The sequence below is a fragment of the Panthera leo genome, chromosome B1 (genome assembly GCF_018350215.1).
Source record: "Panthera leo isolate Ple1 chromosome B1, P.leo_Ple1_pat1.1, whole genome shotgun sequence".
NCBI classification, from domain to species: Eukaryota; Metazoa; Chordata; class Mammalia; order Carnivora; family Felidae; genus Panthera; species Panthera leo.
In genome coordinates this window covers 118,326,987-118,471,165 of record NC_056682.1, presented here as the reverse complement: position 1 = coordinate 118,471,165, position 144,179 = coordinate 118,326,987, and the positions used below count along the sequence as shown (strand labels likewise).

At 36.1% G+C, this 144,179-nt stretch overlaps 1 protein-coding gene and 1 pseudogene across 1 annotated transcript; one reads left to right on the top strand and one right to left on the bottom strand.

The window, feature by feature from the left end:
- Positions 1–43,351: 43,351 nt before the first annotated feature.
- TACR3 (tachykinin receptor 3) lies at positions 43,352–128,467 on the bottom strand. Its single transcript, XM_042933950.1, has 5 exons — positions 127,920–128,467; positions 89,564–89,752; positions 86,778–86,928; positions 46,030–46,226; positions 43,352–43,664 (listed from the first exon to the last, which is right to left on the bottom strand). Exons 1-5 carry the CDS (start codon positions 128,465–128,467, stop codon positions 43,352–43,354), a joined length of 1,398 nt encoding a protein of 465 aa, XP_042789884.1.
- A 3,956-nt stretch (positions 128,468–132,423) lies between these two features.
- On the top strand, positions 132,424–133,015 carry LOC122217053 (annotated as a pseudogene).
- The last annotated feature ends 11,164 nt before the right edge of the window (positions 133,016–144,179 follow it).

The following is a 144,179-nucleotide window of genomic DNA, read 5'->3' as shown; positions in this document are numbered from 1 at the left end:
CTACTTTATATATTAGTACTCACTATGATAAGTGTAGTTACTGTCACCATACAATGTTAATTATAATATTATTGATGAGATTCCCTATGCTGTATTTTTCATCTCTGTGACTTACTTATTTTATAACTTGAAGATTGTACCTCTTAATCCCTTTCACCTATTTTGCCCATCCCCAACCCCTTTCTCCTCTGGCAAACACCATTTTGTTCTTTATGAGTCTGTTTCTGCTGTTTGTTTTTTTAGGTTCCACGTATAAGTAAAATCATATGGTATTTTTCTTTCTCTGACTTACTCTACTTACATTAATACCCTCTAGGTACATTCATGTTGTGGTAAATGACAAGATCTCACTTTTTTTTTATGGCTGAGAAATATTTCATTCTCTCTCTATATCCAATCTTCTTTATCCATTAATCTATTGATGGACACTTGGGCTGCTTTCATATCTTGGCTATTGTAAACAATGCTGCAGTAAACACAGGGGTGCATATATCTTTTCAAATTAGTGTTTTCACTTTCTTTGGATAAATAACCTGGTAGTGGAATTACTGGATCATATGGTCATTGTGTTTTTAATTTTTTGAGGAAACTCCATACTCCTTTCTGCAATGGCTTTACATGTATATTTACATTCCCACCAACACTGCATGAGGGTTCCCTTTCCTTCACATCCTTGTCAACACTTATTTCTTCTCTTTTTGATACCAGCCATTCTGACTGGTGTGAAGTGATTCTCATTAGTTTTGGTTTGCATTTCTCTGATGATGAGTGATGTTAAGCATATTTTCATGTGTATGTTGGCCATCTGTGTGTCTTCTTTGGAAACATGTCTGTTCAGTTCCTCTACCCATTTTTTAATTGGATTGTTGTGGGTCTTTTGGTGATAAGTTGTGTAAGTTCTTTCTTTCTCCCTCCCTCCCTTCCTTCCTTTCTCTTCTAAGATTTTATTTAAATTCAAGTTAATTAACATATAATGTAATATCGGTTTCAGTACTAGAATTTAGATTCATCACTTACATATAATGCCCAGTGCTCATTACAAGGGCCCTCCTTAATACTTATCACCCTTTTAGCCCATTCCCCACCTACCTCCCCTCCAGCAACCCTCAGTTTGTTCTCTATAGTTAAGCATCTCTTATGGTTTGCCTCTCTCTCTGGTTTTATCTTTTTTTCCGTCCTTTCCTCCATGTTCATCTCTTTTGTTTCTTAAATTCCACATAAGAGTGAAATCATGTGGTATTTGCTTTTCTCTGACTGACTTATTTCACTTAACATAATACTTTCTAGTTCCATCTACATCATTGCAAATGGCATGATTTCTTTCTTTTTGATGGCTGAGTAATATTCCATTATATATGTATCTAATTTATCCACATCTAATTTTTCCATTCATCAGTCAGTGGATATTTGTCTTTCAATAATTTGGCTACTGTTGATAGTGCTGCTATAAACATTGGGGTGCATGTGCCCCTTCAAATCAGCATTTTTATATCCTTTGGATAAATACCAAGTCATGTCATTGCTGGATCATAAGGTAGTTCTATTTTTAACTTTTTGAGGAAATTCCACACTATTTTCGAGTGGCTTCACCAGTTTCATTCCCACCAACAGTGTAAGAGGGTTCCCCTTTCTCTGCTTCCTCCACAATGTCTGTTGTTACCTGAGTTGTTCATTTTAGCCATTCTGACAGGTGTAAGATGGTATTTCATTGTGGTTTTAACTTGTATTTCCCTGATGCTGAGTGATACTGAGCATTTTTTCATGAGTCTGTTAGCCATTTGTATGTAAGTTGTATAAGTTCTTTATATATTTTGGATATTAACCTCTTATCAGATATATCATTTGCAAATAACTTCTTCCATTCAGTGGGTTGTCTCTTTATTTCCTTTGCTGTGCAAAAGCTTTTATTTTGGTGTAGTCCCAATGCTTTATTTTTCTTTTGTTCCCCTCACCTAAGGAGGTGTAAATCTTTTTAAATGCCTGTTGCCAGTTTTGACAGTACTAGAACTATCTTATTCAAGGACCTGGGAGCCATTTCTTTGAAATGTAATCATTACAGAAGATGGCGCCCCCATCTCCTCCTCTCTGTAGGAAGGTGGGTGCCTAATTTCAGTGCATACTTTTCTCCAAGTTATAAAACTGTCTCTTATCATGAAGAGAAGAAAAAGTTTGCTTTTTCTTTTGGTGAGATCCACTGGCAGACACTGATGACCAGTGTTTTCCCTCTCACCATGCTAAAAAATGGACCCACCCTTTGTTTCAGGGGGTTGAGCACAGACTGACTTCTGATCTCTCATCCTTGTTACAATACACTTAACTAAAGTCTTCCTTAGTTGTTTAATTTTGTTTGCTGGAATTTTTTCTTTGGCGGTAGCTTATAAATTGTTTCTGTCATTACTCTAAATACTGACTTTTGAAAAGTAGACAGTTTCTTAACCAAGGGCAGGGAAAAACAACTCAAAATATCTTAGGAGATTTGATCGCTCAAAGAAAAGTTTCCAAGCCTGCTAGAATTTCTGGAAGCTATTTTCACAGGAAAACAGGGTATGTATGTATTCAAGTAAGCTTCTTTTCCTGGGCATGTAAGAATGCCACAGAATACTTACTTACAAAGTCAAGAATAGACATTTGCCTTTGGATTACCAGTATTGACCTCCCACCATTCAGTGAGTCATCTAATGGGATGATTACACCTTCCCCCAAGTCGGTCTCTAAGAAATTTTGTTGCTTTGCCAGTGGACACCACTAATGATGCGTTATTTCTTTTACAAATCACCCTCACCTTTATGCTTTTCCATAAATGACAAATCAGGTATTTCGCCACTGCTTGACTGTGACAGCCTTTACCCTGTTTATAGAAGGAAAGTTTAGGGTAATGTATGTTAGAAAATTTATCAAAAGTGTGCTCAATGAGATTGGAGATGGTTACATTAGGAAGCTTCTTGGAATCCTTGTCTTGGAACTTTTGAAAGTGTGATTTCGGTATTTTATAGGTCATAAGCGCTAGTAAAACAACTTTCACCAATGGACGTTAATTTTCTTTTCAAATGTTTTCTTCCATTGAGATAATATATATATATGTATATATATATATGTACTAGATATTAATTAGGGAAATGATTTAATCATCAAATATTTGTGAACATGTAAGTAGTACTATTATATTGATATGAACCTTGTCCTTAAAGAAATAATCATAATAACAACAATACCTATGAAAGAATGACTATACATTATGTTGTGCCAAGTGCTTTACACATATTATTTAACTTGCACAACAGATAACTTGAATCACAAACACACGCACACACACACACATTATATAATATATTGATATTTTTCCAGTAAGAAAGCTGAGGCTTAAAGAGGTCATATAAGTCACCTAAGTTTACATAACTAGGAAGGAAAGGTTGAAAACACAGGTTTATTTGATGAAAAGTTGGGCTCTACATAATGCTGCCTACCTGGGGTTTATATTTGATATACAATGAATAAAGAGGTAAATAAGTATTTATGTTTCTACTTTAGAAATATGTGCTTTTGCTTTCCCAGCTTTGGATCATTAATGCTCCATCAGCCAGGTGCAGCATTACCACCATCTGACATCAAGTACGAGTCCTGGAGGTCAGGGTGCTTGGGATAAGAGCATTACTCACCTGGCTCCCATGCTTCCATTGGTAAGAGTGAAGAGGAGGCCTCACAAATACAAGATTCTAGTCTCTTCCATTGCAGACAATTGTAAACTCCATGAGTTTTTTTCCCTTCTTCAATTTAGCTCGAAGAGGAGGCTAGACACCCATTGCCCTCTCGCTCAAGAGGCCAACCACCATAATGCTCTCTACTTACACAGATTTTTTTCATTTTTATGTAGCTTGAAGTTGTCAAAGGACCTGTTTGCATAGCTCTTATTAAGTTTGATGTGCTTCTCATAATGATTCATCCATTTTATCCAGCTTTGAGGCATCAGCTGAAATGTCAAGATAGCAGGAAAAGGTCTATTCTATATCTTAATGCACTTCAGTTGTAAATCTGTTCCACCTTATCCTCTAAATATACAACCGTGCTTAATTTCCACTTCATTTTCTTTAAATATAAATAATTCACAAAGGGAAAAACTGGAAAAGAAAAGATGAAAAAGAGATTAGAATACAAACTCACACTAAGGCAAAACAAACCAAATTTAAAACTAAGCCTGTCAGTCTGTATGAATAAAATGTCACAGAACTGGATAAATGTCTAAGAATAAAGGATTAGGTTATAATCTTTAAAAGCCATTGAGATATTATTTTAATTGTTTTTTAATCCTTTCTATCTTTTTCTATCTTTTGTTCTACAGGGTTGAGTTTTATAGAATTCTCCCACAAACCAGAGAGATTAATGTACTCGGAGAGGCTAAAAAATCAAACTCTGGGTGTGATCTCCCTAGGAAACCATTTGGAGAAAGCTACTGGTCTGTTCTACCCTAACTGAGAGGTTTTTTTTTTTTTTTTTTTGTAGGGAAACATGAAGGTCCATTTCTAAAGCAAGTCTGATTCAAACTTATTTGAGGGACACCTGGGGGCTCAATCGGTTGAGCATCCGAATTTGGCTCAGGTCATGATCTCCCAGTCCGTGGGTTCCAGCCCTACTTCAGGCTCTGTGCTGACAGCTGGAGCCTGGAGCCTGCTTCGGATTCTGTGTCTCCCTCTCTCTCTGCCCCTCCCCCTCTTGCACTGTCTCTCTCTCTCAAAAATAAACATTAAAAAATTTTTAAATCTATTTGAGAACATTAGCTGCTTTTGATTCTCTTCAGACTCAAAATGAACTCAAAAAGCATTTATTTTCTCTGTAACTGCCTTTAGGCTTGTAATATTTCTATTCTGGTCTTCCCAGTGTCCTGCGAGCATGACTACACAGGACAATGGATCCCAATTAGGACTACGTGACATTGATGTCTGCATCCATTTGGGATGAGATTTTGACTACTCTGTGTGTGAGCATAAGTTTATTTCTCTTGCATAAATAGCCAGGAGTGGGATTAGTACGTGTGTTTTAACTTTTCATAAAGTTGCAAACTGTTTTCCAGAGTGGCTAAGCCTCATGCATATCCTCTGTTACTTGGATTTTTTTCTCTGTACCAGTCATATGCTGATAACCAGGACCTCCCAAGAATAAAAGAATTATGTTAATAAGGACTATGCTGGCAGTGGGATGGAATTTGGAAGAAACAGCTTTCCAGAAGTGAGTTCCTTAAACTGCAAGCAGTATAGCTGTGGAATGTATACATCCCTGATTTTCAAGTTAGTCCAGACTTCAGGTAGGGACATAGTCACAGTGTTCAACATCCAAAAGAATGACGCGGAATTGAGCACAAGAAGTGTCATCAAGTTCCATGTATTGTTTTTCTTGTTATTCCTGTGTAAGAGTATATTGTTTTTTAATTTAATGCCTCAAGGCTTGGTTCAAGATCCCACCATACATATTTACCAATAATTAGGGTTTATCTTGGGATTTATTAACCCAAAGCATTACAAATTTGTAATTATAGAAGTATGTGTCATTTATAACAGTGTTGCTTTGCATGGAGATCCTTTCATTCAAATTAATTAACGTATGTATAATGTTCAACAGTTTTACCATACAAAAAGCTGTTTGGTAATTACCTCCTCTCATAGGAGAAGAAACATTTTGGCTCAACGTTACTTCTCCCTGGGAATCCTTTAGCTCTGGAGGTCTTAAGATGCCCAACATGAGGTCTAGAGAAATGAGAACTGAGTACCAGTTATTTCAGTTGTGCTCTCATCTATGGGAAAATGTTGATAATGATTTCTGATAATCTGCCGATTAGAGTTTAAGGCACAAACTCAAGGCCACCAGCATCCTTAAACCTTTTACTTGTTTTTACTGCAATTTTCTCCCAATTCACTATGTTTGTTTGAGGCTTCAAATCACTTTGTTCTTGTTGCACTGATGCCTTCCCCCCTTCTCTCTGGTACATTCCTTATTTACCATGTTTGAGGGCAGAGCCCAAGTGAAGCTTCACAGTGAAGCTTCCAGTAGCTTCTCTCAATCATATTCGGAATAATTTATTTTGCAAACTGAACATGTGATCTAACTTTGATATCCATTTAGTGAGATTATTAAGATACTATGTAGTAAGGGCACATAAAAACTAGCCATAATGCGCATATAGAACTAAAGAAAAAATACTCGCTTTCGATAATTTTTAGTCCTTCCTTTTTTTCTGCATAACAGCACGTTATGGATTTGGCAAACACTATATTATCAATGACAAATTTGATTCTCACAGGAATACAAAAAATGTTTGTATTGGATTTGGCAAAAAAAAATGTTGAGGATAGGGACTATGTCGGTCCTACATTTAGGTTTTGCTGCATAATGTGGATATTTAAGTTTAATAGCTTTCCCTGTCTTGACTGTTAGACTTCGTAAATATCTCTATTCTATCCTTGAAAATCCATGATGATCCTAGAAAAGCTACTGACTGGAAATGGCATAGTATTTGGTACTTCATTCTAAGTTCAGCTTTTCTGTGGCCACTGTGGCTGCCTAATTCCCTTCCCTCTTCTTTGTGACTCTCCTAAAGGCTTTTGGCAAACTGCGTCTTTACCCCAATCTCCTTAGAGTCACATTAAGTTTAAATAACATAAAGCTCTTTTCCCTAACAACTATTTTCCCATCTCAAAATTACATCTTTTGCAGAATGAGGTTATCTAGGGAAGTATCTGTTAATACATATCAGCTCAGATCAATATGCACACTTGAGTAGTTTTCCTAAGTAATTAAAGGAATAACTTTTAACTTTCTGTGAAGAAAATAGTTGCTGAGTTAATTTGATTAAATACAGAGAAATAATTGTGTTTGCAGTTATTAAAATTTTAGGTGTCAATTTCCATGTAGTAAAACTATGATTCACCAGATCTTCTTAAAAGGCTATCATATAGGTCTCTTAGTAGAAATTGTTTTAGTACAAACTAAGTATAATACTGATCCTAGTGATACAACACAAGTTAATCTGCAAAGATCATACATCTTAGTTAAGTTTTAGGGCATCCCTAGCAAGATGGTTTTGATTGATTAATATCAGCTCCTTGGCATTAGCTCTGGAATTTAGTGCTCTGGATTTTAAATACCAATAATTTTGTGCTTTTTGAAACATCCAGTTTCTCTGCTCTAACTTTTATTTGTTTTTCTGGGGGATAATTTACTTGGTACAATGATAATCTGTAAATATTATTTTCCTTCAATAAAACTGCTCTCCTGCAAGAATAATTATTTTTAATTGGGGGTTATAATCCAATGCTAACATTGTTTATTTTGTTGCTCAAATTTTTTATCTTTAGTCATTGGGAGCTTCTTCAGGTTGTCTTCTGTGTATTTTTTGAAATATCAAATTTTCCAAGCTAATCTTGAATTTTCCCTGACTTCAGACTTAGCATCAGGTATTTTACAAGGGGAAATAAATTCTTCATTTTATTGGAGAATGATATTTAGAGAGCATTATCTGGGCACTGGGTGTGCTCATTGCTGTTGGGGTGTTACTGCTACTAAGGTCTCTAAATGGACAGAGTAAGGAAATATTTGTATGTTTATGACTATGTATACACATATATCTGTACTTGTTTGTCTTTGTGTTTATATAAAATAATTATGTATTTATAGTAATATATCCAACTCTCATGCAGTACCAGAGGGTTTATTCTAGCCTTCCTTCTTGCTTATTTGTAACTTTTTTTTTTCTGACAGTGAGTACCCTGACTCTCATTATCTACAGTTTATTTAATTATTATTTATATATTGATATACATACCTATACATGGCATATATATATTTGTGTGTATATATATATATATATATATACACACATACATATACATGTATATGTATACATATATATGTATATGTATATATGTATATGTATGTGTGTATATATATATATGTGTGTATATATATATATATACACACACACATATATATATATATATATATATATATATATATATATATATAGTGTAATAGGTCCAGAATTGCTAACCTGTATTCCTGTGAGAATCAAATTTGTCATTGATAATATAGTGTTTAGGGGTACCTGGATGGCTCAGTTGGTTAAGCATCCAACTCTTGGATTTGGCTCAGGTCATGATCTCATGGTTTGTGGGATCGAGTCCCACCTCAGGCTCTTTAGTGACAGCACAGAGCCTGCTTGGGATTCTCTCTCTCCCTCTCTCTCTCTCTGCCTCTCCCCTGCTCATGCGTGTGACTGTGCACATACTTTCTCTCTTTCAAAATAAATGAATAAACTTAAAAAAAAAAGAATACAGTGTTTATATGTAGTTTTTTGGGGTCTTTAGTCTTGCAGTATCCAGTCAATATGCTCTTTTCCAAAATTACTTAGATAAGCTTCTCTCCCCCACCCCAATCCCCAAATGCCCTTCAGTGAGGTTACACCAGATATTTGCAATGCAGTTAGGTTAATTTCACAGTCTGCTTTCTATCCTGGGATCTCCCAGCAGTCTGTTAACTTTTTAAAACATTGTATATAGTAAAGTTTATTCTTTGTGGTATACTGGTTTCTTGAGGGGGGAGGGTGACAAAAATACATAAAGAGATGTGTCCACCAACACAGTACTACACAGGACAGTTCCATTACCTTAAAATTTCCCTTGTACAGCCCTTTTATAGTGGGAATCTCCCTCTCAACCTCTAGCAATCACTGATCTGTTTTTCATTTCCATACTTTTGCCTTTCCAGAATGTCATACAAATGGAATCATGTAATTTGTAGGTTTTGGGTTTGACTTCTTCTACTTTGCAAAATGCAGTTAAAGTTTCTCCATATTGTTGCATGAATCAATAGTTCATTTCATTTTATTGCTGAATACAGAACTCCATTGTATGGATGTACCACAGTTTTTGTTTGTTCGCTTTTACTTTTGTTTTTATTTATTTACTTGTTTTTATGAATTTACCTGTTAAAGGACATCTTAGTCATTTTTAGCTTAGGGAAATTATGAATAAAGCAGCCAAAAGCATATGTGTGTAGGTTTTGTGTGAACATAAGTTTTCAATTCACTTGAGTAAATGCCTAGGAGTGAAATTTCAGGTTGTCGGATAAAGGTTTGTTTACCTCTATAAGAAACTGTCAAATAGTTTTCCAGTTACTCTATTGGTTTGTATTTCCACCAGTAATGAACGAGAGTTCTTATTGCTCCATACTGGCTTTTAAATGAGTTAAAATTCCTTTTATTTTAAACTGTGCACAGTTTCAAAATCACACTGCAACTAAGCTGATATAATATTATTAAAAATATGTTTTACTGAGTAGTGCCTGGGTGGCTTAGTTGATTAAGCATCAGACTTCGACTTCGGCTCAGATCTCATGGTTCCTGAGTTGAAGCCTCACTTTGGGCTTTGCGTTGACAGTGCAGAGCCTGATTGGGATTGTCTGTCTCCCTCTCCCTCTGCCCCTCCCCAACTTGTGCTCTCTATCATGTATGTGCTCTCTCTCTCTCTCTCAAAATAAATAAGTAAACTCAAAAAAAAGTTTTATTGAATAAAACGACACAAAGCAAGGTAAATTATTAATATCTATAAAGCTAAGGGAAAGGTAACTTGCATCATATTTTTGTGTTGTTATTTATAGTTTTATCCAGTTTCTTTGGAGTGGGCTGCTCTCTTTTAAAACTAATGATCCATAAGAAAAACTTTTTTTTTTTAATTTTGGAATTAAATATTTTTAAATCCTAAAACAATAGCAGCTCTACATAAAATGTAAAATTTAGAAAAGTTTCCAAAAAAATTAAAAACTATTTTTACAAAACAAGATTAGGCAGTAAACTTGCTTGTTTTATTTCTATGTAGGAAATAATAAGGAAATATGAAAAAATTTGGAGATTTAAAAGTAATGATTTACTGTGTGATAATGAAGTTATAGAGATTATGGCATGTATAATCAAAGAACATAGTAAGAATACAGTAGAGGTACTGAGAAAAAAAATGAGTTAAATCTGAACACGTAGACTTTTATGCCTTAAGCCATACTTTAGAAAACTCTAGAACATAACAGAATGCACAAGCATGCTTTCCATTAGCTATCAGAGTGATGATGTCATCATACATCATTTAATCTCCAGAAAACTCTACCATACATTTATGAAGAATGGGAGTGAAATGGGCAACTTACATTTTCAGCTTATTATGAAAATAGTCATGTGTCTGTCCACTGCTACACACTGAGAACTGCTGTTTTAGGCTGTGACTAGCCACTGACAGGTTGGATTGAAGGAGAAATATAGGAAAGCATAACTAAAGGTTTAAATTCTTAGGTGTCTTAGTCATGGAACATTAGCAAAGTGAGAACATCTTAGTCTTTGTTAAAACAATTAAGAGACAAAGTCAAAACCACTTTGTATATCTGTACTATTTGTTTTTACTAATAGAGCCCATGAACTTTTTTTTCTTCCAAGATTTTATTTAACTTCAAGTTAGTTAACATATAGTGTAGCATTGGTTTAGGAGTAGAATTTAGTGATTCATCACTTACATATAACACCCAATGCTCATAGTAACAAGTGCCCTCCTTAATACCCATCACCCATTTAGCCCACCCCCCCCCCCACTTCCCTCCATCAATCCTCAGTTTGTTCTCTTAACTCTCTCTTAAGAGTCTTTTATGGTTTGCTTTCCTCTGTGTTTTTATCTTATTGGCCCATGAACACTTTGATAAACATTTATTATCAAAATTTGATAACGCAATAGAGTTTTGTCATCAGTAAGCAGGTAGGCCAATAATCTGTTATCTAAACAGAATGAAAGGGGTGTTACTAATTATTATGTAGAGCCAACAGATGCAAAACAGGTTTGTCCCAGGGGACAAACCAGAATATAAAGTCATCTTATCTTTGAAACATATGTTCTGGAGCTTGTTGGATTTCTAAATCCGTGAACACTGTAGCTTATACATTTCTCACATTAAGACTCAGTAAAGTTTAAATTCCTGAGGGTTGCTGAATTTTTATGATAAATAGCAACATTTAAGCAATGATGAGATTTGAATGCTGAAATTTTGGTTGGCTCACTCAGTAACTAAGTTACTTCTGTATATCATTTTGACATAATTTAATCTATTTTATATATGATGGAATTGAATGAAATGAAATAATGAAAAGCATTATCTGGTCCTAAATTATATGTAGTTACCATTAGTATGTTCTCTTGACTGTGCAAAGGCTTCACATCAATGCCAAACATACAAAATAGGTGCATACCCTTTGTGAAAAGAAAAGACCAGAAGTAGGAGAATGAATCTTTAGCCCAATAACTTATTATTATTGATGTTATTGTTATTTTGTTATTTTTTGTGTTATTTTTTGATGTTATTGTTATTATGTTATTTAATATAACATATTAAACAAGAATATATATTATATATTATTATATTAAACAAGAATAATGTGTTATATTAAACAAGAATAATGTTGACAGTCTTATGAAGAAAAATATTTAATATTGTACCTTTATAAAGGTATATTTGGTGGCAGAGATAGCCAATGAAAAATGATTTGATACAGTTTATCTCTTTTTTATCTACTAGTGGCTATAGACCAGGGCAATTACCTTGAACAACAACAACAGAATGAAATATTTATGAGGATTGGTTTAGAAAAATCTTTGGGAAGTAGTTACTGTTTTTACAATGTTTTCATCTGGGTTTTGCAATGCCGAGTGATTGTCATGTGTGGTGTTTGTTCCTTTAAGAAGGAAGGAATCCTCCCCAGACAAGTGGAGAGCTGATAATGGACATGAAGGAATGGTCTCAGAGCTGCCACTGTCTTGCTTTGCGTAGTCTTGAGCCAACTAACCCACCTTTCCTTCAGTTGGTAAAGAATGGATTATAGGAATATTCCACTATTCCCCAAAAGCCATTGAAATGAGTAATTAATAGGAATTATTACAAAGCAGTAGTTGCTGTTTTGTAGCCCTCCATGGGCCTAATTATCCACTTTCCAAGTTGTCTAGGATCCTCACATTGCCTTCTTTCTTATGCTGCATGTCTTTTTGGATATTTCTTCCTGAAATAATGCTTTCAATGGAGAAAGAGAAAATTCGTTAGTCTACAGCTTTTTTTTTTCAGTCAGTGAGGTTAATATCCAACATTTACTGAAAAACTAATTAAGGGTATTTGAAATACAATAGCCATTTCTTCCCACCCTCTTTTTTTTATTTATTTATTTTTAATTTTTTTTTAATGTTTATTTAGTTTTGAGACAGAGACAGAGCATGAATGGGGGAGGGCCAGAGAGAGAGGGAGACACAGAATCTGAAGCAGGCTCCAGGCTCTGAGCTGCCAGCACAGAGCCTGACGCGGGGCTCGAACTCACGGACGGTGAGATCATGACCTGAGCTGAAGTCGGACGCTTAACCGACTGAGCCACCCAGGCACCCCTTCCCACCCTCTTAAAAGACTGTTTTCTAGTCACATTCCCCCAAAACTCTCATCATGAAGCTCTCCATCTACAAAGTACTTTATCCTGCCAAGCTTTGGATCAGGGGGTGGTGAGCTCATTTCTTAAATCATCCTCTATCGCACCTGAATTCTTTCATAGAATGTCACATTTTAAAGCCTTTATAAACAGGTTCTAGCTCTGTGGGTTTTTTTTTAATTGTAAAAAGTAATAAACTGTGATAGATGATTATTTCAATATACATGGCCTTTAAAAAACTTCATTAAAATTCCATTAAATTAGTTCAAAATCTCTATAGTTTGATTGAAATCTGTGAATCTTGTCTTTCTTTTATTGTCTCTTATTCTTTTTGTTTGTTTGTTTTTTTAACTGCTTTTTGTCTAAACCTTTTGAAGAAATCTTCTGCTTTCTTTGGGAGACATTTTATTAATGAATTAATTAAAAATGTTTATTTTGTGTGTGTGTGTGTGTGAGAGAGAGAGAGAGAGAGAGAGAGAGAGAGAGTGGGGGAGGGGCAGAGCGAGGGTGAGGGAGAGAGACTGAATACCAAGCAGGCTCCCTGCTGTGCAGAGCCCTAAACAGGGCTCCATCCCAGGAACCCATCCCAGAGACCATAAGATTGTGACCTGAGCCAAAATCTAGAGTCCTACACTCAACTGACCTGAGCCATCCAGGAGCCCCAGGGAGACATTACCTTTACAGTGAGGAAAGGTAGTATAGTGGTTAGGATGTGAGCTCTGGGTCCAGACTTCCTAGGTTCAAATGAGGATATTAATTGGGCCTTCCTCACAGGGAAATTACAAATATTAAATAAGTTAATTCATGTAAAATGCTTAGTATTACAACTGATATGAAATAAGTATTTAATAAAATTTATTGAGGGCCTACTATAATTCAGGGCCGGTGATGTAAACACTTAGGGATATAGCTAAACTAAAAAGAGAACACATCCTTAAGAACTGAGTTTAGAAGGTGAAGTGCACATTAAAACAAATAAATGGAATGGAATGCAAATGGAAACTGCATTGTACTGACATCATACTGGTTATAGAGGTGGTATAAACCTGGGTGGTTCTTCAGTCTTCCTAGAGGAGGAGTATTACAACTAATCTTGAACTTTGGCTGGATAATGAAGAAGAATCGGCAGGCCTCTGTGACTTTGGAAAGACAGAGCAGGTGGCATCCTGGGCAGGTGGGGTCTGTGATGCCCTTGCTGGAGCCATTCCTAGGGACTTGCCCAGGGTCCACTTCTCAAGCATTCTAATGATTTAGAAAGTTCAGGGAATTAAATTGCTTTTTGCCCAAACTAGGTAGAGTAGATTTATATACTTTTTTCAGTACAACCCTGACCAATATAGTGACTTTCATATATTTTTTTCCACATTACTTTTAAAGAAATCATACTCCTGACAACTGTCTGCTCCTAATCTTGGTCATCTGTTTGCTGTCAATCAAGTAAGGTAGGCATCACATCTATACTTCTGAAATGCCAAGTCATTTTCTGGATCATATTTTTAAAATGTATATTAAATATACATTAGTATCTATTTGTACATTTCAAAGAAATTAACGTTAATGAACTCCAACTTGCTTAAATGTAAAATATAGACACTAATATCTATTATATATTATATATATATATAATATGCATATTATATATGCTGTGAAGAGACAAAATAATTGTTTTCATCAAAATGCTTTGAAAACTGCAAAGGACTAATGTAAACATTAGACACTAAACCTATTTTTTTCTATGATCAAATCTTCAGGAATTTTTTGTAGTGAAACACATAAAAGGTACTGTTTCTGAGGTCACATAATTAGCAATAGAAACAGACACAAAAGCACATGCATTAACCTATGGAAAGGCTAATAAATATTTGACAATCTAAATGGAAATTTAATGTGCATCTATGTTATAGTTTCATTTTTCTCTGTATGTGTGTTTGGAAAAGCATATTAATGAAAGCATTGATTGAATGAATTAATTAATGAAAGCACTAAAGGGCATGATGGCAGGCTATGTCATCCTATTTTCCTGAGTGAAGAGCTAAGGAATTATATAGATACTTCCAGTCTTTAAATATTTTGCGTTTGTTTTCTGATCACTCTAGACATTTTCTTATCTTGAATTGTTAAAGTAATTCCTCTGAATTTGTATGAATTATTTTCTTGTGTTTCTGTTGTGTGAATCATTTCTTTGGTGGTGTTAGGTTTGAAAACATTTTTATGGTCTAAGAGTCATCTTAAACATGTTTGTGTGGTTCTTTTAAGATTCTTATTGTTTTTAACATTTCGTGATGGACCAAACAGGAATATATTCAAGTCCCTTCCTGCTGAACGCAAGCAAATGATTTCACTGCTACAAGTACCTCAAAGGACTTTCCAAGTAACTTTTTAAATAAACAACTAATACAACCAATAATTGAGTTCTGACTTAGATTCAAAAATGGTATCAGTGATGTCAATATCTTTGGTATCTTTTATCTCATTTTCCAAAATGTTTTCTTTTTCTTTTTCTAATGTAGATACAGCCATATAAATCCTTATTATCTATTTTCATTCCAGTAGAAAACATATAAGCACCAAGAACAAAGTTTGGATGAAACTGGTATTGTATTGAATCCCTGTTAGAACATTTAATCACATAGTCAATCACAGATTGACAAAATACTTAAGTTGTGAGTTCCTTTGAAGGAATGCTTTGGAAAGGATTTTGAATATCCTTTTACTTGGGCAGGCAGCATTCAAGGAATGCAAAAACAGTATGTGACAGAGACCAGCTATTTCCTTTTATTTTTATTTATTTATTTATTTATTTATTTATTTATTTATTTAATTTTTTTCAATATATGACGTTTATTGTCAAATTGGTTTCCATACAACACCCAGTGCTCATCCCAAAAGGTGCCCTCCTCAATACCCATCACCCACCCTCCCCTCCCTCCCATCCCCCATCAACCCTCAGTTTGTTCTCAGTTTTTAAGAGTCTCTTATGCTTTGGCTCGCTCCCTCTCTAACCTCCTTTTTTTTTTCCATCCCTCCCCCATGGGTTTCTGTTAAGTTTCTCAGGATCCACATAAGAGTGAAACCATGTGGTATCTGTCTTTCTCTGTATGGCTTATTTCACTTAGCATAACACTCTCCAGTTCCATCCATGTTGCTACAAAGGGCCATATTGCATTCTTTCTCATTGCCACATAGTACTCCATTGTGTATATAAACCACAATTTCTTTATCCATTCATCAGTTGATGGACATTTAGGCTCTTTCCATAATTTGGCTATTGTTGAGAGTGCTGCTATAAACATTGGGGTACAAGTGCCCCTATGCATCAGTACTCCTGTATCCCTTGGGTAAATTCCTAGCAGTGCTATTGTTAGGTCATAGGGTAGGTCTATTTTTAATTTTCTGAGGAACCTCCACACTGTTTTCCAGAGTGGCTGCACCAGTTTGCATTCCCACCAACAGTGCAAGAGGGTTCCCATTTCTCCACATCCTCTCCAGCATCTATAGTCTCCTGATTTGTTCATTTTGGCCACTCTGACTGGCGTGAGGGGATATCTGAGTGTGGTTTTGATTTGTATTTCCCTGATAAGGAGCGACGTTGAGCATCTTTTCATGTGCCTGTTGGCCATCCGGATGTCTTCTTTAGAGAAGTGTCTATTCATGTTTTCTGCCCATTTCTTCACTGGGTTATTTGTTTTTCGGGTGTGGAGTTTGGTGAGCTCTTTATAGATTTTGGATACTAGCCCTTTGTCCGATATGTCATTTGCAAATATCTTTTCCCATTCCGTTGGTTGCCTTTTAGTTTTGTTGGTTGTTTCCTTTGCTGTGCAGAAGCTTTTTATCTTCATAAGGTCCCAGGAGTTCATTTTTGCTTTTAATTCCCTTGCCTTTGGGGATGTGTCAAGTAAGAAATTGCTACGGCTGAGGTCAGAGAGGTCTTTTCCTGCTTTGTCCTCTAGGGTGTTGATGGTTTCCTGTCTCACATTCAGGTCCTTTATCCATTTTGAGTTTATTTTTGTGAATGGTGTGAGAAAGTGGTCTAGTTTCAATCTTCTGCATGTTGCTGTCCAGTTCTCCCAGCACCATTTGTTAAAGAGACTGTCTTTTTTCCATTGGATGTTCTTTCTTGCTTTGTCAAAGATTAGTTGGCTATACATTTGTGGGTCTAGGTCTGGGGTGTCTATTCTATTCCATTGGTCTATGTGTCTCTTTTTGTGCCAATACCATGCTGTCTTGATGATGACAGCTTTGTAGTAGAGGCTAAAGTCTGGGATTGTGATGCCTCCTGCTTTGATCTTCTTCTTCAAAATTACTTTGGCTATTCGGGGTCTTTTGTGGTTCAATATGAATTTTAAGATTGCTTGTTCTAGTTTTGAGAATGCTGGTGCAATTTTGATTGGGATTGCATTGAATGTGTAGATAGCTTTGGGTAGTATTGACATTTTGACAATATTTATTCTTCCAATTCATGAGCACGGAATGTTTTTCCATTTCTTTATATTTTCTTCAATTTCCTTCATAAGCTTTCTATAGTTTTCAGCATACAGATCTTTTACATCTTCGGTTAGATTTATTCCTAGGTATTTTATGCTTCTTGGTGCAATTGTGAATGGGATCAGTTTCTTTATTTGTCTTTCTGCTGCTTCATTATTAGTGTATAAGAATGCAACTGATTTCTGTATATTGATTTTGTATCCTGCAACTTTGCTAAATTCATGTATCAGTTCTAGCAGACTTTTGGTGGAGTCTATCGGATTTTCCATGTACAATATCATGTCATCCGCAAAAAGTGAAAGCTTGACTTCATCTTTGCCAATTTTGATGCCTTTGATTTCCTTTTGTTGTCTGATTGCTGATGCTAGAACTTCCAACACTATGTTAAACAACAGCAGTGAGAGTAGACATCCCTGTCATGTTCTATTTCCTTTTAATAGAAATTATTTGTTTCCTTAAAAAAATCAGTAAGACAAAGGTAAACAACCACCACTATATCTACTAGTAAACTTTTCTATAAAAAAACCACAACCTCCAATAGCTCTAAAATTAGCTTAAAATAACAATTTATTTAGCTCCCATTGCCTCTGGGTTGTTCTGATCTGGGTTGGCCTTGCTGATCACAGCTAGGTTTACTTAGGTATCTATGATCAGCTGGTGTGGTTCTGTATGGCCACAGTTACATGTTTGCCAAATGCCTGGAATGACCAAAGAGCAGGTGGACCATATATCTCTCCACATAGGTTTTAAATTTTTTTTTTCAACGTTTTTTCTTTATTATTTATTTTTGGGACAGAGAGAGACAGAGCATGAACGGGGGAGGGGCAGAGAGAGAGGGAGACACAGAATCGGAAACAGGCTCCAGGCTCCGAGCCATCAGCCCAGAGCCTGACGCGGGGCTCGAACTCACAGACCGCGAGATCGTGACCTGGCTGAAGTCGGACGCTTAACCGACTGCGCCACCCAGGCGCCCCTCCACATAGGTTTTAAATGCAACAATAGGCAAGCTCTATTCTTGTTCCAAGCATTAAAAACAAATTCTTCTCAACCTTCTACTTGCATAATAATGCTTGCTAATGTTCCATTAGGTGAAGTAAGTCACATGGCTAACCCAGATTCAAGGGCTGGAGAAATGGACTCTTACCTTTGATAGGAGGAGAAGAGTTGGTAACCATTTATGCAGTCAGTCTCAACATCATTCAAAACTCTTTGAAAATACAATCACTCTCCAAATTTCTATACAGCTACATGCACAAAGCTGCAATGATCAAAGTATTAGTAATAAAGTAGATGACCTTCTATTGACTGAATGTGTTTCCCTAAAATTCATATGTTGAAACCCTACCCCTTAAAGTAATGGTATTAGGAGGTGGTACCTTTGCAAGGTAGTTAGGATTAGATGAAGTCATGGGGGTGAAGCCTTCATGAATGGGATTAGTACCATTATAGGAGTCACCAGAGAGCTCACATCTGCTCTCTGTTATATGCCTTGTGAGGGTACAACAAGAAGTCAGCAGTCTGCAACCCAGGAGAGAGCTCTCATCAGAGCCTGACCATGCTGGCACCCTGATTTCTGACTTCCAGCCTCCAGAACTGCAAGAAATAAATTTCTGTTGTTTATAAGGCACTTAGTTATGGTATTTTGTTATAGCAGCCTGAATTGACTAAGACGATGCCCTTACTGCTGAGAAGTACTTTTCTCTAACGTTAAGTCAAGACACTTATTGTAGACAGGCTGCTATTAAAATAAACACGTTAATGTGCACACCCTGAGCAGTCATCTAAAACTTAGTTCTTTGCAGAGGTTCGGATGAGAGTTAGTTTTTCAAAAGTTAATGTAGGTTAAGTCCATAAAAAAATAAAGATACACTTCCTGAATTGTATTTTCTTCTAGAAAGTATATTCAGTGATAATAGTATAGGGAGATCTTTGTGTAATATATTAATGTATTACATACAACATGTATAATCACATATATTTTATTTTCTCTAACAATTATTAGATATTACATTACAGGGTTTAAAATTATTTTTTAATATCTATGTTTATTCATACTGATGGGAACATGTACAAAGTGACCATGATGGGAGAGATGGAAGTATGTCTGGGCCTAACAGTATACGTCTTGACTTACCTAGGTGGATGTAGCTTTGCTACTGTTGAATGTCTAACTTTCCAACAACCGAAACCAATGTTGAGCCCCAAATATTGGAATGGCTGAATAGATTGGGCCTTTTCACTCTGAAGCTCTTTTGAGAGGTTCATACATACTGCAGGTAATGGTTTGCCTGCAGGGTCTCAGCCATCACCTTTATCTGAGAGTATAGTGTTTGATCCACTGTCATAGAATTCTCAGAATTCTTCATCATATTGGATGAAGAGACCCAATTTATAGCAAAAGTATATGGAAATACACCCATGAACATGGAATTCACTGGTCATATGACATTTTGCACCACCCAGAAGCTGCTGCCTCGTAGAGGGTTGTAATGGATAGCTGAAGGCCTGGTGAAGTTCTGTTTAAAGACAACATTTTAGTAGAATTGGGAGTCATCCTCTAGATCTCAATATATACCATAAGTAAAAGACTTTTCTATGGTTTTGATCCTCAAAAAGGGTAGTACATGGATCTGGGAAACAAGGGGGGTCTAAGCAGGACCCATCACTTGCCATCATTCCTATTGACCACGTTGGAGAAATTTGGGTGCCTCGTTTCTAGAACTCTGGGTTATTGAATTATAAGCCATAATTCCACTTGTGTCCTCTGTCCTCCTCCTGGCAGAGGTAACTAATTCTTATGATCAGGACAGAGTATGGACATTATTACAAATTGAGGGCAGGAAGAAATATGTTTGACTAGCAAGCAATCCACTCAGTACTCCCCTTCTTAGTACTCTCCTGCCCATTTTTTTAAATAGTCAAAATAGTTTATTTTGTTTATGAATATGGGTCTTGAGTCAGCCCAGGTAGGCTGTTCTCACTCAAGTTTTCTCATGCTGTTGTGTTCAGATAGTGGCTAGGGCTAGAGTCATCTCAAAGGTATCTTCACTGATGTGTTTGGGGCATAGTCTGGGGAGACTCAAATAGCTGAGGGCTGAAATAGCTGGGAGTCCTCAGGCATCTCTCTCTCTCTCAACAGCCCATTAATTTTTGTTGCTGTGTGCAAAATTGCTGTTGCTCTACTTTTTTGAATGAATATATCACAATTTATTTATCCATTCTACTGCTGATGAGCATTTGGGTTGTTTCTAGCTTGGGGCAATTATGAATAGTACTGGTATAAGCATTCTTTTTTTTTAATGTTTATTTTTGAGAGAGAGAGTGAGTGAGAGAGGGGTAGAGAGAAGGAGACAGAGGATCTGAAGAGGGCTTTGGGCTGTCAGCATAGAGCCTGATGTGGAGCTCAAACTCACAAACTGGAGATCGTGACCTGAGCTGAAGTTGGATGCTTAACTGACGAGCCACCCAGGTGCTCTGGTATAATAAGCATTCTTAAAAAAATTTTCTTTTCATGTTTATTTATTTTTGAAAGAGAGAGAGACAGAGTGTGAATGGGGCAGGGGCAGAGAAAGAGAGATGCAGAATCTGAATCAGGCTCCAGGTTCCCAGCTGTCAGCACAGAGCCCAACATGGGGCTTAAACTCACAAACTGTGGGATCATGACCTGAGCCAAAGTTGGACGCTTAACCAACTGAGCCACCCAGGCACCCCTGGTATAAGTATTCTTGAATGCATTTCGTGGTACACATATGGGAACATTTTTAAGATATATACCTAGGACTGGAACATTACAGGTTTAAATTGAAAATTAACATCTTTCAAAAACAGTTCTAGTGTATGTTTGAACAAAGTAGTGATAAAAGTTTCAACAGCTGTTTGCTTTGCTTTCTTTCTTCCAACTGTCTCTCCTTCTACCACCAACACAAGGGTTTTTTATATCCCTCTGATCTGGTGCTAACCACAGTTGTAAAATGAATCATTTGCCTTCTCGAATTTGACCATCTTTTACATATAAATAAATGAAAAGTATTTTTTCTCTGGATGAAATTGTTGATTGTGTCAACATTTTTCTGTAGTTAAAAACTTTTCTGAGCTGTGCCTGAAACTTATAAAATCTTTTTCTTGGGATGGTAGTCAATCCATCCATCATCCATCTATTCATCTATTCATTGTTTAGCTCAGTGGGCCCAGTGTAATCATAAGAATCTTATAAAAACAATATGTTTGATAGAGACATTAGCATCATTCCCCCCTGTGATGGGAGCAAAACAAGTATGACTACTATCATTACTTCTATTCAGTATTTTACTGGAGTTCTTAGCAAGTATAAAAAAGCTAGAAATAGAAATAAATGTTAAAGAACTAGGAAAAAAAATAAAATTGTTATGGTTTGCAAGTGATACGGTGCTGTTTGTAGAATATACAAAAGAATCTGTAGACATATTTTTAGAACATATGAGTGAATTAACAAGGCTATCCAGATGCAAAATCAACATACAAATATCAATTTTATTCCTATGTACCAGAAACAAATAGGTATAAGATAAAATTAAAAATTGATACCATTAATATAGTATCTTAAGATACCTAGTATTTACGAATAATTCTAACGATTTCTACACAGAAACTTACAAATTATTATTGAGAAAAACAAAAGAAACTTAAAGGAATGGAAGTATATATGTTCATAAATTAAAAACTCAATATTGTTTAGGTGTCAATTTTCCTCTCATTTATTCTTATATTCAGTGCAATCTCAACTAAAGGTGAACAATTTTCCTGTTAAAATGACAGGCTAATGCCAAACTTTAATGAACCTAGAGTAGCCAAGACTGCTGGAGGGATTTCACCTAACACATATCGACTTACTAAAAGCAATAGTATTAAGACAGTTTGAAACACAGATAAATATACCAATGGAATAGAACAGAATCCAGAATAATATGTACACATATTCATACTGCCAGAAAGTGGCATTTCAATGTGATGAGGCAGGAGAAAGATGTCTTTTTAATAAGTGGTGCTGAAGCAATTAGATATATGTAAGAAAAAAAATCTTGACACATACTTCACACCATACACAGAAATCATTCCATACAGATTCCAGATCTAAATGTCAAAAGTAAAACAAAAAAGATTCTAAAAGAAATCCAAGGAGATTATGTTCATAAATTTGAGGTAGACAACCATTTCTTTAAAGACACAGAAAGCACTAACCATAAAGGGAAAGATTGGTAAATAGTAGTATATTGAAATTAAGAACTCTTATTCATCAAAAGATATTAATCAAATCTTAGAAAATTCAAGCCACACAGTAGAAGAATATATTTAAATGCACATAACTGACAAGGTACTCATACTTAAAATGTATAGCTATCCTACAAATCAATTAGAAGAAACAAGCAATCCAATAAAAAATTGAGCAAGGGTTTCAAGTAAGCACTTCATAAAAGAATAGATTATGGGGCGCCTGGGTGGCGCAGTCGGTTAAGCGTCCGACTTCAGCCAGGTCACGATCTCGCGGTCCGTGAGTTCGAGCCCCGCGTCAGGCTCTGGGCTGATGGCTCAGAGCCTGGAGCCTGTTTCCGATTCTGTGTCTCCCTCTCTCTCTGCCCCTCCCCCGTTCATGCTCTGTCTCTCTCTGTCCCAAAAATAAAAAAAAAATAAAAATAAAAAAAAAATTAAAAAAAAAAAAAAAAAAGAATAGATTAATATTGCCAATACATTTTTAAAAAGGTGCTCAACTTCACTGGTCCTAAGTAAAGAATTAAAACAGTAATATAACTTGTCCTGGCAGGGGCCAGGTCAGCTATTGTGAAAAAGATAACCCAAAAGTTGATGAGGGTGTGGAGCAACTAGAAACAATACGAGAATAAGTTACTGCAACCACTTTTAAAACCTGTTTGGCAACATTTACTAAAGCTGAACATACATATGCCCTACAACCCTATGACCAATGCATCTAAAGACAAATATAAGAATACCACTTGGCATCACTGTTCGTAATGACCCAATACTGGAAACACCCCAGTGTTCAACCATACAATATAGTATGATAACTACATACAGTGGAGTACTATACCACATTAATCTAACATACCAATTTTCAAATCTCATACAGTAAAAGAAGTTCTCAGTGACTACTTTCAAATGTTACTTAAGTTTTGCTTCCAATGTTGAATTTTATTTTTGGTCGTGCGCTATGGATTTGACATAGTCTTAGAACAAGAATAGAACAATTTCTGTCATCATATAATAGATCCTATGTTGTATGTTGGAGATAATTTGGGGAAAAATGTTCAATGTCTGTTTCTGATAAATGTTTGGTTTTAGTGTTGTACACAATTTCATAGAAAAATCATGTTTCATGATGAAATTAATCTTTCTCTTGTCAACGAAAGTTTGTTAGATACATGTCATGATCATTTCTCAATAATGTAAAATGTATAGCATTTGTAGCTGAAAAGGATGAGGGAAGTTGAATTGTGTTTCAGCTTTTTAAAACTGCGTAATAATTTTTCCACTCTTTTAATACCAAGCACCTACATAAATTTTCAGTGTAGCATTATAGCACTGTGACTTTTGTATATTTCTACACAATTGTCCTGAGGCTTAAGCATTGTTTGAGAGAGTATTTAATATAAATAATAAGATTATAATCCAGTCAAATGAACTGTAAAGGGAAGACTTTCTCTCATAAATACTTCTTATTAATAGCTTACTTATTTTGCTATTATTTGAAGGGTGGATTATAACTAGAAGCTGGCAAGGAAATTATACAACTTCTATTCAATCTTCTTAAAGAAACTGTCTAGCAATTGAGTAATCTGAATGAATTGGAGTTTGTGATTCTGATTTACTTATTTCTGTGTGTTGCCTCAAATTTTATTAGAAGCTGACTGAAGCAGATATTATTATTATTATTATTATTATTATTAATTATTATTATATTCTAGGAATTTCTTAGAAAAATAAAAGTCACCATATCTAATTTAATTCCCAGAAAACCCCTGTGAAATCGTTATCATTCCCATTGTACTGAAGAAAACTAAGATTCAGAGAGATCATACATTGGGATTTAAACAATGGCCTGTATGAATCCAAACTTTATGCTTTAACAATTGCATTCCTTTGTTTAATTCATTTATTCTTTTAACCATTAATTTTTCATTATATGTCAGTCATAGCTCTGGATCTGAGACTGCATTGGTAAATAAGCCAACCAAGATTCTTGCTCTCATCAGCTTTCAGTCTGGTAGCGGAGACAGATATAAAGGAAATGAGCAAATAAATAAACAAGAAAGATATCAGATAGTGATAAATGTATGAAGGATATTAAAAGATGATGACATTATAAGAGATTGAGAGATCAGGGAATATTTCTAAGAGGAGATACAATTGTAACTGAGATCTGATTGACAGTAATTAGCCAGTCATGACAAGATCAGAAGGAACTCTTTCCAGGCAGAAAGAGCAACTAATGTAAAAGCCCAAAGGCAAAAATCTAGTCCTAGGGACAGAGGAAGGTTAATATGGTTGAAGCAGAGTGGGTGATGTAAAGCATAAAGCAAGATGAATCAAGGAGGCAGGCAGGATACAATCATTTAAGACTTTGTAAACTAGGGAAATATTGTATATTTTAAGTGTGATGAAAAACCACTGGAGTTTCTTTAAACTGACTGTTGTGTGAATGATGAATTGTTTATGATCAGAGTAAAGGCTAAGGATCCAGCTCCGTGGTCACTGTAGTGATATAGGTGAGAGATAATGTTAGCCAAATGTAGGAAGTAATGCAGATGGAAAGAAACAGTTTTTAAGACAGAGTTGACAGGACTTTTAAACTGGTTAGTTTGGGTAAGAGGGAAAGAAAAGAATCAAAGATAGCTTACTGGCTTAAGCAACTTGTTGGATGGTAGCATCATGTATTGAGATGTAGATCAGAGGAAGAGTTAGTTGGGGGTGTTATGACCACCTCCGATTGGTCCCATTGGTGAAGGAAGGATCCTATCCCCAAAATCTAGGAGATGGTCAAACGTCCTGATACTGGATGGATGAGATTGACAGCAGTTTATTAGTCATGTATTCTTAGCCCAGGGGAAGAGGGCACTGCATGCTAGATTAGGCCATATAGGTGTTGTACTTGGGAGCTGGCTGAACCAGACGGGCTGTAGAAGGCAGGCCTTGTAGTAACAAGAGGGTGCAGGGCCCATTGGTTCCTGCAGAGGATATGATTAGCTTGTTTGAGGAATTTCATGGGCCAGCTGGGAGGTGAATCTGTTAGGTTGAAGACGAGGTGGGAGGGGTGCATTTGGTCCAGCTGATCGGAGAAGTACTAGGGGAAACTTTCCCACTGGGTAGGAGCACTTCTGGAAAGAGCAGGGGAGCTCACAGCTAGACTTTTGAGACCCTGTGAGACTTGAAGACATCAAGATAGCACTTGAAATGTTAGTTCTTATAATACAGGTGGGCATTGAGTTCTTTTGACGATATTATATTTGAGATGCCTGTGTGAAGATTCCGTTCATGTAGAAATGTCAAGTTGGATAAACACAACTAGAACTGGAGATAATGATTTAGGAGATAGAGATATGTATCTAGAGGTCAGAATTGGAGGTAATGATTTAGGATATGTAACTAGAGATCAGTATTGGAGGTGATGATTTAGGAGATAGGGATATGTTAAATGATAGGTCTGGGTGGGAGAGTATATAGACAGAGAAGATAAAAGGGCCCAGGATTTAGCTTTGGATACATTTCCACATTGAGAGGAGTATCAAAAAGACCAAGAAGAGTAGCTGGAGAGAGAGGGAGAGGGAGAACGGAAGGGTGAATTACCATAATCCAAGAGAAGCACTCCAAGAAGGAAGTGATCATATGTGACAAATGCTCCTGAGTTGTCTTGTAAGAGAAGTAATCGTTGAATTTATAACCTGATAATCTTGAGCAGAGAGTATCTGTGGAGTTGTGGGAAATGGGGAGAAAATTGGACATTATTTGCTGGTCCCCATTAATAGTTCAGCGAAACCAGTGTTGTCTACTGGTCTCTAGCATTTTGTTATTGTTTAATTTTGACAGTAGCAACAACAAAAAATACCCGATGGAATCTGAGCCACATGCATATAGAAAATAAACATTCATTTTTTTTTTGCATGGGAAGTTAGCCTTATCTCTCTTTCAGAGGCCACTGTAAGAATTTGTGAGGTGAGTATTTATCACATGAGAAATTGCAATAGGGCAGAGGTACAGCAACCACCACATGGCCCTGCTTCCTCTCATGTCACACTCCCTCAATACCTACGCCAGAGCCTTTCTCACCTTTTGGTTTCACAAGCAAGACAGGTCCCTGCTTCAAAAAATTGGATACACTTTTATCTGTGCCTGAAAAAATAATCTCCCATTTTCTTCTGGATAATCAGGATCATCCTAGGTTTCTGTTTAAATGTCTGTTTCTCGGGAAAACCTCCCTGGCCTCTCAAATTAGGTTATGTTTCCTTCCTAAGCATTCTCATTGTGATTTTTTTCCCTTTACAACTCTTCAATGGTCATAATTAAATGCATACCCAGGTAATTGTTTGAGTACCATCTCTTCACTTGTCCATAAGTTCTAGGAAGTCCTGATCTCTATTTTGTTCTTAATGATATTTGTAGTGTTTGGCACAAAGCCTAGCATAGCATGAATGAACAGTACGTGTTTTGATCTTTTCTCAGTCGTAAGTAGAAGTGGAAAGGATTCATTTAACAGTAAGGATAAGAACAAAGCCCATTTCAATTTTTTTTTTTGTTTGTTTTATCTATGCCTAGGATGACATATTGGACTAGTTTTTTTAGAATATTAGTATTGTGTATTCAACTTCGCTCTTTATAAAAATCTACTCAAAGTTTGAACTGTCATATTAACTTAATAATAATAATAATAATTCCAAACAGGGCCACCCTAATTAATATAAAATTCTGCAACAAAATAATTCTATCTATCTATCTATCTATCTATCTATCATCTATCATTATTTTAATATTGCATATGTCTCTTAAACAGTAATAAATGACAATTATGGGAAGGCTTTGTTAGTAATGGAATAATGCCTCAGAGTTACTTCATGCATGATCCTCACTCCAGCTTTGACTCATTCTGAACTTGATGTCACTCCATTCCAATCTCTCTATGTGTCTTTCTTCCACCTTAAGCCATTTATCTCTCCACTCAAACTTGATCCTTTTCTTTTCCTTCATCTCATCCCTGATGTTAAGAGGTTAGTGTCAGACATCGAGCAAACACATATGTTTTATTTTTTTATTTTTATTTTTTTTTTCGTTTTATTTATTTTTGAGACAGAGAGAGACAGAGCATGAACAGGGGAGGGGCAGAGAGAGAGGGAGACACAGAATCCGAAACGGGCTCCAGGCTCTGAGCTGTCAGCACAGAGCCCGACGCAGGGCTCGAACTCATGGACCGTGAGATCATGACCTGAGCCAAAGTCGGATGCCTAACCAACTGAGCCACCCAGGCGCCCCTGAACACATATGTTTTAAATACCATGGTAATAAAACAAAGCTAAATATTTCATATTAAAGTCTTCCTGAAATAAACATAAATTATTGCATTAATGTTTCTGGGTCAAAATAAAATGTTTTGTATCCAATAAAGCCAACGGCTTATACCAATAATGTAGAAGAATAAAAAATCTATTTCATTGCTTGTAATGATTCAGAAAATTCACTTCACACTGAGTTTGATCTGAAATATTATATACAGGAAAGGCCTTGGTCATTTGTAATCAGATTAGTGTCCATTCCTATGACTTTGATGAATGGCTGGAAGAACCTAAGGAGAATGTGAGGAAGATTTGAGCACTTCTTTGGTTGTGTGAATCTAAATTGATATTGTAAAAGGTAACTGGCTCTATCTGGCAGGAGTAATTTATTATTTGGCATATTCAAACCTCAACGCAATTTTAGTGTTGCCTAATGATGTACCATCATCTTTACTCTTTTTTTAAAAAAAATTTTAAAGTGTTTATTTTTGAGAGAGAGAGAGAGAAAGAGAGAGAGAGAGAGAGAGAGAGAGAGAAGAGTGAATAGGGGAAGGGCAGAGACAGGGAGACACAGAATCTGAAGCAGGCCCTAGGCTCTGAGCTCTCAGCACAGAGCCTGACGCGGGGCTCGAACCCACAAACCGTTAAGATCATGACCTGAGCCAAAGTTGGACACTCAACTGACTGAACTACTCAGGGGCCCCTATCTTTCTTTACTCTTAATTTTGAAAGTAATTTAGAGTTAGTGGGAAAAAACTTGTGGATTGTTTAGGCCTCTTTCCCTCTGTGCACTCTGATTTCTATGCTTGACTTTTTCTTCTCTTTGAGAATGCCTATTTATCCTTCAGGATCTACCTCCAGCATCACCTGTGAAAATTATTCTTTATCCATCTCTTCTTTCCTTGTAATTCTTCCAGGTAGGCAGAGGTGCTCTCCTCAGTCTGTTCCCATGGCACCTTACCATATATTTTTTAATAATTTTTTTTTGTTGTAGTGAAATTATTGTTCATAAATGACTGGGCTTAACGTTTTGAGGATTCAACAAGATAGATGCTACATTTATCAACAGTGTCTTAGTAGCAGATAAGAATTGCAGTCTGAGGAAAAAATAGAGAAAGCCAATAAAAGAAAATGACATTATATAATAGCCTTTTTTGTGATTCTGTGTTCTTCAATTTCCTGAATAATTGTTTTTCCATGGAGGAAATTAATGCGCCGTTTAGCCAATATTCTGATATTTTCTCCAGTTCCCTGTGAGTTTTGCTAAAACAACTCTCCTGATTTGGAATCAACCCTGGGATACCCTCAGCTTAGAATAAGAACCAGAACGGGAGTTTATTCATCAGGATAACTAGACCTCGTGCAATGTCTCAGCATCTTATGGATCAGCATCTTCTCTGAAACACCACATATTTTGAGAGGTTTGGAAGTAGTAGTTCATCTACTTCAAAACTGCCACATAATATTCACACTTTAAAGATTAAAATGTCAAAATGTGTCAGGGTTGTTTGTTTCCTAAGATTATTATCAGACACAGACATATACAACCTTTACTTCACCAAGGTCATGTGGCTGGATCTCACTCTACTAGTCGAAGTCATAGGTAGTTTTTGGAGTCAGACTGCCTGGGTTCAAAGTTAAGTTTTACCAGTAGCAAGCTGTGATTTGGGCAGGATGTTTAAAATTTCTGCTTTAATTTCTTTATTACTTTATAAGATAGTGTGAAAAATTAATAAGCTATTCATGATTAAAAATATAGACTAAGTGTTCTAATTGGTAATAAGGAGGGTGAGGGTGATTGAAGCTGGTGATGAACTTGATTTGCTGAAATAAACACAGTAACTTAAAAATAAATCTCCTACTAAATTGGGCATGCTTTTCTCTTGCCTTCTCACAAATATTTGCTGTTCAAAACAGACAAAATAAGAGGAATAAATTGAGCATCCTCTAAGTCTACGTTGAAAGGAAATCTTCGTGGCCTCGGTAAAATATTATGGACTATTGTGAATGGTCTATACCCTAATAGTCTATATACTCACTATATTCTCTGAGGATGGTCATAATAATAAACTGAATTATTATTACATAACGTGTAATTATATTTTGCTAATTATGTAATGTTTAGATATTTTTAGTTGCTTTCACTTTTATCTATAAAGGGCTGTCCTTCATAGTCTGCTTTTCTGTTATCATATGAGGTAGGTGGGGACTACCTTTTATATTGGACCATGATCTCCATGGACTCTGACAGGCATAAAAAGGAAATAGCTGATTCATGGATGCAGAAGTTCCTTTGATTTCTGAGAGAAATCAGGAGATGAAATCTGAGAGAGGCTAAGCCAGGAGAGGAAGCAGACATATCTAAATTTAAGGTAATAGGTTTCTCAGCCTGAGGAGAGCAGCTAGCATGTAGACCTTAGTTGTCATACTCAGGGTCAAAAGAACTTGCAAAGAGTTAATTTTGGTTAACTTAGTTAACTTAATTTTGGTTCACTAAGAATTTGAACCTCCAAGTCTGAAAGAAGGTTTCCCATAATCCAAGAACAAAGAGGGATACTTCCTATAAAATCTTTCTTGCATGCATACTCACAAAACTTGAAAACAATTTTTTCCTAAAATATTTAAATCTTCTAAATTAAGAGTTCCATTCTTCAATGTTCATATAAGACTGGTTAAAATATTTGTTAATCACCTAAGAAAATATAGCACCTTTCAGTATTTAAGAGTAAGCGATTGAATTACAGACCAGAATATTAAGAAAAACTTACATGTAATTAGTGAAAAATTAGTGTAATGATAAATGATTTTGCATGTTTATTTGCATATAAGGAGCACTTTTACTTATTTTATGTTTTAATACCCATAGTCAATAGTAGAGGAAGCTAATGATATCTCATTTTTCCATTTGAGTATATACATATGTTTGTGGTACATGTGTTTTTATTTTATTTATTTATTTAAAAAAATTTTTTAACATTTATTTTTGAGAGATACAGGGAGACAGAGCACAAGCAAGAGAGGGGCAGAGAGAGAGGGAGACATAGAACCGAAAGCAGGCTCCAGGCTCCGAGCTGTCAGCACAGAGCCTGATGCAGGGCTCAAACCCACGAAATGTGAGATCATGACCTGAGCTGAAAGTGGACGCTTAACCAACTGGCCACCCAGGTGCCCCAGGTGCATGTGTTTTTAGATATGACAGCCATTACAATGGGATACTAAAGGAGTCCATTGCCAGGAGAAGAGGTATACCCAATACTTATCCTCTGGAATTTCATCACTGCTAAGGACCAATGCTGGCTGTGTGCTTCCCATGCTTCCCTTTTCTGAATTTGAGTTTGTAATTATGTTCATTCTGTCCCTTCTCCACCATTGTATACTGGATGTGGAGTGGGGCAGAAGGCTTGCCATTTTAGACTGTCGATTGCAGGACCATGAGGAACCCTATCCATATCAGGTGGAGAGGACTGCACACCACCAGGATATCCTGGTCTTTGAGCTGGACACAGTCACTGGACGCCATTTTGTGATGTCTACAGTGGGGTGTGTGGGGGTATATTCTGTGTTCAGCACTAATGTTGCGCATAGATATTTGATGATCAAATGGGGGGTAATCTGCGGCAGAAGCTAGATTTCCATCAAAGAATTATGCTGCCCTGCCACAGTGCAAGGTTGTTGCTAAGAAGCAGCTGCTTAACCAAGGTCTATATTTCTCTGGCTCTCTTGCTTTATGTGGTACCATGCGTCTAGTTCTTGTCAGTGGAATATAATTAGGAATGAGGTGTACCTAAACTTTCCCACATACCTTGATTCAAGAAAACTCACTCACATTGGAAGCTGAGTTTAGAAAATACCAAAGCCGCAGAGGAAAAGAGCTTAGTTCATTGAGAGCCACATACTCTAAAAGCAAGAGTTCTATCTTTGGACTTCATATGAAAAGTAAACTGTTTAAGGTAAAGTTTTTGGCATCATACATTTAATTGATCATTACTTAATGCAAATATGTATTTGGTATTTAAAAGTCAAATTATCAAAAGAAAAATTATTTAACTTTTATTTTCTGATGGCTTTAAGTTGACTATATGTTTGTAGAACTATTTTCAACTTTTGTCTGTAAGTGAATGCCGCATCTGATTTTTAAAACTATTCTTCATTTTTTTTTTTATTGAGTTGTCAACTTTAGTAAATTCATCATAGACCTATGTTTTCCATACTATAATCTTGTTCTTTAAGTTGTAGAGTACTAAGAAATAATTTGTCCCTCTGGTTCCTCTTAAAGCTTTTCGGTTTGTAGTCAACTATCTCTTTAGCATTCCCACTGTAAGCATTCGCAGACCCCACCTTGGGCTAACATAAGTGTAGGAAAAAGGCAGAGCACTGACTTGGCCAGGGGTGGTATGGGACAGAGGGAATGGATGAGATGCAACTGGAAAGGAAGAGATGGAACTCCTGTGTAGCATCAAGGTCTACCCTGGTGAGTAGGGAGGTAACGTTTCACAATTGTTTGGACCAAATAGTCTGGATGACTATACTTAAGTAAACAAACACTGTTATTCTGACCTATACTCACAAGGCCTTGAATGAAAGGGTAAAGAGTGTTGTGTAGGAAATTGATGCTCTTTTTGATCTCTTGTGCCTTTATTATGTAAGCAGAGAAAGTTTAATTTCAGCCAAATCCTTTCATTTTTTAGTAATTAGCCATATTTGTCAAGATTGTCATTTGAGCATGAATTCTTTGAATATACAAATATATTTTAAGGTATGCAAATTGTCTTTGAGATGCCAGGGTCCTTTTCCTAGTACCCAACATTCTTAAGTCAGTTTCTTTTGCTTAAAAGCCTCATTCTACTCTTCATTGATCCAGGGTCTCCATTGGAGCCCCCACTAGGTCAGTTTCACTTGGTTTCTCTTTGCTTAGTTCAGGTTCTCAGTGGCTTCTTGGGTGCTCAGAATTTGTTGGTGTCATGATTGCATATTTTGATATCAATTAGTTCAACCGTGCATCCTGCAAACTCTCTCCACCCACTATGCTTACTTATGTAAGACTTAATGGTGCTATGTTAAATAAAGAGTCATTTACTTTTGGGGTCTGCCTTTTAGGAACACAAAGTTGAAGCTTTACATGTTTTAGTGTTTTCCTTAGCCTGGTGCATAAACATATATGCTCAGGGGATAAATTCATTAAAATACCATTTGTCCTCTCAGGCCACCTAAGGCCACCCACACAGATCCACTCTTGGGCTATTTGGAGGTTGGAGGCAGAAGGGACCCAGCAATTGAGATCTCTGGTACAAATGAGAGTTCTGATTTAGCACATAGAACCATATTCTGATGCCTTTTCATTTATACACAGGATCTTTTTCTGTAGCTTTTCCAATACACTTTAAAAGGAACTACAGTTGTCTTGTTATAAACTGAAAATAGCATTTTATTGGTAATAAAGTATAAATTAATCAAGAGTTCTTCACCTAGTCCTCCTGAAATCTCAGATTGGGAAGGGTTTCAAGTTCATTAGGAGGAGTTTGGGTCATTCCTCATTCCTTGTTTGTCTTGTCAGAGTCATAGAAGCTATTTGAATTAAACATATGTTTATGAAGGTGACATTATATCTAGACAGCAACTATGTTAATTTCCCCTAATGATGATGTCATCTGCCAATCAGTAGCCAAATATTCTAACCTCTAAAAACTGTATCAATTGTTCTTCATGTTCGCTAGCCACAGTAACAATAACCTTGAAAAAAGTGAAGAAATTTCCTGAGAATTCAATTAAAATAAACAGCTTCACCTTTTTCCTCAGAATAATGCTCTTGAAAATTTTGTAAAATATGGTTAACAATAGCCATAAAAATAAATAACCGAAATAAAAGGAAAATTGCAAACTGTGCTTGTAGTAAATAAGATATTTACATAACATTTAAATACATTTTCTTTCCCCAAGGCACCTGTAACAGACATCTATCATTCTTACTGAATACCTAGCGTGTGTGTTTGGGGAATTTCCACTTATAAGGTAGAACCTGTCTCCCCTGTTATAAACAGAAAATCTAATAGTCCCTTTCAACTGGGCTTGGAGCTAAGGGCAAGCACCCAGCCTAGGCTGTACCAACTGGATGCAGCCACTGTGGGCTTTGGATTGAAAGCTAGTGAAGCAAAGCAGCAGAGATGCAGGAGGACCCATTCCAGTGGAGGTGTGGCTGCGGTGGCACCGACATGCGATTAACAGAGGCTAAAGCAGCAGCAATACTAGCAGCAGCCTTGGGTGCCTGGTTTTGGTGATGAAAATTTTGCAAATGATGATTGTGCCCAGCAGTTCTGGTGGCAGTATTGCCACTTTAACGGCTCTGAGATGTTCTTTTGTCTATGGCCAGTGACTGCATTGCCCCAGGCCTGATGTTCCAGCTCTCAAAGAGAGTGTGTGAGTTACCTTAATGTGTTTTACAAAATTCTTTTTGACTAAGATTACCTGAATTCATTTCGTTTTTTTCCTTAATTAAAAAATATTTTTTTAAATCGTTGTTTTTGAGAAAGAGAGAGACAGAGCACAAGCGGGGGTGGGGGTGGGGGCAGAGAGAGAGGCAGACACAGAATCCAAAGCAGGCTCCAGGCTCTGAGCTGTCAGCACAGAGCTCGATGAGGGGCTCGAACTCATGAACTTTGAGATCATGACCTGAGCTAAAGTCAGACATTCAACCGACTGAGCCACCCAGGTGCCCTTGAGTTCATTTCTATTGCTTGTAACTAAAAATACCGAATCACTGGATTACTTTTTATTATGTGATTGGAAACCTATTGCAACATGCTTCTGAGTCTAGGGTAAATTTTATCTATGGGCTGGGATTCTCTGAAGGAAATACTTAAGTTCAATTTCAGGGTCTTTTGGTTTCTGGACCCAGTTCCAATGTGTGTGTGTGTGTGTGTGTGTGTGTGTGTGTGTGCGCGCGCGCAAGTGAGGTCTTCCCACACAACACCAAGCAATTCTCAGACACTAGCAGGGAGTGTCTGAGAATTCAACTCAATTCTGACACTGTCTACCTGGAGGTAGCATCAGGATCCACAGGTTAGAGGCTCGGTCCTATAAGACTGACTGCTTCCCCAACTGGCTCCACCTCATATGCCAGTCTCAAGCCAAGGTTGCTACCTGTGTTTCTTACCCTTTGGTGACAGACTGGAGTTTCCAACAACCCTCTCCAATTCAGGATGTCAATTGCAAGTCCTGGTTGTTACCTATATTTCTGACCAACTGGCTGTAGAGCAGAGGTTCCCATTACCTCCTCCTGGGGTTCAATTAATTTGCTTGAGCAGCTCACAAAACTCAGAGAAATATTTCACTTACTAGATCACTGGCTTATTATATACTTATAAAGCATATATAAGAACAGCCAGATGGAAGAGATGCATAGGGCAAGGTGTGAGGAAAGTGTGTGGAGTGTCCATGCCCTCTGCAGGTGGGCCACTCACCTAGTGGAGACTGTGTTCACCAACCTGGAAGTTCCCAAATCTAGTGCTTTTGTGTTTTTATGGAGATTTCATTACATAGGCATGATGGATTAAATCATTGGCCATCAGCAATTGATTCAACTTCATTCCCTCTCCTCTCTCTGGAGGTAAAAGGGTGAGACTGAAAGTTTAATAATGTGGTTAGTTCTCACGGCAACCAGTCCTAATCCTTAGGTGGAGCCCAAAGTCACTGCATTAACATAACACCTCATTATTGCTCTCAGAATTTAGGAAATTCCAAGAGGTTTATGAGCTTTGTGCTAGCAATGGGACGTAGGACCAAACACATATTTCTTATTATAAATCACAATACCTCATAGGATAATGGCCATAATAAGGGCAAACATTATAAGAAATTCAGTTGCATTCGTAAAAGAAGAACCAATCCTTCCACTAGTTTGTAAGGTCCTGTTAAGGTCTGTTCAACCAACAGTTTTTCTTGCTGATTTGATGGGTTTTTCCCTTTGGGCTCTTTTAATGATATAGGATATTGATATTCCCATTAGATTTGCTCCTTGAAATCCTTATTCCTTTTTGTTCAAACAGTTTTATTGATGTATAATTTATACCTGGTTAAAGCATACAATCCAACGGTTTTTAGCCTGTTTACAGAGTTGTGTAGATAACACAAAAATCTAACTTTAGAGCATTCTCATCATTCCCCAAAGAAACCTTGTACCCACTAGCAATCACTACCCTTTTCCACTCCTTTCTCTCCCCTCCAGCACAAGACAGCCAGGGAACAGCAAATCTGCTTTCTTTCTTTCTAGATATATCTATTCTGTTCATTTCATATAAGTGGAATCATACAGTTTGTGGTCCTTTGTGACTGGCTTCTTTCACTTAGTATAATGATTTTGAGTTTCACCTATGTTTGTAGCACCATTATTATTACATTTCTTTTTATAGATTGCCAAATATTTCATTTTATTGAAATATCATGTATTCTCTATTCATTTGTCAGCTAGTAGGCATGTGGATCATTTCCACTTTTTGCGAATTTGAATAATTCTGCTATGAATGTCTGTGTACAAGTTTTGCGTGGACCTGTTTTCATTTCTCTTGGGTAGATACCTAGGAGTGGAATGGCTGGAACGTATGGAAACTCTACGTTTGACATTTTGGAGAATTACCAAGCCCTTCCACAGCAGCTGTACCATCTTTCACTCAACTCAATTCCAGTATATCCACGTTTTTGCCAAACTGTGCTATTGTCTCAATTTTAATTATGACCATCCTAAGTGGATGTGAAGTGGTATCTCACTGTGGTTTCCCTAGTGACTAACAATGTTGACTAACAATTTTTCATATGCTTTTGTGGACATTTTTATATCTTCTTTGGAGAAATGTCAATTCAAACCCTTCAACCATTTTGTTTAAAAATTTTTTTAACGTTTTGTTTTATTTTTGAGGGACAGAGAGAGACAGAATGTGAGTAGGGGAGAGGCAGAGAGAGAGAGAGGGAGACACAGAATCCCAAGCAGGCTCCAGACTGAGCTGTCAGCACAGAGCCTGATGTGGAGCTTGAACCCACGGATTCATGACCTGAGTTGAAGTCGGATGCTCAACCAACCTGAGCCACCCCACAAACCCTTCATCCATTTTTAAACTGGGTTTTTTTGTCTTTTTGTTGTTGAGTAGTAGGAGTTCTTTATATATTTTGAGTATGAAACCCTTACCAGACATATGATTTGCAAATATTTACTCCCATTCTGTAGGTTGTCTTTTTACCTTCTTGAGAATGTCCTTTGATGCTCAAAAGTTTTCAATTTTGCTAAAGTCCATTTTATCTATTTTTTCTTTGTTGCTCATGTGTTTGGTGTCATATCTAAGAAACCATTGCTGATTCCAGTGTCATGAAAATTTACCTCTATGTTTTCTTCTAAGAATTTAATGCTTTTAGTGTTTATCTTTAGGTTACTGATGCATTTTGGATTCAGTTTTGTATTTTGTATTGTAATTCTTTGCATCCTTATTCTTTTCTTTTTTGTGAATCCAGTTCTCCTAATTCCATTTGTTAAAGAGATTATTCTTTCCCCATTTAATGGTCTTAGCACTCTTGTCAAAAATCAATTAGCCATAGATGTACAAGTCTGTTTCTGGACTCTTAATTCTATTCCATTGGCCCAAGAATATGTCTGTTTTTGTGCCAGTACTACACTGTCTTTATTACTGTAAATTTGTACTAAGTTTTGAAATTGAGAAGTGTGATTGGAGCCCTTCAACTTTATTGTTCTTTTTCAAGATTGTTTCATCAGTGTGGCTACCCTGCAATTTCATATGGATTTGAAGGTTGACTTTTCCATTTCTGCAAAAAAATGCTGTTTATAATTTTAATAGGGATTGAATTGACTCTTTAGATTGCTTTGGGTAGTATTGATGTCTTAATACTAAGTTTATTATTTGTTTGATCCATGAACATAGAATGTCTTTTCATTTATTTGTTTGTTTTTAACTTCTTTTGGCAATGTGTTGTAGTTTTCAGTGTATGAGGTTTTCACTCCCTTTAGTAATATGCTGTTGGATTCAGTTTACTAGGATTCTGTCAAGGATTTTTGTAACTATATTCATAAGGGATATTTGTAATTTTGTTTTCTTGTGATTTTTTTAATCTGGCTTTGTTATCGGGTTAATGCTGGCCTCATAGAATGAGCTGTAAAAGTAAATCTTCCTCTTCTGGTTTTTGAAAGAATTTGAGAAGGCTTGCTGTTATTTTTTCTTTAAATGTTTGCCACCTGTTCTTAGTCTTTTTGTTTTTATTTATTTATTTATTTTTTACTAATTCCATTAGTAAATTCCATCATTTACTAATTTTTACTTGTTATAGGTATTTGAGATGTTCTATTACTTCTTGATTAACCTTAGGTAATTTGTGTATATCTAGGAATTTGCATTTTAACTAGATAATCTAATCTAGTATTCTTTTATCATTTTCATTTTTGGTTTTAGTTATTTGCATATCTCTCTCTTTTTTCTATGACTGTCTAGCTAAAAGTTTGTCAAATTTGTTGACCATTTCAAAGAACCAACTGGTGGTTTTGTTGATTCTCTCTATTGTGTTTCTATTCTCTATTTCTTTTATCTCTGCTCTAATCTTTATTATCTCCTTCCCTTTAGTAGTTTAGGGTTTAGTTTGTTCTTATTCTAACTAGAAAGTGTGTAAAGTCGAGCAATTGATTTGAAATATCTCCTCTTTTTTAATGCAGCCATTTGCACCTGTAAATTTCCCTCCAAACACTACTTTCACTGCATCTCATAAGTTTTGGAATATGTTTTACTTTTCATTCATCTCAAGTATTTTCTAATTTCCCTTGTGATTTCTTCTTTGATCTTTCGATTGTTTAATAGCATGTAATTTAATTTCCACATTTAACTTATGTCCTGATGCTTTGGATATGTGGTGGTCAGGTGAAAATATCCTGTTTCTTTTTTTCTCTTCTGTTTATGGCAAGTTGGTAAGATAAGGTAGGGGACACTTGTTTCTATCTGAGTGGGACAGAGGAATGGATCAGGGATAGAGGAATGGGTCACAGCAACTCTTGGAAATGGGTAGGTAATGAGGGTCATTGCTGACTCCTGACACAGAATTATCTTTGGGCATTTTTCTCAAAGCACATGGGAGAAGGCGTTGAGAGAGCAGTCTGTGGAGCTGCCCAGGAAGCCTACAAAGAAATTTTTCTGCATTCTCAGCTATCAGCTGGTGGGACTTAGGTTTTAAACTTGTCTGTTGATTGTTAGAGCCCTGAAGTCATGGCTCTACAATGCTATGTTATATACTCAACTTCATACTATTTCAGCTCCACATTCCAATTCACTTGCTCCTGATATCCACACCGAATATTTTTCTACATTTTGAAAACTTTTCTTTCTATAGATTTTTTTTTCCTGCATCAAGTTAACTTAGGAAAGCTAGATATTTTTAATGAGAAAAGATAAGGAAGGATAGTTCTGAGGGTGAGTGTGTTCAGACAAGACAGGACCTTCCATAATATATGTTTTGCTAACCAGTAGGAAAATATTAGGGCTGCTTTCATTTTTAATCCTATTTTTAATATTTTACAGAAAAAAAAGCAAAAACAAATCTGTCAGATATTACCACGTACACAAAGAGTATGAATATATTAAACCCTATTCAGTACAATTACCACAACTTAAAAATACTTTATTCACTAGTTACAAACTTTATATTCATTTATTTCTTATATACACAGAGTTTTCACCAAGCTATTTTACAACACACAATCACTGACCTTGTACAGAGAGCTGTTGTACTTTATTTTTCATTCCTGCTTGGCCCTAAGGGAAATTATTACAATATTATTCTACATGACCAGTGTCATGCTTCATTTCCTTAACTTTTGGAACACTGTTGGCAACTATTGACACTATTGGGATCTCAACTTGTTACTGTTAAACCTGTGAGAAGCTGTAACTCTCCTGCGTTTGCATTTGATGGAATCATTTACCAGACACGAATCAGAGGTTTTCTGATGAAATTCTGCATCAACAAAATTCAAGTTCAGATTAGAGCTGGCCGGCATTGATTTCTCACATTTATTTTGTGCTTCTGAGGTTTGATACTAAGCTCCCTGGCATTCTTCTATGTGCTTTGTAAGAGTGGAGGTCACTTTGAAGTTGGTCGGATCTCTGCTGATAAGAGATTGGCAGGATCTGGAAAGGAATACAGATTTGGCTGCTGGGTCAGAAATGTCACCATCATGAAATTGGGAGATGGAATAATGCAGCAGCATACTAAGCTTACTAAAAAAATAAAAGCTGTTAGATAGGATTCTACAATAATCATGTTGCTTTAATTTTTTTCCTATGCAAGTAATTTCAAAAACACTTTTTCCAGATGCAAAATAATGAAAATACAACATTATTTATTTATTTTTGTCTTTTATAAGTATTTAAAATGATGCAAAGCTTCTTGATTCTCTCAGATTTTTCCCAAAATATTTTGTATTTTTCTGTCACTGATATAAATCCAAAATATCCTAGGATATTTTAACTATCTCCCTAGTATTTCTAGCCAGTTTTTACCTTCAAACAATGAAAAAGATTTGCAGTGAATTTTAACCTCAGAAGGTAGGGTGAATTTTGGAGAGAAATTATTCCAAGCCCTGACAAATGTGAAAATATCAACATAGCTTTATTTAAAGTGACCTCTACTGAAAATTACTTCCATGTGTATTATTGTATAATTGTCAGTGTCAGAATTCAGAAAAAAGGGCTAAAATCTTCTCTCTTTCATACTGTTCTTGTTTTATAATTATTTTTTAAACTTTTGACCTTAAAAAGTTCCGCTTTATAAGTTTTCATTTAAGAGTCACAAACAGTGAGTGAATGATGTCAGTTTCCCCTTAAAAGTGTTAGAAAGGTACTATCTGGACCTCAGGTATTTCTGTCACACTCAAAGGATGATACTTGCTACACCCAGCAACACCAAATCTACTGAAAAAGACCAAAAAACCAAAGCCAAACCAAACAAAACGAAACAGCAGATTGAAGGACTATTTTTCCTTAGATGTTTTAGCAAATTATACTAAGTGCTCCTACTATGTGTGAAGGCCAAGACTTATGTTTTTCAACCTATATTTGGTGGTAGCTGACTACAGTGAAACTGAAGGCCAAACTTCACATCCACATTCTGCAGCTAAAGATGGTCCTGTGTATCTAGAATGTTAATTAATGCTAGTCTCATAATCATTTGTAAGTTTAAGGAGATAATGTGTGCTTTAAAATATTAGACTTTTGTTGACACTTTGACATTGTATGATAAGCATTTACATGTTTTGGGATGAACATTTAAAAACATTATATTCAACAATGAGATACTAAATAACGATAAATTTGCTTATCCAAAGCATGCACACAAGCTTCATAGTGTATTGAACTGTTTGTGGCAACCCTGTAATAATGATTGACTATTTTAGCATTCAAGTTTGAATTTAGTTCTTTGAAGTTACATATATTGAGATGATTGTATTTGCATACTCGTGTCTTTATGTACGTGTGTCTGTTTATTGGTGTAATCAGAAGAAATCAGCTTACATACATGGTGGAGTTGTTTAGACTTTGAACACTTTGTAATAATCAAATATTTCTGGCTTTGGGTTCAAAATAGGAAAAAAGATTGGAAAATTTACTTTAGCGGTGGCAACAGACTGTGATTTCCTCTTGAATAATTGCTTTTATCTTGTTTTTCAAAACAATAGTTGATTCTATATTGATGGAGGTATAACAATCCAGTAAAGCATTACAGGTAATTATTTTAGCTGGATAGCTTTAAAAAAGACTAACTGAATATTTTAGACTTTCTGAAAAGTTTGTGTGGTACATCCACATTCTCAGAAGGTTTCTGCTTTTTTGAGGAAGATTGACAGTATCTTTAATTCAAGGAAAGATGATTTATAAGCACTGAGGTCTGGAAGATAAATTCTACACTTAAAGTAGATCTTATTTTGTTATGGCTCTCAGAAATATGTCAGTAAATTTTTGTTATAGTAAATAGATGCTTCCTCAGGACCATTAGCTCACTTCTTTCTAGGGGGCTTCTGAATTATTTAAATAGACAAAATACACCTCTCTGTGGAGTGGTGTATATCATACTCTTGTTTGCCTACTATTAGTTCACATACATCCAAAATATTTTCCTGCTTTCTATTCTAACAGTTGATTCACCTTTCTACATATGTTTATTAGTATATACAGGTAGCACATAAACTTTCTTTTCTAAGGATTTTCATTTGAGTATATCTTCTGATACTTTTCCCTAGTCCTTACACATTTTTCAATGGGAGGAGAGAGAGGATAAGGATGCTCCAAAATTGATAAAGTTGATGTCCAACTTCTTTGTTTCTCTTTGAGTTCTGGGGGAGAGACACTTCTTTGGTGCTGGTAGATATTCCTGTCTGCCATAATAATTATGAGTTTCTATCTTTAATTCTTGCCTACAAAAATTGGTAACCCAGTTTCAGAGACAATTGGGATTCTCCCCTTCATTAGAAGGCATCTTTAGTGTTTTATAATCTGCCTATTTTCTTTAAAAAATTTTTTTTAATGTTTCTTTATTTTTGAGAGAGAGACACACACAGAGCGAGAGCAGGAGAGGCGTAGAGAGAGAGAGAGAGAGAGAGAGAGAGAGGGAGACACAAAATCTGAAGTGGACTCCAGGCTCTGAGTTGTCAGCACAGAGCTTGATGCAGGGCTCAAACTCACGAACCATGAGATCATGACCTGAGCCTAAGTCAGATGCTTAACCGACTGAGCCACCCAGGCGCCCCTATAATCTGCCTATTTTCTAAAAATTTTTAAGTATTTGTGAAAAATAAAGAGGATCATAGGAATTTGCTTTGTCCTTTTAAGATCCTAACTTTGACTATTTCTTAGCTTGGTATTTTAAAATATGTAACAGTCAAAAAGTAAAGGATTTTTTTTTCTTTTGATGCCACTTTCTCAGAAAAAATAATAAAAAAAGTGACATGTATGTTGTATAATAATTTTATGAGATTTCCTTTCCAGTTACATTTCATGGAGAAAAATCTTTAAATCTTTAAAATTTTTCATTCTTCCAAATGAGTTCATTTGAGTAAAGATTTTCATTAATTCCTACTCTTTGAGGCTAATTTTCTTTCATTCTAATGAGAAAAATGAGTCATTTAACTTTTTTCTGTTTTATTAGATGAAAATGTTTAATTTATATAGATTTTGTTGTCACTCACCACAAAGCTTCTTTAATCTTTTGGAAAAATCATGTCACTTTAGTGTCACAAATACATATGCAATTTTAAAATTTCTTTTATTTTTAAAAAAGTTTATTTTGAGAGAGAGAGAAAAAAAATCATGAGTGCAAGTGGGGGAGGAGCAGACAGAGGGGGAGAGAGAGAGAGAGAGAGAGAGAGAGAGAGAGAATCCTAAACAGTCTCCTCACTGTCCATGCATGGCCTGACTAGGGGCTTGAACTCACCAACAGTGAGATCATGACCTGAGCGGAAATCAAGAGTCTGATGCTTTAACCGACTGAGCCATCCAGGCACCCCTGTAATTGCAACTTTTAAATGAGAAAAATGGAACATTTTAGAAGTATTTTTCAGATCTATGTTTAGTTTGTTGCATGTAATAATTTGGAATTTTCAAAGCATAAATTAAGAGCCCATTTTATTTTTGAGGGGGTAAATCTCTTAATAGTGTCTTTGTTACATTTCTCTGCTACCTTTCTCAGTTGAAGCATAGCTGCTCCAAAATTGCCCTCTGTTTCCAGAAAGTAGGTAAGACAGGACTGCTAAACAGGAGAATGGGGGCTTATGCTGGCACCATGATGCCCTAACGCTAGTCTTGCACTTCAGAAAATGGATTTAGGAATATTCATCCACGGAGGTATAGGGTGAACTTATGAAGCTTGACGTGGTGGAGGCAGATTTGGAATTCCTGCGGGAACAGCCACTGAAGCTTGGGTCTCTTGGGGTTGCTCTCTTCTTTCGACTGGCTTTGGAGTTGTCTGGGTCGCTGGGCTCAAACACCACTGTCACCGACTCCATCCTGGTCACCGTGTAAAGGCTGCTTTGCCGAGTCGGGTGAAACCTGGTGGTCTTGAGCTCCAGCTCATCATAGCTAGAAACTTCAATGAAAGGGCACCAGCGAAATGCTCTCTTGAAGCCAGCTCGAAATCTGAAGAGAAAGAAGCAGGCCACAGAGAGAAAAAGCCATGTTTTCAAGTGGAAATTTCCTTCAATTGTCACAGAAAACCCTATTTAAGGCAATTAAACACAATCAGTTTTTGAATTTGATTTTCTAGTCAAACTCTTAAAATGTATGCCGCACTATTGGTACTAATCTTTTAAGTTTTCTTCATGAATTGAGTCGTAACTTCCTATCAGTTAGAAGCAAGTCATTGAATAGTAAAGTTGTCCAGCATCAGGTAATCCATAATGCAAAGAAACAGTGTACATTTCTTCAGTAATTTTATACATCTGCATAAGTGTACTTGAATTAGGCTTGCCAGTTAAGGCACGTAAAAATGATGCATTTCAAAATAGCTTGTTTTAGAAATGATTACACATTTATGAAGTCTCGTTTAATGTTAGAATTAATTACTAACCTTGATGGTTTTTATCTAATCATATATGAAAATACAAAATCCTTTGCTTTGTAAACCATTAAGTGAAGTTGATGAAAAACAGATGTACTGCTTGTGGGGTGGCTTGAATTGATATATGGTTTATGCAGTTAATGAAAGAAAAGAAGAATTAAGTAATTAACAAACGTAAAGCACTGCATAGTGGAGGCCAACTGGAAAAAGAGCCTAGGATTTAGCTTATAGTTACTTACATGAAGTTCTGTTTCTAGTTGTGCTCAAAACACATTGGTTTATTTTTTTTTTAATTTTTAAATGTTTATTTATTTATTTTTGAAAAAGAGAGAGAGAGAGAGAGACAGAGGAAGAGAGAGCACACAAGCAGGGGAGGGGCAGAGATAGGGAGACACAGAATCTGAAGCAGACTTCAGGCTGTGAGCTGTCAGTACAGAGCCAGACACGGGGCTGAAACCCGCGAACTGTGAGATTATGACCCCAGTCAAGGTCAGACGCTTAACCGACTGAGCCACCCAGGTGCCCCAGAACACACTGGTTTATTAAGGGAATTATCAATGTTCTGAAATGTAACCATGCTCTTCCATGTTCTGACCATTACAACCAAGATGATTTTATCTGGAAACCACATTTTATGATTCTTTCCAGTCTTAAATCTGACTACAGTCAAAAGTTTACTTTAAAAGTAGCTTTTCCTGGGGTGCCTGGGTGGCTCAGTCGGTTGAGCGTCCGACTTCGGCTCAGGTCATGATCTCACAGTCAGTGGATTCGAGCCCCGCATCAGGCTCTGTGCTGACAGCTCAGAGCCTGGAGCCTGCTACAGATTCTGTGTCTCCCTCTCTCTCTGCCCCTCCCCCACTCATGCTCTGCCTCTGTCTCTCTCTGTCAAAAATAAATAAACATTAAACAAATATTTTTTTTAAGTAGATTTTCCTTAGCGTCTGGGTGGCTCAGTAGGTTAAGCGACCAACTCTCTGTTTCGGTTCAGGTCATGATCTCACAGTTTTGTGAGTTTGAGCCCTGCATTGGGCTCTGTGCTGGCAGTGCCTAGCCTGCTTGGGATTCTCTCTCTTTCTCTCTCTCTCTCTGCCCCTCCCCTGCTCATGCTCTCTCTGTCTCTTTCAAAATAAACTTCTTAGAAAAAATTCAAAGTAGCTTTTCCCTGGCCACCTCAATTTCTTCAGAACTCATTTCCATGGAGGCTGCACCCTCTCTTACTCACTGACCTCATTATATAGGAAGGAGGGTTGGAATTCTCTTTGCCCTGACTGTTGCTTCTAGAACCCTCGCAGCAACATCTTCTATTTTGAAATGTATTTACAAAACATCCTTCTTAATAGAGTCCACTCACATATGCCATCATCTTTTCATCTTGTAGAAATTATCCGTACATTTCTATGAATTATCTTCATTTCTCTGAACTGGGCATTTTTTTTCCTGCGCAGACAAAATTCTGATGGGTTTGGAGGCAGAAATAAAAATTTCCCAGTTAGAACTTGTAAGCGTATTGTTTTGAGAATGTAATGGTTAAGGTGGGATACTTCATAAAGTAGGAGGAAGTCTAGAAAAAAAATCACGCTCTGTACTCCTGTCAGTGAATTTTTCAATTTTCCCTTCTTTTTGCATTAAAAATTCTTTTTAATATTTCTTTATTTTTGAGAGAGAGAGACACAGAGCACAGATGGGGAAGGGGCAGAGAGAGAGAGGGAGACACAGAATCATAAGCAGGCTTCAGGCTCTGAACTGTTAGTGCAGAGCCTGATGCAGGACTTGAACCCACGAACTGTGAGATCATGATGTGAGCCAAAGTCAGATGCTTAACCAACTGAACCACCCCGGCACCCCTTACTTTTGCATTTTTAATGCAAAAGGGGGAACAACATTATATGCTTTCAGCTAAGCCAGGAGAGACAAGAAACTTGCATTTAGTAATTTTGTTTTTACCTTTTATTCAAACAGCAGTAGATGATGGGGTTGTACATGGTGGAGCTCATTGCCAGCCAAAAACTAGCCAGGTAGACCTGCTGGATGTATTTCCATCTGTTCAGCTGTTGATAGATTGCTGTGAGGATGAAGTAAATATGATAAGGCAGCCAGCAGATGGCAAATGTCACCACGACAATTATCATCATTTTTACAACCTAAAAGGAAAGAAGTAAAGAGGTCAGTTTTGGAAAATTCAAAAGTCATTAAATGTACTGCAAATCATATTTTTCTGCCAATATAGTTAAATACGTGGAGTGCTTAAGGCTTAGTATTAGAAAAGTAAGAGGTAATACAGGGACAGCTGCCTAAGGTAAGCCTCAAGAAAGCATGCTAATGTCACTAATCCTTCTTTACCTAGCCCACATGAATGGGTGGCACTAACTCAAACAGAAACAAATGTATCTTAACTGGCATGAAGACAATAAGTGTTCACAAAAATCCAAAGAGCTTTGGGGAGAGAGGAGCAAGATTTAGCTGTGCTAGCCTGCACAGTAAAATAGCAGAGATATTATACCTAGACAAAGTGCTGCATCACTGGGGATAACTTAGGCTGTTAGGGCTGGGCTGGTTCCTCAGTATTTATTATAGCCTGACTATAGTGAAGACTATTTGGTTTTCTTTACTCTCATACCATGCTCATGAGGCAACCTTCTGAATATTAATATGGTTTCTCTTATAATCTGATATTGGGGAAGCTTTCTCTGCATAGTGATGATGAATATTCACATTAGTCTGAGGAAATATCATTAACTTTAAATTTGTAAATAGGCAATCATCTGGCTTATACATTCATTAGGTCTTTTGGTAAGCATGAATCATTTCTTCGGTTTCCACACCTCTGAAACAAAATATTCTAGAAAGCCCTGGCCGCAGAAGAATATCAACCTGTATTTCTCTACCTCTGGGCCTTAAGTTCCTAAATGGCAAAGAGAATGTCTTAATTATCTTAATATCCCCAGCATCTAGCGCAATCCCAAGTATATAGCTGAACATAAACAATTAGATATAGAATGAACGAAAAATGAATGACAGTGTACAATTTGCAATAGTGGGTTGAATGAGAGGATGTTTTATGTGTCCCTAAATAAAATAAAATCTGTGCATTGTCTGTGACTATAAGAAAGGTAAACTCAAAGTAGCTTGGCTTTGTGTGGAAAAGGAAATAATACTACTATCCTATGATGACCTCATTTAACATTTCTCATTAGCAATCTATCTACTAAATTTGTTCATACTTCTTTTGGCAATATGGAAATAGTAAAATGTTTAGAATAATATATGCTAAATAAACTAACTTGGGAGCTTACCCATAACAGATCAGAACACAAATCAGAGAAAGTCTTGACGTAAATGACCTATGGGGCATCTTAGAACTATGGAAACACACTATTTATGACCTGGGCTTGTCATTTCTCTGCAAGTTAGGGATTCAGATGAAATGTTGGCAAAGTTAAGAGTCAGGAGAGATTCTAGAACAAGGCAAATCATGAAGTGGATGACTGTGGAAGGCAATGCTTTCCTAAGGGTCTCATCCCTCTAACATCCATGTGACTAGCATTGATCTGATGGACATTGGTCATCAAAGCTGAAGATCCAGGTCAATAGCTCACAGAATGTCATCACTGGCTGCACTACCTAAAGCCTTTTTTCTCAGTGCTCTTTAAAACTGCATTTCCACCCCCCCCCTGCCCCCGCCAGAAAGCTATGTTCAGATTTATGCATTTATCTCTCCTCTTTCTCATTCATGGATTTGTGGCATACAAGTTAAGAGTTATATTTTATTACAATTCACACTTATACAATGTTTCACATATTTAACAACTTATTAGTTGGTTTTCAATGTGTTTTAAGAAACTGAGGCAAAGACCAAGAGTTTTGACTGCTGTGGTTCATGCAACTAGGCTAGATTTTATTTATTTTTTAATTTTTTAAGTATATATTTTTTATTTTTTTACTTCAAGAGAGGGAATGGGAGGGGCAGAGAGAGGGAGGGGGAGAATCCCAAGCAGGCTCCGTGCTGTCACTGTAGAGTCCGATGCTGGGCTCGAACTCATGAACTGTGCGGTCATGACCTGAGCCGAAATCAAGAGTCAACCAACTCAGTCAACCAACTGAGACTCCCAGGTGCCCCTAGGCCAGAGTTTTAAAACTAATATTTTTAATTCTTTTTTCCCCCTTGCCTACAGTTAACATTTATTGAGTGTCTGGTAGGTCTCAAAAACAGTATAGAGAAAAATAATGAATAGAGGACTATTCCTTATCTTGAAGAAGCTTACAATATAATGAAAAAAATGTAAATTAAAAAAATGCATGAAAATGTGAATATAAAGATGTATATAAAATTGAAATAATATTGATAAGAACTTACTAGTTTATTTTAAGCAAGAATGACGCAGTGCATGGTAACTGTAGTCTCAGGGGATGTAAGAGGAGTGAAACGAGTTCTATTGCCTTTTTATCTTGAACATATGAACATCATACTATTCCTTGAACATGAGAGGCAAGCTCCTGCCCAAAAGTATTCTCCCTCCAGAACATTCTTCCCGTGATTATTCCCGCTGGTAACACCCTCATCTCCTTCACGCCTTGGTACAGCTGTCACTTTCTCTGCTACTCCTTTTCTGACCGACCTGTTTAAAATTGCAATCTGGGGGCGCCTGGGTGGCGCAGTCGGTTAAGCGTCCGACTTCAGCCAGGTCACGATCTCGCGGTCCGTGAGTTCGAGCCCCGCGTCAGGCTCTGGGCTGATGGCTTGGAGCCTGGAGCCTGTTTCCGATTCTGTGTCTCCCTCTCTCTCTGCCCCTCCCCCGTTCATGCTCTGTCTCTCTCTGTCCCAAAAATAAATTAAAAAACGTTGAAAAAAAAAATTAAAAAAAAATAAATAAAATAAAATTGCAGTCTGCCTTTCCAGTTCCCAACCCCTTAGCTTGCTCTTTCTTTTCAGTTTTTTATGTTTATTCTTTACTTTCTGTCTCCTCATGCTAGAATATAAAAGGGCAAGAATTTTCTTCTTACTTTGTTTGTTGATGCATTTCAGGTGCATAGGCTGGACTTCACATATAATCAGCTCAAAAATTTTTTTAAATTAATGAATGAAAATGAATACAAAATGAAAGAAACTAAAGGACATATAGTTGGTTAAGAGATGTCCATAATTTTATTCAGTCATTGATTACTGGTATCATTTGTCCTCCAAGTTTAAAATGGGCATGCATATATAAAATGAGCATGACATTTTATTGCTGTTTCATATTTCTAGGCAAACAAATTCAAGAGTACGAGCATACAAACAATATAACCAATATATTATTTGGGGTGCATGAAAGCATTAAATTTTATTCTGAATAAGTGTTAAGGGCAAAAAAAAATCTGTAACAATGTGAACAAGGTACAGTCTACTATGTTAAATATGGTATGAACAAATATGCATAAACACTTCTTTGAATGCTTTTTTGCAGGCTGACCACAAACTCCCTATGCATGAAATTGTTTTCCAATAATAGTTAAAGACCTACAAAGGCTATCAGAGTCTTTTACATGACTTCCAACCACGTGGAAGAAGTCCATAATGGGGGAAAATTAAAGTGTAAGTGGAGAATTAAATGAAAATGCCTCTGGAAGAGAAGTTTCAGATAACTTCTAATTCACATATATAGAGCCTTATGGACCTTGATATAAAACATTTCAAAACTTATTTGACAATGTTTAGGAAAAATCTAAAAGACCCTAAAAGAAAAGATCTTTCACAGTGAAACACGGCTATAATATACTTCATTCATTTATTTCTATAAAATACATTTTGACTGTTAGCTTCAGTCTCTGCTCACAAAACCTTGTGAAATTATTTCTGATATCAAACTTTCAGGACCCAGGTTTAATGTAAATGCAAAAGTGGGGTCTTGGGTGGGAGTAATTGCATTACTTTGTGAAGTGCCAAAGTCATGAAATTGTAATCCTACTCTTTAAATTGCTAAGGAAAAGAACACTTTGAAACACAAACCATGAGCAGTGACAGCTGTGCACATGCTGTGAGCAGTTCCCCTGTGTCTCATGGCTGGACAATGGCACTAGCACATAAATACTTGGCGGGAAAGGCATTCAGTTGGTAGACTTCCTAAAAATCCTGAAATTTTTAGGCAAGATAAAGAGACTGAAATTTAGATGATTCAAATCTTTCATCATGTCCTAACAAATTTTGTTGTGACTTGATAAAAACATTGATTGATGTTGAGTATTTCATGAATCTGAGACATGCGCCTGCCTCTGAGACAAGGGGATTTGTTTTCCATGGCAACATGGACAGTTGTGGCTACCCACCACTGTCCTTGGCACAGACATTTCCTAGCAGGAGGAAGAAGGGAGGTGTGACAAGCAAACATAGGCAGGATGGAAATGCATGTCTTGGTTAGTGAAAATGAGCTTTGGGCACCTTTTCTTAGTGTATCAAAGGGGAAAAAAAATCTTTGATTTTTGTATCCTGTACAGGTTAGACTGGAATGCCTGCAGCTGTTCTTATCTTTCATATTAAATTAGTGTAGTGTGGATGATTTTGAGGTTTAGGTCATAAAAGAAAAAACGTAAGTCTAGGAAATGAAATAAAATACTGCCAACCGTAAAAAAAATCTAGGAGTCATATTCTTCAGTGCAGGATTTATTCTTTATAAATGTCCGAACTGGAAATTACCAACTCCATGTGAGAGCAAGCTTCTTGTTTTGATTAGAACCTCTTCAGAACGTGCATTCTGGAGGACCATCCCATGGATCACACCCTAACACTGGCCCATGCCTTTTGTCTGCGCAAATGTTCTTAAATGGACCATTATATTTCTTTAAGTCAAAATTTCAGGCCTGTTCATTCTAACCACACATTAGCAAATTAAAATGATATTCTCAGGAGGAAGACATGGAAAATATTTCAATAACAGCATCAAAATTTAAGGTACCATTTCATGGGCTACTTAGGCTGAGCTTTTGCTACTTCTGTTTCAAAGACTAGTCTTAAAAAGTTCAGTCTCAAGTGAGAAAATAAGAACTAAGCAATGATAGCTGTGAAAAAAGTGCAGGGTGGTCCAGAAGCCGAGTTGAATTTTGCTAGCATGAGAATGGATGAGAATATGGGCATACTGGGTAAGTGCCATCCAAGAAATGTGACACTTGTGCCAACTCCAAGTAACATGTGCATGCAATTAACGTTAACTTAGAGTAATGCCTATAAGAAATTATGTCAAGGGGATATGTTTAGAACTTTTTATCCAAAAACAGCAGAATACACATTCTTCTCAAGTGCACATGGAACATTCTCCAAGACAGATCATATGATGGGTCAGAAAACAGCCCTCAATAAATATAAAAGAATTGATATCATACCATGCATATTTTCAGATCACAATGCTATGAAACTTGAAATCAACCACAAGAAAAAATTTGGAAAGTCTCCAAATGCATGGAGGTTAAAGAACACCCTACTAAAAAAAATGATTAGGTCAACCAGGCAATTAAAGAATAAATTTAAAAATATATGGAAGCAAATAAAAATGAAAACATGACAGTCCAAACCCTTAGGGATGTAGCAAAGGCAGTCCTAAAGGGGAAAATATATTGCAATCCAGACCTATCTCAATAAATAAGAAAAATCACAAATGCAAAATCTAACTGCACGCCTCAAGGAACTAGAAGCAGAACAACAAAGAAACCCCAAATCCAGCAGAGGAAGAGAAATAATAAAGATTAGAGTAGAAATAAACAATATAGAATTCTCCCCACCCCGCCCAAAAAAGGAAACAAAAACAAAAACAAAACCAACCTACCAACCAAACAAAAACCCCCTCAGTAGAACAGATCAATGAATCTAAGAGCTGGTCTTTTGAAAAACTAAACAAAATTGATAAACCCCCAGCCAGACCTCTCAAAAAGAAAAGAGGGAGAATAGATAGATAAAAATCATGAATGAAAGTGGAGAGATCACAACCAACACCACAGAAATACAAACAATTATTAGAGAACACTATGAAAAATTATATACCAACAAATTAGACAACCTGGAAGAAATGGACAAATTCCTAGACACCCACACACTACCAAAACACAAATGGGAAGAAATAGAAAATTTGAAAACAACCCATAACCAGCAAAGAAATAGAATTTGTTATCAAAAATCTCCCAACAAATAGGGGCACCTGGGTGCCTCGGTTGGTTAAGCGTTTGACTTCAGCTCAGGTCATGATCTCATAGTTTGTAGGCTCAAGCCCTGCATCAGGCTCTGTGCTGATAGCTCAGAGACTGGAGCCTGCTTCAGATTCTGTGTCTCCCTCTCCCTTTGTCCCGCCACCTCTCATGCTCTATCTCTCTCTCTGTCAAAAATAAATGAATATTTTAAAAAATTTAAAAAAAAATCTCCCAACAAATAAAAGTCCTGGGCCAGATGGCTTCCTAGGGGAATTCTACAAGACATTTAAAGCAGAGTTAATACCTAACCTTCTTCAACTGTTCCAAAAAATAGAAATGGAAGGAAAGCTTCCGGACTCATTCTATGAAGCTAGCATTACCTTGATTCCCAAACCAGACTCCACTAAAAAGGAGAATTACAGGCCAATATCCCTGATGAACATGGATGCAAAAATTCTCAACAAGATAGTAGCAAATTGAATTCAACAGTATGTTAAAAGAATTATTCACCATGATCAAGTGGAATTCATTCCTGGACTGTAGGGCTGGTTCAATACTTGCAAATCGATCAATGTGATGCATCATATTAATAAAAGAAAGGATAAGAAACATATGATCCTGTCAATAGATGCAGAAAAGGCATTTGACAAAATACAGCATCCTTTCTTAATAAAATCCCTCAAGAAAGTTGGGATCGAAGGAACATATCTTAACATAATAGAAGCCACATATGAAAAGCCCACAGTTAATATCATCCTCAATGGGGAAAAACTGAGAGCTTTCCCCCTGAGATCAGGAACACAACAGACATGTCTACTCTCACCAGTGTTGTTTAACATAGTATTGGGAGTCCTAGCTTCAGCAATCAGACAACAAAATGAAATAAAAAGCATCCAACTTGACAAAAAAGTCAAACTTTCACTTTTCGCGGCTGACTTGATACTCTACATGGAAATCCATAAAGACTCCATGAAAAATCTGCTAGAACTGATACATGAATTCAACAAGTCACAGGATACAAAAATCAATGTACAGAAATTGGTTGCATTTCTATACACCAATAATGAAGCAACAGAAAGAGAAATCAAGAAATTGGTCCCATTTGCAATTGCACCAAGAACCATAAAATACCTAGGAATAAACCTAACCAAAGATGTCAAAAATCTGTATACTGAAAACTATAGAAAACTTATGAAAGAAATTGGAGAAGACACACACACAAAAAGGAAAGACATTCCATGCTCATGAATTGGAAGAATAAATATTGTTAAAATGTCAATACTACCCAAGGCAATCTACACATTCAATGCAATCCCAATTAAAATTGCACCCAATTAAATTTGCATTCTTCTCAAAGATAGAACAAACAATCCTAAAATTTATATGGAACCACAAAAGACCCCAAATAGCCAAAGTAATATTGAAAAAGAAAACCTCAGTGGGAGGCATTACAATCCCGGACTTTAGCTTCTACTACAAAGCTGTAATCATCAAGACCGTACGGTATTGGCACAAAAACAGACACACAGACCAATGGAACAGAATACAGAACCCAGAATTGGACTCACAAATGTATGGCCAACTAATCTTTGACAAAGCAGGAAAGAGTATACAATAGAAAAAAGACAGTCTCTTTAGCAAATGGTTCTGGGAGAACTGGACAGGAACATGCAGAAGAATGAAACCAGACCACTTTCTTACATCAAACATAAAACTAAACTCAAAATGGATGAAAGACCTAAATGTGAGACAGGAAACCATCAAAACCTTAGAGGAGAAAACAGGCAACAACTTCTTTGACCTCAGCCACAGCAACTTCTTACTCGACACGTCTCCAAAGGCAAGGGAAATAAAAGCAAAAATGAACTATTGGGACCTCAACAAGATAAAAAACTCCTGGCCTGCAAAGGAAACAATTGATAAAACTAAAAGGCAACCAATAGAATGGGAGAAGATATTTGCAAATGACATATTGAATAAAGGGTTAGTATCCAAAATCTATAAAGAACTTACCAAACACAACACCAAAAAAACAAATAATCCAATGAAGAAATGGGCAGAAGACATAAATAGGCACTTTTCCAAAGAAGACATCCAGATGGCCCACAGACACATAAAAAGATGCTCAACATGACTCATCATCAGGGAAATACAAATCAAAACCATTTTGAGATACTGCCTCACACCAGTCAGAGTTGCTATAATTAAGAACTCAGGAAGTAACATGTTGGTGAGGATGTGGAGAAATGGGAACCTTCCTGCACTGTTGGTGGGAATGCAAACTGGTGCAGCTGCTGTGAAAAACAGCGTGGAGGTTCCTCAAAAAATTATAAATAGTACTACCATACGACCCAGCAACAGCACTACTAGGAATTTATCCAAAGCATACAGGAGCACTGATTCATAGGGGCACTTGTACCCCAATGTTTATAGCAGTGCTTTCAACAATAGCCAAATCATGGAAAGAGTCCAAATGTCCATCAACTGATGAATGGATAAAGAAGATGTGGTTTATATACATAATGGAATACTACTGGGCAATGAGAAAGAATGAAATCCTGCCATTTGCAACAACATGGATGGAACTGGAGGGTATTATGCTAAGTGAAATAAGTCAGTCAGAAAAAAAACAGATATCATGTTTTCACTCATATATGGAACTTGAAAAACTTAACAGAAGACCATGGAGGAAGGGAAGGGGAAAAAATAGTTTCAAACAGAGAGGGTGGCAAACCCATAAGAGACTCTTAAATACAGAGAACAAACTAAAGGTTGAATGGGGGGGGGGTAGGCAGGGGAGAGGGGAAAATGAGTGATGGGCATTGAGAAGGGCACTTGTTGGGATGAGCACTGGGTGTTGTATGTAAGTGATGAATCATAGGAATCTACTCCCGAAACCAAGAGCACACTGTATAAAATGTATGTTAGCTAACTTGACAATAAATTATATTAAAAAATAAAATAAAAAGAAAGAAATTATGTCAAGGGGTGCCTGGGTGGCTCAGTCAGTTGAGTATCAGACTCTTGATTTCAGCCCAGGTCATGGTCTCCCATTTTGTGAGATTGAGCGCCATGATGGGCTCTATGCTGACAGTGTGGAGCCTCTTGGGATTTTCTCTCTCCCTTTCTCTGCCCCTTCCCCATGCGGATGCACTCTCTCTTTCAAAAATAGATAAACTTAAAAAAGTACGAAATTATGTCAAGCCTAACAAATGAAAAAGAGAACTATGTGTGTGTGTGTACAAATATGGAAAACATTTCTGTCTATGTGTGTGCATGTGTGTGGTATTGTATTTGGACTCTACTTCTTTACGTGTTATTGGTCATGCTTCATTTTTAGTGTGTTTTCATTTTTTCCATTGGAAACTTAGACTTTGAGAACATTGTAAGATTTTAGGCTTATGACTATCTAAAGCCAAAGAAAATGATGCAGCCATAAAAGGGAAGATGAGATGAAATTAGAAAAGGAAGTACATTATAGCAAGAAGAATAAAGACTGATGTTATGGGATCCTGGTTAGAGATGAAAATGAATGGAGGCTTCTTATGGACCGAACTGTGATCCCCCATTTTTAAAAAATTTATAAGATTTTTATTTATTTATTTATTTATTTATTTATTTATTTATTGAGATATAATTGATATATACTGTGTATGTTTAAAATGTACAATGTGATGATTTGATGTTTTGAGAGATGATTACCACAATAAGTTCTCTCACCTCACACGTAGTTACTGTTTTTGTATTTTTGTGCCTGGTAAGTACATTTAAGATTTACTAGCAACTTGCAAATATATAACCCAGTATAGTTAGCTACAGTCACCATGCTTTACATTAGATCCTCAGGACATATTAATTTGGTAACTGGGTCAGTGGGAGACCTGCAGGAGAGGCATTTCCAGTTGCTTGTGGATGGGCCTCCGGTGGAATCCATAATGGGTTAGTAGAATCCAAGTGCTTCTGATGATAGGTTCCGTTTACCCTGCTTGCTGTTTTTCCAATCATTCACCAGCTTCCTAGTCCTGCAGCTCGTGACCCAGTTCTCTGGATGGAGAGGGAGAGACGTGGGCCTTTTCGGCAGCACCTGCAGAGCTGGGGTAGTGGATACTCACTCACTCACATGCTCTCATACCCCCTCAGGAGGAATCACCTCTGAGAAAACTCTGTTGGCATTGGGCTGGGTCACTTTTAGGGAGAGGCAAATTTCTCTTAACTTACAGCCAAGGGAGCTATAGCCAAGTTCTCAAGGGTATAGAGATGTTTCTGGGTCTCTAGGTGAGACTTCATTTCAGCCTCCTGGATGCAGGCCTGCCTTCTCAAAATGATTCTCCTCTTTCTTGGACTGCATCAGAATAATCAAGAGTGTCCTATTTGGATCCTTCAACTCCCCAAAAGGCACTTTTGCCTGTGGATAGATGCCAAATTGTTATTGAGTAAGGATATGACAAGACATGTCTTATTTGGTTATCTTGCTGATGTCACTTTTCAAAATTCCTGTTGAAGTCCTAATCCCCAGTATGTCAGCATGTGACTATATTTGTTGATAAAGTGTTTAAAGAGCTAAGTAAGTTAAATGAGTTCATTAGGTTGAGGGCTAAATCAGTATGACTGGTGTTCTTGAAAAAAGTGACTAGAACACTGACACACAGAGGGAAGACCATGGGAAGACAGAGGTTCGCAGCAGTCTGCAAACCAAGCAGTGAAGCCTGAGAAGAAACCAACCTTGACGACACCTTCAACTCAGACTGCTCACCTCCAGAACTGTGAGAAAATGCATTTCTGTTGTTTAAGCCACCAGTCTATTGTATTTTGTTATGGTGGCCTGAAAAGACAATAATGGTGTTTGAAATGCTGAGGCTGCTAGGTAATATGGCTTCATACCAGCAAAATAGGAGGCAAAATACTATTCAGGGTCCCAGAAAATGGAGATTTCTAAAGAGGTTTGGATTGCTTGTAGAATTGCTTTTAGCAATATAGAATTCCTTTTAGCAATATTGCTTATAGCAATATAGCATATATAGCAAGATAGGCTACAATCTCTATTTACATCAGTTGATCCTCTCTTAGGTTATAGATGGTCTTCCTCATGAGCACTATTTTCCATGATAATTCCTTTGCAGCAGAAATAATGTCAAGCACATAGAAAGCTTGCTTGCTGAATGAGATGATAGATTTTTCTTGGTTTTTATACAATTCAAAATCCAATTGATTAAGGCAAAACTCCTTTGTTATCACACTTAGGTGTTCACCTCTGACGGAGCAGGGCCGTTATGGCTTATAGGTTAGAGGAAGAGAATTAAAACAGATAATAGCCAGAAAACAATTTCTATAGTTTAAAAAAACAGTAGAAGTAGATTTCTTTACCAGCATTTCATGGGTATCCAAATAATCAAGAGCAATTTTAACAAAAGCTTTTTTTTTAAATTTTTTTAACGTTTATTTACTTTTGAGGGAGAGAGAGTGCAAGCAGGGGAGGGGCAGAGATGATTACATTACAAAAATGTAATAAAAGTATACTGTTCACAACATATGGACAAAACACAAAAATACTAATTCATAATGGACTATGAGAAGGTGGTCTGATAACGAGAATAGAGTCTGAAATTCTTTGATCAGTATCTCGTGCTGTTACCTACCGAGAGGGGCTGGGTTGTTAACATTTTAACTGGAGTGCAGTAAAGAGCTCGTTCCTGGCTCTGCATTTCAAATTTCTCCCTTATATAAAACTCTAGAAGATACCCCAGTATTTTCAAACTAAACTTGTGCTCTGCTTAATGACGTTTTCATCCTACCTTTCAAAACTTCTATTCCCTTATTACCTTCCTGCGCCAGTTTCTGTTGATACAGACTGTGTGCTACAGAATGCAATGTCCAGCACGAGTGCTGTAGAGTATGCATCGGCCAGGTAGTTCTAACACTCACTTTGAGACTCAACAAAGGAAAACCGTGCTGATAGCAACATTGTCCTTTGAGAGAGGCAAGGCCAGCGGATGCATTTGTGGGTAACACTGATGGATGACCCAGTGGAGTTGTGTTACAGGCTTAGTAACAGGCTTAGTGCTTTTTATACTCATTAAAAAAACAAAAAACAAAAAACCTTTCAAATGTATGAACTTATCATGATAAACCTTTGACTACATAGTTTCTTTATTTTATGAATAAAAGACTTAAAACAAGGAGGTGGAGTGTTTTCTCAAGATCACAAAGACAGGTTCAGAGCTAGGACTCCTTGGTCTCTTAATTCTTCATTGGCTAAGGACTCATTTTGCATACATCCTGCTTCTCAAAACCTTTAGAAAAATAGCCCTTGCTTCTTTCTGCATTTACATGCTCAGAGGATGTGTAAGTAAAGGATAGTCAAACATCCATATTTTGCTGAGGATCTACCCACTTGAACTTAATGTGAGATGAGATATTTTCCTAAAGCTAGAAGATGAAAGAGTGAGAAAGAAGTTGGAATGGTGGAGTGGGCCGGGAACTAGAGGTTAGAATTCGGTTTGTCTAATGCAATGTGAATATGGACAGATTTATGTACACTAAAACTATGAAATAAGGATTCAGTACTACAAATATTTTATGTGCTCATGTGGTACCATTTACTTCGATATATTTCATTTATGTAGAGCGTGTTTAAAGACAAATGGAAAAGAAGTATAAGTTCTTAACAATGCTGTATTCTTTACACCCCGTAGCCATAAAGTAGGTCTACTGAGAAGACTACTTTAGTCCCAAATAAATAGTTGCTGTTAGGATTTAAGACCCTTTGACATTCACAGAAGGGGAGAGAGTGAAGAGAATTTTTTCCTCAGTTACCTTTCCAGGGAAGTGAGTGTAAAAGAAAAAAACAAGTGCAACCAGTTGCCATAGGGCAACTCCTTTTCTGTGCCAGGAATTTCTGGGGTAGATCTGGTATCTTGGGAGCATGCCTGGCCAGGAAAAAAGGCTAGGCTGACATCATTTGCCAGACTGAGAGATTTTGTCTTCCTCTATATTGACATCACTTGTCCTTTTAAAAACACACTGTTACTAAGGGGTGCCTGGGTGAGTCAGTCAGTTAAGCATCCAACTTTACCTCAGGTCATGATCTTGCAGTTCATGAGTTCGAGCCACATGTTGGGCTCTGTACTGACAGCTTAGAGCCTGGAGCCTGCTTTGGATTCTGTGTCTCCCTCCTCTCTGCCCCTAACCTGCTCGTATTCTGTCTCTGTCTCTCTCAAAAATAAATAACATTTTTAAAAATTAAAATCAAATAAAACACTGTTATTAATACATTGTGGTCTGAAATGTTGATCCAGCCAGTGTTTTAAGATACTTTTGCAGTTGGCTTTTTATCTTGAAGGTGTGCACACTTTAACTGCTTTTTGAAACCGTATAAATCTAGAATATTTAAAATTATGCTTTCCAATATCAAATCTAGTAGAAAATAAGATCAGCCACTGAAAATTAATATTTTTCTCTATAATATATGATAAACTAAGAAAGCATGGCTTATAAATAATGTTATTATCCTTATCTGTAGTTACCTTGAAATAAATCTTTGTGATTTGCACATGCTTATCACTTTGCCTAGAGTGCCCTGATCTGATACCTTTCCATGTAAACTTTCCTATCCATTTTTTAGGAGGTCACCTCAAGTTCACCTCTCTCAGTAGCTTCTCTTATTTCTTCATGCAAGTAGTGTTAGATGCTGTCTAATTGACTTAGCATATCATGCTTATATCTTATAACACAGATACATATTACAGTCAAGCATGCTTCTGTTTCCTTCAGTCCAGATATGGGCATATGCATTATACTTCTATGTGTCTCCAGAACCTAGAATAGTTCTTGACATTGAATAATTACCTGTTGACTGAAGTTATCTGATTTTCCCACTCATTTTATAAACACTTTAATTGTAAGAAGCATCATTTATCTTTGTTTTACCAGTGTTTTGCCCTATTATGCATGTAATAAGATTTCAAAAATATGTATTTTTGAACATGGAAGGAACAATTTCATTTTCTTTTTTCCCCCTTATGCTGTGCTTTTTATTCCCGTGCCCTATGCTTTCCATAACTGGAAGCCTGTATCTCCCTCTCCCCTTAACCCAGTTGCCCATCTCCCCCTTCCCTCCCCTCTGACAACCATCGGTTTGTCCTTTGTAATTATAGGTCTAATTCTGCTTCAAAAATATTATTTAAGTGAATAAAACAAAAATGCATTTAAATATCTTATATCTAAATTAAAATAATTATTATTGCCCCTGACTTTTGTGTTTAGCAAGATATTTGAAAAGAATAGTTATTTGAACCATGTGATGGCACAGCCTTCAGAAGGAAGTCAATTATTTTTGCTTATCTAATTTATTGTATACTTAGATTATGAATGTTGTACAACAATGCCATTTTTCTAAAGAAACCAAGGCCCCAGACTCTAGAGATACAGTGCTAAATTAAAAAAGAAAAAAAAGTGGGGCGCCTGGGTGGCTCAGTCGGTTAAGCATCGGACTTCAGCTCAGGTCATGATCTCACAGTCTGTGAGTTAGAGCCCCACATCAGGCTCTGTGCTGACAGTTTAGAGCCTGGAGCCTGCTTAGGATTCTGTGTCTCCCTCTCTCTCTGCCCCTCCCCTGCTGATGCTCTGTCTCTCTCTGTCTCAAAAATAAAAAAAATAAAATAATTAAAAAAAAAGAGAAAAAAGTTATCTATTTCCCCACCATTTACATCCTATTAATAAGACATTTATTAAACAGTAAATATAAAAATACTGTGAAATTACAAATTATGATAAGTTCTATAAAAAAAAAAAAAACAATCAGGGGCACCTGGGTGGCTCAGTCAGTTAAACGTCTGACCTTAGCTCAGGTCATGGTCTTGCTGTTCTCGAATGTGAGCCTCATGTTGGGCTCTGTGCTGACAGCTCAGAGCCTGGAGCCTATTTCAGATTCTGTGTCTCCCTCTCTCTCTGTCCTTCCCCTGCTTGCACGCTTTTGCTCTCTCTCTCTCTCTTTCTCAAAAATAAACAAACATTAAAACAATTAAAAAAAAAAAAGAAAAAAGAATCATGTCTAGATTTGTAGAATACTATGGAAGGTCTACTTGAGGAAGCACTATTTAAGCTGAAACCCAGAGGATGTACAGACAGATGAATAAAGGGCACATCATTTTAGGCCCTGATAATAGACTGTAAAGACCAAAACATGGTAGAAAGCTTGATGTGTTCAAACAACTAAGAGCCAGTGTGACTGGAACATGGTGTGTGATGGCAAAGTGGTACAGAACGAGGTTGGCAGAGTAAGCGACAGCAAGGTCATGTAGGACCGTATAGCTTATTTTCAGGATTTGCGATTTCCTTTATTTATTTTTTGCAATTTCCTTTATTTTCTTAAGAATATTGGGAAGCGGGGCGCCTGGGTGGCGCAGTCGGTTAAGCGCCCGACTTCAGCCAGGTCACGATCTCGCGGTCCGTGAGTTCGAGCCCCGCGTCAGGCTCTGGGCTGATGGCTTGGAGCCTGGAGCCTGTTTCCGATTCTGTGTCTCCCTCTCTCCCTGCCCCTCCCCCGTTCATGCTCTGTCTCTCTCTGTCCCAAAAATAAAAAAAAAATAAAATAAAAAAAGTTGAAAAAAAAAAGAATATTGGGAAGCTACTGAAAAATTGCAAGCTGATTGTTAGTTGATTTACATTTTAATGTTTATTTATTTATTTTGAGAGAGAGAGACAGTGCTTTGGGGCTTGCATGAGTGGGGGAGGGGTAGAGAGAGAAAGAAGGAGAGAATCTCAAGCAGGCTCCACACGTACAGCTTGGAGCTGAGTTGATTTATATTTTAAAAACACCATTTGTAATATACAACATAGTGGCTATAGTTACTAACACTGTATTGTATACTAAAAGATGCTAAAGGAGTAGGTTTTAAAAGTAATCACAAGAAAATAAAGTATTTTTTTACAAGAAAAGAACTTTTAACTATATGTGGTGATAGATGATAACCACACTTAATGTAGTGATCATTTTGTAATACATACAAATGCCAAATCATTATGCTGTACACTTGAAACTAATAGAACGTTATATGTAAATTATATCTCATTAAACACTCATTGTGGCTGCTGAGTGAAGAATGAATTTGGTGTGAACAAATGCAGACCTGCAGAAGTGAGTGGGAGAGACTGCTGTGGTAGACTTGTTGGCCATGATAGAATCTTGGAGAATTATTTCGATGGACACAGAGAAAAGTACAGAGATCGGAGATATCTTAGAGAGGAAAACCATTAGGATTTAGTAGTGGATCAGGTCAGGGCGAGAGCAAGGAGGGGTGCAGTTTAAGAATCACTCTTCTTAGGAATTAGTATCTGGGTAAATGGAGGTGTCATGCACTGGTATTTGGAAAAGTCAGACATGGAGACTCAGAGATCAGTTGTGTATCTTATATTTTTAAATACCTGAGAAATACTCAAAGCAAGGACATCAAGTATGTAACTGATCACATAAACTTAGAGTTCATAGAAGTAGTATTGATTTATAATATGCACTTCAGAGTCAGTGATCTATAGGTGATATTTAATGTCATGGGAATGAATGAACATAGGAATGAATATAGGAATATAAGAATGAATGAATTATATATATTAAACATATTCATATATATGAATTAATTATATATGTGTGTAAATATATATGTAAATATATATATTTCCTGTTGGTTCTGTTTCTCTGGAGAACACTACTACAGCTATGACATCCACTGTGCTGCACAGCTCCCTAGTATATACTACATATTTCCATATTTTTGGCTTTCCTAGAAGCAGCCAATTTCTAAGCATTTTCATATAAAAATGTATTTGATCTAAGGGAGAATACATTTTTTTTCCTGATTATCCAACCATTTGTAATCAGTTTAGCTAATGGCATTATGGCATTGCTTCATACTTAATTAATTATTTCTGCAAATATATTGAACACTTTATATGTGTGGTCTTGGTTCACACAGTGAGGAAGGCTGAGTAATGCCATGATTGCCATGTGCAGGCTGGAGACCCAGGAAAGCTGGTGGAGAAAACTGATGTCTCAGGTGGTCAGGCAGAGAAAAATTCAACTATCCTCTGTTTTTTGTTTTTGTTTTTTCCAGACTCTCAACAGATTGGATATTCACCTACACTGGGGTGGGCCATCTGCTTTACTCAGTCCACCAATTCAAATGCTAATTTATTCCAGAAACACCCTCAGAGACACACCCAGATATGTTTAAGTAGATCTCTGGGCATCCTGTGGCCCTGTCAAGTTGATGCATTAAATTGACCATTACAGTAGCATAGCCTTCATATGCTCTTGGATTTGACTTTGATATGCCACAAATAGAGTAAGTTAGATACATGTCTGTGTTGTTCACTGCATTTTATTTCAATGGTGGCTACAGAAACTATTTCCACACACGAACTTATTTTTGTAGAATGTGATCTTGTGTCAGGATAGATTTATTTACACCCTAAGGCAAATATAAGTCAATAGAAGCTTGTGCTTTTGTTCTTTAATAGCAGCAATGGTAAAAAAAAAAAAAAAAAAAAAGAAAAGAAAAGAAAAAAGAAAAGGAAAGAAAAGAAAAAAGAAATGACTTTCCTTTGTAAGTAATTAACTCAAAAATGTAACAACATGTTGTACTTTTGGTTTTATAAGACAGTTTAGGAAAGAGGATAATACATACATACATACATACATACATAAGTACATATATACATACATATCTCAAAAGATAAAAGTAAAGGACAAACAGTTGTCTCCTAAGTTGAAGGGAAACTAAAATTTGTTGAGAAATTGTTATCTGAAAAGCCTACGCTACATGCACTGTGTGAGTTACTTCAGTTTCACTAATGCCAATTGGTACATATGGGAGGTGCCTGGCAGTGTTTTAATTACAGTTAAATGTCAAGTAGATATGCATTTCTTCTCTAACAGGGAGTATTGTCAAGAAGTAGAAGAAGCTGATTCTGGAGATAAAGATAAATAAAACATTCTTTTTTTTTTTTTTTTTAAGTTTATTTATTTTGAGAGAGAGAGAGTGGGGGAGGGACAGAGAGAGAAAGAGAGAGAATCCCAAGCAGGTTCCACACTTTCAGTGCAGAGCTCAACGCGGGACTTGAACTCATGAACCATGAGAACATGACCTGAGCCGAAACCAAGAGTATGACACTCAACTGACAGACCCCAGGCACCCCAATAAAACATTCTTGTATACAGTAAGTTCTTGGTTATTCAAGTGAATGAATTCATATCGCTAACCTAGACCTCTCCTCTAACTTGTTTTTTTTCCCCTCATAATCCTTAGATGTTTTGTATATTTGTATTTTGATATATTTCTTCACTTCTCAATGGTGACATCTTTTTTAAAAGTTGGAGTTTTACATTTAAAAACATATATTTAGTCTCATATCATAATTAAATGATCTTATCTTTTGTGTTTTAGTTCATGAAGTATAGCTTATTGTTGGTATTCTGCTTCTTGTTTCTAAGCAGCTGGGTTCCCTATGGTTTGTTTTTATTTCTTTTTTTAATTCTTAAAATTTAAAAAAATTTAAAGTAATCTCTACACTTACCATGGGGCTCGAACTCACAACCCTGAGATCAAGAGTCACAAACATATTGTACCAACTGAGCCAGCCAGGCACCCTTGCTTTTATTTCTTTTTTCCAACTCCAGGCTCTGTTCATCCTTGCCTGTGAAGATAAACTGGAAGTGTTCTCTTCAAGCAGCAAATCTGCTTATGTGTTCTTGGAAGATGCAGAGGGTAGTCTGCCCCACGTGTACATAATGGGAGCTTTAACATTCTCACGGTCTCAGCAATGATGAGGTGTATTTCACACACCCCTCTGAGCTCTGCCCACTGTCCTATCTCAGTTGCTGCTTCACTCAGGAAAATTAGCAAGTTGTAGATGAGAAGGTAGAGCTTCAGGCCACCATCTTCCCCCGGATAGATGATTCATTGGGATGTCTTAGAGACATCTCAAAATTTTATGTATAAAAAAAGCTTCCATTCTCTTCCCTTCTTCAAAGCTGGTTCTCCTGTGAATGTCCCTATCTCAGTAAGTGACACCACTGCCCATCTAGCACTGGAAGCCAGACACTCAGAAGACATGCTTGTTTCTTTGTACCCCTCATTTTTACTGCTGCATTCATTGCCGAGGCAAATCCTGTTGGCCAAGTCACCAAAATATGTTTTAAATCTCTTCATGGCTTTTCATCTCTACTGCTATAGCTTCTGCAAAAGTTACCATTATCTTTCTCCTGGTTGAATGTAATAATCACCTACACTGGTCTTTACTTCCATAGCTAGAGTGACTTAAAAAAAAATGAAATAGATTTACTCTCTAGTTAAAATGATTTCCTCATCATATCTGGAATAAATAAAACCAAATCTTCTTACTGTTGCTTAAAATTTCTACCGCATTTTGCTTCTGCCCTGTTTTCTAGTCTTACCCATTACATATTCTCCTTGGTTCTTTATACTCCAGCACTCGTCTTTCTCATCCTTAAACACGTCAATCTCCTGTTCCAGGTATTACTACCAGTATATCTTTTCATTATTTTGTTTATCTAGGGGGTCTCTCTGCTCTGCTTGAATGCAAATCCCATGAGGGTCTTGAACATTTTAGTTTTGTTTATCCCTATATCTCTAGAATTTAGAACAATAATACATACAAGACACGATTACGCTTTTTCAGATAAATAAATAAATCTATATGTGAATGGAATAGTATTTAATATATAAAATAAAATAAAATATAAAATAAAATAAAATATAAAGTATAACATTTATATTTTAGAATTTTTTAAAAAAATGAAATAATTGGCATTCTTATACATAGTCCAAGGCTGTGGCAGTCTGAATAAAATATACCTTTATCTTCATAGAGAGAGAGCATTATAAAGTTTCTCCTTGGATTCTCTCTATATTGCAGAACTAATTAATATTATATGGATAATTTTGCACTGTGCAAAAATAGTCTTTAACATTATCATATTTTTAACAGTGATAGATGGTGCTAATGCTAATGAGTCTTCACATATGCAAAGCGGTTATTATTTAGTCTCACGACATGGGTATGGAGATAGAAGAATGGATGCAGAGCCAGGAGATAAGAATTCTAGTCACACAGCATCACTAGCAAATTATCTGTGTGATCTTGTGCAAGTTATTTAATCTCCCTAAACTTCAGCTTTCTCGTAGGATTGTGATGAAGATTATTTAAAATAATGCTTTTAAAGATTCCATGGGGGAAAACTGTCAAAACTACTATGATATTTTAATAGCTGATAATAAAATAATTGTGTTAGCTCACGCTGCTATAATAAAATATTGTAGACTATATGGCTCAAATCGCAGACGTTCATTTTCTCATAGTTCTAGAAGCTACGAGCCCAAGATCAGGGTACCAGTAAAGTCAGTTTCTGATGAGAGTCCACTTCCTGATTGTAGGCAGCTACCATCTTACTGTGGTCCCACAGGATTTCTTCTTTGTATGTTCACAAAGAAAGAGAGTGAGCTCTCTGGTGTGTCTTCTTATTGGGACATTAACCTTATTGAATCAAGGCCCCATCCATCCTTATGATCTCATTTAACCTTAATTATCTCCCTATTGGCCCTATCTTCAAATACAATCATATTAGGGATGGAGCTTCAAAATGTGAATTTTTGGGGGTCCGGGGGACACAATTTGGTCCTTAGCAATAATAAATGTAAGATATATTTTCAATTGCTCATTTATGGATGTGTTTAGTTCTTTTATTTTCTAGACTTTTCCTTTGAGTTGTTAATTATCTATTGATATTTTCTAGAAAGTAATGTTTTTCTTTTGATGTTAGTTTTAATATTTATATTAATATATCACAATTCATTGTTTGGCCTAGGAAGAATGATTTCCAAATTTGGAGAGACCCAAAACACAGAATTTATTTAAGGAGCTGCAGAGAGGAATTCTTTCCCTGATATTTTAAGGATTTATTAAGTTGGTTCTATTTAGAGTTGAGACCAAAAAATTTTAATCATTCATCAAATGGCTAATCAGTGGTGTATGTTTAAGCACCAACTCTCTGGAATAGTTACAAGGAAACCTTGAAGACTTCATTGCACAGAAATATATATGGTGTCAAGAACACTAGACTCTAAGACTTGAGTTAAATCTAGGCCTTGTTCAGAAACAGCTATGTGGCCTTCAGAAAATTACTTAATCTTTCTTCATATAAATAGTGTTACTAGGAGGGAAAAGACAAGAACACTCATCATGCAGGGGGTTGTGATGTTTAAATGGAAATGTGGATGCCAGGCTCATAAGATACTCTGGGCATGCTGAGATATTCATTTTTATTTTATTCCCAAATCTGACTAATTTATATGTGTGTTTTAAGTCATTGATACACTGGCCTAAATTGACTATGAACATGCCTTTTTTAAAGGCAAAGAGAAGCTATGGTGGCAACAGGGGGATAATGGGTAAAATGCAGACTGAGTACTAGAGAGCCAAGAAATTTTGTCAAATTTTATAACAGAAAATGTGCAGACAATAGGAGTTTAAAAAACAACTCTTTTTTCATTATAGTCCCTGTTATTCATGTATGTGTGTGTGTGTGTGTGTGTGTGTGTGTGTGTGTGTGATTGTGAATGATAGAGACAGAGATATTAAGAGAGAGAATAAAAAAGTGAGAAGTGGCATCAAATCTATGTTTTCCATTACAGTGAAAGAAAATAACAAGCCTAACTATTTTATACTTAACAGTGGCTTTGTCATTTCTCCAGTATAACATATTTCTATAAAATAACAGGATAAAACGTATCCCTTGAAAAGCTATCCTATATTAAACACTATTATATTACCAGGAAGAAAAAGATTAATAAATGTCCTGTTGTTGATACTTGTTTTAGCTTTACCACTGGAAAATTAGTAAAGTGAAACTTACTTAATAAACTATTAATTGAACAATAAAAAGATCATAAAATTTTTAAAAAGTTAAAAAACAGTTTGACTGTAATGACCATTTAACTGTTAACCATAATACATAGAACATAAAATCAATTCAAGGCATATAATCTCAGGATTTTTTCCTATTACTATTTGAGTTTTCAGTTGGTTTGTGAAGTTTATCTGAGAAAAAAGAACGTAACCTATGTATCTACTCCTTTAGATGCATGAGTAACTTCTGGGAAAAAGTGATATTCTCTGCTCTAATGATTCCAGAAATATATTCTAAAATAGAAAATTTAAGTCTTCCTCATCATGTGTCAGGAAAATTGGAAGTGATCTAGAAAATTAAATTTTTGGGGTTCAATTAGATCAGTAATGTCAGAAACTAATGACTTGTGTTAGAGGAAACTCCTAGCTGGGATATTGGAGAATATGAAAAGAAACATTAGTCCAAGTTCGTGGGTCACTACACAGCACAAAATGTACAACCAAAGATAAAGGACAGGACATATATAAAGATGTTTCCAAAAAAACCCCTACTAATATATTATGTAACTTGTATATAATGTATACAAGTATGTATAGAGGGTATACTGTATTGCATACAGTACATAGACAGTAGCTTGTATATGTATACACACAGGTACACATATGTATATGTGTGTACACACATAATTCATTTTTCCCCCAAATAGTTATAAATTCTTAAAAAAATATAAACAACAGTAACAACAGCAAAACCGTTTCGTAACACTGGAGAGTGATCAAAAGGAGAGTGAACATGTATACAAACTTTTCCTAAGTCCTTGGCTGTCCTGCACTCACATGTGCAGGACCAAGGCTATGAGCAATTTGGGAGGTAAACAATAGCTAAAAGGATGCAAGAGTGGAGAGATTTTAGCAGCCACTTCTAAAGGGGGAGACAGAATTTTAGAGTTTGAGTCTCACCAAATTAGACGGTCTCAGTAAACATCTTGGGTTTTTCCAGAAGAGCTAGGCTTTAAGAGTAAATACTATACCCACAGTCAAGAGATTAACCCTAAAACTAAGGGCAAAACTAAAATAGATTTACCCTAACAAAATATAAAACCAATTTCCACAAATTTGAATGATGCACCAGTAATTTAACTGACCACTAGAAGAAAGCACAGCAGTTTTCAGATGAAGATAGTAGCATACAGAGTCTCTTAACATCCTATCTCATGATATCCAGTATAAAACCAAAAATTATTATATAAGCACATATAAAAAATGTGATCCATAATCAAGGAAAGGAGGAGTCGATAGGTTCTGCAGTTCGCATATAAGGCCTGTAAATAACTATGATAAATATGTTAAAATAGTTATAGGAAAAGGTGATTATAATGAATTAAAAGATGTAGGCTCTCAGGAGATATATCAAAACTGTTACAAATGAAAATGTTATAACAATACCTGAAATCAATACAAGGTATTAGATATCATTTCAATTATGATTATGTGAATACTGATAATTACTTGATAACACTTGATTCATTTTGTCAGTATTTCATATCACTTTCCAAAATTATACTCCTATAATACGATTTTTTTCTATCACTACTAGAAGAGAAGAATAATTTTCTTAGAACCTTTAAACTAGCAAAATCATTGAAGTGTTGAGTTCCCATTAATTGTTGCTATTTTTGACTGGAGTCTATTCTTGTTAGCAACTTATAAAACATGAAAATTAGTGTACAATGTCTTATCAAAAATTAAAACCAGATTTGGAGAGCCAAAATGAGTCATGATCTTTTAATATTTGAGTCATAATATTAGAAGACCATGATTCACTTGAGTAATGGCTTAAGACACATAAGCAAGCAACATAGAGCAACCTTTGATTCATTTGAAATATTCTATTCTTCACATTATGTATAAACTTTCACATATGATAACAATTATTTTTAAAGTAATGACTCACTTGAATAAAGGAGTGGCAGAATTAAGCTATCATCTGTCCCCACTTTGAGAGCATTATGTTCATCAGGCATCCAGGAGGAATGGCAATTATTAAAGAAAATACACCTTGAGACCCCATGAAGCTTATAGGTAGAGAAGAAAAATGAGGAGTGAAAATTATGCAAAATATTGAAAGTTCAATGTCTATGAATTTAGAAGTATCAAATTCTCACTGTTTTTCAATCTTCTTTCAAGGGCATTTGGTCATCAGAAAAAAAATCCAAGGAAACAGCTTCATTAGTTCATTTTAAAAGCATTTATAAGAGTTCCTGAATTATGCTAGACACTCTCTAAATTGTTGAATATCTAAAGATGAATAACACATGAACGTTGCTCTTCAGCTTTGTAGAGTTTGTTGGAGGAGATAGTTAAGCAAATGGATGTTTTCTATATAATGTAGTGTAAGTCGCATGCTAGACTTTTCCATATGATGTTGTGAGTGTCTGAATGCAAATTGGGGTGGAGGTATCAAAGAGGCTTCCTACAAGAAGTGGTTGTGGTATAATCAAAAGACAGAAAGGAAATAGCCAAGTGAGGGGAGCAGAAAAGGAAGGGGTGAAAGAGTAGGGGAGAAGAGTGTCCTGGTCACAGAAAATAAAATATGCAAAATTTATGCCTTACTCTAGTAGTACAAATGGTTTGACCCACTTGCATGTAGTGTATAATATAAGACGTGCTGATGACGAAGTTGGGAGGAGTAGATGGAAATGAGATTAGGGAGGGGCAACATGCAGTTTATAGGCCAGAGAAGCCATTAAAGGATTTTATGGAGGACATTAAAAAATTCAGATCTTAGAGAGATCATTTTGAAGACACTGGAATGGATTTTATCTGAGTGAGACTTAATGGAGGCAGGAGGTTCTTTCATAGGCAAGTATATAACCTGGGGAGACATTATGTATATCTAAATAAGAGTAGAGCTGGAGCTTATGAAAGAAGGTAATCTGAGTGCTTTCAGAGTTAATTTGACCTTGTTATTGATTCTATTTCGGTTGATAAAAGGGAGATGTTACAGATTATTTCCAGGTTTTGTTGTTGTTGTTGTTGGTTGTTTTGTTTTTTGTTCTGTTTTGTCTGGGCCATTCTACAGCTATTAGTAATATTCTATGAACTGGGGAAGAAGAATTCAGAAATAAAGATGATTATTTCATTTTGACCAGCTTATTTTGAAACATTTATTATATTACACATAGGACTGGGGTGAGAGATGATTAATAGAATTTTAGTCTGGAGCTTACAGCCTGGACCTCAGAAGAAAAGTCTAGATATGGGCATAATGTAGATATAGATTTGAAGTAATTTTCAAGGTTGTTGATGTAGATGAAATGATTCCAATAAGACAAAAGCTATACAAAAGCTATAAAAATAAGAAGGATGGGCCTCTGGGGTAAAGGGTAGCATTTAGAGGTGGCTAGAGGAAGAAAAGCCAGATAAAGACACTGAAGAGGAATGGCCTGAGGCAAGAAAAGAGACAAATAACACAGGAGAGACATGGCAAGTGGGAAGTGATCAGAGATATCTATTGCTTCCATCTGGTCAAGGACTGAATATATCCAATGAATTTAGCAACAAACATGGCAAAAGTAACTTTGGCAAGAATAGTTTCAGCAGAATAGTGTGTTGGAAGCCACAAAGCTTTAATGAGAGGAATGAAAGATTGGTTAACAAGAGGAGAAAGTGGATGTAAACAAGAGATGGAAGAGATATGAGCATGCTTGAATTTTGAGGGGAGTCATAGTAAAGTGAAGGATGGTTTAATTGATGGAAGACTGCTCTCGAGAGGAAAGTGCAAAGATCAGAGCCCAAGTAATGCGTGGATAAAGAACATGAGAACACTGTGGCCAGAGGAAGATCTCAGAAGCGTGATGAAGTGTGTAGACGATGAGCCTTGTGAGTAATAAGCTCCACCCTGAAGTGAATCCAAATAGAATTCCGGGAATTGTTCAGTACTGCAGAAGAGCTGTGTTGCTGTGGAGCTAAGATCAAGGAGCAATCAGACCCAGAAGTGACCATTGTTAAGGCCTTAAGGGAATGGCATTTGCCAGCTTTAAGGAGCCATACTTCCTAAAATTAAAATGAAATGCATATTGAAGTTTGAATCAGAATGAATTGGAAGACAAAAACCAGTAGAAATGCTTTAAGGTCATTTGCTGGATCTACCCATCCTCAAATTGGAGTATAGCTACAACACTCTTAGGAAAAGGATTCAAGGGGGCACTTGGGTAGTTCAGTCAGTTAATTATCCAACTCTTGATTTCGGCTGAGGTCATGGTCTCATGGTCAGTGAGACTGACCCTTCCATCAGGCTCTGTGCTGACAGTGTGGAGCCTGCTTGGGATTCTGTCTCTTTCCCACTCTCTGCCCTTCCCCTGCTTACTCTCTCTCTCTCACCGCACCTCTCCTACATGTGTGTACTCTCTCTCTCTCTGAAAAATTAAATAAAAGAGAATTCAAAATGAATAGATGCATCCTTTTCTTCTTAAAATTAATATAAACAAAACTAGAAGCTAAAAAAAAAAAAACCTAGAAGCTTTTTTTTTTTTTTTCATCCAACTAATATAACCTGGTACTTTAGTTGGATGAAAAAAGATGATTGCGTGTGAGGCAACATATTGAAGAGAGATGAGAATCTGATCTGTATTGTTCAATCACCCAAAGACAGGGATTCTGTGACTTTTTTCCAAAACCTTTAAAAAATATTAACAACTTCACATGCTGGAAAACAGTTCCTTTTGCTTATGGCAAAATATTTTTTGGTTTGTTATATAATGGATATAATCAAACAGCCATTTGTGTATCACATATGTATTAAGAAATGAAATCACTATAGCAAAACATTCCTGAACTATGCTTCCTTTTAGGACTATGGGACTTGAGGAAGGTGTGGGTAGAAACCTTCACATCTGAATCATTTTCTCAAAGTTGCCTAAATTCTAAAATGTCTTATAGGAAGACAGGAGATCAATAGAAACTGAGTTATAAGGTCTATGGTTTCCCACTCAGTGTATTACAGGTGATCTCCAAGTAAATGCAAGTTGATTTATTAATTGTCTCCCAGCAGTGGAATTAAGCTCCCTGTACAGAGTCCTTCCTAGTAAAAATCCTTGGTCTGGTGATGAAATGTTCTGTGAGATGTCCTATGAAATCTTATGGCTAGAATGTAGCCTGGGATTATAATGATGGGACCTGGTTTATTTTCTCAGTCAAGTGAACGAAGCAGTGTCTTCTAGTTGTCCATGAAACCTTGTTTGAAAATAAACCAGTCTGTGGAATTCAAGCTGGATTAACTGTGGTATATAAGCTTATGACCATCAATCATCAGTTTTCAATTTCCAGTGAGGTGCTGTTAATATAAAGGAAATTACTATCTCATACTTGATCTTCCGCCTTTTATTCAGTATGGATAGCATTGAAGGACCTGTTGTTTATTCTAATTAGTACTGGAATTCCTGTTCTCTTTTGGTATGCAACTGCTATTCTATCCATTGTTTTCAGTTCTTTTAAGATGCTCTTTTCCTATACAGAACTAATATGTGAAACATGTATGTGTTCCTTTAAGGTGTCGATGTGAAAATCATTCTTCTCAGCTGGGCTTAGATGGCTGTGGCAAAAGGCTTTAGAAATTCCTATTTCAGAGATTTGTATAATGCTGCCAGATCATGTTGGAGAATGATAAAATAATGAGGCAGAAATAATCTGAGGATAATACCTGAGAATGAAAACATAAGAAAAATTCACAATGTACGACTTCACCAGTTCTAAATATTTCCAAATAAAAACAGATTAAAGAGAGCTTTGGAAAGAATATAAGTGTATTTATGTATTATGTATTAAAAAATACATAAATTCGGAGATACACTGAGGAAAGCATATAGAAGTACAGAGAATCATGGTCCTTTAGCATTAGCCATCTACACAAAGGAGTAAAGTCTCTCTGAAATCTTTTCAGAGATGAAATGAAAATAAAAAAAGGAGCAGAAAGACATCTGAAAAAGTCATAGAGCAAACAATTAGAATCACATACATAAAGGGTTTATGCAACGTACTGTGACAGGAAACGATGCCGACAACAACAACAACATTATCTTTCTATTTGTAACCATCTCCTGTCTTGGAGGGGAGCAAAATTGAGTATAAAGAAGGATATATTGTTTGCTGAGAAGGGTAATAAACATAGATGGGAATTTGCCAGTTTGGACTTATTTGAATTATAGGAACAGTGCTACAGTTTGAACTAAATTTGGGACAGTGCTAAATTTGTCTTTAAAAATTGTGGGTGCATTGGTCTTTCTGGAGCAGAGAAATGGATCAAGCAGGGGCTGCAAGAAGGAAAGGTGGAGAAAGAGAAGATAAAGAGGGAGAGAGAGATGTACATAATTACCTGGTTGCTGACTTGGGAAGACATGCCAAAGGAGTTTTATGTTTTGAGAGACAAATTCTCCCTTTCCACTAATCTACAGTCCTTGGGAAAATTTACATTTTTCATTCAGGACACACGAGAAAAAGTGATATACATGAAGTTAGTTAAAAACCAGGTCACATAACTAATGGTCAGTGAAAATGGGAGATTACTGGGAACTGGCTCTCATTAACCATGTGTGGGAGGGGGGAGTAAGAGTCATAGATCACTGGGTTGGGGGGTGCAAGTATCATGCCGGGCACTTGGAATCACTGCAAAGATTGTGTAAAGATGGGAAGGTGAAATAGTTTTAAAAGGAACTGTTCCATTGAGGGTAGGGATGAAAAAAAAAGGGCTGGAGGATAACGGTGGTGAAAGGGCTCTCAAAAGCAAACTGCCAAATAAAGATGAAAAAGAGTAAAATGTTCAAGTCAAACAAACACAAAAATGGTTTCGACTTTTTCGGTTGACAATAAGCCTATTGAATGAAGTGGAGGGGAGCACTAACCTAGGCACTCTCAACTTGTTAAGGAACTTACATCTTTGTAACAGCAGAAATAGAAATACTCCTTGATGCCAGCAAGTTCCAGAACCCTGAAATGACTTAATCAGAGGATTTCTTTCTAAAAGTTATGAATAACTTCTTTGTTAAGGGCTGAATCGTGCCCGCCTCCCAAATTCATGTGTTAAAGTTCTAACCCCCAGTACCTCAGAATGGGACTGAATTTAGAAACAGGGTCTTTAAAAAGCTAAATAAGGTGCAGTGAAGGTCATATGGGTGGATCCTAAGTTAATATGACTCCTGTCCTTACTTAGATACTGAGGGAACTCACTGGAAGATTCTAGAGGAAGATGGCCATCTATCTATAAGCCAGGGAAAGAGACCTTAAAGAAACCAAACCCTACCGACACCTTGATCTTCTGAGGCTGCAGGGTCTCGGGAAAATAAATTTCTGTTTTTAAGTCACTTAGTCTGTGGTTCTTAATTATGGCTTCTCTATCGAACTCATACATTTTCCTTGCACCTTTCTCCGCCACATCACCTCAACACTCCTAAATCATATCTGGCAGCTTTTTTGAAATATAACTGATATGCATATTCTGTTACCTAACCAAGGTAGATCCATGGTGAGCTCTATACTTACACATGTGGAATTCACATAGCTGCTCCTCCAGTGGCTGAAGTGGCTAATTTAATCTGATATCTTGTACAGGTTGCCTCCAGCAGAGAGAGAGCCCTTGATTCTGTCAACCCCTGTGTCCTAGTTGTCAACCAAAGGGGCACTAAGAAAGAAAAGCTTGTTCTTCAATGTATTCTTTGGGTTTTTGGAAGGGAGTTTTCTTTTTTTTTTTTTTTCTTTTTTCTTTTTTCTTTTTTTAGGAAAAAGACTTATAGCTGAAGTTACCAGCTGAGGGCATGGGGCAGAATGGGAAGTTTGTGGAAATGTTTGCTAGGCTAGCAAGTCTGCTATGGAGATACGAAAAACTTAAGCATAAAAGTATACCCCTGCTACCCATCATTCTGTTAACTGAACCTCTTGATTAATTATTTTACATGGCCAGGCAATTTATATTTGATATTGATAAGGGCTGAATTGTGTCCCCCTCCCAAATTCATGTGTTAGAGTTCTAATCCCCAGTACCCCAGAATGGGGCTGAATTTAGAAACAGGGTCTTTAAAAAGCTGAATAAGGTGCAGGGATGTGTTTTTCTCCTTTATGAAAAGAGGCATTTTTTTTTTCTAGCATAGTTTGATACTAAAGGGATTTAGAATTGTATAATGAGTATTATATGCATGATATAAAGTCTTTTTACTGACTAGACTTCTTAGCCTACTGGAATACTGTATCAAGAATCTGTACAATAGGGAAAGTCCTATACCATATTTTACTTGTGGCTGGGCTGAAAAATACTTTTATTTAATGAAATATGAAAACTTTTTAAAAGCAGTTTAACTCATTCAGCAATAGATAAGTAGACTTCATTTTTAGTGCTGAGGATATTAACATAGTTCTGAAGACACTGACCCTTATTCTGCAGATTTAGACTAACATCTTTCCTGTGTGTGCTGGGATGAGGGGCAGAATAGCAGGGTGGAGCTCAGGAAGTCTAAATTCCAGACCTCGTTCTTCCCTTCAATGATTTTGACTTTTAACAAGTCACATCAGGTGACTTCACATTTTATAATCTATATAATCAGTAGGTAGCTGATTCAAAACCTTTTTCTTTCATCCATCCATCCATTCATCCAGAGGCATTATGCTAAGCACTGAGGATACAATGGTGAGTAAGGCATATCTCCTACTCAGTATTCTACAATAGATCAGAAGCTTTACCTGTGATAAAATGACCCACATTTCTTAGGAACACTACAAGCATAAGTTTAAATTAATTTTAATCTACTTTATTCTTTCAATACTCTGTTTTCTCTTCAGATCATATAGATCATTTGCCTTTTTAATCTACCTTATTCTTTCATTCTCTACTTTTTAGAATACTCTAAAAGTACTCAAACTTAAATACAGCTTAATTCTAAAATTAAATATTGTAAATGGTTATTAAGTAATATGTCATTGTTGACAAAAGTGGATATTTCATGTATGCACACATAGCCTGGTGAAAAGTTTTTAAGTTTACATTAAAAACTACTCAAGCATGTGAAATAGGAGGACATGTATAGCATTTAGAGATGGACGTTAGTCTTGGGAGGGGGAAGAGACATTAATGTTTATAGAGATTTACTTTATCAGATAAGAGGTAGAAATGATTGAAATAAATTCTAACAAGAATCTTGTCAGCCTCAAAGCTGTATGTACTGAAAGTGGAATGAAAAGTCATGAATGAAGAAGAAAATTATACATTAAAGAACAAAGACCAGATAAGAGATTCCATGTAGAAAGATGGAAGATTATGTCAGCACTAAATTAAAAAAAATCTAACATAAAATTCCATTATGAATGGAACATTCATGGATAATGAATCCATGAATCCATGAATCCAGGTGAGATGTACTGTGAGTTACATGGACAATAGAATAAGACTGATTTAACTTATGGAAGGAATTTGTTTTTTTAACATTTATGTATTGAGTATTCCTTGTATAAAAGCTAAACAGTGTTAGAATGGTAACATGAATTATTTCCCTCCTTTTTAAAATCTCCTTTACTGACATTATGCATAATGTACTCTAACTGTATAAAGGGAACTAGGATAGCAGTGGGTTATTTCCTTGACTTTAGTGTTAGTTTAGGATCCAAATAAGATTCTTCTACTCACTTAATACATAATTTTAAGCAAGTTAAACTCTCTAAACCTTGGTTACATCATCCGTTAGATAGTACAGTAGAACCTCAGAGTTAGACTATTAAATGAGATCATATACGTGACTCATGAGTAGGTAGCTGATTCAAAACCTTATTCTTTCATCCATCCATCCATCCATCCATCCTCCCATCAGTGCTTAAGCTTCTGATCTTATTATAATTAAAAATAGTTAACTAAAGAAACATTGAGTATCGATGTTATCAAATCTAGATTTTATAATCCTAATGGCCATTTATTTCAAAAATGAATAAAGTAACAGAGGTCCATGCTAGCTTATTTACTATGAATTTGAATGAGAGGATTTCTGTCTTCATTTGAATTGCTTAAAAAAATGGCCATCTGGTTTTATGAGCTCATTTTCTTAGGGTTTAGGTTAGCTGTATTTGCTTTAATTTTTTTTACCACAGGTATCCCAAGTTAGCTCTTGTTCCAACAAATGGGGTCTTTTGAAATGGAAGCTGGAGAAAGTATATAAATATGAGTCAGTACCAATCAATCTGTCACCATGCTGAATAAACAGCTAGAATCATCCCCTGCTGACAAAGTGTCAGAAGCTGAAGACTACACATGACTATTAACACAGCCTGTATGACTATGATGCAAAATTAAATAGGAATAGAAGAAAACAGGTGATATTCACTCTCTTCCTTTTGGAAGCACAAAAATAGCTGCATAAATGATCACTCGGCAATTCATCTCTTTCAAAGAATGTTTTACTAACCTGTTATTAAGTAGTTACCTCTAGTAAAGAGGAACAATGCTATCAATGGAATTTTCTGCATTGGTTGAAAAGTTTTTAAAAATGAATTGGAAATAATAAAAAGTTGAAATAAAATAAATGTAAATAGGAGCAGGTAGTTCTGGCAGAAGGAGTTTTCTCTGCACCTCTGACTTGGGCTTCAGTAGGTTGTTGGTGTGGAGAATGGAAGGAAGGAGCAAGAGAGATGAGCAGAGGAATTTGTGCTCACGATGCTCAGTAGGTGGTTGTGCCTATATTCACTATTATTATCCTTCAGAGGATGTGATATAATGTTCTTCTTATGAAAATTTGGGGAATTTTTATGATTTGTAATGATCAGAAACACATTTTTAGTGCACATTTTTACATATCTAAAGAAGATGCCTCTTCAGTTTGGTAACTGCATGCAGTCTTAGTTTACTGATGAATTGTTTAAGAATTAATTTTTAAGTTGATTGCTGGTACTAGAAATAAATTTTAAATTGGCTGCTGGTACTGGGAAATAATTATTTTCCCAAAACATTGTTATATATTTTGGTTAGTTTAATCTTCAAATGCCTTTTAACTCAGAATATGTCAATAAAAATGGGGCACCTGGCTGGCTCAGTTGGAGGAGGGTGTGACTGTTGATCTCAGGGTTGTGAGTTCAAGCCCCATGTTGGGTGTATTATTAAATAAGTAAAACTTAAAAAAAAAAAGAATGTCAGTAAATAATATAATAATGTAATTCAATTGTATTATTGGTAATTAAACAAATCAAAAAATAAGTAAAGAACTACTTTATCTTATTTACTTCCCCCTTGAGCAACATACAGAATGATCAGTGTAATAGGTTAAGAACACATTCTCTAGAATAAGATTTGCCGACTTCAAATCTTTATTATTCAATAGATGAGGCTGTTCCTTAACCTATCTATTGACTGCTTCTTCATCTGTAAAATGAAATAATAATAGTTCCTTCCCCATGTGGTGGTCAGAATTAAATTGGCTAATCTATTTAAAGTACTGAAATCAAGTGTCTGGCACAGAACAAGCACAATAAATGCTTGTTGCTTTTATAAAGCTACCATAAGCATTATTCTTTTTATTGGTGATCATAATTAGGTTTATTTTTGTCTCATGAATAGATGAAAGTGAGAGCAGACTGGAATCGCATATTCATGAGCATTAGGTACCAGACACTTTAATACATACATTATCTTGATTATCCCTCATCAAAAAGTTTCTAGAAAAGAAAAAGTATTTTGGTATTTTATGAATAAGAAATGGAGGGTGAGAGATTAAGAGTCAGAGAACCAGTAGCTGACAATCCAGGAATCAAACCAGTCGATGTGACTCCACAGTTCATGTTTTGTTTTGTTTTTCCCATTAACCCTGCACAAATATGTTACGTGTGTTTGTTTTAGGTATGATGTCAGAAATGCAACGAAGTCATGATGGCCCTTTTGTTACAAAGAAATCTTTACTTATGGCTTAAGAAACTTAGCAAAAATAAGTATATATGTGACACAATACAGTTGAAATACACAAGACACGTATTAAGAATCAAGAATAGAGAAAAAATATTTCAAATATCAGAATCCTATAAGCAAAACGTTAAAGGAATCTTATTTTTTCTAAGAATCTAATGGTAGAATTGCTAATTTTCTTCAATTCTTACTATATTATCACAGTAAGTGAGAATAAACACTGGTTGTATAATAATTAGTTGGTTTATTGTTCTTATGCCTTTTTAGAGCATCACTGATAAGAATATGGCAGTCACTACCCAGATGTGATGATTTAAATTTTATTTTACATTAATAAAATAAAATAATTTTCATTTCTTGTTATAGTAGCTGTATTTGGTGTTAATTCATTGGATGCATGTGGCTAATGACTACCACATTGGACATGGCAGATATGGAACCTTTCCTTCATTACAGAACTTTCCATTGGACAGCACTATTCTAGAGTAAGTTCGGATGTGTAACAGAATGACCAGGCAGAAAACTTTAATGAGCAAAATATTGGTTAAGGGTAGCTGCCAATTCTTTGCGTTGAACGTAATGGAAGGAATGGTTATCTTGCATTCCATAGCACTAAATGGGTTCCATGTGTACAACTACCAGCTGTTTAAGTTTGGGCAACGTTCACCTTCCTAGAGCTTTAATTCCCTCATTTGTTGAATGGAAGGAAATACCTTCCATGAGGCCTACTTACTGTGGAAATTATGAAGGTCAGTACAGACAATATATAGGAATGTACCTTGTATAATACAAGTAACAGACATAAGGTATCATTCTGAAACCTGGGTCTTTCAACTAGTTCTCTAAAAGAACACAGCCCTAAAAACTTGTGACCAGGATTCAAGTCCAAGTTCTGCCACTTACTAGATTTATAAGTTTGAGACTTGGTTTCATTTTTTCTGTAAAGCAAGAAAAATTCATATAGCTATTATGAGAATTAAATAATATGTATGTGGAGGGAAGTCAGTGTAGGCAGGTGGATGGATGGATGATATAAATGAAGGGGATTAAGAGCACAGACAAAATGTAGGTCAATATTATGTTTAAAAAGACAAATGGCCAACTTTATACCTCTTTAATTTGCTACCACATGATGCTTTCTGATCTCTACAATACTGGCATGTATATTCATGGTAAAGTGCCTAAAGTAACAGATATCAATTACTGAGAACAGTTCTTTTTTTAAATTTTTTTTTAACATTTATTTATTTTTGAGACAGAGAGAGACAGAGCACGAATGGGGGAGGGTCAGAGAGAGAGGGAGACACAGAATCTGAAACAGGCTCCAGGCTTCAAGCTGTCAGCACAGAGCCCGATGCGGGGCTCGAACTCACGAACCGCAAGATCATGACCTGAGCCGAAGTCGCACGCTTAACTGACTGAGCCACCCAGGTGCCCCACTGAGAACAGTGCTATGAGCTAGGTACTTTTTGGAGACTTAACATGTATTGCTTCATTTAATGTCTATACAACCATATGGATATTCATGCATTATTATTATTTTCACTTCATTTTATAGGGGTTGTAGCCTCTCTGGGGCTCAGGTAGTTTGTACTACCCAAGATATGCCCCAGAGTCAGCATTTGAACTTGGCACACTAAGAATCTCTGCTCCCGGTCATTACATTCAATTGTCTCAAGTAACATAAAAGAATGCCATTGGTTTATCCACTCATTAACCCTTTCTGTTTCTTCTTACTAAATATTTATGGTCCAGTTCTCCCAAAGTTAACAAATGTTACCATCTAATTCCAAAAACAAAAATCATTTTTAAATAGACAAAGTGTTTTTATAAAATTTTTATGTAAAAGTAAACAAGTAAAAATAGCTAGGAAGATTCTGGAAAGAAAAAAGACAAATCCAGTGGAGAGTTGCCCTGTTAGATATTAAAATACATTATAAAGTTTCATTAATTTAACCAATGTGGTGATGAGCATGAACAGCTCCATAGAACAGAATAGAAAGTTGACTGAGTCTCAAACACATTTGAGGAATTTAGAATATGATAATTGTGACATCTTAAGTTAGTGTTGGAAACGATGGGTTATGCAATAAATAGTGGTGGATACAACAGAGAAGCATCCAGAAAATAAAACTGGAATCTCAATCCACAACTCATATAAATAAACTTGAGCTGGATCTAAGTTTTAGATAACACACATCAGTAGATGAGTTTTATTCAATCTCATCTGTCCATATAGAGAGTGATTTTGTAAAACCTATAATAATTGATACTATGCTCATGTGTACATTTATGTGTTTGTGTGTCCTGAAGTATTGAGAATTGTAAGACAGTGGTCCAGTTTCATTTTTTTTGTATGTATCTGTCTAGTTTTCCCAATATCATTTATTGAGCATGCTCTCCTTTTCTTATTTTACATTCTTGGCTCTTTTGTTGTAAAATAATCAACCATATATGTGTGAGTTAATTCTAGGCTTTCAGTTCTGTTCCATTGATTGATGTGTCTGCTTTAATGCTAATGCCATAATGCTAATGCCATAATATTTTAATTACTATACATTTGTAATATAGTTTGAAATTAAGGATCATAATACCTCCATTTATGATACCTCCAAGTTTGCTTTAGCTGGCTATTCAGGGTTTTGTGTTTGTGTGTGTGTGTGTGTGTGTGTGTGGTTCCATTCATATTTTAGGATCGTTTGTTCTATTTCTGTAAAAAAAAAATCCTATTGGAGTTTTGATAGGAATTGCATTGAGTCTGTAGATTGCTTTGGGTAGTATGGACATTTTAACATATTAATTCTTCTAATCCCTGAGCCTGGACTTTCACTTATTTGTGTTACCTTTAATTTCTTTCATCAATTCCTTATCGTTTCAGTGTACAGGTCTTTTACCTCCTTGGTTAAATTTGTTCCTAGGTATTTTCTTTCTTTTGATACAATTGCAAGTGGGATTTTCTTTATTTTTGTTTCTGATAGTTTGTTATCAGTGTATAGAAATGCAACAGATTCTTGCAGATTGATTTTGTAGCACTTGTTATAGATTTCACACACTAAACTTAATTTTCCTGTGAGAAATCCATGATTTCTGAACCTGGTCCCAATCTTCCCTGCACCTGTGATTGCAGAATGAGAAATATTAATGGGTAATCCATAGAGAAATCTTTTCTAGTGATTGCCAAGCACTGAAGGGCTGTAGATATTTCCTCCTAAAGTGCCATCTTTTCAAAAGGGAGTAAACAATTACTCTTCTTGAGTATTACTGGAAAAGCAGAAATAAATATATAGAAACTTTCTAGGCTTTTAAAAATGATTCCTATCCACTGCCACCCATAGAGAACAGGGAGAAGATTTAATCAAAGGTTTTAAACCAAGTGGCATTTGCAGTCAATGCAAAGCTCAGGTGCAGGAGGCACTTCTGATTGCGGATTATAGCCCCAGGTGAGGTAAAAGTTAGTGGACTGAACAGGTATTCATTTTCTTTAAGCTTCACTGTTTCAATTAGAAGTACTTCATGGTAATATTCTTCCTATCTACCATAAATTTCAAGTATTTTTTTACTTTGTTTTGGTCTTTGTTCTTTTTCTTGAAGACAGTAAGGTTTTTAAAGACCCAATCATATAAATATTCATCGTGTCCTGATGGACTAAAATATTTAGATAATTTTCAAAGTTAAAAAAGCAGATATGTTCTAATGATTCTCATTGATCCACCAGCCAAAGCACAAACTTTTCTCAAAGTGCCTGAATGAAAAATTGTTGATAAATTATCAAGAACTTCTATATAAAAGTGCTTAAAATATTTTTCTTTATGGAGGAGTTGCAAAGATTTCAGTGATTTGACTAAAATTTCTTAAGCTTTCATTTATTCATGTATTTGGGGGTTCCACTACTTATTTATTACCAGGAGGCTGGCTGAGAGTTTCTTATGGAGTTGTTTCCCCCCATGGTCATGATGAATTTGCACTGTTATAACCAATACTCTCTTGTTTAATCTCTGAAATCCAATCTATATTATCAAAGATTTATTCTCCAGAAGATAGCATATAATTAAAAATGGTCATCCAGAGTAGGGTTTATATTTTTGACCTAAGTTCTCATATTAAAATATAAAAATCATATGGGGTGGGGCGCCTGGGTGGCTCAGTCGGTTGAGCGTCCGCCTTCCGCTCAGGTCATGATCTCCTGGTCTGTGAGTTCCAGCCCCACGTTGGGCTCTATGCTGACAGCTCAGAGCCTGGAGCCTGCTTCAGATTTTGTGTCTCCCTCTCTCTGCCCCTCCCCCACTCATGCTCTGTCTCTCTCTGTCAAAAATAAATAAATGTTAAAAAAAATTTAAAAAAAATCATATGGGGCACCTGGGTAGCTCATTCGATTGAGCATCTGACTTTCGCTCTGGTCATGATCATGGTTTGTGGGTTTCAGCCCAACATCAGGCTCTGCGCTGACAGCTCAGAGCCTGGAGCCTGCTTTGGATTCTGTATCCCTCTCTCTCTGCCCCTCCCCTGCTCATGCTGTGTCTTTCTCTCTCTCAAAAATAAACATACATTAAAAAAAAAAAAACATATGATTACTAGATAAAAAACTATATTCCAAGCCATATCAGACAATATTTTAATTTTGGATACAAATAAAGAAATTAAGAGGAAAGCCAGCTCAATTTTGAAATTTTAAATTTTTAGACAAAATGAGTATTACTTCTGAGATACTGATGACCATACTAATAAATGCCTGTGAACGAAATCCAAGGACAAGTTGATTTATTATGAGAAGTTCATGGCATGAATGTCATTTTGTATTATTTTAGCCCAGAACACAATCTCAGAGAAATATGCACTGGAGCTTTTAAATGTCTGACTTTCTTAAAATGTTCTAGAAGGGTCACTCTCTCAGTTTGAGTTGATATTCATACTTTGAAATTGAAGAGTAATGAAATAAAAATTAAATATTTATGCCTTACTTTCATCAGGTATATGAGGCCAAAGACAAAAATATTCTTTCTTGCTTTTCCTGTCCCTGGGACTCAAATAAAAAATAAAGAGGAACACTTAGATTAACTTTTCATTTCTTGCTAGAAGATATCACATGTATATGAGAAAAAGAGAACTATAATCAACAAATACTGGGCTTATTTTAATTTGTTTAGGAGTAAACAGGGAAAAAAATGTTAAAAAAGAAAAAAAAAAAAAAGATGCCTAAGCCATAAGAAGGAAATGAAAGATGAGAAACTAGGTGAGTAGTACAAAGACAGACATTATTCTGAAATCCGTATCAGTTATTTAATGTGATGAACCTGACGTATAGCTATAAGAAAATAGTACCTGCAAAGAGTATCTTGCAATATGAGCAAGATGTTAGCAAGTGAGGGTTGAAATTACAAAGTATAAAGAGAAACTATTCATTTAAGGTCACCATGTTGTTGAAATTCTTCTAGTTTTAGAGGCTTTTTTTAAATTTTAAATTTTAATTTTTTTTAGATGCTAAAGCATGATTTAGTTGTTTGTGTACTTCATTTTTAAGGTAATTTTTTGAAAGAGAAATAAATCCATAATATTATAGGCTGAAATGACTAAATTAATGTGAACTTCATGCTTACTCTTTTGTTTCCAAATACTAGAGACCATGGTGAAATGTTAACTGAACATAAGTCTTATGTTCCACTATTTACCAATAACAGAGGAAAAACATATCAGTACTAAAATAGAATCAAATTTCTACATTAGATTTTAAAACCTGATTGATCTTTGTTAAGTGAGTGTTTGTAGGTAAGTGGTTTTTAAATTGTTGAGTGTTTTTTAAGGGAAGTGTCCATGTAGTAGGTAGTAGTTCTACATAAATAAGTGAATCGTAAATGGAATAAATAATAATTGGCATAATCAGTATGACTCTTATCTTTGGGAAAGCATTTCTGATTTGCATTAGGAATACATCGACTGAAGAGAGAAAGATGGAATAGATGACTGTAAGATTCTTTTTAACTCCACACATTTGTTTAAAATTTCACATATTGAGTCACATGATAGTAAAAACATCTTAATGAAAAAAATAATCCTAGTAAAATGTCAATATAATAATCTTTAGAAGCTTTTTGTTTCATGTGAATTGTTCAAAAGTAAGCTTTTTCATGCACCCAATAAGTTGTAGAAGAATATTAATGCAGCTCTCATCTCTTAATCAGACATACATGATGGCTGTGTACAGATGGGGATGAGGGAGGGGAGGGGCGAGTTGGAGGTAGGGGAGGGGCAGGAGGCGTGGGAGAGGGATAGGAAGATGGATATTAGGAAACTATAGCACATACTAAGAGAGATCCTGGGGATAAAGGAAACTGCTGGATGATTAGAGGGCATCCGAGGCATTCTGTTCAATAAAGGACAAAGATAGCTACAGCTGCAGAAATATAATCACTGGGCTTAAAGTGAAATTTCATAAGTTGCAGGTGGAGTAATTGAGAATACTCTATAAAAGGTAAATAAAAGTCCTGTAAGAAAGTGACTATTCCAGACCGATTCTGTACATGGATAGTGCTTATAGAAGACAAAAAGAAATTAAAAGAAAGAGTTGATAAAAAGAAAGAAAACAAGACAAAAAAATAGGAGGAAAGCATTAAATCATATTATATTAAAATGTCATAACTAGGTTTTTCCCCCTCTGATGAGCCGCTTACACAAATGCTGGGTAAAATTATATGAACAGTACCTTTCTTTTAGCCTTTAGCTGCTCATGGTACTTGTCGCAGGTGTCTCCTGGGATCTCTCCTCCCCAAAGAGTAATTCCAACAATGGTGTATGTGACACCCATGACGAGCAATGGAAAACAGTACACCAGTACAATGACAATAATATGGTAGCTGCAAGAAATAAAAACAAACAAACGCAAGCTGAAGATCATATTGAGATGCAATATGTGGGGAACTTTGAATTCATTTTCTTTTAAATCATAACTGAAAATTCCAAAGATTATTTCCACATTTTCTCCGAGTTCTCATTTCACAAATTTATCAAAATATCATGCTCTTGTCTACTATATTTGTCCAAATGCTACCAGCTGATCCTTGCCAATCTTTGATTCATATACAAAAAGTATAGCTGCATTGCAGTGCTAATTTAAACTGCCCATGCTGTCCTTGCCTAGAGGTTCTGGACGAATGCCATTTCTCTGCTTGGTAATTGTTGAGCTAACCTAATTAAATTTATCATCAGAGACAAAAAGATGAGACAGAATAAACAAATCAACTGACAGGTATTTTCTCATATGCAAAATTATTCTATATACCCTTGCAACATCAGTAATATTTGAAATAAATTGTTTTTATCCAAAGAAAAAAATGTAACTAGATATTCTAAACCACACTGGATCCACAAGATATATGACTATAATTAAAAAAATCAGGTAAAGACATTTACATGCATTTCTAATGTCATGACATATTTGATAGCATTATTAATTTGGTAAATAACATTCGGGTCTGTTAGTCACATCTGTTAGTGACATCTGTTAGTGTCAAGATACTATAAATTAGCAAACTAAATTCTACGTTTTTATAGATTTAAGTCAAAATGATAAGGATGTAGGGGCACCTGGCTGGCTCAGTCAGCCAAGCATCTGACTTTTGCTTAGGTCACGATCTCATGGTCAACACAGAGCCCACTTCGGATCCTCTGTCTCCCTCTCTCTCTGTCCCTCCCCCGTCTCTCCTTGTCTCTCAAAAGTAATAAATAAATATTTAAAAAATTGATAAGGATGCAGTTGGGGAGGAATAGAAGGGCAACTGATAATATAACCACACAATTAAAATTTGTATAAAGTTTTGTGTAGTTTCCGCTGTCTTCGGAAGGCTTTAAGGAAATTAAAGAATTCGGTATACTAGTCTTCTCAATACCTGTTTCTTTGTAAAGGGAATCTTAAACCTCCTTGCCTTCCCGTTTCCTGATAGCTTTTTAAGTATTGAGTTACAGTCAGTGGGAAGCGATTCAGTCAACAAATAACTTAATTTTATTATTATGATTACTTTTATTTTGTTATACAGCTAAGATTTATTAATATCAGATAGAATAACAGTATTCAGTTTAATAACTATTTCCTGCTTTTCCTTCAATTAAATACTTCCTAATATTTTTCTTTAAAAATCTGGACTCTGGGAAGTCAGAGAAAAACAAATACCATATGATTTTACTCATATGTAGAATTTAAGAAAAAAACAAATGAGCAAAGGGGAAAAGAGAGAGAGAGAAATTAAAAAACAGACTCTTAATTAAAAAAAAAAACCAAACTGATGGCTATTGGAAGGGAGGTGGGTGAGAAGGGGTGGGTTAAAAAGGTGATGGGGATTAAGCAGTGCACTTCTCATGGTGAGCACCAGATGATGTATGGAATTGTTGAATCATTATATTGTACACCTGAAACTAATATAACAATGTATCTTAACTAACTGGAATTATAATAAAAACTTAAAAACAAATCTGGACTTTGGGTAGAGAAGTTTGATAAAGTGACTGCTTTAAAAAATGACCGTTATATTAAACATCCTATTTCAGCTCATGTCATGATCTCGTGGTTTGCGAGTTCGAGCTCCATGTCCAGCTTTGTGCTGACAACTCAGAGCCTGGAGCTTGCTTTGGATTCTGTCTCCCTCTCTCTCTGCCCCTCCCCTGCTTGTGCTCTCTCTCTCAAAAATAAATAAACATTAAAAAAATTATAAAAGATTACCATTGTATTTGCATCATTTGTTATTTTTTAAAGAAAAAAATAGGACACTGCATTAGATTTTATTGAATTAAAATTTAAATTATCGGAATAAAAAATGCAAACAGTTGCCCAATTACTTTTTTTCCTTTTGCTTTTCTTAATATGTGTCCAAAATATGAAATACCAAATTCTATTGTATAACATTCATAATTATTTTCCAACCTAGTGTTTATGTTTCTTTAATGCTAAAACAAAGGAGCACAACCAAGAACCTACCAGAACTGCCTTTCCCTAACCAGGACTTTAAAAGGACAATCAGCACCTTTGGGCTTCAGTTCTTCCTTTCCCATTCTTTTCTCAATTAATAACAACCCTGCTTTCCTTTGTGCATTGCTTTCATCTCCAGGGATTTTATCACTTCCTTCAGGAAACTCTCTAGAGTTACCCCATATAAAATTCATCTCATTTTTCATGTTAGTAACCTTTGTAATTTATAAAACTTATTGACCATACCATATTGTAGTATTTTAAACTTTTTTTTTTTTTAAAGATTTTAAGTGATCTCTACACCCACTGTGGGGCTCAAACTCACAACTCCGAGGTCAAGAGTTACTCTACCAACTAAGCTAACCAGGCACCCATGTATTCTAGTACTTCAATGTGCCTCTTTTCCCAAATAACATATGGACCCTTGAGGGAAATGTTTATGTTTTATTTGCTTAATTGTTGCTCCCAACCTATAGTTCTTTAAGTGTTCAATAAATTGAATTGAAAACCACAGTAGAGAATTAACTTACGTGAAATGTTGTTTAGGACCCTCTGGCCATTGCACGTAGCAAAGAGTACGGCCTGGCATGACTTTAATTTTGGAGTAAAGACACTGAGGGAAGGCAAGTAGAAATGCTAGAATCCAAATACTTCCAATGACGATCTTGGTTGCTGTGGCAGATAGTCTGGGTTTCAAGGGATCAATAATGGCCATATACCTATACAAAAACAAACAAAACCATTTTGTTGGTTCTCTTGCTAGCAGAGTTAAAAATGGAGTTTCAAAGGAGTTATCTGTCTCTGGTAAGCAAGTTGATAAGGATTTTGCTTTGTAGAGGCAGCATGGAATGATAATCATGGCATAGTCTTAGGAATCAGGCATACTGAGGTTCAAATCCTATTCTGTCACTTATTCAAACTTTTTGAACCTCAGCTTTATTATTTTAAAAATAGAAACAAGAACATTCACCTTATAGGGGTGAAGTCAAGATCAATAGAAATAAGGTAAGTGAAAGGTATTGATTATTTGTGCTGTGCCTTGCACATTATCAGAATTCATAAATGTCTGTTGAATGGGACTGGAAAAGTGCATAGTAAATGCTTAAAAATATGAGTTCTGTACCTCAAGACCTCCATTTTTCTTCTGTAGTTTAACTTTTTAGAAGAAAATTCTGGAGAACTAATATAGATAAACCTATCTGACAAAAATGAGGAATCCCTTATAAAGGATATCATCAACAACTCCATCTAAATATATCGAGACAAGATCAGGATTCAGATAATAATAAATAAGTCAAGTTTGACTGAGGCTATCCCTTGCTGTTACCTCTAAAATTGAATTCATGGTTTACCATGAAAATCTTCATAGTGCCTGTGTAACTATGTATAACATAATAGTTATAGAAAAATATACTTGAGACTCTCAAAAACACACATATGATTTTTAGAGAGCAAAGTTTTGGGAAATTGGAAACTTTGAATATGGTAACAAAAATCAAGTTTTATTCACTTGTTAAAATATTAATAATATGTCTGGGAGAAACAATTGACAGTTTCAAATTGGATAATATGCCTAATTGCCAAATTCTGGCTAATAGAGTAGAAAATTAATTTGAAATTATACACAAAATTAATTATATTTTTACATTTCTATCAACAAAACATTGTTGAAATTGTTTTTGCTATTGACAATTTTGTGTTTCTCAAATATATTTTGATTTCTGTAAATTTTTCAAAGGCAACAATATAATCAAAGAATGACTATTACTTAAGTCCAAAACATTTTAATTTTAAGAATAAATATTTCAAGATAAGAATAATTTTTTTTAATTTGCTTATTGCCCTTTGTTTTATGACTATTAGGCAGAATTGGACCTTTAATAGATATATTGGAACTTACCTATGTACTACTCATCATATTAACTTTAGTTGAAATTTACTTAAAGGAAATATCCTTAATTTATTATGTATGACAGCTAATAGGTAAAAATGAATGTTAGGTAAAAAATCATAAAAACAGTACCATAGTTTTGGAAATAAAGTGAACCACACAATGAAAATAAAATGCCTATGTTTGTTTGTTTTTTTTCCAATATATGAAATTTATTGTCAAATTGGTTTCCATACGACACCCAGTGCTCATCCCAAAAGGTGCCCTCCTCAATACCCATCACCCACCTTCCCCTCCCTCCCACCCCCCATCAACCCTTAGTTTGTTCTCAGTTTTTAAGAGTCTCTTATGCTTTGAAAATGCCTATGTTTGAAATTGAAAATTGTTTTATAATTTACCTCTTATGCTTATGTTGGTGAATAGTAGCAACATTTCGTGACTGCCAACCATAAGCAGGCAATTTATTATACACATTATATATATTTAACATCCAAAACAGTCTAATCAACCAGATAATATTATTATTTCTATTTTACAGAAAAAGAAAGTGAAGCTTAAATACATTAAGTAGATTGGTCAAAATGACGCAGATGGTAAGAGCTGGAATTCTAAAACAGTTCTGCCAGTCTCCAAAGTCCATATGGATACAGATGAAGACTTTGAATATGGCAGTTCATATAAGGAATTGTGGAAGAGAGAGAAAAATATTCAAGGTAGATGCCGTCCAAAGAATCCTATTTTGCCTCTGAATATGAAAGCGTTTATGTGCAATATTAAAGACAAGAGTCAAGCATAGAAAGGGAATAATTATAGTTGGGTATTTCTGTTTCCACTGCTGTTGGTTATGATTCACCACAGCATTTCTCTCATTATATTAGCTGGTTGCTTAAGGAGTGTCTAGAGTCAAGCACAGCACTTATCAATAAATTTTGTTGTACTGAACTGAATATTCCTCAACTCTATCATGATATTTTGCTTTTTTGCTTGCCTGGAAGTTTATGAATGCAATTTGGATGTTTAGAGAGTTGATTTTTTTGAGACTGAAAAGAGAATTTGACTGGCATGTGCAGGGTTAAAGTCCTGTATTACTATTACAGCACAGATAATTCAAAATAGTACAAGTTGCTTCTTGATTTTGTTGCTAAGTTACTCTATATTACAGAAATTATTTCCAAACAGGTAGAATATTGTTTTGTTGGAATTATATGAAGACAGTCAATTTATGTTCTCATTAACTAACACTTCAGTGAAGGCAGAAATTTAGGAACTTCAAGCTGACATTTTTGTCATTTCTGGTGTGATCTGTTATTCATTCAACCAAACATTTACTGAATGCCTACTGTGGTATATGAAACAATAGTAAGGAGAAATGACCTTCGCAGAGCTCACAGTCTAGTGAAGTAGACAGATAATAACCAAGGAATGTAAAATAAACAAAATTACAAATATGATAAGTGTTAAAAGGCAAGGAATATATAGCCATGTGAATGTATTTACTGGGAAAAACATATTTAGGTTGTGACTCAGTCTCTCCTAAGACAAGTCATTCTGGGTTGAAATTTGGAAAGGTAACTAGGCAAGGTGGCAGAAGAGTAAGGGTTGCCAGGAAGATTTCTGGAAGAACAAATGACATGTGAAAAACTCCTGCGTAAATGGTGAGTTTTTATTGGTTGAATTGTGTCCCTCTAAAAAAGGTATGTTTAAGTCCTAAACCCCAATACCACAGAATGTGACTTTAGTTGTAAATGGGGTTTTTATATAGGCAAGTGAGTTAAAATGAGGTCATTAGGGTGGGCCCTAACCCAATATGACTGATTTAAAAGAAATTTGGGAATAGAGAGAAACATATGGAGAATGCCACATGAAGATGGAGGTTTGACTGATGCATCTAAAAGCCAAGGAATGCCAAAGACTTCCAGCAAACCACAGAAAGCTACGAGCAGGCAAGGAAGGATTTTCTTACAGCTTTCTGAGGGAGCATGGTCCTTGTCAATCCCTTGATTTCAGACTTCCAGCTTCCAGAGCTGTTAAGACAGTAAAATCCTCTTGTTTCAAGTCACTCTGTGGCACTTTGGTACAAGAGGCCCAGGAAACCAAAGCAAAGGGTAAGGATGGGGAAAGCATTGTGCACTTGAATAAAGACTACTGTAATGGAAACAGAGTGTGAAGGAGGAAGTGGTCTGAGATAGAGTTGTAGAGCAGGTCGTAGATTTTTTGTCCTATGGCGAAAAATCAAGGTGATCAGTCAAAGGAAGAGAATAATCAGACTTTAGTGAGGAGATTTTAGTATTAATTGAAGGAAGGAAAATAATGCAAGCAGTGGGAATAAGTAAACTGGCTATTGTTTTGTTTTGGGTGAGAGATGATTGCTGCTTGAAATAAGGTGTTACCAGGGAGATTGAATTATGGTAATGGTTTGAGGAAAATAAAGGAATGTTAAAACATTGTAGAAAGGGAGAGCCAGTTGGCCATAGAAGTAGGTACAATTGCCAGGCACTGCTGACAAGATTAATTTGAAACTGGTAATTAGGAATTCATTGGGGCATCAATATTTCCTGTTCTGTGGCTCTCTCCAGCAATAATAATTTGCTCAAAAGTAGGCATGAAAAAATGGATCCTTAGGCTCATCCAAATAAATATCCTCTGGACCTTGAGAAGAAATAATCCAATCTGCGATATAATATCACTCAAATGATTGTTAGTACTTTATTTCTCCTTTAAAGAAATATGTATCTTTGATATGATCACATTAGCTTTTCCCAGGTTTTTGTCTGAGCTTCTCACTACCATTCTTGCCTTTACTAAACAGATTCTCAAATACATTAGTGCCCTTAGTATGATCATTTGATACGTAATCGCTAAGATTGGATTCTTCACTCTTTCAATTAGCATATCACTCAAACAAGTTTAAAATTATGTCTTATTATTTTTTATAGAGTCTGTAATTCTCAGAAGCATCCACTGAAAGCTCCTATTTTAAATGCCATCTTTTATCAATTTTCCTTTCCATTCTAAGACAAGGCCACATTCTTTTACCACTTACTTTTCTGATATAATTGAAGGGTCTTTTCTGGTTCTTTGATATCTAAACAGAGTATTTCGACATACCGTTACTTACTTTCAATAAGCAAGCCTTTTCCATTTGCGATTGTTCTTGATATCTGGTATGATTCTTCCTTTTGTTAGCATTTTTAGTAAGCTCTGTTTCTGGATTTTTATATGCCTCTACACATTTTAAAATTTTGGTATGAAAGGCAGTGTACAGCCTTCAGATATGCACTAGATTAACAATGCAAAGAATATTTGCCTCAAATGATGTGGATTTTGCTGTTTTCCAATTTGCTTCCAGTCACGGTAGGCAATGTTTTAGGCTGTAAAGCCCATATATATAATGTTGTCTGCCTATTGTCTGTACAAAATAAAGATTCGTTGTAACAGCTGTTCATGACCCATACTGTTTCAACTTCTGGCCTTTGGTGCTAAGGCATTTTCTGCTTTAAAAAATCACTAGAGAGAAATATAATCTTTTCTGAAATGGCATTTTGCAGACAAATTTTATTTATGCTTTTTCATAAGTATTTTAAATAAGAGTGAGCCAGTTAATTAATTTGTCATAACTATTGTCTTAGTGAATTTTGAAGGGAACAAATATTTATTAAAATAAGCTTGTATATCCATACATTCAAATATATGTACACATATAATAGGAACTTCAAAATATTATCAAGCAAGAAACAAATAACTTGCTTATTTACCCAGATTTTTTAATTTTTATAAGTAAAATTTATAGACTGGCACTTGAGGAAAATTAGATTTAAAAAATAAAGTTTCAGGGGTGCCTGGGTCAGTTGGTTAAGTGTCGAATGCCTGATTTTGGCTCAGGTCATGATTTCAGGTTTCCTGAGATTAAGCCCTGCCTTGGGCTCCATGCTGACAGTGCAGAGCCTACTTGGGATTCTCTCTCTCCCTCCCTCTCTGCTCCTCCCCCGCTTGAATGCATGCATGTGTGCTCACTCACTCCCTCTCTCTCAAAATAAATAAATAAAACTTAAAAAAATTTAAAAAATAAAAATAAAGTTTCAGAATAGTGAAAGTACTTGACTTTCATTTTATATACTTTTGGTTTAAATTCAGCAATTAGATTTACCTATTCATTTATTAATTGAATATCAGCTATTTGTTTTCAATTATTTCTTGAATGCTTTTTTCCCAAGATTTTATTACATTCTTTGACCATATTGATAAATAAGATAGATATGGTTCCTGCTCTTGTAGAATTCAGAGTCTAACACAGAAGAAAGACATTATTCAAATAATCACAAAATATGTACGAAATTACTACCTAAATGTTCTTTGGGAAACATTGCCTCTTGGATATTTGGTTAAACTTTCCATGGAGCTTTACTGTAATGGCCTGTGTGAGTTCAGCACCTTCCCCCATGATTTCTAAGTGAAATACAATCTAACCTATTTGGTACCCTCTGTTTTTATTCTTGAATCTGTATAAAATACTTTCATGTCACCCATTATGAACCTGAATGCAAACTTGTACTGTCATATGATTTCCACAACAAATCCAATTATATAAAGCATTTCAGATTTCAAAATTTTATTGGATTTAGGAATTTAGGGGAGGGGAGAATACACCACCACTTTTTATCCTATGATTCTAAACTTGACTTTTCTTCTCTTCGTTATACTCATTTTATATTCTGCAATTTTTAAAGAACTCTACATGTACCGTGGGTGACCCTGTCATTTGCAACCCCTTGACAAGTTTAGCCCAGTTTTGCATTTCTGTTAGTAGGCTAGTTTATCTAGCCCGATCCTTTAGGAAGTCTGCAAAATTATCTCCACTGTGTACACAGTGTTAAGAAGACATGTACTAGTAATCATAAAGCGTAAAATAGGCAATTTGACCTAGTCTGGGGTGTGGGTTGAAATGATGGTAGAGATATTAGTAGGCTTCTCCGAGGAAGCAACATTGGTTTAGAACAATAAATAGGAGTTAATTAGAATTGGGATTTGAAGAAAAAGTGGAACAGCAAGTACTGAGGTTGGAGGAAGCAAGAGGTATTTGAGAAACTAGAAAGGCCAGATTCTCTACAGCACAGAGGAGGGAAAGGCAAAGATGTCAAATAAAGCTGGAGAGGTATTAATCATGACTTCACTGATATATATCCAATATATATTTAGGTTTTCTTTTTTAACAATAAAAGCAATAATTGCTAACACCTGTACCAGACTCTATTCTAAGAGCTTTATATATAAATCAGGTAATCTTTAAATTCTAATTATTTATAATAATTACAAAGTGATTTATAATAAAATGCTACCTCATTAGTGAGTACCACATAAAACAATTTCTCCTCAAAATTTCAGACCTCAATTTAGAAGTAGTTTTCTATATTAACAATATAAAATTTACTGTTGAAAATTATTTTATGCTATTTATATTATCTCTGATGATAAATAATTTAAAAATCAGAAAATAATAGGTTATTTCATCTATGAAATACCATAAATACTGTAAAACTATAAACCCTTTTTTTAAAGTCCAATTTACTAATATTTTGTGTCATCTCTATATTGTCTCAGAAAATTAATGGGAACATATATAACCACTTCTATATATCACTTTGAAAGTGCTGCTTTCACAAAGTCATCTTTATGTTATCAATCATATATTGAAAAGTTAACTTTGTTAAGAAACTAGTTCCTGGGGTGCCTGGGTGGCTCAGTTGGTTAAGCATCTGACTTCAGCTAGGTCATAACTTCACAGTTTATGAGTTCCAACCCTACACCGTGCTCTCTGCTGACAGTGTGGAGCCCGCTTCGGATCCTGTGCCTCCTTCTCTCTCTCTGCCCCTCCCCCACTAATGCTCTCTCTTTCTTTCTGTCTCTTAAAAAATAAACATTAAATAAATTATATATATAATATGTATAGAAACTAATTCCCCATGAAAATAGTTTTGAACTCTTGGCAGATTATTTTCTTGAAAGCAATGCTTTCATTAAAATATATTTGAAGCTGAAAAGGACTTATATTTTTAGTATTCAATATTTTATACAGATAACACAAAACACTAGATGTAATTGTGTATAGTATAATTATACATGATATTCTATTTATACTATAAGGTAATATGCTTCCTAAAATGCATCCAAAGCCCTTTTTCAGGTCAATAAGAAAAAAAAAAATTCAATCCAATATTATTTCATTCTATAAGGAAAAGAGTTTTTAGATGAAGAGAGAATTCAAAAGTTTGCCCCAAAATGGAGGAGTTAGAATAAGAGCTAAAGAAACTCCTAGGTAAGGGCAATAGACAGGTCATATTATAGTCAATGGGTAAAGGAAATGAAATTTCTTAACCAGAAAAGACTTGAGACACTTGCAAGCTTTGGTCAAATGTTGGGGCACCTGGGTGGCTCAGTCGGTTAAACATGTGACTCCTGATTTCAGCTTAGGTCATGATCTCGTTGTGATATTGAGCCCCAAGTTGGCCTCCACGTTGGGCATGGAGCCTGCTTAAGAGCCTCTCTCTCCCTTTCCCTCTACCTCTCTCTTTCTCTCTCTCAAAAAGAATATATACAATATATAATACATAAAATATGTTATATATTATATAAGTATATAATTATTAAAATACATAAATATAAAATAGATATTAATACACATATTAATATATATGTGTTTATATATTTATATTAATTTATATTAATATAAATATAAAATAAGTATTAATACACATAAATGAAGAGCTATAGTGTAGATAGTAGAGCAGTTTTAGATTGCTACAGGAGGTAGAGCTCAGACCGCATCTTCTGGAGAAAGATGAATCACAACTCTGTAGGGCACAATGGACTGTCTCCAGTGGTAATACTTTTTTTTTCCCTCTGTTGTTGAAGGCACTGAAGAATCAGGAATAGAATGAATCACCACTTATTGAGTGAGTTAAGGGATTATAAACTTCAGGTGAATTGTTGAAATAGATGAAAGTAGTCTCCCGCATAACTTTGAGATTATAATTTTAATCAGAGGGAGGTTGTCTGAAAACTAATTATGGTTCCAGGCCCTTATAATCAGAATTATGACAGGGAGTAGATTGTTGGGACAACTGAGTGAAGTAACTTAGTTTGTGTAATTTGCAGAGTACTACAGTATGACTTATATATCAAATAGTATTGAGCCAAAATTTCCTTCCATCTATTAGCTTCCCCTTAAAATTACTTGGCTTTCCTTTTATATGTCTTTTATATACATGTGATTAAGTAAAGCCACATATTATAACTGGTACTGCAAGTCCATAGTTCTGGCAGACAGTTTGCTTTTTTTAAAAAATTTTTTAACATTTATTTATTTTTGAGAGACAGAGAGAGACAAAGCATGAACAGGGGAGGGACAGAAAGAGAGGGAGACACAGATCTGAAGCAGGCTCCAGAATCTGAGCTGTCAGCACAGAGCCCAGCATGAGGCTCAAACTCACAGACTGCGAGATCGTGACCTGAGCCGAAGTCTAATGCTTAACCAACTGAGCCACCCAGGCCCCCCTGGCAGACATTTTTTTTTAACCAACAGTGACATTAAGAGCTTTATGAGAATGGATGGAAATGATTTTATATATACCCTTTTACAGTGTGAATATCTTCAGAAAAAACATGAATATTACTATGCATATATGAAAAAAAGTTTATGTTTCAATAATAGGTTTTTCATTTTTGGAAAACGAATACTTTTTTGAGTATACTCATTATAAATATTATTTGTATATATGTATGAGTTACTCTGAACCTCTTCTTTTTCTCATTTCCTTTGCACAATCATAAATCTTATCAGTCCACCTTCTGACATCACCAAATCTGTTCTGTTCCTCTCTTCCAACTCTCAATGCCTGGATTATTGCAACATCACCATAATGGGTTTCCTGGATGCTACTCTTAGCTTTCTTCACAATGTCTTTCAAGTTATCTTTCTAAATAATTTCACTGTTTCTTCACTTTTGACAGGATTAGCTGCAATTCTGCACACACTTTACTACAGTGGCACTAAATATCTTAACTGGCACTAAATATCTTAACTTTTGCTCAAACTTGCTATGTTGTATAAGTCAGAGCTCCGGGAAAAACAATGGCACACTCAAGTGGGAAAACTGAAGAGAGTTTAATAAAGAGGTCATTTACAAAATTAAATAAATAAGCCATTTACAAACCCCATTTTACAAAGTTGTTAAAGGAAATCAACTTGAAATGAATATTCCTGGGACTAGCAACAGCAAGGAGTTGGGAGGCATGGGTGTCCTCCTGCCCAGGTCTCAAGGATGAAAGGATGCTATAATCTGAACTGAGGAGATGAACACCTGGGGGAGTAGCACTTGACAAGAGATATGGATATTGTTTGGGCTTAGCCAATTTGCAGCAATCCTGAATGGAAGGAGAGTGGATACATTCCAAAGTCGCTCTCCTCTCTTCCTCCCATCTCCTTCAAGTATCTCCCACTAGGCAAAGCCAAAGAAGAGGCCAGAGAGCAAGGGACCCTTTCGATGCATATAGTCCACAGAAATATTCAGCCTGGGAGGAGGGGACAGAAAAAAGAATAGAATAAGTAGAGAGAAGATCTGACTTGAAAAATAGAAATTGTCCAGCTTACATATCCTTTGACAATTTCATGTTTCTCACATGGTAGTTTCTTTGCTGGAATGATTTCCCTCTCGCTCATACATACATTATTGTAAAGTTCTACGACTGCTAAACTTCTAGGCATCCTTCAGTTTCCACTCAGATTACAGAATGATCACTGTGGATTTCTTCCCTTCCCTCTGTCCAGAGTTAGTTTTTAACCTTCTCAGTGCTCCAACAGTATTATGCTCATAATTTGATCTGAACTCATTGGAGATTCTGATTTATTCATCTCTGTGTTCTGTAGCACCTAACAAAGTATCTATAGGAGTCAAATGAGAGCTGAATACTGACTGCAAATGGCTATTGCATATTTGGACAGTTGAATATTTGACTACTTCTACGGTTGTTGAATATTTGGGTAGAGTGAATAACTGTTTACAAAAGGAGACTTCAGCATGTATGCATTTTTTTTAAAGGAATAGTTTCCTTAACTTTACTAAATGGGAATAATAGAGTATGATCATGAGGTTATAATGTCATTAAATAACACAGTATATACAAAGAGATGTAGATAATGTCAGGCACAGTAGACACTCAATCTAAATCATCCCAAACTATGTTGAATAAAATGAAATTAATACTTAGGACAAAAACAAAAATAAAAAACCAGGTAAAGAGGTAAGTTTGAGATAAAAACAAACAAAAAAAATGAACGTGGTTCTTAAAACTCGTGATTGGCATGGAAAGAAAAATAAGTTTATGCCAAAATTCTAATCTAAAGATTGGAAAATCTTTTGATATTGTCCCTAGCTCTCTAATACAAACCTATCCCATCAGGGTGGTACAGTATATCAGTTATTTCTTTTCTAAATCTCCATCTGAAACAAATTTCTATACAGAGAGTAATGCAATTTTCTACGCAACTTCAATAAGAACAACTCCTGCTCAATGATTCAATGATTAAATGGAAACATTCAGTGTTACACTTGGAGATTGTTAAATTTCTTTGCGTGTACTAGGAATTAATTCCCACCAGTTTTGTCTAATGTGGATCTACACCACATCAGACTGCTTTCTGAAGTAAATACTGGCATGTAGCAGCTCCACTAGATTATCCTTAAAATCATAGGGATGATGACACTCATCAAGCAGGAGGATTTCCAAATCTGTGAGTATTTACATTGTGATGATGTAAAGGCTTATTTAACTGTGCAAATGGAAGAAAAACAGGCAATGGATAACCTTTAAACTTGGGTAATAAAGATGGAAAATGAAGGCTTTTTCATATCTTATTTTTCTTTTTAATTATATTTTCATTATATCTCATTAAGGTAAATTGTGCCCACATTATTCAATGGTAGGAAGTGATAGGAGAGCAATTTAAAAATGTCTCTGTTCATCCATTCAGCCAGTCATACAAGAAATATGTAGAGTGCCGACTATATGTAGTCAGTATCCTAGATGCTATGAATATAGTAGGAAACAAAATAGTAGTAAACATTGTGAAGGAAAATAAATTAGAAAACGTGGATAGAAAGTAACATGAGGCTACTCTTTAGATGGTGATCACTCAGTTCACACATGAGATACACTGAGAAAATGAAAACGTAGTTATTCACTTTTTTGTAAGAGTTGCTTCTTTCTCCTCTTACAATGCACCTGTAAATATAAGATAATTTTATCTTAATAGTCTTTCTTCCTTGTGGGCCATAACTGTAACAAGTCTTCCTGAACAACAATATGCCAACAAATTAGGAAACTTAGGTAATATTGAAGAATTCTTTTTTTAATTTTATTTTTTAATGTTTATTTATTTTTGAGAGAGAGAGACAGAGACAGAACACAAGCAGGGGAGGGGTAGAGAGAAAGAGGAGAGACACAGAATCTGAAACAGGCTCCAGGCTCTGAGCTATCAGCACAAAGCTCATCGTGGGGCTCGAACTCGGGAACAGCAAGATCATTCCTGAGCCAAAGTCGGACACTTAACTGACTGAGCCACCCAGGTGCCCCCAAATTGAAGAATTCTTAAAAGGAAACAAAAGACTGTATACTCAAAACTCTTCCAGTAAACAGAGGAGGAAACACTTCCCCCTCTCATTATGTAAGGTTAGTATTACCATGATACCAGAACCAAAGGGTGCATAAAGGTACAAACTTCTAGTTATAAAATAAGTAAGTAATGAGAATGTAGCATATAGCATGGCTACTATAGTTTATACTGTTTACATAGTTGAAATTTGCTAACAGAATAGATCTTAAAAGCACTCATCACAAGAAAACCTTTTTAACTGTGTGGTGATGGATGTTAACTAGACTATAGTTAATATAATTTTATACAATAAAATTTTATAATTTATACAATATTATAAATATTGTATACTTTATAATTTTATAATTTATACAAATGTCAAATTGTTATATTGTATACTCAAAACTAATATAATGTTGTATGTCGGTTATTTCAGAAACATACGAAAAATATTATCCATCGTGGAAAAGTGGGTATTATTTTGGAAATTCAAGTTTGATCTGAAAATTGATTAATGTAATATACTATAGTAATAGGATAAAGAACAATGACCACATGATCATGACAACAGATGCAGAAAAGAATTTACCAAAATCCCAAATCTTTTCAGAATAACAACTCTTCACATACGGGGAATATAAAGAAACTTCTTCAACTTGATAAAATGCATTGATGAAAAAATCTACAATTAACATAATACTTGATTGTTAAAAATTTAATTCTTTCTCCCTATAATCTGGAAAAAGGCAAGGATGTCCTTGCCTTGTCAGTTCCATTAAAAGTTGTACTGGAGGTTCTAGCCAGGGTAATCAATCAGGTAGAAGCCAAACAAACAAAAATAAAAGAAAAAATAAAGAAAAGAAAAAAAGGAAATAAAAGTCACCCATATTGAAAAGGAGAAAGTAATGTCTTTATTAGCAGATGGCATGATCTTCCATGGTGAAAATCCTCAGGAATCCACAAAAAACAAAACTCATTAGAATTAATCAATAAGTGCAGCAAGGTCACAGGATACAAGTTCAATCAATTGGATTTCTACATACTAGCTATGCACAATCTGAAAATGAACTGAAAAATTCCATTCAGTAGCACCAAAAATGAAACCATTATTACATTATATGTTAACTAACTTGGATTTAAATAAAATTAAAATAAATAAAAAGCCGATCTTAAAAAAATTTGGAAATGCAAATCTCCTAGAATAGTCAAAACAATTTTGAAAAATAAGGACAAAGTTGAAGGACTTACACTTCCACATTCTAAAACCTATTACAAGGCTACAGTAATCAAGATAGTATAGTACTGGCAGAAAAATAGACATATAGATCAATGAACTAGAAATACCAAGGGTCCAGAAATAAACACTTACATTTATTGCTTGATTTTTGACACATGTGCTAAAGCAACTCAATGGGGGGAACTGTAGTCTTTTCAACAAACAGTACGGGGACAATTGGATATTCACACAAGAAAAGATGACTTGTCCTGTTATCTCACACTATACACAAAAATCATCTCCGAATGGATATCATATACAAATGTAAGATCTAAAACTATAAAACTATCAAGAAAACACATAGAACTGAATCTTCACTATCTTGAAGTAACTAATGATTTCTTATAATTGACCACAAAATCACAATGAAGGGAAAAATGATATACTGTACTTCAGCAAAATTAAAAATTTTTGCTCTTCAAATACACCATGAAGGAAGGGAAAAGACAAGCCAAAGACAGGGAGAAAATATGTGTAAATAATATGTCCAATTAAGGACTTGTGTCCAAAATACACCAATACTCTTACAATTTAATAAGAAGACATATAACCCAATTTAAAAACAGAGAAAACAGGGGCGCCCTGGTGGCTCAGTTGGTTAATTGTCTCACTCTTGATTTCAGCTTGGGTGGTGATCTCATGGTTGGTGAGTTTGAGCCCCGCGTAGGGCTCTGCACTGACAGTGTAGAACATACTTGGGATTCTCTCTGTCTGTCTCCCTCTTGCTGCCCCTCCCCTGCTTTCTCTCTAAACAAACAAACAAATAAATAAATAAAACTTAAAAAATAAAAACAGAGAAAACAATTTGAAGTATACACAAAAAACTAGATATTGTATGATTCCGTTTATACCGAATTCCAGAAAAGAAAATCTATAGCAGGAGAAAATAGCATAGTAGTTGTCTAGGTATGGGTGTGGATCAGGCAGTGACTACAGTTACAGTGAGGTTTTTCTTTGGGGTAATGAAAATGTTCTAAAATTAGATTGTGTTAATGGTTATATAACTAAAAACTTATGAATAATTATTGAATTGTGTACTTAAATGACTGTATTTTATGGAATGTAAATTATGATTCAATAAGGCTATTAAAAATAGTATCTCAACTATAAGAAAACAATCCAATTGAAAAATGGGCAAATGGTTTGAACTTCACCAATGAAGAAATAAATATTAGTGAGAAGCACATGAAGATGTCCAACATAATTATCCATTAATGAAATGTGAATTCAAACCACACTGGGATACAACTGTACACACACTAGAATTGCTAAAATCAAAACAAAAATTCTGACAGCATCAATTGCTGATGAAGATCTGCAATAAGTAGAACTCTCATATACTGCTGGTATGAATACAAAATGGTACAGCCACTGTGGAAGACAGTTTCATAGTTTGTTTCTCTTTTTCATTGAAGTATAGTTGACATACAATATTATATTAATTTCAGGTGTACGTCACAGTGATTTCAATTTATATACATTGCAAAATGCTTACCAAGATGAGGGTAGTTACTATCTGTCACCATACAACGTTATTATAGTATTATTGACTGTATTTCCTATACTGTGCTTTACATCCTCATAACTTATTTATTTTACAACTGGAAGTTTGTACATCTTAATCCCCTTCATCTATCTCGCTCATCCACCCACCCACCTCCCCTTTGGCAACCACCAGTTTGTTCTCTATTTATGAGTCTGTTTCTGTTTTGTTTTATCTTTTAGATTCCACATATAAGTGAAGTAATATGATATTTGTCTTTCTCTGTTTGACTATTTCACATAGCATAATACCCTCTAGGTCCACCCATGTTGTCACAAATGGTATGTTTCCATTCTTTTTTTTTCCTTTTCCTTTTCCTTTTTTTTTTTTTTTTTTTTTTACAGCTGAGTAATATACCATTGTATACATATACCACATCTTCTTTATCCATTCATCTACTGATGGACATACAGGTTACTTTCATATCTTGGCTATTATAAATAATGCTGCAACGAACATAAAGGTACAGTTTTTTCATATTAGTGTTTTTGTTTTCTTTGGGTAAATACCCAGAAATGGAATTGCTGGATCATATGGGAGTTCTGTTTTTAATTTTTTGAGACATTTCCATACTGTTTTCTATAGTGGCTGTTCACCAACAGTGCACAAGGGTTCCCTTTTCTCTACATCCTCACCAACACTTGTTATTTCTCGTGTTTTTGATGACAGCCGTTCTAACAGGAATGAGGCGATAGCACAACTTTATACCTTTATGATAGGGTGCAGCAATCTTACTCTTTGTTATTTACCCTAGAGAAATGAAAGCTTTTGTTCACACGTAATTCTGTGCATGGGTGTTTGTAGCAGCTGTATTCACAATTGCTCAAAACTAGAAACAACCCAAATATTTTCCCAGGGGGGATGAACAAACTTTGGTACATCCACGCAATGCAATATCCTCAGCAATAAAAAGGACCAGGCTTTTGAAGCACTCAAAAACTTAGATAAATCTCAGAGATGGTAGTGAAAGTATCCAGTGTCAAAGCATATATATTATATGATTATGACCAAACTACAGTGGTGGATGATAAATCAGTGATTACAGGAACTTAGGCCAGGGAGAGGGTATGAATACAAAGGTATAGCATGAGGGGAAAAATTGTTTTGTGTTCTGTTTGTGGTGGCTGTTAAAGGAATCTATACGTGCATTAAAAGTCCTACATTTGCATATCAATTAAAATCAGTTTTACTGCATGTGAATTTTGAAATGAAATGAAATTATATAGTTGGAACTTAGATTCCCACACATCACTGAAATCAAATTTGTGATTTCTAATAATATTAGATATTCTTGGTATAAAAACATTTGCACGGTGGAGGTTATCATGTAAACATTAACTCCCCCAGAAAAGATTGGCTGTGTAAGTATCACAAACATTAGACTTTAAGGCATGAAGTGATACTAAATAGAAGAATGGACATTTAATAATGATAAAAAGATATATTTAACAGGAAAGCATAACAAATCCTAGAATTGTATTAACATTGCTATAAAATATGCAGAGCAAAATGGACAGAACTAAAATGAAAAATACATTCTCATACTTGGACTATCACATACTTCTCTCAGTAGCTGATAGAACAGAAAACAAAACAATGACTATAACAAAACCTAGTAAAGATGAGGAAGATTTGAAGATGATTAATGAACTTCATAAAACTACAGAGGAAAGTTCATCATATCAGACAATGTCAACAATTTTCTCCATCTCCATTTATTTTGAATCTTTATATATGTGGTGCTTGTAGGATTTTCTTTAAACAACCTATCAGAGTGTTTTTCCCTGAAAATTAACAAATCAAATAGTTGAACTGTATCCAAATAGCACACAAATGGGGAATACTGTACAAAGGGTCATTAGATATCCTCTTTTATATAACTCCAGAGATTTGCAGAAACAGGTACATGTAAAGAAACTCAGGATGAGTTCTAAGGAACTGGCTATAGCAAAGGCAGAACCATTGTCCAGGCTTCTATGGAATAAATCAACAAAATAACAGAGTAATGAGAAAGCATATGAACATTCAGGTCTCACTACAAAATGAAATTCTGGAAAAATAATCTTATCCTGCTTTAGAGAAAGTTACAGTTTTTCCCCAGATCCTAGGGTATGCGAAGAAAATACAAATTCCCCACAATCCTCCTACTGAAAGACAACATTGCTATATATCCTGGTTCATTTCTCATTTCCTTTTTGCGATTTTATTTTTGTATATGTGTATTTATTCATATATCATTATATATTTTTTATCTATTTAAATAATTACCTACATTCTCTTTAATTAATATTTTATTGCATGCTCTTTAAATATGCATAAGAAAGTCTGTTTCTGACCTATTGTAATGTGAAAAAATTACAAACAATGAATCATTCTTTGCAACTTTATTTTTTATGGATAGATACCTAGAGGTAAAATTGTTGTGTTTAAAGTAATGAGCAATTTCAGTATATACATTACCAAATTGATTTCTTGAAAGGTTGTTCTGATTTCTATTTCTACCTGCTTCTTTCTTTAGCACTGTATTAATATAAAATATTTTTAGGTGTATGTGCATTTATTTCATTATTGTGAAGATAAATATTTTTCATTTATTTATGTAATAGTTTTATTTTTAAAAATTTTCATGTTTTGCATTTTGCATTAATATTATCTTATTGATTTATAGGAGTTCATTATAAGTTAAAGTTATTAACCCTGTGTCTATCACTTATATTGAAAATAATGAAAGCAGTTTGCTTGCTATTTAATTATGCTTTTGATTTTGTGGTTAAACTGTATAATGATTTGGTTATACAGTTTCTTACAGTCAAATCAACTGATATCTTTCTCTATATTCTTCTGCTGCCCTATTGCTTAGGAATTTTTTCCTAGCTAAGATTATTTAATGATAATATTTTGTTTTTTCTTCATGGTTTAATTGTTATATTTTAAATATTTAGTCTATCTGATATTTATATTAGCACATAGTGTAAAGTGAGGCTCTAACTTGTTTTTTCCTAATTAGATAAATTCTGAATTTCTTATTTATTTTTTTTTTTTTTACTAATTATGCTTTTTTTATTGCCTACTGGTATTTTCTTTGTATAATCTTACATGTCTAGGAATTTCATTATATATACTGTCAACCCTCCTTGGTTCTTGTTCAAGTTCCAAATTTTCTCTTTTATTATAATTTATAGTATTTTCTCATTCTTATTGGCAATTTCCTTTATTATTCTTTTTATTATTAACAAACATTTCTTGATTAATCTAAGCAACTCCTTCTCAAAAATTTTTTAGTAGACTATTTTAGATTCTATTCAACTTCCACTGTGGTTTTACTAGAATTACATTGAGCCTTAAAACAATAGATATATTATTACTATTTAGTTATTTTTTACTATATATCTTCTGTTTTCAAGCGTGTGTGTGTGTGTGTGTGTGTGTGTGTGTGTGTAAAGTTTATTTCATGTAATTCTGACATACTGTGTTTGGGGATAAATATTTGGTTATCCTGTTAAGAAAATATCATATATTGTAATTCACCAAAAATTGTATTAGGAATGTGTATTGAGTTATCTTGCATGCATTTCAAAATCTATTTAGAGGATCACTGGCTTTATTTTGACATCATATATACATAGTTTCTGGTATTCAGCTGTTCTTATTTGTCTGGGTTGTCTTTCCTTGCAGATGTTTCCTTTCTCCCATTTCCCTTGCAAAGCTATATAATTTGTATCTCTGACAAAGGTACTTTTTTAAAGTTTGCATTTAAATTCTATTAGTTAACATGCAGAGTAATATTAGTCTCATGTGTACAATATAGTGACACAACACTTCCATACAACACTTGGTGCTCGTCACAAGTGCACTCCTTAATCGCCATGACCTATTTAACCCAACCCCCCACTCACCACCTCTCTGGTAATGTTCTTTACAATTAAGAGACTGTTTCTTAGTTTGCCTCTCTTTTCCTTTTGCTTGCTTGTTTTGTTCCTTAAATTCCACAGATGAGTGAAATCATATGGTAATTGTCTTTCTCCGACTGAATTATTTCACTTAGCATAATACATTCTAGCTCTATCCATATCATTGTGAATGGCAACATTTCATTCCTTTTTATGGGTGAGTAATACATTAGTTATATTTGGTGAATAGAATGGTCTATATGTGCCAACTAGCAAAATAGTGTGCAAATGTCTCAGAGAAAAGTTATCTATTTATTACCAAACTTAGGCAATTAGGTTGTGATATTTGACATACAAGCAATTCTCACTTTGGAAAGTATTAGGGGAACATCATATTGACCATGCAAGTTGAAACTGCAAAGTCATCTTAATAATCAATGAGAAAAATGACAAATTTTCTGTGACCTTTAAAAATTTCTGTCAAAAAATTTAAAACTCTTACTTTCAGTTACATATACATAAGGAAATTAAAAAATAGTGAAACTAATATTGAATACAGTATAATTTGAAACATTAGAAATGTTAAAAAATTAACTTTTTTATAGAAAATAAGCATCATGGGACTTCTGGTTTCTGGTTCTGTATGTAGGGAGATTGGAACTTGCTACTCCATCCTAACAAGTAAAATGGTGCACAGACTGAAAAATCAACAACTTTTCTTGGGTCTGTAAGAGAGGGGAGGATGCACTGCCCCGAAGCTTGGTAAGATAGAAAAGCAAATACCTGAGCAAAGGCTCACATGCAAAACCTCTGTTGGAACTAGTGTCGAGGTAGGAAAACCTGAGCTGTAGTAGATGAATTGCTGGAGGCCCAGAGTGGACATGACTGGAAGTTAAAGACTTCCTTTATGCTTGGGTCCCCCACAGTATCATCAGATTTATCTGCAGGAATTTGACCGTGTTACCACATTAATTATTGGAGGAACAACCCCTCATGCCCTGGCAGGGAGAGGGGAAAAGGGACCATTTTGAAATGTACCAAAGACTGTTCTTCTTAGCAAGGCCTGCCTTCAGAGGAAATTAGCCAGAGCCTAATCAGACAGTGTACTATCAGAGTCCAACTGTCCTAGGGGAAGCATATAGCCAAGTCCAGCCCCATATAGCATTTCCAAGTAGAAGAAGGGAAGTATCCCACTCTAACACACTCTAGCCATCCTGGCCCATCTAAGGGGGTAGTAAAAAAAAATAAAAAAAATAAAAATTAAAAAATTTAAAAAAATAAAATAAATAAAAAAAAGGAAAAACACTTATGAAGTTCACAAGCCAGAGGCATATGCTCACTTACACTGAGACCATGACAGGACTCTAGAACACCCACTCTTTCTTCACACTTCACCAGTACATTGCAGTTAATATGGCTTAGTAACTGAAATTTTAACCATGTTCTTGAGAGGACTGATATTACATAACTAAATCTGGTAACTGAAATTTGTGCAAAGTATAAAATTGGTAAACTATTTACACAAATATTTATTTATTTATTTATTTATTTATTTATTTATTTATTTAATATTTAGCATGTGTATTCTGTTTGTGAGCTGCTAAAGCTATAAATTTGGTATCTATTTATATGTTTCTAAGGAGATCTGTTTCACTCCTGGTCATTGAAGCTATTTATCAGCAATGGTTCTGTGACTGGTGAATGAGGATTGCCAGTAATTTCTTGGATAGGAAAGATATTTTAATCTATTATTTTTACTTTTTACTTTTTTATTTTATTTATTTTCTTTTGTTTTTGAGAGAGAGAGGGCACAAGTGAGCAAGGGGCAGAGAGAGGGAGAGAGAGAGAAGCAGGGGTCACCTGAAGGAGGACTCATGTTCACCCGAAGCAGGACTGGAGCTCATCAAGTGCAGTTCAAACTCACCTGATGTGGGGCTGGAACTCAAACTGTGAGATCATGACCCGGGCTGAAGTCAGATGCTTAACCAACTGACCAACCCATGTGCCCAAAATCTTTTATTCTGTTTTTAATAATATTGGATTATACCTGTTTTGTTGGATTCTGAAATGCTAGAGCCTGCAACATGAAATTAGGATTATGTAAATCTTTGTTGAAAAGATCTTGAAAGTATTTTGATTTAAGGAGTAAAATATTTTAAGCTAATGAAAACATGATGCATAGTTTAAGAATTTTGAGCTCATCCTGGGAAGATGGCGGTGTAGGAGGACGCTGGGCTCACCGCGCGTCCTGCTGATCACTTAGATTCCACCTACACCTGTCTAAATAACCCAGAAAACCGCCAGAAGACTAGCAGAATGGAGTCTCCGGAGCCAAGCGCAGACAAGAGGCTCACGGAAGAGGGGCCCCTCCCAAAGTGGATCTCTGAAGAAAAAGCGAGCTGAGCCTGCCCCTCCCACCCCTGTGCACCTGGCCGATCCACCCCAGCTAATACGCCAGATCCCCAGCACCACAAGCCTGGCAGTGTGCAAGTAGCCAGGATGGGCCACACCACCCGACAGTGAATCCCGCCCCTAGGAGAGGGGAAGAGAAGGCACACACCAGTCTGACTGTGGCCCCGGCGGTGGGCTGGGGGAAGACATCAGGTCTGACTTCGGCCCCGTCCACCAACGCAAGTTATTCAAGACAGCACAAGGGAAGTGCCTCGAAGTCCTACACCACTCCAGGGACTATCCAAAATAAGGAAACAGAAGAATTCCCCTCAGAAAAACGTCCAGGAAATAACAACAGCTAATGAACTGATCAAAAATGATTTAAACAATATAACAGAAAGTGAATTTAGAATAATAGTCATAAAATTAATTGCTGGGCTTGAAAACAGTATAAAGGACAGCAGAGAATCTCTTGCTACAGAGATCAAGGGACTAAAAAACAGTCAGGAGGAGCTAAAAAATGCTATCAATGAGTTGCAAAATAAAATGGAGACAACTACGGCTCAGATTGAAGAGGCAGAGGAGAGAATAGGTGAACTAGAAGATAAAATTATGGAAAAAGAAGAAGCTAAGAAAAAGAGAGATAAAAAAAATCCAGGAGTATGAGGAGAAAATTAGAGAAATAAGTGATACACTAAAGAGAAATAATATACGCATAATTGGTATTTCAGAGGAGGAAGAGAGAGGGAAAGGTGCTGAAGGTGTACTTGAAGAAATAATAGCTGAGAACTTCCCTGATCTGGGGAAGGAAAAAGGCATTGAAATCCAAGAGGCACAGAGAACTCCCTTCAGACATAACTTGAATCGATCTGCATGACATATCATAGTGAAACTGGCAAAATACAAGATTAAGAGAAAATTCTGAAAGCAGCTAGAGATAAACACGCTCTAACATATAAAGGGAGACCTATAAGACTCGTGACCGATCTCTCTACTGAAACTTGGCAGGCCAGAAAGGAATGCCAGGAGATCTTCAATGTGATGAACAGAAAAAATATGCAGCCGAGAATCCTTTATCCAGCAAGTCTGTCATTTAGAATAGGAGGAGAGATAACGATCTTCCCAAACAAACAAAAACTGAAGGAATTCGTCACCACTAAACCAGCCCTACAAGAGATCCTAAGGGGGATCCTGTGAGACAAAGTACCAAGAGACATCGCTACATGCATGAAACCTATGGACATCACAATGACTCTAAACCCATATCTTTCTATAATAACACTGAATGTAAATGGACTAAATGTGCCAACCAAAAGACGTAGGGTATCAGCATGGATCAAAAAACAAGACCCATCTATTTGCTGTAAAAAAGACTCATTTTAGACCTGAGGACACCTTCAGATTGAGAGTGAGGGGATGGAGAACTATTTATAATGCCACTGGAAGTCAAAAGAAAGCTGGAGTAGCCATACTTACATCAGAAAAAGTAGACTTTAAATTAAAGGCTGTAACAAGAGATGAAGAAGGGCATTATATAATAATCACAGGGTCTATCCATCAGGAAGAGCTAACAATTATAAATGTCTATATGCCGAATACAGGGGCCCCCAAATATATAAAACAATTACTCACAAACATAAGCAACCTTATTGATAAGAATGTGGTCATTGCAGGGGACTTTAACACTCCACTTACAGAAATGGATAGATCATCTAGACACACGGTCAATAAAGAAACAAGGGCCCTAAATTATACATTGGATCAGATGGACTTGACAGATATATTTAGAACTCTGCATCCCAAAGCAACAGAATATACTTTCTTCTCGAGTGCACGTGGAACATTCTCCAAGATCGATCACATACTGGGTCACAAAATAGCCCTTCATAAGTATACAAGAATTGAAATCATACCATGCATACTTTCAGACCACAATGCTATGAAGCTTGAAATCAACCACAGGAAAAAGTCTGGAAAACCTCCAAAAGCATGGAGGTTAAAGAACACCCTACTAAAGAATGAGTGGGTCAACCAGGCAATTAGAGAAGAAATTAAAAAATATATGGAAACAAATGAAAATGAAAATACAACAATCCAAACGCTTTGAGATGCAGCAAAGGCAGTCCTGAGAGGAAAATACATTGCAATCCAGGCCTATCTCAGGAAACAAGAAAAATCCCAAATACAAAATCTAACAGCACACCTAAAGGAAATAGAAGCAGAACAGCAAAGGCAGCCTAAACCCAGCAGAAGAAGAGAAATATTAAAGATCAGAGCAGAAATAAACAATATAGAATCTAAAAAAACTGTAGAGCAGATCAACGAAACCAAGAGTTGGTTTTTTGAAAAGATAAACAAAATTGATAAACCTCTAGCCAGGCTTCTCAAAAAGAAAAGGGAGATGACCCAAATAGATAAAATCATGAACGAAAATGGAATTATTACAACCAATCCCTCAGAGATACAAGCAATTATCAGGGAATACTATGAAAAATTATATGCCAACAAACTGGACAACCTAGAAGAAATAGACAAATTCCTAAACACCCACGCGCTTCCAAAACTCAATCAGGAGGAAATAGAAAGCTTGAACAGACCCATAACCAGCGAAGAAATTGAAACAGTCATCAAAAATCTCCCAACAAATAAGAGTCCTTTACCAGATGGCTTCCCAGGGGAGTTCTACCAGACGTTTAAAGCAGAGATAATACCTATCCTTCTCAAGCTATTCCAAGAAATAGAAAGGGAAGGAAAACTTCCAGACTCATTCTATGAAGCCAGTATTACTCTGATTCCTAAACCAGACAGAGACCCAGTAAAAAAAGAGAACTACAGGCCAAGATCCCTGATGACTATGGATGCAAAAATTCTCAATAAGATACTAGCAAATTGAATTCAACAGCATATAAAAAGAATTATTCACCATGATCAAGCGGGATTCATTCCTGGGATGCAGGGCTGATTCAACATTCACAAATCAATCAACGTGATACATCACATTAATAAATGGAAAGATAAGAACCATATGATCCTGTCAATCGATGCAGAAAAGACATTTGACAAAATTCAGCACCCTTTCTTAATAAAAACCCTTGAGAAAGTCGGGATAGAAGGAACATACCTAAACATCATAAAAGCCATTTATGAAAAGCCCACAGCTAACATCATCCTCAATGCAGAAAAAGCATTTGACAAAATTCAGCATCCTTTCTTAATAAAAACCCTCGAGAAAGTCGGGATAGAAGGAACATACTTAAACATCTTAAAAGCCATTTATGAAAAGCCCAAAGCTAATATCATCCTCACTGGGGGTAAACTGAGAGCTTTTTCCCTGAGATCAAGAACACGACAGGGATGTCCACTCTCACCGCTGTTGTTTAACATAGTGTTGGAAGTTCTAGCATCAACAATCAGACAACAAAAGGAAATCAAAGGCATCAAAATTGGCAAAGATGAAGTTAAGCTTTCACTTTTTGCAGATGACATGATCTTATACATGGAAAATCTGATAGACTCCACCTGCAGTGTGCTAGAACTGATACATGAATTCAGCAAAGTTGCAGGATACAAAATCAATGTACAGAAATCAGTTGCATTCTTATACACTAATAATGAAGCAACAGAAAGACAAATAAAGAAACTGATCCCATTCACAATTGCACCAAGAAGCATAAAATACCTAGGAATAAATCTAACCAAAGATGTAAAAGATCTATATGCTGAAAACTATACAAAGCTTATGAAGGAAATTGAAGAAATATAAAGAAATGGAAAGACAATCCGTGCTCATGGATTGGAAGAATAAATATTGTCAAAATGTCAATACTACCCAAAGCTATCTACACATTCAATGCAATCCCAATCAAAATTGCACCAGCATTCTTCTCGAAACTAGAACAAGCAATCCTAAAATTCATATGGAACCACAAAAGGCCCCGAATAGCCAAAGTAATTTTGAAGAAGAAGACCAAAGCAGGAGGCATCACAATCCCAGACTTTAGCCTCTACTACAAAGCTGTCATCACCAAGACAGCATGGTATTGGCACAAAAAGAGACACATAGACCAATGGAATAGAATAGATACCCCAGAACTAGACCCACAAACGTATGGCCAACTAATCTTTGACAAAGCAAGAAAGAACATCCAATGGAAAAAAGACAGTCTCTTTAACAAATGGTGCTGGGAGAACTGGACAGCAACATGCAGAAGATTGAAACTAGACCACTTTATCACACCATTCACAAAAATAAACTCAAAATGGATAAAGGACCTGAATGTGAGACAGGAAACCATCAAAACCCTAGAGGAGAAATCAGGAAAAGACCTCTCTGACCTCAGCCGTAGCAATTTCTTACTTGACACATCCCCAAAGGCAAGGGAATTAAAAGCAAAAATGAACTACTGGGACCTTATGAACATAAAAAGCTTGTGCACAGCAAAGGAAACAACCAACAAAACTAAAAGGCAACCAATGGAATGGGAAAAGATATTTGCAAATGACATATCGGACAAAGGGCTAGTATCCAAAATCTATAAAGAGCTCACCAAACTCCACACCCAAAAAACAAATAACCCAGTGAAGAAATGGGCAGAAAACATGAATAGACACTTCTCTAAAGAAGACATCCAGATGGCCAACAGGCACATGAAAAGATGCTCAATGTCTCTCCTCATCAGGGAAATACAAATCAAAACCACACTCAGATATCCCCTCATGCCAGTCAGAGTGGCCAAAATGAACAAATCAGGAGACTATAGATGCTGGAGAGGATGTGGAAAAATGGGAACCCTCTTGCACTGTTGGTGGGAATGCAAACTGGTGCAGCCACTCTGGAAAACAGTGTGGAGGTTCCTCAGAAAATTAAAAATAGACCTACCCTATGACCCAGCAATAGCACTGCTAGGAATTTAGCAAGAACTTAGCAAGGAAATTTAGCAAGGAATTTAGCAAGGGATACAGGAGTACTGATGCATAGGGGCACTTGTACCCCAATGTTTATAGCAGCACTCTCAACAATAGCCAAATTATGGAAAGAGCCTAAATGTCCATCAACTGATGAATGGATAAAGAAATTGTGGTTTATATACACAATGGAGTACTATGTGGCAATGAGAAAGAATGCAATATGGCCCTTTGTAGCAACATGGATGGAACTGGAGAGTGTTATGCTAAGTGAAATAAGCCATACAGAGAAAGACAGATACCATATGGTTTCACTCTTATGTGGATCCTGAGAAACTTAACAGAAACCAATGGGGGAGGGGAAGGAAAACTAAAAAGAGTTTAGAGTGGAAGAGAGCCAAAGCATAAGAGACTCTTAAAAACTGAGAACAAACTGAGGGTTGATGGGGGGTGGGTGGGAGGGGGGGGTGGGTGATGGGTATTGAGGAGGGCACCTTTTGGGATGAGCACTGGGTGTTGTATGGAAACCAATTTGACAATAAACTTCATATATTGAAAAAAAAAGAGTTTTGAATTTATTTTATACCACGTAGTTAGCTTATTGGGAGAACCTACCTACAAATATCCATTCAATTTGAAGGTATAAAAATCAGTACACATGGCAGTATGCCATCTTTTAAACTCAACAGGTTAATTCATCTGGGAATTCTGAACCGTGATTAATAGTATTTATCCAACATAAAGACTCAATTTTGTGAGTATTTCATTTTCTTCAAAATTGTTCCATATGCCTATTTGAAAATCTCCAAGTCTTTTTCTTCATAGATAATTCAGCTTAATGTTATAATCATGCATTAGGTTGGTAGAGTATTTAAAATGTTTTGTTTTTATTTAAATGCTAACTACTCGTAGTCAATTTATTAGGAGATATTTTCTATTCCTTTTTACAATGAACTTTAAAAATGCTTCTACAATTTCGATTATTTTCTGCTCTAACACTCTACATGTGCTTTCCCCTATGATGTGTTCTCATGGTTACCACGAACTTTATTATCCATTCATTCAGTTGAAATACAGATCTAACCTAGTCCTCATGGAACTTACAACCCAGTAGGACAGATAGACAAAATCCAATAAGCAATAAAGATGAGCTAATTATATGGTATTTTAGAAGGTGATGCATGTGATTAAGAAAGAATAAAGCAATTTTAAGTAGCTTAGTCATGGTTCAGAAGCAGTACAGGGAATGGGCAATATGGCTATCTGAAAAAAGCATGTTTCACATAAAATGTAAGATCCTGGGGGTACCTGGGTGGTTCAGTTAGTTAAGAGTCACACTCTTGATTTCAGCTCAGAGAACCATGATCTCATGTTTTGTGGGATTGAGCCCCGTGTCAGTTTTTACACTAGCAGTGCAGAGCCTGCTAGGAATTCTCTCTCTTGCTCTCTCTCAAAAATAAAGAAAATAAACTTAAAAAAAAAAAAGAGTGTAAGATCCTGAAGTAGAAATATGCCTTGTATGTTGCTGAAACAGTGAAAACTAGTGATGGTGGAGCAGTAAGTAAAAGAGATAAGATCAGAGAGTGACAAAGGACTAGTTACTTATAGACCACTGTAAGAACTTTGATTTCTACCCTGAGAGAACTGGGGAACCACTGGAGAATTTATTGAAAGGGAAATGATCAGATTCATTATTAACAGGATCACTCTGGTGGTTGTATTTAGAACAGACCAGAGGAACAAGAGGGAGAGTAGGAAAGTGGGTTAGGTGAGACATGAATTGACTCAGACTAGGGAGGCAGCAGTAGACATCTTAAGAAGTGATTAGGTTCTACATATATTTGGAAAATAAAGGTGCTAGATTTGCTGATGGATTGGATATGGAGTATGAAAGAAGAGATGAGGCAAGATTACTTCCAAGAGTTTTGGCCTGAGGCTCAGATTTTGACCTCAGAAGAGTGCAGGGGTAAGTTTGGAGGAATATCAGGAACTCAGTTTGGATGTAAACTCTGGGGCTATCTCAGTCTCAGTAAAGTCTGAGCTGCCTGTTAGACATCTGAATGGTGAAGTTGAATAGGTTGTTGGATTTAAAATTCTGAAATACAGCTGAAGGGTTCAAGATAGATATATTAATTCAGCGTTTCATTAGGGTATGGGCCATATCTAACTTGTTTATTCCAATGTGCACCATACCTACATTTAGTAGTTGGAAGGTACTCGAGAAGTATCTGTTAAGAGAGTAACTACAAATATAGTGAGTTATGTGCTGGTAAATGTTTAACTACAAGAACTCTGAGGGGAAAAAAAAATCAAACAGAAAACAAAACTTCTGATTTCTAGTGTCTTCCGATTTTCAAAGTGTAAACTCTAACCATGATTTCAAGCTACAAAAGTAATATCACTAAATGCTGAGTTGGGAAGAAATGCATGCAATTGATTCCCTCTAGCCAGCTCTAGAACACTGAGCCCACTTGCTTGCTTAGTGATATAGTCATATACATATTTTCCTTACTTTACAGGTATGCATAAAAGATAATTTTAAATAACCTTGATACTTGAGCAGATGGGAAGAAAGATATCTGATAGATGATAAAAAAGCTCAAAATGGGGGATTTAAGCAAATATTTAAAAACCTATGTCACCCACCGGGATACAAGTGTGCTGTTTCGAAGGGACACATGCACCTCCATGTTTATAGCAGCACTATCAACAATAGCCAAAGTATGGAAAGAGCCCAAATGTCCATCGATGGGTGAATGGATAAATAAAATGTGTTATATATATACAATGGAGTATTACTTGGCAATCAAAAAGAATGAAATCTTGCCATTTGCAACTATGTGGATGGAACTGGAGGGTATTATGCTAAGTGAAATTAGTCAGTCAGAGAAAGACAAAAATCATATGACTTCACTCATATGAGGACTTTAAGAGACAAAACAGATGAACATAAGGGAAGGGAAACAAAATAATATAAAAACAGGGAGGGGGACAAAACAGAAGAGACTCATAAATATGGAGAACAAACTGAGGGTTGCTGGAGGGCTTGTGGGAGGGGGGCATGGGCTAAATGGGTAAGGGGCATTAAGGAATCTACTCCTGAAATCATTGTTTCACTATATGCTAACTAATTTGGATGTAAATTTTTAAAAATTAAAAATAAAATAAAATAAAAAAACCTATGTCACATACCAAACTAAATTTATCCTTGTACCTTTAGCCAGGCTTTTAAATTATTCCACACAGCTGAGATATTGTTATACAATTCCTGGGAAAAAGACTTCACAGCCTATAAAATAATCTGTTATAATGTTAATAGTACTGTCTTGCCAGAGATTTCTTCATAAATTTGAATTCAACTTAGAAACTGTGTTTAATAATGTTGCCATAACACATCTACCACAAAAATGTCTGTACAAAGGTTAATCAAGTTGTTGTTCTATTCTGGAGTCTAAACTGTTTGGCATATACCTTAGAGTCACTATTGGTTCTTTAAAAATATGTATTTTAATTAATATTTAAAAAATTTGTATTGTGGCAAAATATAAATAAAATTACCATTTTAACAATTTTTTAAAAGTTTTTTTTTTTATTTTGAGGTAGAGAGAGAGAGAGAGAGAGAGAGAGAGAGAGATAACTGGGAAGGGGCAGAGAGAGAGGGAGAGAGAATCCCAAGCAGGCTCCATGCTATTAGAGCAAAGCCCTATGTGGGGCTGGAACTCACCAGCCATGAGATTATGACCTGAGCTGAAATCAAGAGTCAGATGCTTAACCGACTAAGCCACTCAGGCACCCCTGTTTTGTCTGTTTTTAAGTGTACATCTCAGATATTAAGTATATTCATATTGTTGTGCAGACTTCACCATCAATCTCCAGAACTTTAATTATTTGTTTCATGTAAAAGAAGTGCATTTTGTTATAGATAATTAAAAAAGTACAAAGCAAAATAAAATTACTGAGAAAGTCTCACCAATCAGAGCAAGTCAATCTTATTGCACGTATAGAATTATATTAGACTGTTAATCCATAGTCTAAAAATTCTTCATGTGTTAGAGATCCTGCTGAGTCTCAATGGGATTCAAACTCTGTGTCTAATGAAGTGGTAGGTCTGCCAATCCCAATTTTATATTTTTCAGAATTTATTTAATGTACCAGTGATCAAACCTCAATAAAAATGATTTATGTTCAGAGTGATGAGGCATGGGGGAGAGGAGGTATGGACAATTCCTCATCCTGGACATGCCATTTATTGTTGAGCCCCAGGGAGAGAAAGTTGCAAGTAGAAGATGAAGGAATATTAGTCATTAAGAAATTGTTAATGGAGCAAAGATTAGGGACAAGATCATTCTTCCAGAGTCTCTTTCAACACAAATAATCGTAACAAAAATTTCAAGCCGAGGGCAAAGTTTGTGACTTACGAGTTTTGCAGATTTAGATGAAATTTGCCCGAAACAACAATCTGGAGTAGGACTTGGCTTCCCCATCCAGAGAAACTGTCATGCTCTGGACCAATGTAAGGATGCTGATTTTCTTTTCTTTTCTTTTTTCGCTAGTGTGGGATGGGGGAAATAGAAATGCTAAAGAGGACTACTGATGAACTGTTTGTCAGACCTCCCTAGGGACTCTGAAATCATTGGAGACTAGTAAGAAGGGGTTTATAAGGAAAGGTTATAACATTTTAAAAATTTTGGATATTTATGCTAATGTTACCACATTAATACATGTGTACCTGGAGACTTGAGAGGACCTATGTTGTATTCAAATGTGATTTAAAAACTGAGAACAAACTGAGGGTTGATGGGGGGTGGGAGGGAGGGGAGGGTGGATGATGGCTATTGAGGAGGGCACCTTTTGGGATGAGCACTGGGTGTTGTATGGAAACCAATTTGACAATAAATTTCATATATTAAAAAAAATAAAATAAAATAAAAAAATGAAAAAAATAAAATAAAATAAATTTCTACATGGAATTCCATTTTTTAGATGCCTCATTATTTACTCTATCATTTTCTTTTGTTGGAATTTTTAATGTTTTCAGTTCTTTGAATTTTAGTTTGAAAAATATCCTTGAATATATTGGCAAATTGAACTCCTGAAAAATTTTGACAAAATATACACAACTGTTAGGCTAAACCATATGAAATAGTAATTGACATTTTAAATGATAAAAAATGGCAGTTGCATAAGGTTCAACCTAAAAGTTTGTGTAAAAATGCCCTTTTCACTACATACGTGCCAATGTCTGATAATTTTAATAGATAAAGATTTATATCTCATTATTTTAATTTCCATTTGTTTAATTACTCTTCTGATTCATTTATTCAGCAGTCTGGACTGTGTGCTTATCATGTGCAAACCGGTATGACAGGCATAAGGATACAAAGAGCACTCAGATCAGAATGAAACCTGTGTTCATGGTGTTTACAAATCTATTAGAGGAAATTATTAATCACATAGTCTTAAATATAAATATGAATTTTAATATGTGAAAAATGCCATGACAGACATGTGCTAAGAGAGTTGATAAAGGGACATCTATTTAAATTAGGAGGCTCATAGAAGGTTTCCCTGTGAAAGTGACATTTGAGCTCTTATCTAATAGAAGAGCACACTTAACTTATGAAGAATTGGCAGAGGGGAATTTGAAATGGTGTACTGTGTTCAAAGATTTTGTGGCAAAAATATAGCATCATACATTCAGGGACTTGCAAGAGGATAGGAGTGGCTGGAACAGAGCTTAGGCAGCTGAGTTATCGTATGAGATTAAATTGGACAGGTCAAGAAATCAGTCATTATTGTCTGGCTTAAGAATATTCTTTTTCTCACATGAGCAGTGGGAAAACATGGTAGGAGTTTTAAGCAGGGGTGAAGAATCATGTTCTTAGATATGTTTTAAAAGCATCATTCTTTTTTTACAATAGGACCATGATGGTAGCTTGGACTTGGGAAGTGGAGACAGAGACAGAGAAAAGGTAATAGACTTGGGAGCTATTTGAACAACTGAATGGATCCTTGTGCTGTGTCTTGAAATGGGGAACAGTGGAAGAGGAAAATGTTTGGAGGTAAGATAACATGTTTGGTGGAGTTTAAGGAGCTTTTCAGACATCCAGGTGGAAATCTCAAGTAGATAATTGAATATACATGACCAGAACTTGAAGAAGGTTTAGATACAGGACTTTCAATTGTGAGCCAGTTACTTTTTGAGTTTTAAACCAAATATACATATTATCTATTAAAAATTAAAGAACATTATAGAGTAAGATACATTTCTAATTCTCATATCAAATAATGTCTAAGATTTATAATTTGTTCAATAAATGTTTAGTAGTTTGTTAAATTAAAAATGACATAATAATTTTGGGCACCTGGGTGGTTCAGCCATTTAAGTGTCTGACTTCTGTTCAGGTCATGATCTCACGGCTTGTGGGTTCTAGCCCCACATCAGGCTCTGTGCTGACAGCTGGGAGCCTGGAGCCTGTTTCAGATTCTGTCTCCCTCTCTCTCTGACCCTCCCCCACTTGTGCTCTGTCTCTCTCTCAAAAATAAATAAACATTAAAAATTTTTTTAAGTGACATAATAATGTGACATTATTTTAGTAATTTAAGGAAAGAAACCTATATTTATGCATGTGTATAATTTACTGTGCACCAGAGTGTGTGTATGTATATCATACATATATGTGAGATATATATAAATATATCACGAAAATGAGAGTTGGATATTTGGAATTTTTGCACTGTGCATATATGCCCCTTAAAATGAATGAGTGACAAAATACATTGCAATAAAAGACTGGTATAGAGGATATATAAGGATCAGAGATTAGGGGCTGGAATAAAGATGATTTGGAGAGTTTTAGCTGTGTATTACAACTTTGAGTTACCTGCTTCCCAAGGTATATCCAAAGTTCAGGTGAGGAAAATACTTCTAGCAGAAATGTACTTTATCCTTTCTTATAATTTCTTCAGTGCATCAAATCTGGCCACCTGGAAACTGTCCAAATAGAGATTTGGTTCCCTGGAGACTTCATTCACTGAATTCTGCTTTGGCACATGCCTCTAGCTCACCCAGAGGAACACTTAACAAACATCTGTAGGAAACCTGCTTTTGCATTGTGACAGTGTGGTTGAGGACAGTGTCCTCTTTATTACCCATACAAAGAATTTCTTGAAACTCAATACTAGAAATCCCTTAGCCCTTAAGGAATGTGTATGTATTGTTTTTATAGATAGTGTAAACTATATTACTAATTGTATTCTTTTGCATGTATATTAAGAGTCTCAGACATATTTCAAGTTCACCTTTCATAAACAATTAGGACTCTTTCTTTCATAAATGATAGGACTCTATCCATGTTACAACTTCACCCTGATTTTGTTTGTATTTTCTCTCTTTATTTTCTCCAGTCTTAATTTTTAATTCATTTATATTTATCTACTGTATAGATTGTTATGCATTTTTATAATCCAAAAGAAAACCAATTTGATAATAGAAAAAAAATGGTAACTCTTTATTCAAAAGTGAAAAATAAAGCCATGGGTTTAGATGAGTTTACTTGGGGAGAGAGAATAAAGTTAGGACAAAATCAGGCCCAGGATTTAGCATTGAGGAACCTATTTCTTTAATCACTACATAGAGGCAGAGAATCAGAAATACAAGCATGGAAGACAGGCCAAAGAAGAAGGAGGGGACCAAGGAAATTGGAAGCCGAGAAACAGTAGCCACATGATAGGTGGTAGGCACTACTGAAAAATCAAGGAAGTTGAGGACTGAAATGCCCCCTGGATTTCACAACAAGCCTCTCTAGATAGAGTGTTGGGAGATGAAATCAGATTTAAGTAGCTTGAGGAGAAAATAGGAGGTGAAGAAAGGGAGATACAGAATGTAGGCAACCCATAAATTTATGTTTGTTAGACATTTTAATTTTTCTTCTATCAACTCTTTATGACTTTGGTTCTTTTCATATAGTACTATATGTTCTTATTAGTGTGTAAGAATGTGTTATATATTTTAAAGGTTTTGTTTTTACACTAGGTCTGTTAAATACGCTGCAAACTCTTTTTCAATATATTCTTTCCCATTATGGTGAATATAACCTTAATATCAACTGGAGTTCTGCTAGTTATATAAGAGCGCTTGTGATGACATATGCTGTGATGATCTGATGTTTTACCCATTCGATTAATGTATATTTATTGCTTTCACCATGTGCTCATGACTAATTTTGTAAGAATTTGCAGTATAGGAGTGCCTGGGTGGATCAGTAGGTTAAGTTTCTGACTTTGCCTAAGGTCATGATCTCACTGTTGGTCAGTTTGATCCCTGCGTAGGGCTCTGTGCTAACAGTTTGGAGCCTGGAGCCTGCTTCAGATTCTGTCTATCTCTCTCTCTCTCTCTCTCTCTCTCTCTCTCTCTGCCCCTCCCACACTCCACACTCACGCTGTGTCACTGTCTCTGTCTCTCTCTCAAAAATAAATAAACATTAAAAAACTTCAAAAAAATAATAATTATCCATACTTGGTGTGTCCCTGGATTTCAAGAATATAAGGTATTTTTTGTTATTTTGTTAATGTTTTTGGACAATTAAATAAAACATACTGAATTAGTTCCTTAAGGTTTCCAGGTAAGAAACAGTGAATGTCATTTTAAAAATTCTTTAATTAAATATTCCAATTAATACTGGCCTATGAGCTTGGAAATTGTCCTTTACTATATATTAATAAACCTTCCTAGAGCTTCTAACTTGATCTCAAAAATGCACTTAGAAAATGGAAGAAAATATTTACTGTTTTTTAATATTCCCATATATCAAGTAGATATGCCATAAATGAATCAAATGACAATATTTTTATATATTTCCAATATCTACATTCTTAATTAAAACAAAGGTAATATATATATATATATATATATATGATAATATATATATATATATATATGATGTGTTTATTACACATGTAAGAGATATAATATATATATAGTTATATAGTTTATGTACTATAAATAAGCACTGAATTCTAATTTAAATGAAAGTAATAATTTTTGTCTAATTAAAGTCTTCAATCATCAGAATTCCTTAGGAGCCGTAATAGCGTAGAGGCTGAGAATAGCACAGGCCCTTGAGTGGATTACAGTGGTTTGAATCTCAGCTTTATTGTATGATCTTGGGAAAGCTTAGCATCTTTTAGATAAATGTTATATTTAAATGTTAAAATTCAAAATGGCAAATTTGGGAAGGATGGTGAAGAGAAACGGTAACCTTGTTGGCAAAGAATTCCAGTATGTGTGTGTGTGTGCATGTGTGTGTGTATTATGGGTGTGTAGGGATGCTGAAGTAGCCTTCCAGGCAAAAGGAAACTTTGTAGAACTGAAAGATGGTTTCTAAGCCAATAAAAACTGTTTTGCAGATTTTGAATAAAGCAGAAGGTAATGTGTCTCAGGATGAGACCAGAACCTGTGATCTCACATTCAGATCATTAGTACAGATACTAATATTATACAAAAAAAAAAAAAAAAAAAAAAAGTCGAAGTAGAAAGCAAGCAATTCTCTCAGTGCAGAATGAGTACCAAACACTTAAAGAAATACTCAGTGCCTTTTATTCAACAAAATGTGTGACCGTTACCGTAAGGTTCGGTCACTTTTATGAAATACAGGTGTTCATTAAGGGATTATCTACAATCAGGTCTAAAATTTCCAAGTTCATAGGAGATTGCAAGCATTTTGCTGCAGCTGAAGAAAATCCATTTGTGCCTGTGTCAAAGCTGAAATAGTTTTTAAGCTCAGAAGATCTTTTGATTTTATGCAGAGGGACAGAGTGAGTTAAATATGTTTTCTATTGAGGCTGGGAGGATACAATTCAGTTTATATTAAATGAGGGTAGAAAATACAATTCAATAAGACAAGTGTTCACACTGCAGTTTAAATGATGTATTCCTTTCTCAGTAAGAACTAATTAGGGAACTAATAACCTTTGTGATTATTTCAAGAAAGCATTAATTATACAGGAAAATATGATTTCTGTGAGTACATACTGTTACCTATGTTCTATATGAAGTGGAGAGTCTATGCAGCCATAACCAAAGGCGCCACCACTCACCTGAAATATCTCAGAGGAGGTCAAGCATGTAAACTTGAATCTATAAAGTAATTGTAAATATCACAGGACTACTTTTCCAGTTCATGTTTGATAAGACACTAGTGCAGAAAGATTCTGTGGAACGGTAAACTTTGGAAAATCTAATAACTTATATGTCCTATTTTATTCTAAAAATTTTCTTAATGAGGTTTTTTCTGTATTTCTGTATTTGTTTTCATCAGTGGTCTACCCAAAGTCTTACTATAAATTACAGTTTTTAAAAGATTTTCAGAATCTGAGCTGAGCATGCTTCAAATTTTGTTGCAAATTTCATGCTCCATAAATTTTGTATTGTTTTGGTGATTAAATAATGTTTCTACTAAAGAAATAGTAATGAATAGTAAAATATTCATTCATTTCAAGCCAGTGACTGAAATAACATTACATTATCAATCAAAGTAATTCCAAGACCACTTCAGATTTTGTATAAATGGAAAAATACCCCTTTTGATCCCTTAGGCTTGAAACATCAATTTCACACACACTAAATTTTCATCAAATTTCATAATGAATTATTAATATCTCAAGAAGAATATTCAAGAGAATTTTATAACATGATATGCTAATGTCCCTCCTGATCACATTAAAAGTCACATGCTTACAAGTAATGGATTAGAAAGGAACCCAAAACAAAACAAAAAGGCAGATGCTCAAACCAAAGGAACATTCATTTATATCTTGGTAGAGTAAGGTCAGAGGCAATTTCTCCTGTTCCTCAACTTGGAGCTGATTTTTTCAGTTCCTTCTTTATACTCACTTCTGACCCCACAAAAGTGAACGGGTGAGATACATGTAGACGACCAGGGATAAAGGGAAGATTAGCAGTTTCAGAGGCTTTTGAAAAATGTGATTTTGTGCTTATTTATCCTCATTAGTGGCAACTAACCATTGCTCTTTCAGTTTAATCCTCTAAGCCTAGCATGTGAAAGTAGTTTGTGCTCACTGTTTCAAAATGGTAAATGCAGAGGATGGATTTACGGAAAGAATTGGTTTTGTCTTATTTTTTCTCATAGTAGTGGCTTCATGTAGTGAGAATATTGTCTCATTTTCTTTTGAAACAGTTTTGTTGCTATAGAAAGAAGCTCACTTTTCTTTTCAAAGTTGAGGACATTGAGTCTTGAAGTTAAAGTCACTTCACCCCCACACATCCCCCGTGAAGCTGCCAATCACAAAACAGGGACGGGATCAACTGTTATTGATTTTTTAGAATAATATTGAATTAGAGTATAAACAGCTTTCAATAATAGGTAGGGGTTTACCATTGTCTTGACACAAGTATGCATAGTTCATAATGTTCAATAGGAGAGAGCAAATACAAATACTAAAAATTTAGATACCAGAAAAGTATTGGAGCTTCTTTTAATTGCTTAAGAATCTCAGAATCCTCACTGTATATGGGGGAACATTCTAAAAAATTACCTTAAGTAGCTATGTATAAAGTGGTGTGTATTGTTTTGTAACCATTTATTATTTGGGATTTTGTTGTTGTTGTTGCCCGTTATCTGAAACATTAGATTGTATGTAATCTTGCAGGCACAGGATGTATCCAGTTTATAGCCTCCCCAGATTATTAAAAGTGAAATCTAACCCAAGACCCTGTAGAAACTTATAGCATACAGCAATCTTTTGGAGAGGTATTATTACCTCTGATGGATGTTCCATGACTGGGAGGCCAAACCACTATTGGCTTTGGAGCAAGGATAGAGAATAGGATGGGTGGGGATGAGGACCAGCAGACCAGAGAGAGGAAGGAAGGATGGAGGGTGACTCATTGTCCATTTCTCTGACAGAATAGTGACTAACGAGAGAAGGAAGACCAAAAAATACATTTTACAGAGAACGTAAGTTTTGCAGCAATTGTTTGCATCCATTTGGGAAAGCTCGTATTAAGTGTTTCTAGCTGAGTTTGTCCTACTTGGAATGACAGACTTTCCCTATCTCTCTCATTGGTCTTCTCAGTCCCTCCAGATGCCATTAATAGAGATCAGGGGGCGTTGAGGGAGAATGGGGGAAGCCATGGAAGCAGAAACTGGTTCAGCCAGTTGGGGCATTATCAATGTGTTCGTGACTTCTTTTTCCAAGAGTTCTTTCCTAGTCCCTTTCCTTTTATCAAATCCATCTTGTCACCCTGTCATTGGTAACATTGTCCCACTGCCCAGCTTTTCTCTCTCCCTTCTCCCTCCTTCCTCCCTATTCTCTCCTCACCTGTCCACGGCAATGGCCGTCATAGAGTAGATGCTGGCGAACACCGCTGTGATGGGAAAGAAGTTCTGGAAGCGACAATAGTTGGCGCCGAAGTACCACTCGCTGTGAAGCGCATAGATGAAGTTGACCAAGGTGTTGAAGGCAGCCATAGAGGCGTCGGAGAAAGCCAGGTTCACGAGGAAGTAGTTGGTAACGGTCCTCATGCGCTTGTGGGCCAGGATGATCCAGATGACGATGAGGTTCCCGAACACCGCCACCGCCACAACCACGCCGTATGCCAGGGACCAGAGGGCGATGCGCCAGGACGGCTGCACGAACTGGTTGGTGAGGTTGGCCCGGGGTTGCGAAGGCGCCGGGGAGGCCGCGGGCAGTCCTAGGGCAGAGGACGAGGCCGTGAGGTTGCCAGCTTGGACTAGCAGGTGCAGCCACTCAGCCTCAGCCGCCCCCGGAGCGGCCCCTGCCGCGAGCGCAGCGCTCAGGTTCCCGGGATCCGCGCCCGCCGTGCTCGCGCGGTCGGTCCAGTTCGCGGCTGCGGGGAGAGAACCCATCGAAGCTAGTCTGCAGCCCCGATCTCCCCACTCACGGACGCCAGCCGAAGGTCTTCTCTGCTTCCTGGTCCCTTTGCTGGTGGGCAGACCTCAGCTCCGCCTGGAAGCAAGGTAGAGAGGCTACCGCAGCCCTTGATGGTTAAGAAATGCTTTGAGCCAGCAGGTGATGGGTAATGGGGGAAGCACTTTTTCCGAGGAGTTTGCGTCTCTAGCCGGCAGGAAGGATGAGACAGTCGAGAAGCGAGTTGTTAGGAGCTGTCACCTGCGGGGAACTCCGGGATCGCCCCTGCGCGAGTTCCCGGGCACTGGCTGGATCACTGAGGTTCAGGCGCTGCAGCGGGCTTTATAGTCTCTTACAGTCCCGGCTTTGGTGACGTTGTGGGGGCCGCGGAGCTGACGAACCCCTTCGAGGGCTACGATTGCACTCCTTTCCTCCATCTCCCCTTTTGCATTTCATTCATTCGCTACTGGTAGCCGCGCAGCAGGCGCTCGGCGCGGTGAGACGCTCTGGAAAGACTGCACTTTCTCAGCTGTAATTAAAATCTGTACGAGATTGTTTTTCCTCTTTTAACTTCAAGATATGTTTACTTAGGTCTGTGTTCTCAGACATCTATTATGAGCTGCTCGTTTCTAAACCAATTAAACTATTCACCTCTAGGGCGAAGGCACGATGCGGAGAGATTGTCAGAAAGAGCTTGTGTGGCTATTACCTGCCGCAAGCTGGGGGCACAGCTAGACGCGCATTTTGTTAGGTGTCACTTGCTCTTGGAATTTCTCCCCACTTGCTGCTTGTTTATGTTCTCACGTACCAGATCCCTTTTCCTCTCGCTCCCATTTGCAAAGTCTACCCGTTTCTCCTCTTCTAATCTCCGTCACCAGAAACCAGTCTCCTCCGCCTTCCTCCCTGGCAGAGACTATGGATTCTCCTGGAGGATTCTGCTCCCGTTGGAATGCAGTTACCCACCGAGGATAGATCATCGATTTTCTTGAAATACGATGAGGAGACTTGCATCTTTTCATTTCCCTGGCGTGAACATATCTTGTAAGCAACTTAAACACGTTCATTTGGTTATACGGCTTTGGACATTTGGCGCCTTGGTTTTCGGGCCTGTCGTGAGGACACATTGATAAGGATGCATGACTGTAACCTTACTGTCCTGTGCAGACCAGAGGGCCTGACTTCTGAGCTTTGGCTGGCAACATGTGAGCAGCAGGGCTCTGTAGGGTACAAGCAAGAGGAAGTAGTCTGTGCTTAGATGGATGTTACAGGCAATTTATTAGTATGTTCCAGAGCAGAAACTCTTCTTTATTATTTTCTTGGGGTCAGGAATAAAGGGATTTAGGGCTAAACATATTAGCAACTCCCCCAAAACATTGAACTCTTTGAAACTCAGTTTTCTCATTTGAAAATGAATATTAAAAAAAAAATCAAATTTACATAGTTATAATTATATGGAGCAAGTAGTCTCAACAACAGGAGGCAAGAGGGAGACCTTAATAAATGTTAGCACCCTTTGCTGTTGTTATCATTGCTCATTTTATCTAAACGTTTTCAAGTAAGATAGACTAGCATAGCAAGTTTTACTTGCTTCAAGAAAATGTAGTGTGTGATTTGTGAACATTCTGTATTCTTTAGTTTCCCGGTGTTAGAACATATTTCTCAAAAACTGCAGTGATTATTGTTCTCTTTTTATTTTTTTGATGCTTATTTTTTAAGAGAGAGACAGAGTGTGAGTGGGGGAGGGGCAGAGAGAGAGGGAGACACAGAATCTGAAGCAGGCTCCAAGCTGTCAGCACAGAGCCAGATGCAGGGCTCGAACCCATGAACTGAGAGATCATGACAGGAGCCGAAGTTGGAAACCTAACAGACTGAGCCACCCAGGCACCCCACTGCAGTGACTATTGTACAAATAGACTTAGGATGATTGGTAATGATACTGTTTTCCTTATTGTAATTTTTATGATAAACAAGGTACTATGTAGAAATAAGTTTGAAGCAACCTGATAATAAATATATTATACAACTCTGCTTCAAAATAAATGCATGCTGAAAATGATAATTATCAAGTTATTATTTACTATTTCTTCTCAGTGAAGCCTATGAAAATATGTGATAAATCATAAGTGAATTTTATAGAGATTCCACATGTCTTGCTTACTAATTCTAAACTAAACCATTTTCTTTTGAAAGGCAGATTATTTCTTTCTGCCAATTCACCATTTAGAAATTACTTGAGTTACAACTGAAAACTTCTTTCTTCTCTAATGAAATCAAGGAAGAATTAAAAGAAAATTTTTTTTGTATGACATGCACCATTCATCAAATGAGTCATGTGGTGACTTGGTAATAATTATGCATATTTTGATCAAATATTTAAAGTTGTAAAATTGCCTACTTGTGTAGAAATCCATTCAGTTTACTCTGTTGCTTTACTTATCATGTCTGTGATTTTGCCTTTATTGGACTTTGCCATGAGTGGAAATGATACGAAAAAAAAGTGATAATGATGGAATTAGAAGTACTTAACAATAAAAGGGGTTTAATGAGTTCTTTCAGAGGAAGAGAGGAATCCAGGACATGGCTTTCCTTTTAGAGCTACCTTCTATAGAATCTATCTGTTTCCCCATAGAGGATTTATTGTTCATTCATTGCTTCAGTCATTCCCCTCATCGGTATTGAGTATATTTCCTTCCAAGAGCTGTGCCAAGTCCTAGGAATGTAGCAGGTAAAACTAAAGATATAAGCCAGATATGAACCCTATCCTCACTGAGCTTGTAGTCCAACAGTATTTTTAACATTAGAGCAAGTATTATGAATAGTGGAATAGGAAGGTATAGAGAAAAATGGGAGTGTGCAACTGAACAAGAGGATGTGTTCATTGAATTCTGGATTCTGTCAACTTCTCTTAAAGAATTTCTTTGTGAGGAAAAGATATTTGTACCCCTCTGTTTACTGTAGCATTATTTACAATAGTCAAGATATGGAAGCAACCTAAGTGTCCATAGATAGAAGAACGGATAAAGGAGATGTGGTATATACACACACTGGACTATTACTCAGCCATAAAAAAAAAAAATGATATCTTGCTATTTGTGACAACATGGATGGCCCTAGAGTGTATTATGACAAGTGAAATGAGTCAGAGAAAGACAACTACCATATGATTTCACTTAAACATGGAATCTAAAAAACAAAATAAAACAACAAAAAAGCAAGAGCAGACCCATAAATATAGAGAACAAATTGTTGGTTGCCAGTGGGGAAAGGGGAAGGATGGGCAAAATGGGTGAATGGTAGTGAGAGACACAGGCTTCCAGTTATGGAATGAGTAAGCCATGCAGGGATGAAAGGTACAGCTTTGAGAATATAATCAGTGGTATTGTAAGAGTGTAATATGGTAGCAGATGGTAGCCACACCTGTGGTGAGCATAACCTAATATATAGAGTTGTTGAATCACTATGTTGTACACATTGTATGTCACCTACACTTCAGGGAATAAAAATTTCTTTGTGAGGATGAAATGAAATGCCAAATAATAGACTTATCAGAAGAGTATGCCTTGAAAAGTGGGAAGGCTTAGAATATAATGGCTAAGAAACATTTCTTAGCCTTCTTCCTAAGACAATTTGATGAATAATCTGCTCATTATAGCTCCAGAATCTGAATCCTGCCCCTACCTGAATACAGTCTGCTGGTATTCCTTTTTCTCTTACCATAAGAAAGCCAAAAGTTTTCGTCTTGGACTCCTGAGGGAAGGGGAAGGGGCAGAGGAAATGTTAACATAGCAGAAGGCATCTCTTAAGATCCTATACTCTTACATTCAAAACTTGGGAGTGTGGCTTTTCTGTCCCCTTTCCCCTCCTCCCCAGTGCTGCTCAGGCTACATCATGCTAGTTCAGACCTCTGGGTGCCTGCTGAACTAACACCACGATGGCTCCTCTCCAGCTACCATCTATGATCATCCACCAGGACTTCATCAGTCACGATGAGATGTTCTCTGACATCTACAAGATTCAGGAGATTGCGGACCCACTGTGTCTGGAGGTGGAGGGGAAGATGGTCAGGAGGACAGTGAATAACATTGATGACTCACTTATTGGTGGAAGTGCATCCACTGCAAGGCCCTAAGGGTGAAGGTACTGGAAGTTTAGTAATCACTGGTGTTGATATCGCCATGAACTATCACTTGTAGGAATCCAGCTTCATAAAAGAAGCCTACAAGAAGTTTATCAAAGATTATATGAAATCAATCCAAGGCACACTTTAACAATGGAAGCCAGAAAAAGTAAAATCTTTTATGACAGGGGCTGCAGAACAGGTCAAGCATATCCTAGCTAATTTCAAAAGCTACCAGTTCTTTATTGGTGAAAACATGGATCCAGATGGCATGCTTGCCCTGCTGGACTACCACAAAGATGGTGTGACCCCATATGTGGTCTTCTTTAAGGATGGTTTAGAAATGGAAAAATGTTAATGAATTTGGCTGTAACTTTGGATGTATCACCCATTGTCATAACTGGCTAATCCTCTTCCTCCACACAACACTAGAACTTAGATGAATGGGACTGATGTCATCTGGAGCTCTTCAGTTATTTTGACCTTGACTTATTTGGAATGGAGGCATTGTTTTTAAGAAAATTAAAAAAAAAAACATTTTGTGTGCGTTGTCTAAAAAATGCATTTAAACCAATTTGAGAGAAAGGCTCTTAGTTTAATACATATTTAAATCCATTGTGTGTAGTGTCCTGGAGAAGCTAGAGCCTGGTTGTAGACTACTGCTAGAAAGCATAAGACTGCCTGAAGAAGTGAAGACTACTTCTGGGGCTGGAATATTAAAAAACAAAAACAAAAAACAAACCAAGAACCAAAAGTCTTAATTCTGAGTTCAAGTAAAGGGAAAGACCGTGCTCATAGCTGGGTGAACATTTGAAGTGGATTCCTTATACATGTCATCATCAACAAACAGAAGTAGTTAACCCTAGAAGAGATTTCCAAAAGAATAAAAAGAGACTAATATAGTAAGAAAAAAAAACCTCTGGGGCGCCTGGGTGGCTCAGTCAGTTGAACGTCTGACTTCGGCTCAGGTCATGATCTTGCAGTCTGTGAGTTCGAGCCCCATGTCGGGCTCTGTGCTGACGGCTTGGAGCCTGGAGCCTGCTTCAGATTCTGTGTCTCCCTCTCTCTCTCTGCCCCTCCCCCGCTCATGCTCTGTCTCTCTCTCTCTCTCGTCAAAAATAAACATTAAAAAAATTAAAAAAACAAAACAAAACAAAAAAAAAAACACCTCAGGAGTGTGTTTGAGCACATTTAAAACCTATGCAAATGCATGAAGATGCCAGGAAATAAGCCAAGCGTGGTATCATGGGAGATGTTAATAGATTTTACATAATAGTGATTAAATCTTGATTTGCCTGCATAAATGTTAATATAAAGTATGATCTTTTATGTGAATGTTATTTATTCCTAATGACAAAGAAATATTTACCTATTTTGCTATGCTAATAGATTACATTTCTTTCAAATTTTATTTGTTCTCCATATTTTTGCTTAGAAGACATATTGGTAATGTGCCCTAGTACTTTGCTAACAACTTATAATAATAGAATGGAAACTGATGACCTGCTTATTCCCTCTCTTTTCTCCTTTTTTACTCTTACAACTTAAGGAAACAGTATGGCATATTTCATACTTGTATTTTTATTTTAACAGTCCTCTTAAAAACAAGCACGATAAGGTGGAATTTCAGGTATTAGTGCTGGCCGGTGGAGAAGTTATTTTCAGAAAGACGAGCTGGTCAGAATTTCAGATTTCTCTGACATCAACCTTCTCTTTGACAGTTCTCTCATGCTTTTGGTTTCAGTATGTTCAGCGTTCCCACTGTGTTGAGATTTCTTTTTTCTTATGAATTTCAGATCTGATAGTCCACACTTTGACTCCTGCTTTGCAATTTTTTCTTTGTTATTTCATCATAGCTGCTTTACAGTTACATTGGGTCATTTTCACTCTCTGAGTTGTGGGCTCTTACAATCAGTTTACTGAGTATTGCTGGTAATCAATGAATAATCAACAATCAATACAACTCCACTCAATTGTGTAGACAGGTGCTACTTGAAAATTCTTGCTCTCTACCAGATACCCTTTCATGTGGGTTTGTCTGTGATCAGTTCCTTTTTCCTGAATCCCAACTTGCCTTCAGTGTTCTTTCTCCATCATCCTTATTCTGCTCAGCAAGTTGTCTCCACTTTATCTGAAAAAAATTAAGAACATCAATCAAGAATTTCACATTTCCATGTATTTCAACCATCTTTTCATCATTTGTTATCATTTTGGTGAAAGTGGTTTATCTTCTCCTAAGACCTATTCTTTCATCTGTGCTACCTGTTCTTTCAACATGTTTCCCTCTTTTTTTTTTTCCTTTAGGGTTGAAACATCTGTAAGAATCTACATGAAAATAGCCCTTTTCTGACCACATTTCCTGTTGCTACTTTTCTCTCTCTTCTTCTATTCCCACATGACCTTCTTTACCAAAATATCTAAACTCAATATTTTCACTTCCTCACTCACAATAATATTCTTAAGTATTAAATCTTAATACTCTTCTGTCAATGCACTGTCCTATCAATTACCTGCACGTTAAACCAAACCGTCACTTTCCGCCCTTAACTTCCTTGACCTCTCTGTAGTATTAGCATTTGACATTTATGTTAGTTTCCTAGGGCTGTCATAATAAATTACCACAAACTGAGTGGATTAAAACAACAGGAATTTATTCTCTCAGTTTGGGGGGCTAGAAGCCTGAAGTCAGGATATGGGCAAGGTTGGTTCTTTTTGGAGACTGAGGGAGAATCTATTCCATGCCTCCTTCCTAGTTTCTTTTAGTTGCTGGCAATCTTTGGTGTTCCTGGGCTTGTAGATGCAACACTCCAATTCTGTCTCTGTCATCACATGATGTTCCCTGTTATCTTTACATCACCTTTTCTTTGTCCAAATTAACCTCTTCTAATAATGAAATCAGTATATCAAACTCATTATATAGGGTTTATATAAGGTCAGTATATCAAACCAACATACCTCATCTTAACTTGATTATATCTGCACTTTATTTCCAAATAAGGTCATATTCACAAGTACTAGGAGTTAAGACTTGAATATATTTGAGGGGGGGGACACAATGTTGAAGGTCATATTTAAGGAATGTTTTAAATTGAAGACTAACAGCTCAACTGTTGTGTATAGATTTGCAAATCAAGCACTGGGTGGGAAGCAATGAGTAAAGATACTATGAGTAAAGATACCATGAATCCCTCCCTGCTTCAAAATAATAAGCATTTTTAAAACAATGGCCCTCAATGAAGTGTATGAATTACTAAGAAAGTGGAAAATGGTATGATGTAAAGTAATATATATCAAGAATCTTAAGTAGTACTTGGCAATGAGAAAGAATGAAATCTGGCCATTTGCAGCAACGTGGTTGGAACTGGAGGATATTATGTTAAGTGAAATAAGCCAGGCAGAGAAAGACAGATACCATATGTTTTCAGTCATATGTGGATCTGGAGAAACTTAACAGAAGACCATGGGGGAGGGGAAGGAGGAAAAAAAAAGTTACAGAGAGGGAGGGAGGCAAACCATAAGAGACTCTTAAGGATTGAGAACAATCTAAGGGTAGATGGTGGGGTGGGGGAGAGGGGAAAGTGGTGATGGGCAGAGAGGAGGGCATTTGTTGGGATGAGGATAGGGAGTTGTATGGAAACCAATTTGACAATAAATTATATTTTTAAAAAAAGAATCTTAATAATCTCACTCTTCAAGTACAATAATTTCGCTCCTAGTGATTTGATCTAAGGAAATAATCAGAAAATCAGACAAAAATGTATGTACAAAGATGTATATTGGAGCTATATTTGTGAGATCAAAAATATAAAAGTCATAAATGTAAAATAATTTTGGCATATCCAAAAATTGAATCCTACTATCATCAAAGGTGGGCTTTTCTCCTATCGTTAGAAGAGCATGTTTTAAATGTTCTAAAATTAGGTAGAAGTGATGGTTGCACAACACTGTGAATGTACTAAAAGCTACTGCATCGTACAGTTTAAAATGGTTAAAATGGTTAAAATGGTGGATTTTATGTTATGTAAATTTCACCTAAAACAGGAAACAGTTCCTAAAAAGACCAGAGAACTGAGTTCAGAAGGATTCATCATGTCACAATCAAGATTTATGCAAAAGAATAAAGTCAAGACATAGTCAAAGGAAGTTACAAGACCACTGGACTTCTAGATAAAGAAATAATATTATATGCAACAGGCAAAAAAGTCAAATCACCTGTAAGCTTAATAAATTAACAAATTAACATAGTCTTGAAATTTTATACATTACCTGCTGGAAGAGAATTGAGGAATTCTTAAAAATTCTTAGGGAAAGGAAAATGTATTCCAAAAAATTTATCCCACTAATGAAACTCTGTTTTCAAACATAAAGCTGACAGAAAGACATAAAATTCTTAGGGAAAGGAAAATGTATTCCAAAAAATTTATCCCACTAATGAAACTCTGTTTCCAAACATAAAGCTGACAGAAAGACATTTTCAAACATGCCAAGACTCAGATATTATAGCACTGATGACAAAAAATACTCCAGCAAACCGACCAACAAGCAAGCAAGCAAAGAGATAATCTCTTTGGAACTGAAACCCAGCCAACAAAGGTGGACTGGAGTAACTATCATTTGAAGACTGGAGCCATGGACCAGAGTTGGGTATGAACCACAGTGATGACTTTGAGGTGATTTATATACTCACTCCCAATGTTTCTAAACATATGCGTGCATAACATAGTCACAGATTACATGAAGAGTACTACATTTTGTGTGCAAGAGAAAATCACGTTACCAAAGTTGCCATAAAGAATTCTCTATATCATCTATAAAATATGATATATGTACACACCGGATTTCCTGAGGAACCAAATAGCTAGTCTTCAAACTGGAATCTGTTGCTGCTTCTTCAGTTGAGCACAAGATAAATTATTACATTGTATTCAGAGTCCAGATGGTGTACAGGGTACATTTTAAACACTAGTATCATACTTATTTGCACGGAATTTTTACACAAAGAGAGATGGGAATGAAGAATGACTGAATTGAAGATACATTTCTCCCATCTCCTCTTCTCACTGGGACTATGCGAAATCAAGAAAATGGAAAGTGTATTAGCTGAAAACGTAAATTATTTCTCTTCTTCCTTTTTTTCTTCTTATCTTTTTCCTTCCTTATTTCCCAAGTATATTTACTGGAATTTTAGAAAATTAAATGCATGTGTGATATAATTCCATAGAAGTATATAGTGATGATAACTTTGCTACCTGCATTTATACTCTAAATTAATTTGGAGATTATTTCCAAAGAAACAAAAATATATTCATACAAATTCATTAAAAGAATTCTAGCAACATTAAGATTTGTTTACTTTTTTGTAAAAAAGGAGAAAGGTTTTACTTAAGTAAGTATTGGGGTGGTAGGTCAGACATCTGTTGGTTATCTACAAATACTGGCATTGCCTATGTTGATTTAAGAGATACAGGTGACATAATTAAGAGAAAAATTCATCTTTCAAAACTCATTAAAGTGTCTATTACTCTAAATTAAAAACTGCTAAGTATGTGTGTGCGCGGGAGTAGTTGGATAATTCAGCTTTTTTTTAGTTCTCAGAATAAGAGCTCCTTAGAGAACGCCTATCTGTTAATTAAATCAAAGTTAATCAGTGCAATTACAGGATTCCATGATTGGTATATAATTTCTGTGCTACACATTCACTTACTATCATTTAAAGGAGGAATCAGAAATTAGTGTGTACAGAAGTGCTGATATCTTTATTTATATATGTTTCATTTTGGTTGGTATAATTTTTAATTTCAAATATTATCACTGCGTAAACTCCACAAGAATGGAAGTTTATCAAAGAGAAAATAGGTAAAATTTGCTCATAAAAATGCACAAAATTTTCTGAATATGCATTTATTCCAAAATGTTCTTAGTGGTCTAAGAAGATTTCTAAGAACATAGTCTATAATAAGACCAGCACTTTATATGGCTTAATCTATATTTGGGTATTCATGAACAAATTATATATGTTGCATTATTGCACTAATATATTATGTACATTTAATATATTAAAAAATAAAAAAGAAACAATAGTTTTAAAAATATACATATAGGGGAGGAGTTAAGATGGCTGAGAATAGGGGGACCATGGGCTTTCCTTGTCCCCATACACAGCTGTATTGACATCAAATTACTTGGAACATCCAGGAAGTAGATCTGCAGAGCAGCAGAAGGATCTCCGCAGTTGGAAGGAGACAGCTTGGCGGATGCCAGGTACATGGATATGAATTGGGGGAGAGAAAACAGTGGAACAGAGAAAACATGGAGGGGAGGGAACCCTTTCTGTGGAGAGACAAAAGGGAGAGAAAGAGAGAGGAGTTGAGCGAGTGTGGCATAGAGTTAGCACAAGAGGAAACGTCGCCGGACCCTGGACTGTGGAGTAAGAAGTACTGAGTGTCCCGGTTCTTTTTTTGCAAACAGCTTTTGGAGCTCAAACCTTGAGGTTTTGGAAGTGCTCAACTTTCCCAGTTCTTGTTTCAACAGCTTTTGGAGCTCAAACTCTGAGGTTTCGGCAATTTGAGACTTTCTCTGGAGAGGAACCGTGGTACGAATTCCTGGGGAGAAGAGAGCTGGCTCCGGAGTGCATAGCATGATGTCTACATCTCGGGTGCACTGGGAGAGAGCAGTCCCCTTCTTGGGGTACTTTTGGAAGGGAGTTTATTGCCCCATCCTACCACCCCCCCCCCCCCCCCCCCAAGGACAAAAGACCCTGCAGATGCCATCCAAAGGCCTTTTAGTCAGCTGGGTGGAGAGGCTCTACTCCAGAGGAGGGGAATGGATCCGCGCTGAGTCCTTTAAGACTTTGAGTTTTGAATCCAGCCAATGCACCAGGGAGAAGGCGCAGGATAGTTGTGGAGCAGGACGAGCTGCCTGCCATCGCTATTCTGTGAGGGCTGCCTGAGCAGTGGGGATTGAGATTCCCTGGACTGAGGTTGAAAGATTGGGGTGGTGCCATTTCCCGCCAGCCCCCCTTCCCCCCCCCCCCCCCCCCCCCCAACACTGCAGGACTTCAGAGAGCAGCACTGCAGTCCCCATTAGAGGCGGGACCCACTTACACCAAACCCTGCTCCTCTGTGCCTGGCAACCACTTATTTACAGGGGCAAGACTGACTGAGCCAATGCAGCCGGCCTCTTCTCCAAAGCAGCATCTCCAGAGCATCACAGCCACCACCTCCTAGACACTAACAGACAACTCCTCCCATTTTCTTTTTTTCCCTCCTTTTTTTCTTTTGTAATCAGGCACATAGTTTCTGATTTGTTTTTTGTCATTTCATCTTTTTTTTTTCTTGGACCAGGCTTTTTAAATTCTTTTCTTTTTCCTTCTTTTCTCTTCTGCTTTTTGTTTTCTTTCTTTTCTTTTTCTTTGGAATCAGCCTTACAGTTTTTTGGTTCTCTCTCTCTCTCTGTCTCTCTCTCTCTCTCTCTCTCTCTCTCTCTCTCTGTGTGTGTGTGTGTGTGTGTGTGTGTGTGTGGTGTGTGAGTGTGTGTGTTCCTTTTCCTTTTCTCTTTTTATTAGGCTCCCCCTGTCCCCCACCGCTTTGTTTTCCAGGGTTACTTCAACAAACAAATCAAAGCACACCTAGTTAAAAGTCCAAGCACTCTACCACTGCAAGCAAGGAGGAGCTCTGCAGAGGACTGACAAGTGGGTAAGAGCAGCCTAAATGCAACAGCAGAGTGCACACAGCATAGACCAGAAACACTTCCTGGAGTGCCAGGCCCTGGACAATGTATGACCCCTAAAAGTACTCTCAGGTGCAAGACACATAGCAAGCTTTTAAAATACGCAAAAGACAAAAACTTAGCCAAAACAATAAAAAGGAGGAATTTTCCCCAAAAGAAAGATCAAGAAGAAATCACAGCCAGAGACTTGTTCAAAACAAATATAAGCAATATAGCTGAACAAAAATTTAGAATAATTAACAACTCAGGAAACAACAGATGTTGGTGAGGTTGTGGAGAAAAGGGAACACTTTTGCAAGTTCATGGGAATGCAAACTGGTGCAGTCACTCTGGAAAACAGTATGGAGGTTTCTCAAAAAATTACAAATAGAATTACCCTACAACTCAACAATTGTACTGCAGAGTGTTTATCCAAAGGATAAAAAAATGCTAATTTGAAGGGACACATGCACCCCAATGTTTATAGCAGCACTATCAACAATAGCCAAATTATGGAATGAGCCCAAATGTTCATCAGATGATGAATGGATAAAGAAGATGTGGTGTATATATATAATGGAATATTACTTGGCTATCAAAAAGAATGAAATCTTATGGCTCCTAGGTGGCTCAGTCGGTTAAGCATCCAACTTCAGCTCAGGTCTGATCTCGAGGTTCATGGGTTCAAGCTCCCCATCAGGCTCTGTGCTGACAGCTCAACGCCTGGAGCCTGCTTCAGATTCTGTGTCTCCCTCTCTCTCTGTCCCTCTCCTGCTCACGTTGTCTCTATCTCTCAAGAATAAATAAACATTAAAAAATTTTTTTTTAAAAAGAATGAAATCTTTCTATTTGTAACAATGTGGATGGAAGTCGAGTGTATTATGCTAAGTGAAATAAGTTAGGTAGAGAAAGACAAATATCACATGATTTCACTCATATGTGGAATTTAAGAAACGAAACAGATGAACATAGGGGAAGGGAAGGAAAAATAAAATCAGAGAAGGAGCAAACTGTAAGAGACTCTTAAATGCAGAGAACAAACTGGGGGTTGCTAAAGGGGAGATAGGAGGGGGATGGGCTAATGGTGATGGGCATTGGGAGCACTTGTTGGATGAGCACTGGGTGTTATATGTAAGTCATGAATCACTGGGGTCTAGTCCTGAAACCAATACTATGCTGTATATATATACACATATATGCATATATATATATACACATACATACTTGAATTTAAATTATATATATATATATATATATATATATACACACACATACATACATACATATATACATATGAACACACACATGTGGGATCTCAGTAGGTAATCTACATTCACATAAAATAGATTTGGTCATGGATATGAAAGTTCTCCTACTGTGATCAATTTGGAATGATATTAATGATGTTCCATAGGTACTTCCCTCACACAACTTGTACAAATAAGTGTTTAGTAGCAGGCTGCTATATAGCTGCCTATACAGTTGGGAGTCAGCAGGTGTGTGCAGAAATGACTATCCTACCTTTTTTTTTTTTAATTTTTTTAACGTTTATTTATTTTTGAGACAGAGAGAGACAGCGCATGAACAGGGGAGGGTCAGAGAGAGAGAGGGAGACACAGAGTCTGAAACAGGCTCCGGGCTCTGTGCTGTCAGCACAGAGCCCGACGAGGGGCTTGAACTCACGGACTGCAGATCATGACCTGAGCTGAAGTCCGCCGCCCAACCGACTGGGCCACCCAGGCGCCCCTATCCTACCTTTTATAACATTGATATGCTTCCTAATTAGTTGAAACACAGATAGTTTCCTTTTTTCTCTTGGAAAGTTTTATCCTTTTCCCTGGGAACATTTAGAGTTCCTCAGTATCCCAACAGCTAAAGATATGATACTCTATACCGAATTACCTGTAGGTGCTAGCTGGCATGAGATTGGCAAATGAGGGAATGATAGATAACTCTATTACTGGGAAGTTGGTGCATTTTTAATATGTGTTGAGGCTGCCTCAGTCATGTTGAGCAGCCTGCTTTGGTAGTCCAAAGTCTCTCCCCCAGGACTGATTGCAAGATTTGATAGTGCTCTTTTTATTAAATTGTATAAATTTTGAAGAATGTCCCTGATCCTTTTTCTCCATAGGCCGTCTTTTTTTTTTTTAATGTAACTATTTTTTTTTTCCTGAAAGAAGTCTTTCAGGAATATACATAAGACATTAGAGTGGGGTTGACCCTTGAACAACAAGGGTTTGAACTGCATGGGTCCACTTATATGCAGATTTTTTGCATTAAATACAGTATAGCATTGTAAATGTGTTTTCTCTTCCTTATGATTTTCTTTTCTCTAGCTTACTTTATTGTAGAAATATAGTATATAATATATGTAACATACAAAATATGTTAATTATGTTATCAGTAAGTCTTCTGGTAGACAATAGGCTACTAATGTAAAGTTTTGGGGAGTCAAAAGTTTGGATTTTTGATTGTATAGGAGGTCAGTGCCCCTAAACCCTGCATTGTTTGAGGGTCAACTATAAATATGTATATAGTCCAAAAATATATTTAGAAATGTAATGCCATAATTGTTAACATCTGTATTTTATGAGTGAGGAAACTAACAGAGAAGTAATTTGAACTTAACTGACAGGGCCAGCATTCAAATCCAGATGTCATAACAGCAAATCCCACAGTCTTAATCAACCACTCTTTGGCCTCAATTTAATTGGAAAATTATTGGAAGAGACTAATATGGTTTTCTATAATCATCACACAGGTTTCATATAATCATTTCTATACACATTACGTGTGTAAAATACACAGGGTGAAATGAATAAATAATCATCAGCATTCTCTAAAAGTCAACAAATAAAGGGAAAGTAAAAGGGCACATATTTTAAAATTATTTATAGTTCAATGTATATTTAATTTCTATTACTGTACTGGGTTAGATATATTTTTTAATTTATTTTTGAGAGAGAGAGATTGAGTGTGGGAGGTGTAGAATCCAAAGCAGGCTCCAGGCTCTGAACTGTCAGCACAGAGTCTGACGTGGGGCTCGAACTCATGAGCCATAAGGTCATGACCTGAGCTGAAGCTGGACACTTAAGTGACTAGCCACCCAGATGCCCTGATATTTTGAATGGAAATTAGCTCTTATCAATTTCTCAAAGAAACAAAGCACCTCGGAAGGCATTTTACTTGAGAGTTTTATTATTGATCTGAAAAATAACACGTTCTTGGCAGGGGTAAATTACTTGACAGAAAAAGATCAAGTACTTCTAGGAAATTGTGGCCAAATATCTAATGGTGATAGAGTCTAAGGTTTACAAAATTTTATGATTAAGGGCAGGAAGTATTTCTCTTTTTTCTTTTCTCTTAAAAAGAACTCTGATCTTAATATGATAGGTATATTTTAAGAAAAAATGCATTTTCTAATCTGTAAAGTTAATTGATTTTAATTTGATGCTTGAAAATGAGAGAACTATATTACAGGCATATCTTGTTTTATTGTGCTTTATAGATACTGAGTTATTTATAAGTTGAATGTTTGTGGGAACACCATGTTGAGCAAGTCTATCTTCATCATTTTCCAACAGTGTTTCCTCACTTTGTGTCTCTATGTCATATTTTGTTAACTCTCACAGTTTTAAAATTTAAAAGCTTTTCATTATTATTATGTTAATTATGATAATATGTGACCAGTGATCTTTGATGTTACTATTGTTATTGTTTTAGGATGCCATAAACCTCACCCATATATGCTGGCCACCTTAATTGATAAATGTTGTGTATGTTCTGGCCATTTTCCCATATCTTTCCCTCTCTTTGGACCTCCCCATTCCCTGAGACACAACAATATTGAAATTAGACCAATTAATAACCTTACCCTCCAAGTTAGC

Excerpts from the sequence above, each read along its gene's own strand:
- TACR3 (XM_042933950.1), bottom strand. The coding sequence starts at position 128,467 with ATGGGTTCTCTCCCCGCAGCCGCGAACTGGACCGACCGCGCGAGCACG. Across the intron at positions 46,227-86,777 it reads AGCTAAAGGCTAAAAGAAAG|GTTGTAAAAATGATGATAAT; the intron begins GTACTGTTCATA and ends CTTTCCTTTTAG. Across the intron at positions 43,665-46,029 it reads TACTGCTGTTTGAATAAAAG|ATTTCGAGCTGGCTTCAAGA; the intron begins GTAAAAACAAAA and ends CTTTCTCTTCAG.